The sequence below is a fragment of the Chenopodium album genome, chromosome 13 (genome assembly GCF_948465745.1).
Source record: "Chenopodium album chromosome 13, dcCheAlbu1.1, whole genome shotgun sequence".
In the NCBI taxonomy this organism is placed as follows: domain Eukaryota; kingdom Viridiplantae; phylum Streptophyta; class Magnoliopsida; order Caryophyllales; family Amaranthaceae; genus Chenopodium; species Chenopodium album.
Window position 1 is genome coordinate 22413029 of NC_137846.1, and position 144179 is coordinate 22557207.

The 144179-nt window shown below is 37.3% G+C and overlaps 4 protein-coding genes and 3 long non-coding RNA genes across 10 annotated transcripts in view; 6 read left to right on the forward strand and 1 right to left on the reverse strand.

The window, feature by feature from the left end:
* Positions 1-25645: 25645 nt before the first annotated feature.
* Positions 25646-26353, forward strand: LOC145575378 (protein FAR-RED IMPAIRED RESPONSE 1-like). The gene is made up of 2 exons (XM_081633256.1): positions 25646-25853; positions 25947-26353. The coding sequence occupies exons 1-2, from the start codon at positions 25646-25648 to the stop codon at positions 26351-26353; spliced, it is 615 nt and encodes a 204-aa protein (XP_081489382.1).
* Positions 26354-27747: 1394 nt separating this feature from the next.
* Positions 27748-34222, forward strand: LOC145576504 (uncharacterized). Its single transcript, XM_081634254.1, has 4 exons — positions 27748-27916; positions 30597-30686; positions 31479-31746; positions 33773-34222. Exons 1-4 carry the CDS (start codon positions 27874-27876, stop codon positions 34065-34067), a joined length of 696 nt encoding a protein of 231 aa, XP_081490380.1. The 5' UTR covers positions 27748-27873; the 3' UTR covers positions 34068-34222.
* A 22209-nt stretch (positions 34223-56431) lies between these two features.
* LOC145574699 (uncharacterized protein At2g38710-like) lies at positions 56432-64860 on the forward strand. Of its 2 annotated transcripts, XM_081632549.1 has the most exons (5): positions 56433-56747; positions 58459-58578; positions 61565-61679; positions 62499-62592; positions 64403-64860. In XM_081632549.1, exons 1-5 carry the CDS (start codon positions 56644-56646, stop codon positions 64606-64608), a joined length of 639 nt encoding a protein of 212 aa, XP_081488675.1. In that variant the 5' UTR covers positions 56433-56643; the 3' UTR covers positions 64609-64860. The 2 variants fall into 2 exon arrangements, with proteins under 2 accessions (XP_081488676.1, XP_081488675.1); XM_081632550.1 differs by lacking the exon at positions 58459-58578 and having other exon boundaries at positions 56432-56747.
* Positions 64861-118931: 54071 nt separating this feature from the next.
* Positions 118932-120804, forward strand: LOC145576505 (uncharacterized). Its single transcript, XR_014098410.1, has 3 exons — positions 118932-119252; positions 119336-119412; positions 120364-120804. It is a non-coding gene; the product is annotated as an uncharacterized LOC145576505 (long non-coding RNA).
* Positions 120805-124478: 3674 nt separating this feature from the next.
* Positions 124479-126478, reverse strand: LOC145576506 (uncharacterized). Its single transcript, XR_014098411.1, has 3 exons — positions 126309-126478; positions 126132-126227; positions 124479-125089 (listed from the first exon to the last, which is right to left on the reverse strand). It is a non-coding gene; the product is annotated as an uncharacterized LOC145576506 (long non-coding RNA).
* A 423-nt stretch (positions 126479-126901) lies between these two features.
* Positions 126902-133387, forward strand: LOC145576507 (vesicle-associated membrane protein 727-like). Of its 2 annotated transcripts, XM_081634256.1 has the most exons (6): positions 126902-127068; positions 127479-127693; positions 127780-127981; positions 128088-128208; positions 132728-132790; positions 132934-133387. In XM_081634256.1, the coding sequence occupies exons 2-6, from the start codon at positions 127504-127506 to the stop codon at positions 133075-133077; spliced, it is 720 nt and encodes a 239-aa protein (XP_081490382.1). In that variant the 5' UTR covers positions 126902-127068; positions 127479-127503; the 3' UTR covers positions 133078-133387. The 2 variants fall into 2 exon arrangements, with proteins under 2 accessions (XP_081490382.1, XP_081490383.1); XM_081634257.1 differs by lacking the exon at positions 126902-127068 and having other exon boundaries at positions 127466-127693.
* Positions 133388-142596: 9209 nt separating this feature from the next.
* Positions 142597-144179, forward strand: part of LOC145576508 (uncharacterized) — a 4457-nt gene continuing 2874 nt past the window's right edge. For both annotated transcript variants that reach the window (XR_014098413.1, XR_014098412.1), the window contains exons 1-2: positions 142597-142734; positions 142852-142920. This is a non-coding gene — a long non-coding RNA (uncharacterized LOC145576508). The remainder of the gene's footprint in view (positions 142735-142851; positions 142921-144179) is intronic.

Consider the following 144179-nt stretch of genomic DNA (forward strand, 5'->3'; position numbering starts at 1 on the left):
AAAGGCTTTTCATTTACAAAAATTTACAAATCTTAGAAGTAGTACTTTTTAAAGTTGTCTACATTCCAAGTTCTGGCTAGGTGCCTGCCGTCTGGTCTTTTCAGTCGGTAGGTACCACCTCTTACTTCTTCACGGATCCAGTAAGAACCTTCCCAATTGGGTGTTAGCTTGCCTTGCTCATTGGCCCTACCGGTTGCCTCCATCTTTCGTAACACAAAGTCCCCTACTTTCAAGGGTCGTTTGTGTACCCTTCTGTTGTAGGCCCTCGTCAATCTCAGATGGTAGATCTCATTTTGTAACACAAAGTCCCCTGTGGTCTGGGGGTGAGTCCAATGCTAGCTGCATGGCCTCTCAGTTCGTCTCTTCATCATATAGCATGACTCGGAGGGTCGGTTGATAGTGCTCAATAGGCAAGACGACCTCTGCACCATACACCATGAGAAATGGGGTTTCACCAGTTGCCCCTTTTTTAGTTGTTCTAATGGCCCATAGGACATGAGTTAACTTCTCTTCCCATAGGCCGCCAGCTCTTTCAATTTTCTTCTTGATGTTGTATGAGGATAGTTTGTTGAAGGCTTCAACTTGGTCGTTGCTTAGGGACGACTGACTGATGCAAAACAATGTGAGATCCCTTGATCTCCCAACCAATTTTTTAGCTGAAGCGTTTCAAACTGAGGGCCATTATCAAAAATCATGGACATAGGTACCCCAAACCGGGTGATAATGTTCTTCCAGATAAAAGAGATGTCATCCTGTGTCCTAATGTTTTTGACGGCCTCTACCTCTATCCATTTGGAGAAGTAGTTTACAGCGACTAAGATATACTATCATCCGCCTGGCTTAGGAGTATATGGTCCCAGGATATCCATGCCCCATTTGGCGAATGATACCGGGCTATGAATATATGGCCGTCAAACCTGTGGCCGTACTGTGGATTAGCTTGCCAAACCGTTGACACTTATCACGCTTTTTCACCATTTCCATGGTGTCTGCCTCGAGCGTGGGCCAAAAGTGGCCCTACCGCCTGGCCTTAGCTGCTAGAGCCTTGCTGCCTATATAGGTGGTGAAGTAGCCTGAATGTAATTCTTTTAGAACCTCATGCCCCTTCTAAGGGGTGATGCACTTCAAAGTAGGCTTCAGAAAGCCTCTTTTGAAGAGTTCTCCATTTTTTATTTCAAAGTTGACCGCACGTTTTTTCATTGCGACCATTTCTAAATATGTATCTGGCAAGGTGCCGTCTAGCAGATAGGCCTGGATGTCGTCCATCCAGGTGGAGATTTGGACAAGTACTCCAATAAGATCTTCCTCAACAATACTTCATTTTTCCATCACTTCCCAAAAGACAAACCGAGGCATATCACAGGAGGCGGATGATGCCAATTTTGACAGAGCATCCGCCTGATTGTTCTCAGACCTGGGCACTTAACTCAGACTAAATTCTTCAAGTGTCCCAGCTTCATCTTTGACCACCTGCAGGTATTTGAACATAGCCAGATGGGTGGCTTCATAGTCACATGGTACTGGCTAACGACCAATTGGGATTTCGAGTAGGCGTCAATTTTAGTTTCCCCTGCCGCCTTACACATGCGGATGCCGGCTATCAGGGCTTCGTACTCTGCCTCATTATTTGAGGCCTAGAACTTAAACCGTAGTGCATACTCATACTTGTCCCCTTCAGGGGATTGACAGATAACGCCTGCACCACAACCGTTCATGGTTGAGCTCCCATCTACGTATATATTCCAAACCTGGTCAAGATTATCCGGTGCAACCGGCCTTGTCATTTCGACACTGAAGTCAGCAAACGCCTGGCCCTTCACTCCCTTCCTTGGTTCAAAAGTGATTTCAAGACTTTGCATTTCAATAGACAATTTGAGCATTCTACCGGATGACTCTAAGGTTGTCATTGACCACTTGAGGGGTTGGTCTGTGTAGAATACAACCGGATGTGCCAAGAAGTAGAGTTTTAACTTCTTGACAGCCATAAAAAGAGCAAGGCCAAATTTTTTAACCATAGGGTACCGTAGTTCAGCATTTCTAAGTACATGGCTAATGAAATAGACCTGGAGCTGGATACCATCTCTTTCAGCAAAGAGAACATCACTGAGGGCATGGTCTGAAACTGCTAAGTACATGTAGAGAATCTCATTAGGCAGAGTGCTAACAAGCCTCAGCAAAGAGTGTAGATGTTCTTTCAATTTTTGAAGGCCGGCTCAGCATCATCCCCCCCCATTCAAACCTTGTCTCCTTTCTGGCCGCTTAAAAGAAATAAAGGCACTTGTCACCTGACCGGATGAGGAATCTCTCCAAGGCCGTCAGACAACCTATTAGATTTTCAACTTCTTTGACAGTGTGGGGTGACTTCATGTCAATGACCGCCTGTATTTTTTCAAGGTTAACCTCTATCCCCCTTTGATTAATTAGGAATTCGAGAAACTTCCCAGACTCAACACCAAAGTCACACTTCTTGGGATTGAGCTTGACCTTGTGCCGCCTGAGTGTGGTGAATGTTTCTCGGAGGTCCGTAAAATGATCCGCCTGTTGCTTGGATTTGAATATCATGTCATCAATGTACGCCTCTACATTCCTACTAATTTGATTAATGAAGAAAGTTTAATCATGAGTTGGAAAGTAGCAGGCTCATTCTTCAAGCCAAACGGTATTATAATATAGCAGAATAATCCTTGATCAGTGGCTAATGCCGTCTTTTTTTTTATCTCTTTTCCACAGCGGTATCTAATGAAAGCCTGAGTAGGCGTCCATAAAACTCATCAAAGCATGCCCGGCTGTAAAGTCGACTAGACTGTCGATCTTTGGAAGCAGGTAATTGTCCTTTGGACATGCCTTGTTTAAGTCAATGTAATCAACACACATGCGCCAGGTACCATTCGACATCTTTACGAGCACTACATTCTTAACCCAATTAGGGAATTTACATGGCCGAATGAACCCAGCGTCTAATAGCTTTTTTACCTCGGCGGTTGCCGCCTGACTTCTCTCCTTGTCGTGATTTCTTTTCTTTTGCCTAATAGGCTTCTTTTTTGGATCCACGGCGAGTTTGTGGACAGTAAGATCCGGGATGATGCCTGACATCTCTTCCACTTCAAATGCAAAGATGTCTTTGAATTCTTTTAGCAGGTGGTGCAAATCTGCACCCAGTTTTGCAAAAGCAGTCATCCCACCTTAACAGTACGCTCTGGACGGCTGTTATCCAGAGCAATGTCAATGTGATCACTAGCCGGCTGGGGACGGAGTTCATCTGATCGTTCCCCAGTCAGTGACTGCTATTGCTTCTCTTTTTTTCACGGCCACCAGTTGGCTAACCTTTTGCTTTTTGCCGACTGCTCCTGGAGGAGGCTTAGCTTCCTTGACATCGTCAAGGTTTATTGGGTCCTCCCCCTGGCCGGCTGCTGCCGCCGTGGGCTGTCAGGCTTGTACTTCAGCCTCGACAAGAACTTGTAGCTGATGATGTCAAACGAGCTACCAATGTCAATCAGGATGCGGCTAACCAGTTGATTAGCCACTTTGCATTCAATAACCACGGGGTCATCATGCGGCCGGCTGATTTTGCTTCGGTCCTTCTCAGTGATGACGACCTCCGGGAATGTGCTGGTAGACGCCTGACCCTCGTCAATAGAGTGGACGTACATCTTCTTCAGATGGTCCTTGGTTCCCCGGATGGTATGTCCCCTCTAGCAAAGCCGTTTTCTATGGTGTAGATCGGCTCTTTGTTAGTGTCCGAACTACTAGTAGACTTGACAATCTTTTTGGACGATTGCTTAGGGTTTGTCTTCAAGGTAACCTTGGACTTGAAGATGTAGGACTTCATCACCCCCTGATCAGCCAGACGGTGCAACAATCGCTTGAGGCTATAGCAGTTGTTGGTTTCATGGCTAATGTCCTTATGAAAATGGCAGTACTTGTTTTTGTTTCGATTTTTGGCAGAACCTTTCATTGCAGTCGACTTCTCAATGGTCAACTGGTCTTTGATCTCCATGAGGATGGAGTAGCAGTCCTTGTTAAACTCGTACTTGGGGACGTACGATTTATATTCTTTCTTTTTCTTCTAGGACGGCTGATCACAGTTGTCAATCGCCCAGATCTCTTTTCTCTTCTTGCTCTCTTCAGCTTTAGGAGCCGGCTGAGTAGGCTAACTCTCCTTTTATTTGTAAGCCTTCTTAGAGTCCGACTGGTTACTGGGTGAGCAGAGGTCGGTGGCCTGTATGTAGGCTTCCGCCTCCATCACCGCCTCTTGGAGAGTGAAGACTCTCTTTCGGACGAGGTCAAACTTAAAAGTTGACCCGTCCGTCAGACCCTTGAAGAAGTCTGTGTAAGCCACTTCGTCAAACAGTTCTTGAATCTAGATTCTTACCAGATTGAACTGCCTGACGTAGGAGCGGAGCCATTCTCTCTCCCCTTGTTGGATGGTGCTCAAGTCGAGACTTGTTTTCTTGGCAGGGATGTTCATTGAGAAGTTGTAAGCAAACAAAAAGGCTAGCCTCTTGAAGCTATCAATACATCCGGCCGGTAAGTTGCCGAACCATTGTTGGGCAATGCCCTTCAATGTAGCTGGGAAACACCTGCACCAACAGGCGTCATCCAACCCCTGCAAGTACATGAGTTTGGTGTAAGCCATGAGGTGGTCATCGGGATTGGTGGTACAATCATAGGTACCAACCAAGACGTTTTTAACCTTAGCCGGCTGTGCCGCCTTGGTTATCTCCTTGGTGAACGTAGAGGGTTGTTCACCAAGTTTTAGCAGACGAAGCTGCCAGTCCAGGGGTTGGACGTTGTATGTCGCATGTCCTCCGAATAGGGTTGGCTTCATGTAAGGTGGGGCATATTGCCCGTATGGCATATGAGGCACATGTGGGGCTGATCCAATCATCTGAGGCCTATATGGATGATTTTGCCGCCTGTATGGCTCTCATGTAAGGATTAGGTACACCTTGCTGAGGTGTTCCTGAAGCTGTCTGGGAAGCTCGACGTGGAGGCCGATTCCGAAAGCTGCTGGTTCTTCATCTACTCGATGATGTGTCGAGCATCAGAGGATGATTTTTTACTGCCATCCGGATGGACGTGCCAGATGACCTTCCTTGTGCCCGTTTGAGGCAGAAAGACTTTGGACCAGTCAATCACAGTCGCGACCTTCTTTTTTGGGTGTGGAGTAGGATGCCTGTCCCCGACTGACTTTCTCCTCTAAGCATGAGGAGACTTCTTGGTCGACTATCCCTTGTTAGAGCCAACCGTCCTTTTGTTGATGAGGTCTTTGATCTCCCCCTTGAAACTAGTCATGAATTTCATGAGTTTGTCTCTGGTGACGGGAGCTGCCCCTTTGGTCGCCTGGGTCTCCTAGTTAATTGTCCCGAGGCTTTGCTCGGACCTGCCTAGCTATTGCCTCGTTCCAGGTTGTCCCTGGGACGGATACGCCTAGTTTTGAGTGACCTATCAGAGGCCACATATGTTTCGACTTTAACGTCGTTATCAGTATCATGGTCTGAATAGACCTCTGCCTCAACTCGAGGCTGATTCTCATTAGGAGGCGGTACAAACTCTTGAACAATCTTAGAGGTACTCTACCCACAGAAGGCACCAAATATTTTGGGGTTTTTTGTGTCCTGCGGGAGAGTTACAACACCAAGACTGGTCCGGGGCCACCTGTACCTGCAAAAACGCGGAAGCTCTGGATGGTTGGAGTTCCGCCTCTGACGGTCAAGTTAGTAAACGTTCGGAATGAAAACGTGCGGAAAGTAAATATCTTCCCGGATTCCGAGATCAAGTGTTTTCTCTGTTATTGAGAATAATAAATGATGTAATGATTGTAAGGTTTTCCCAATAATTGGGGGAATCTCCCTATTTATAGGGTCCTAGAAATTTGTTCCCTTGTCCTAGGGTTTGATGACCTGGGAACTTGGGCTACGCCGTTTTGTATCGGGCTCGGGAAATGGGCCTTGAAGGCCATCAATTCCAGGAAGGGTATATACTTGCCAAGTGTCATGCCCTAGTTAGTCCATTTGGAGGCCTCTTTATGGTGACATGTGTCATGCTTTGATGGGACCATGTGGCAGGGTAAAAAAATACCCAAAACAAGAGGTATTTTAAGGCTGCAGTTCTCTTAGGCCCCGTTCTTTTGGACTGAAATTTGCTGAACTAAAATTCACTACGCTGAATTGAATTGAAATGAAATTTGCTTAACTGAACTGAAATTAATTAAATTGAAATTAAATATTAAATGTCATAATAATAATAATAATTGGCGATTGGAAGTGGCGTCTTGCCACCTAACCTTTTGCTTTTAGAGGGCTTGGTGTTTATTCTGTGAGTAATGTTCGGCATTATGCTTTTCTCGCTTCTCGTTTGTAGTCTGCTGGCTTATAGACTCAGCTTTTACGGTGTGCTGATATTGTAGGTCCTTGTTGTGCCTTTGATGATGTGGTGGGTTTATTAAATAGAACTATGGAGTATGGCATTTTAAGTAATCCTATCTTAGTAAGGTTGCTGCCCCAAAACTTATGAAAAAATTGGCAAATATATATTTCACAAAGGTTATCGCTTCTACAAAATCTATATTTTCTTTATCTCCTTGCCAGTCAGCTTTGTGGAAGTCTTAGCAGGGAGAACATACCTTGGCTTAGCTTCGGGCGGTCCCTATTTCTAGATTGAGTCAGGCTATGAATGCTAAGACTTATCGCTGTGTGATGTGTTATCATTTGGGTGTTCCTTTATTCTCTATTTCAACACCATGCTTTGCTTGCTCTAGGGTATTTGCTGGGGATATTTTTGGGGATCATGCGGTTTCATGTGCTGGTATGGTGGGTATTAAATATCTCCATAATGTTGTTTGGAAACCCTTCTTGATGTCTGCTATCGGTCTGGGTTTTCAGCCAGAAAAGAGGTTGTATCACCCTAGAAATTCCTTCCCTTTAAAGTACCTGTTTTGCTCTTTTTAAAATACGAAATAGGAAATTCTAAGACCCATTACTACCACCGTGAAAACGGATAAGGCAATTATCAAAGACACACAACAAAAAGACTCACTTTAAAAGACCATTCAAAATAAGTCAACTTAAAAGTCAAACCAAACAAAAGTAACGACAAACCAAAGTCAAACGAAACCAATCTACAACTTGGAACCATTATAGGCCCTTATCAAAACCAAAATGAATATTAAAACCTTTATGTTAGTCTCACAAGAAAATATATATGATAATCAAAGCAAATAAACTACATCATATTCTTATGGAAACTAAACATGATTCGCTCTTCACTCATGCCCATCATGAATATGCTTCATCACCTAAAAAGCTTCTCTTTACTTTGTCCCCACTACTCATCATTAGAAAAGGGTCGTTGTAGGGCCAAGATAAAGACAAGGCCAAACAAACATACAACACACAATCAACAATGTTGAGTACATACGCGTCAACAGTACACACTAATATGCTTTCATCCTATCAACACACAACTTATTACCTTGTTGCACTTGTTTACAAGCATACAACACAACCTACCAACAAATAGATAAATAAATTGGTTATTTAATTTGATTACGCATCGAATGAGTTTCTCCTTTAACCTGCCCAATAAAGGGGTACTAACACGGGAGCTAATCGTGCTAGTATAAAAGAACCACTCGTAAGTGGCAGAATTCCTACGCACAATAAAAAGGAAAATATAGCGTCTGGTACTCCCAGTAGAAGTTATGGTTAAATATAAAACCCCATAACTCCCCCCATATGTTCATAATCGAGCTACATACGTTCCAAGAGTTTTGGTGAGTAATCTCTTTCACTTACGTTGTTTACATATTTTAGACTTGGTGATGATTCTCAATCCACAATACAATCAAAAACATAAATCATTCAAGTAATCAAATATTCCAATTCAATTCTTGAATATTTAGTGATCACAAATAATTAAATGTTGAACCCTTTTTAAACTACCTCAGTGTTAAATAAAACCTTAAGTGCATAAAGAACCTCCAATCCAATCTCTCAGTGTTTAAAACACCTTAAGTTCACTTAGGCACCAAAATATAATTTAATTCTCGTGTCCAAATTACAAAGAGACTACACAAAATCACTACAATCAATTTCCATTAATATATGATCTCAAACTCGCCACGACTATACGAAATCACTCACTTGGAAATCTCCTACAACCTAAAATTACAAAGAGACATTAATACCTATTCAATATAAATTTTCAGCAATATATACACTCTTTAATTCACTTTTAAACCCTAAAATATGCTGAAAATTAATTTAAACTTCCTACTATTAGTCCTAATTAATGGGTAATTAAAAATCCTTTCAAGAAACACAATTCTAACCTTTATATAAAAATTTCAGCATTATAAAAACTTATAAAATTATTGTAATTATGTTTAAAAACACCTATTTCAATCAACTACAATCAATTTCCATTAATATACAATAATTTAGAAACCTAGGGCTTTCAATTTGGGGCTTTTTAATTCAAAAACTAAATCTGAAAATTAATTACATAATAATCATAATTTAACATCATAAAATCATCACACAACCCAAAAACAATAATTAAATTAAGGCTATATTAAATTAAAATAGGAAAAGAAGTTTTTTTTTATTTAAACATAACCGCATGGACGGGAGGGGGCTGTTGCTGCCCTCCACGCTGACAGCTGCTGCTGGCGGTGGTGGCCGGCTGGTGGGAAGTGGTGGCGGCGGCCGGCCACCATTATGTGTGTGCGTGTGAGGTGAAAAACAAAAGGGGAGGGGGAAAAATTAAGTGGAGTGAAAATAAGAGGAGAGTGAGATAGTTATTAGTAGAAAACACCCGATCATTCTCCCTCCACGCAAGTTTAATTCATTTCAGTTAGGATTTGGACACTTCAAAAAAAGGGCCTTAGTGTCTAACCCGCAAATATCAGACAAAAAAAAACAATGAAGTTTGAGGTCTAGTTAGGATTAGTATTCAGAATTAAAAAAAAAAAAAAAAAAAATTGTATGAAAGTCACATTTTACTTTTACTCCTTCAATCCCTTTGTTTCTCATAAACATGTCAAAAACTAGCTCAAATTGATCTATAAGTAACGGAAAAATCCAAGCTTATCTCCTAGATAAGCTTTCCATGTTTATCAAGTGGCATTGTTGTAAATAAAAGGTATTGAAATGCGTGAAATCAAAGTAAAAAAAAACTATTTTCTCTACCAACTGTCCAGCTGGCATCTAAAAGGAACTTGACAAAGCAAACAAACGATCGTTAGTACCATCAATACTTAAACTCACCTTGAGTTAAGGCATGTAAAGAAGCCTATAAACACCAATTATTTAATCTTATATTCAACCCAATTGAGCAAATACACAGTTCGATAATGTCCATATTCAAGGCTATATCCACCACGATGTCAAAGTTACAAAATTTAATTGTTCAAAACCAATCACAAAATCTAATCTTTTATTCAACACAATTACAAAATCTAATCTTATATTCAACTCAATTAAGCAAATACAATAATACAAAGTTACGCAATGCCTAATTCAAGGTTATAGCCACCACAATGTCAAAAACTCAAAATTGTAATCAGTAAATATCACAAAACACTTACCTTTGAAGAGTCCAAATTATGAACCGTTTTAACCAAAAAGTAAAAATAGAAGAGTCCAAATTCAACCCATCCACCCACAATGTCCAAATTTAAGGCTATGCTAGCACTAAACAAGCGACGAACACAAAAAAACATAACTCAGAAGATTGGAAGTTCATAGGTGATTAATTCAATTAATTTAATGGGGTTGAAAAGAAGAACCTAATTCAATTAATTCAATGGTAGAAAAGCAAAACCCGATTTCAACACCAAACAAGCGACGAACGAAACAATAAAACCAGGTGATTGATGAAGTCCGAAGAAGATTAATCAATGGTGTAACAACAATGGAAATGCATTTGGCACCTTTTACTTATTTTGCAGAGGCCGGTAACATCAATTAACTATGGTTAAGGCTTCCAACTGTAAGGAATATTTCAAGCATCCCACACTTAAGCCCCACTGTGATCATACACTTAAGCATGGTGGCGTCCAAAGGGAAGGAATCTAGAGTAAAAGAGATGCCAACAAGTTTTAGGAACTTGTAAACCGTTCACAGGGTGAAGGTTACACCCTTTCACGATCCATGAGATCGCTAACTCCATAGTGATCCGGAACCATGACTGGATATTCGGGGATGAAGGTACAAATCCAACCTAAAATAGATTGAACCTGCCCTAAATAGGCCTCTACTTTATTCTTCTCATATTCATGTACGCTTTCTGACTAACATGCAATCATTAGGTTAATCCTAGAACCTGTAAAATGTATGTTGGTTGATTATTAATGCACAACCAAAACTATTATTGGCGATCACTTGAATTAAAATCATATTAGCCTAAATCAAATTATTAATTATCTTATTAAGCGTGGTTTCAAGTACAAATTCCCTTTAAACCTGTAAGAGAGGGCGTGATCAAGAAATAACAATAATATATCAAGCAACATAATATTATAAACACAACAATCATCATCATAATATCAATCTCATCAAACCATAATAATATTATTAGCAAGATCCTAGGCATGATACTAACAAGATTAATAACAAATTCTAGCATGTCACTAAACAATAAAGATCAAAGCTTTAGCCCTAACATGATAGAAGAAAATAGGAAGCAACCTAAACATGATACTAGAAACATACATAATATTAGAAATATTAGTTAATACCCTAAACATGATACTAGGAATCATAAAGACATCCTAACATGATACTAGGAATTAAAATAATCTAAGCATGATTCTTAAAGAGATAGAGCAGTAAAACTACTTACTTTGTTGCCTCATATCTCAATCTATCAAAACAATACACACGTTAGTAACTTCAATGAAAATATTAAATCGGAAAATTAATTAAAATAATTGAAATAGGGATTTGGGACCAAACCCTTAGAAATTATCAACCTTTCACGTCTAGGGCAAAGGCAACTTCGAGCTTGGCTAGGTGTGTCTAAGTCTCGTGATGGACGAATGGTGTTTGAAAAGGGAAGGCTTAGAAAGAGGGAGAAAGACTAAGCTTCTAGCTTTGAGAGAGAAAATAGAATAGAAAGATGATTGTTGATTGTTGTTGATTAAAAACGGGGAAATACGACCCTATTTATAGAGAAAAAAACATCCGAGACAATAGAATAGAGTTAGAAATCAACTCGGAGTAAAGCTGCTCCTATCGCGATGCGACAGAGCTATCGCAATGCAATAGGCCTATCGGAGCGCAATGGCGCGGATATGATAAAAATGTTGTACAGAGTCCTTTTCCAATATAATTAGATAATTAGACTCCGTAATTATCACAATTAAAATCAGTTTCATCATTAAAACACTTGTTTTATCCCAAATTAAATTCATTATCTTTTTTAAGTATAATAAAAGTATAATTATTAATCTTAATTCCACTAGAACTTAAAAGAACCTTATAGATTATTCTAGAAGATTAAAGTAATCCCTAATGATTTAGGAATGACAATTAATGGGCCCTCCACTTGATCATTGGGCCGCATATAAAATTCATTTTGGGCCTAGTTTAGTATTTTTGCTATAACTTCCTCATTATTCATCGGATTTGGGCTTATAATACATCGTTGGAAAGCTCTTTTCGAGCTCCATCCAACTACACTATTATTAGACCCATATCATGGACCAAACTAAACTGGACTGGACATTTTCATAAATAGGGTACGAAAAAAAAGGTTTTCGAAAACAGAAAGAAGTATTTTTATTAAAAACAAAGTAATCACGAGACTCTTTCACATTTCACCTCGTTCGATAATCAATAACGTGAAAGATATTCATCACCGGGTTTGGTTTTTGGGGAGACACAATCAGGTGTCTACACAAACTAACAACGTTTATTGCTGGGTCTAATGCCAATATTCTTTGTTACCGTCAAATTACCATGATACCCTTCATTAACAACTGGAAATGACATTAATAGCCCTAAATAAACATCCCAAGTTTATCTAAGAGATGAACCTGGGCTTCCTCGTAAGTAACTCAATTCAAATCTTGATATATTGACACATTAATTTAGTATGGGTGTGTAGCACCCCCGATTTACTAGCTGATAATAAACAGGAATTAAAGGAAAAATAAACAACCTTTAAATAAAATTGCGGAAGCATACACCTAAATCGGAGATATTACCGCCACACTTAACAACCTGTCAAGTGTTAAGGCTTACAAAATCTCAATAATTACAACTCAATAAACTAGGTGAGCTATTTATACAACTTTACAAACTCGTTATAGCATACTAATCGAAACACTTAAGCTCCTTTAGATATGATCACTTGATTAACCTGTTTAAACAATCTTGACTGCTCACCATTAAGGACAAAATCCAGAATAGATCGTCATAGGGCCACCATAAGAAAAGGACATGGCCGCAAATACAAATAGCATAACAAAACAACACACACGTCAGCAAAAAGCTGAGTAATCACCACTTATCAAGATATAGAGAATAATATAATAATTAACATTTCTAGCTCAACTAAACAATGTAGTTCAAAACTACATTACATATTGTACTCTGAAAATAACCTTTGTCATCTCAACCTCGAATAATAAAGCGAATCTCTACTCAATTAGCTCATATAACCCATAAGTGTGCCATGCTCTTTGTTTTATACCTACCCTTGGGCATGAGGTAATTCGAATAACAAACCAACAAGTATAAAAAACTTGAATACTCTCAATAACCAGAAAAACACCTTAAACCAGACCACATATGGGTCAATCCCACTATAGGGGACCATAGAAAAATAATAAAGATTGTACCTCATTCTTAACTCATGATTATCATCTCCTTACCAACATGCCAAGGACTAAGGTCTATAATGTCGAGCCTCAAACCAAAAACAAAATAATAATGCTCAACCTTTTGATCTCATAAGTCGATCAAATAACCATTCACAAACTAATAGATAATATCTCAATAATGGCACAGGTTCTCAAATAACATATCCCATCATACTCAATTCACAAAGTATCTCAAATCTTACATTACAATAATACTAATACCCAAATTTAATTAATTCTCAACACAAAATAATACTCTGCATTAACAACCCTAAAACCTCGATAAAATAATACTCCCTATAGAAACAACATTAGAAACCCTAGAAATTATAACACAAACAATTAATAGGACAATTAAATCATATAATACAATACATACACAACTAATCACATATATACATAAATCTATATAAACAAATCATAAAATTACATACAATAATACGAAGTACCATCAATAAAAAACAATACTCTATAATCAAACAACTCCAAGAGTTAAGATCGTGTGATTACAAACAAAAATATATGAATATACCACTCCAATGAATTGATATAATATAGTGTGATTACCTTGTAGATCAAATTACTTGATCACACAACCAAACTTCGTGAACTAAATTAACAGTATTAGGAAAATAAGTGAAGGAATCAAAAAGCACAATTGTAACTCATATATGAATAAGGCTAAAGATTTGGGTTTTATTTATGAAACTAAGGCACAATAAAACGGAACGACAACTTTTTTTTTTTTTAAATAAAATAATAATGTAGGGTTAAAAGATATAATTAAATACTTTATCATATAAAGATTCTGACCAACATAAGAATTATAGTTTAGAATTTTATCAAATAAGATAAGAAAATAACATTTTAAATATACAATTCTAATTTTATAATTTGCAAAATCATAAAATACACGGGTATTATAATCTATCCTCTTTAAAACTAGTTTCGTCCCGAAACCTAAAATAGAAAAATTCAGGGTATTACAATCTACCCTCTTTAAAACAAGTTTCATCCCCGAAACTTAAAGTTAGAAAATAACTTGTAAATTTGAGGGAAAATAAAATCTAAATCAAACTTTTCTTTATAATATATATATCAAGGGTATTATAGGTGTGCCCGGGTTCATTTCCGCGAGAAATGAAATTGTTTTTCACATGCACTTTTACATGCCAACGAAGCAACTTTAGTAATAAAATATAAAGTCAAAAAGTGGGTGCATTTTGTCGTTAAGTCACGCCGTTAGTAGTAAATTAGACGGAGTGTTGACGCCATCGTCTCCAAAATTTCATTTCCAGTCCCCTTCTTCATTATCGAGCTTCATCTTTTACACCTCCAATTGTTGCTTCGGTGAGGATGCCCTGTAGTTATATCCGAGGATTATTGTAGTTTGTCTTGTGTGTTGTGATCGTTTTGCCCGGTGGTGTTGGTGGTCGTATGATGGAAAGATCTGGTTAAGGTATTTTGTTTTCCTCATTGTTTTTTGTTGTTGTTTGTTTCGCCCATTTTCATGAAGTTGTAATTTTCATCTAGCATGAATTTCTGTCGTGTATTCTGTAATTGTTGTTAATTTGTTTGAGCTGTTGAATTAGGGCATGGGTGATATTGTGTGTTTGTAGTTAATTACACATAAGTGTATTGTCGCGGAAGTGTGTTTGTTCTCAATAATTTCACAATCATAAGTTCTAAAAAACTCTTATAAGTGTGAAAGTGTATTTTGCCAATTAAGTTTGAAACTGTATTGTTGTTAACTTGGATTATGTTAATTAAGTTTCTAATTGTTATGTTGGGAACTCGATTATGTTAATTAAGTTTCAAAATGTGTTGCTATTTCGTTGTATTACTCAAATTCTGGTATTGGTGTATTTGTGCTTTTGCTATGAATCCACTACTTCTGTTATTCTCCTATATATGTCTATATATTGTGTTTTTATCTATTTGCTATGGATATTACATGGTAGTTTTAGGTGGGTAATGGATGTGAATTTGGAAGCGGATGCTGAAAGAATAAGTTCCTTGGGAGGTGGGTGTGATAAGGTGGGTAATTTGATGGAAATTGGTGTAGATTACAGTCAACAGGAAGGTTATGAAGTTTTGAATACAGAGAAATTAAGTTCATTGGGAGGTGGGTGTGTTAAGGTGGGTAAGTTGATGGAAATTGGTGTAGATGGCAGTGAACAGGAAGGTTGTGAAGTTTTGAATATAGAGAACTTAAGTTCCTTGGGAGGTGGGTGTGATGAGGTGGGTAAGTTGATGGAAATTGGTGTAGATGGCAGTGAACTGGAAGGGTATCAAGTTTTCAATACAATGTCCTTGGAAAATATCACACTTACACAAACTATTCAAAATAAGTCACCATTCTCTTCTAAAAATGGTAAAGCTAATAGGCTATTGCAGCACTGCTCCCCGATTTAGACAATACAAACCATTGAGACTACTGTATCAACAAATGGGGTCAGTGTTAATCACACCGTTGAACCTCCAAAAGTTGGTATGGTTTTAAAGGATGGGAGGTGTAGACACCTAAAAATGTCTCTCCAAAACCAAACCCGATGACGAACAATCTTTCACCGTCATTATTACTCGGGTTGAGTATTTAATCTTTGGAGTGCTTAAATCCATGTTCAATTCAGTACATTTTATAAACCAACTCAATTCTTAGCCTATTTCCCCACACCATAACTTACTTTCCACTTTTCGTATCCACATCACTAAACCGAGCTGAACTGATTTTGTGGACCTATAATTTTGATCCAAATGTAATTTGGTTGAATAGGCCTTTCAATAAGCTTTCAACGGTATATCATAATCCCAATTGCGATTTAAAACGAAGAAGATATGAGCAAAACACTAAACCCGACCCAAAACCGACACCCTTTCACTAAAATGGCCATATCTTAAAATCTACAAATGATTTTGACCTGATTCTAATTGGGTTGGAAAGTAGACTTGACAAGCTTACCAACGATATATTATATGCCTTATTCCAAGTTACGGATCAAAAGTTATCATAGTTTTAAAAACGCATAAAAAACTGGAATCACCGCGCAACAGCTAAAACGCCACGTCGCGGCAAAAGCTGACGTGGCACGGTGCTTGTTGACATGACACGGTATTCTTCGCCGTGTCACGGTGTTTTTTCCGCGTTTTCTCACGCGCTTATGAATTTGGACGCAATCTAGGAAAACTATGCACCGCGACACGGTATGCAATACCGCGCCATGGTGGATTGCGTCGCGTCGTGGTATCCTGTGCTGTGTCACGGCACACATACCGTGACACTGGAAATTCCTGTGTGCTTTGTGCGTACAAAACCTCACGCGTTTTCTGAACTTAACCGCATTTTGAGCAAAATTGTCTGCCGCGACACGGTACTTTTGACGATTTTGTGGAGTCCCCCTGTTCGTCTCCTCTATAAATACAAACCTCATTTCTGCAATTTGGGGGCACCAAATCATTCTCTCTTCCTTTCTTCTACACCAAAAATCATTCTCTTCTCTCTCTCTCATATTCTAAGCCTTAAACCTATATTCCTAATTACATCATTCCTTCCTTAAGCACTCCAAGGAGTCCATACAACACCCGAGGTTTCGTCCTTAAACCAAGGCGTGAAAGGTAGAATTAACTGAGGGTTTGGACTAAATCAACTCTACTTTTATTTAATTTAATTGTTTCAATTTGATTTATATTATTATTGAAGTTACTAAAAATTTATTCATGATGTAGCAATTCAAGGAAACGCGGAAAGTGAGTAATTAATCATTTAATTACTCTTATTTTTATTCTTATTGCTAGTATCATGATTAAGTTTTATTATTATTATTTGATTTGACTAACTTTATTATTGTTAAATTGCTTTCAATATTAATGTTGATTTTATTATATTTATTGATCACCATATTGCATGTTAAAGGAAATATGTAATTGAAAATCACGACCAATAAGATAATTTGGACGGCCGGTTTAGGTTCCTTTTTAATCTTGTTATATAATCAAGTGATCCCGAATGTTTTAGAATTATATGTTGCATTAATATTCAACCAATTTAGCATAATAACAGTTTGGAGCAAATTGAATCTTTGTTTGCATGCCTTTGAGATCGCAGTAAAAACTTTTCACTATAAGAATCGAGTAGAGGCCAATATGGGCGAATGTGACTCCATGACTTACTTCGTACCATTATCCCCGATCCTCCTTTCGTGGTTCCGAACCATATGGAGTTAGTAATCTCATGGATTATGAATGGGGTGTAACCTTCACAGGTCAATCGTTGTCCCTTTATTCGTGGTTGCTTTTTATGATCCGTGAACAGTTTACAAGTTCCTTAAAAACTTGTTGGCAGCTCCCTACTTTATTTATCCCTAATCTTATACATCAATTCCCACTTTCTATGAGTGCCAAGCATATTCACACATGCTTAACGTAGGCGCACTTCAAATGACGCCTACAGTTTGGCGACTCCACTGGGGAGGATTCTTGGTTATTTATCGATTTGAGTGATCGGTATTTAATTAAGATGAGTGGATGAGACTCGAAAGATTCTTGAAAAGTATTCCTGTAATTAAATTGGCATTTTTGCATATACATAGACGTTTTAACGTCGTATTTTAGGTTTACCCGTAGGAAAAGTCGAATAACCTGATTGCGAATAAGGAAAACAGAGGCACCACTCAGATTTCCTAATTGTCGCGCCACGGCATGATTGCCGCATCATGGTGTAGACTACCGTCATGCGGCGTTCTATACCGTGACATGGTGCTTCCTGCTGTGTCATGACAACCATGAAATCTTTCCAGTGACTTTATTTTCTTTATCACACTCGGCTTCCTTCAATTTTTTTGAAAAATCGTATGTGTTCTACATGCGTTTTAGCTCCGGGGAATTTTGAACTCTATCAACCCAAAAACATTCATGGCAATAAAGGTTCATCCGAATCATTAAATTCACCCAAACCATGGAGTCAAGTTCGATTTAATCACGAACTTGCAGAGCCGCCCGTTGGCATACACCCTCAAGGGAGGTTGCCTTGCTAACGCGTCCAAACACTTAACCATGGTACCCTTTTGACACCAAATAAACTTGACCATAGTGGAACTTAGAACTTGACTTTAGGTTGCGAACACTTTTTTTGCATCATTGTGCCTACGTGCCCTATGTGTATATATTTGATCGTTTGGATTCTAACGTTAACTATCTTTCTTTGTCTATGGTGGTTTATTTTATGCCTAACGAATGCCAATGGACCGTACTCACTTAGTAATTAGCGCAAACTCTAAAATTGACAAAAATGGGAAAAAAACACACAAAAATACCTGGAACTGATCACGGCCCCACGACAGAATTGCCGCGTCACGACAATCAGTGCCGTGTCACGGAAACTTGTACCACGACGCGGTATAGTTCGCCGTGTCACGGTGCCCAAGGAATAAGTCCAGTCAGCTTTTTTTTAGTCTTCTGGGCTAATTTGGTCCATGCATCAGTCATTTTGGTTACTGCTTACATGTCTAGCCATGCGATCATACTACGAGTCTTATAACATCACTTAATCACTCTCGAGTTAAGTATAGTCCACACACTTTCTTTATTTTCCGACTCGAGTCGTGTACCATGTCGTTTATGATCGTATACTAGGTTCATGCGTCCCTTTTTTCGTCATAATAAAAAATGAGTGGAGTTTTTTCTCACATGTTTTCAAATGTCTTTTTTATCCCCTTCCTTTCCTATCTTGAGCAATGAGTCAAACAATTAAGTGAATTGTTTTATTTAACAGTACTTGGTTAAGGAGCAGGGGTAGATTAATACGATTCGAGTCATTACCGCAACAATCCCTCAGATCTAAGAGGCGTTCAAAGAAAACTTTGCCATCTCCACACCACTTATCACCTTCAAACTACTTTCAGTTCGTTCCAATGGCCACTAAGGATATAACACCCCCAAATTACTCTCTAATAATAGTTATGAAAAAGCTGATTTAGAGAGTAACTTAGGGATATTACCGCCACGTGGTTACGTTTTCAAAACAGAGATTTGTAGCGGATGAAATACATGCTTAGGTTTCATATAATAATAATAATAGTAATAGTAATAATAGCTTTCAAAATTGAACCATATGAGAACTCTTCATACAAAACATCAACCATGAAGCCTAGACTACATGATTATCGCCCTTCATCCCCAATGCCACATTTAGATCACGTCGAGTCATCATCACCTATCTACTAATCATAATGGTAACTAATGGCCAAGCCAAAATAAAAGAGAAATACGTAGTAGCAAAAACGCTAAGTACATACCAATGCTAGATACGTAAAATCAAGTTATTTAATTAAACATGCTTTCGTAAGATTTAGCATTCATAAATAACAATTATTCAACCCTTCCATAAATAGAAATTTCACAATTAGAAACGTTTAGAAACATTCCAAAAATTATCAACATATCAAAACCAACGACTTTCCCAAAATAGATTCCAATAGAAATGGAAGATCAATGTTTTCGTAAACCATTTTTCCACCTAAGTGTGCACACCCCCCAAGCTAGTAACTCCTTACATAGTGCTATCAAGGGGAAAGACTAGGTCATACATAGCCCATAGTCTTCAATTTTATCTCTGCATAGTGGGAGTCATAAAAATCCAATATATATCTTTGATAAATCAACCTTCCAATTCCCATGTATGGGATTTCAATAACATTTGTTCTTTAAAATGAATTTGAATTCAAGTATGTGTATAAGCAACTTTTTTGAACATTGAAATTATTTCCAAAGATCAAACAGTAAAACATTTCACAATATTTATTTCATAAACATTCATAAATCCTTGTTCAACATTCAAACATATTTCATCATTCAAAACATAAAACACATTTATATAAAATCACATATTTAAAGATCTAGCCACGAGTACGTACCTTTATCTTTACAACTATTCCACCTAGATTTACAACCACGAACTATCTCCTAAATAAACATTATATGGAGTATTTTAAATAAGCATCAAATATAAAACCTTACAAAAATAATAAATTGAAAATAGATATTAGTTTTGAAAGACTAACCGCAAAACAATATAAAGTAGCAAAGCTCATGGGAATGTTCACGTTGAAAAGAAGAAGTCAGATCTTGCAGAAACCATATCTCATAGTATATAACTCCGAATTAGGTGATTCTTGAGCCTAACCTCAAGGATTTTTCGAGAGGAACAACTTTGTCTCACAGAAAAAAGGCTAAAAATGATCAGAAGTGGTTGAAAAATGTCATGGAACATATACAGGATGAAGTAGTACGAAAATGGGAGGAAGAAAGAAGAAAAGAAGGATGGAGCTTTAAGAGCACAAGACTTTTGGATTAAAATGGCTGAACTTTGGTTCTATTTATAGAGTTTGAGTACTTGGGGGTCAAGTATTCAAGCTTGTAGAGGAAGTTTATGAGGTCATTCTATTGACATCATGTATGATGTCAACAACTTGGAGGTCATGTATTCAAGCTTGTAAAGGAAGTTTGTGACTTTGGTCGTGCTTTAGGAGTAAGAAATGGACTTAGGTCCTTTGTCTTGGAGCAAAGAAATACTCTAAGTAGAAAAATCTTATTTTCGGCTACTAAATTCCCGGCTTGCATATCAAAATCTTTTATAAAACATAATTTTAACCAAATGATTTTCGTAAATAAAACTAAATAAAATTCTTTTAAGTCACTTTAAAACATAATAATATGTATTATTAATAAACTATGACGTACTCAAGTCAAAACATAATAATAGTTCATAAAACGAGTTTAAAAATACGGGGTATTACAAAGGAAGATATTGAGATCATCAACAAATCCATCGAGACACTGTCTACCATGATGCAAACCCTCACTACAAAGGTCACCACCATGGAGCAAAATAATGTCACTCTAGCCGCGATGGACAAAATCAAGGAACAAGTCAGTAAGATTTCTGAAGACTTCACCTATGTGGAGCAACCAGCCACTTCTTTGGCTGTCAAGGACAAACTCCTTGAGAAGTTTTCCACCGCTGACATCTCAAAGTTTAAGCCTACCGTCAACCCAATGTTCCACTTGAAGGCCTTCTCTGCAACGACCATGGCTCTCAAGGGATTGGACGTAACACTCTTTCCTACGGTGTTCCCTCTCTCCTTAGAGCATGCTTGTCAGCAATGGTTTTATTTACTCGATGCCAAGCACATTGCAACTTGGCAAGATGTCACCGAAAGTTTCATGAATCGCTACAAATGTAACATTAAAGAAAAACTTCTGAGCGTGAACTCTCCATTCTCAAACAGAAAGAGAATGAAGGCTTTACAGCTTATTTGAACAGGTGGAGGGAAACAACTGCACTCTTAGTAGATCCCCCCAAAGAAAAAGAGATGGTTCGCCTCTTCATCCAAAACCTAACTTACAAGTACAGACAACATCTCAAATTTCTGCCATTGAACACTTTCGAAGCGGTATATGGTATCGGCATCAACATCGAGGACGAGCTAATAAAGATTGCTGGTAATAACAATAACAACACTTGGAAAAACAAGAAGAACGACCTTCCTTCTTCTTCGTCTTCTAAGCACGAAAATACTACCAACAATATAAGCTAAGTTGATCTCAATGAAGTGTTAGCTATTGATACTCCATTTCCCAAGAAAAGGAGAGCTTACACTCCTTTAGGAATGACTTATGATGCGACCTTTGATCGTCTCTACGGTTAAGGCTTGATCACACCTATTGGGCCATTTCAGACCCAAAACCTGAAGAAAGGACCGCCAAATGGAATTCCAATGCCCATTGCAAGTACCATCAAGGAAGGGGTCACTCTACCGAACAATGCTGGAATTTGAAGGACGTCATTCAAGACTTAGTAGATGCTAACAAACTTCCCGTCCCTCCAGGCGATAAGAAGTGACAAGCAGTAATGAAGACAAGGCGCACGGTGAGCCCTTCGCGCGAGATTTCATGCTTTCTTCTTTTTATTAGTTTCCCTTTCCCCAATTCAAGTCTAGCATAGATTTTCCTTTCTGTAATTTGATAATTTTGTTAGCTTATTCACCATTTTCATCAATAAATTGAGTATTCTTTATATCTCGATCATTTTCACAAGTATATATATATATATATATATATATATATATATATATATTATATCAATTTCCTAACCGAACACAAGGTTCACCAATGATTTGAGGCACCTTTGCAACCTATTTTTTCCACTAACTATTCAAACATACACTCAATTTCTTCACAAACCATTTTGAGCCTCGTCTAACGTTTGGCCTTCATTTCTTCAACCCACATTCACCTAACCCTGGGATGGGAAGGTGAACAATTTTTGTAACATTCAGAAAGCAAGTTCAAATAGTAAATAAAAAACAATGTCTAGAGTCAAGTGTTCCAATGTCTTGGATACGAACACGTCTCGAATTGCGTCTCTCATCGAGTGGTTGGTACCGTGCTTGAGAAACATGAATGCTAAGTGAGTGATAGACCGCATTATCCGAGATTGCCTACATTGATTCAAAAGAATAAAAAAAAAGTGAAAAATAAACTTGCAAAATTTAAATTTTCAAATACATAATTGCATATCTTGGGGGCTTTTCTCGGGTCTTGAGCCTTTTACCCCTTTCTTCCTTAAACCATCAGCTTAACCACATTACAACCCTTGAAAGGCCTCTTTGAGGTGTACATACACTTGTGCAAAGTTCGGTTAGAGCTACGTACAGCCTGATTCCTAACGGATACGTAGGTAACCTCACAATGAGGTGCGACCACATTCATACTCACATTCATGTCCACATTCATATCCACACATGATCGAGTCATTTCCAACGCTTATCCCTACCCATATAGAGCTAGACTTGGGGGCTTGAACCCACGTCACTTAGCTTACCTAGCCTAAAGAGTCACCATCTCGACTCTTCTCACATCTCTTTCCATCGCCATAGCCTTTGCAGCCTCACCTTAGTATCACTTTCACACACTTCTTTCACAGATACATAACCATGTCATCTTTCCCTTATGAACCCTTTATCATGAAATCTTGCTTCCGTACCGCGCATGTTTCATCATCTTTCTAGACAATATTCATTACAAGAAACATTGCATACTTGCTTAGCTTCCTGACCTGAGCAATGTTCATTGTTTCACGCATCGCATAATGTGCTTAGCAACATTTATATATCAATGATTTGTAATCATACAAAGCATATTGTGCTTAGCTCCTTGACCTAAGCAATGTTCATTATGCAATACTCAACAATCACTTCATTTATATATGTGCTTAGCTTTTAATCTATGTGATGTTCAAGATTGTTTCTTTACACCATATATGATGCTTAGCTCCATGACCTAAGTTCATTCATCTATTGTGTCACATGATGTAATTGTCCTTAGCATCCTGGCCTAAGAACATTCATCATGCATACAATATCTTTAAGAAAAGCAATTCAATGCGACAAATAGAATATTCATGCGATTTACCTTGCTTTTCTCTATTTGCTCGACAAGGAAGTTTAAAACTTCTTCCCCTTTTACATGTCTTTTCTTTTGGGGAAGTTCAAAAACTTTTGCAAAAATTTTCTCAACGAGGGAAGTTCGAAAACAAAACTTTTTTTTCACGTCTTTCTTTTTCGGGAGAAAGTCAGTACCCTCCACTCATCTCATGACAAACATAACGAAATTTTTTTTGCTTTTGCATTTTCGGTTGCTTGTGTCTGCGCACACACTCACTCAATACACATATACACACAATCACAAGTCATACACATGTCATGTCATGTCATGTCAAGCTTGGTCAAGTCAGTTGGTCAAGTAATTCACAGTATATACGAGTCCCTTGGCAAATTTCATTTTGTAGGTCTCATTTACAGACCACATTCTGGGACAAGTGAACCACTTACAGCCCACGTTCGGGGACAAGCGAACCATCTACAGCCCACGTTCGGGGACAAGCGAACCATCTACAGCCCACGTTCGGGGACAATCGAAACATCATCATTTTTCAAACTTTAGTGATCATCTCCCAAAGCGAAGACGATTCACAGCGCAAGGTTCTCGATACACACAGAGACTTGCAATATCATCATCAGACAAGTTTTTCCTCAGGCATGGAAAATTGTCAGTTGTTGCCACCTCTCAAGGCGAAGAAGTCAGTGATTTTATCAACATTCCTCAAGCATGGAAAATAACACAGCAATCTTCATCCGATGGATTTCTTCAGGCATAGAAAACTACCAAATTCATTTTCCATCGATACACTAGTTTCAGATACCATCGAACATATTTGCCACCGATACACTGGTGACAGATAAGCATTCTATCTCTACTCTTTTATCTGTGGAACTAACATTTTTCTGCAGGTATCGGCATACAAAGAATGATTTAGGATAGCAGAACGTCTTAAATCATTCTCCGTCTCTATCGACTACTTTGACTATCGTTTTCGAAACTGACGTTTCTATAAACTAAGTCAAAGTGGGGGCTTCTGTAGACACCTAAAAATGTCTCCCCAAAACCAAACCCGATGACAAACAACCTTTCACCGCCATTATTACTTGGGTTGAGTATTTAATCTTTGGAGTGCTTAAATCCATGTTCAATTCAATACATTTTATAAACCAACTCAATTCTTAGCCCATTTCCCCACACCGTAACTTACTTTCCACTTTTCGTATCCATATCACTAAACCGAGCTGAACTGATTTTGTGGACCTATAATTTTGATCCAAATGTAATTTGGTTGGATAGGCCTGTTAATAAGCTTTCCAACGGTATATCATAAGCCCAATTCCGATTTAAAACGAAAAAGATATGAGCAAAATACTAAACTCGGCCCAAAACCGACATCGTTTCACTAAAACGACCATATCTTAAAATCTACGAATGATTTTGACCTGATTCTAATTGGGTTGGAAATTAGACTTGATAATATTTTCAATGATATATTATATGCCTTATTCCGAGTTACGAATCAAAAGTTATCATAGTTTTAAAACGCATAAAAAACTGGAATTACCGTGTAGCAGCTAAAACGCCTCGTTGCGGCAAAAGCTGACGTGGCACGGTGCTTGTTGCCGTGACACGGTATTCTTCACCATGTCACGGTGTTTTTCCCATGTTTTTTCCGCATTTTCTCACGCGCTTACGAATTTGGATGCAATCTAGGAAAACTGTGCATCGCGACACGGTATGCAATACCGTGCCACGGTGGACTGCGCCGCGTCTCGGTATCATGTGTCGTGTCACGGCACACATACCGTGACACGTGAAATTCCTGTGTGCTTTCTGCGTACAAAACCTCACACGTTTTCTGAACTTAGCCGCATTTTTGGCAAAATTATCTGTTGCGACACGGTACTTTTGATCGTGTCACGGTAGACAATACCATGGCACGGTGTTTAGTGCCACATCACGGTACACACACCGTGTCACGGTGCTTAATTAGGGTTTTTTTCTACGGCTTTATCTCTTCTAGGGTACCGTGGAGTCCCCCTGTTCGTCTCCTCTATGAATACAAACCTCATTTCTACAGTTTGGGGGCACCAAATCATTCTCTCTTCCTCTCTTCTACACCAAAAACAATTCTCTTCTCTCTCTCTCATATTCTAAGCCTTAAACCTATATTCTTAATTACAACATTCCTTACTTAAGCACTCCAAGTAGTGTGGATTAAGGGTTTGCAGGGTGCAAGGTGCTATACCAATACAAAACAGAGAAGGGGGATCACATGGAGGTGTAGGGTCTGCTAGATATAAGGCGAAGCGGGAGGCAAAATAATGGGCCAAGTTAATGGATGTTGGTGGCTTTGCAAGAAATGTGAATGGTGTCATTGGTGAGGCTGAGCTTGCACGTGGTAAATGGAAATCCAAAAAATGTTTCTGCAAAGCTAGGATTTATGTGAGTGTTACAAGTGATGGCCTATGGGTTTTGAAAACTATAGAATCGGAACATACTCGTACTTTTTCACCAAGCATGGCTAATTTGGTGAAAGAGTATCGTATGAAGAAGATGACCTCAATTGTTCGAAAGAGGTTACTTAATTATTAAGAGGAGGGTGTTCCCGTGTTGCAAATTTGTGGTTGTCGTCTAGGCACGGAGAATGATAATTTGCTAAATGTGAAGGATATGCAGCACGAGGTTTACAAGCAAAGGCACCTAAAGATGGTTAGGGGAGATGCACAAGCAATGATGGATTACTTTGACTATATGCAGGCCGACAATCAAAAGTTTTTCCATGTCCGTAGGTTGGATGAGGAAGGTCGTCTAAAGGATGTGTTGTGGGTTGATGCGAGAAGTCGGGTTGCGTATGAGGAATTTGGAGACATGGTGTGTTTTGATGCCACATATCTCACAAATGAGTACGAGCTATCGTTTGTTAATTTTGTGGGAGTGAATCACCATGGCCAGTCCATTTTATCAGGTTGTGCTCTCGTTTCCCATGAAGACCGTAACACTTTTTCGTTGGATATTCCAACAATGGTTATCTTGCATGGGTAACAAAGCTCCCGTTGCTATTCTCACTGACTAAGCAACCGCAATGAGGAAGCCTTTAGCTGAAATTACGCCTAATAAACACCACCGATGGTGCATATGGCATATCCTAAGGAAATTTCCTAACAGACTTGAAAAATGTGTTATGTAAGCAGTCTTCTGTACCTTTCATTTTCTATTATTTAACCATACCATAAACACTTCCCCCGCTCAATACTTTCCTTTTAGTATTAAATACTACATTCTTAGCTTGTTGAAAAAACAATATCCAAAAATTACAACTACACAATCTTACACATTTCACGTGATCAATGAAACTTGAACTACATTTTATAACAATGACACTCACCTCTTTTCCAATACACAACCTTCATCTAACGAAGAAATTATCCTTGTTACCCTATTAGCTGCAAACTAAACTGCATATGGACAATTTTCAAATACATAAGTAAGATACATATGGTCCATTTGATTTACAATACCAAGTTCGGGTAGGAATTCAATTACAATATAAACTTCAGCAACAAACAAACGTAATCTTACACATTAATAGTATATTTCAATATGGCAAAGGAACAATGAATTAATTCAATGCAGTAACAACACCATTAATTAAATTTTACAGTATAGCTAAACTTATTTCAACCAATTACAACATATATCAACAAGACTCATAAATCAAACAAGTTCGATTACATTACATATCAACCTAAATCGAGAATCAAACAATTTTACTAAGGGTATCATTCAAGTTAAATTTGAATTAGGGTATCATTCAACCTAACAATCAAACAAGTCCAAAATCGAAAAATTGCAATAGTGTTAAGAATATCCTTAAGGGAAGTGATTGAATCGCGACGATTCAAGTCATATAGCTCCACCGACAACTGCCTCGCAACCCCTCCACAAGTCAAGTAGATGGCAAACCTCTGCCGATCAAATAGCTCCCACACCCTTCACCAGCCTAGCCCACCACACGTCAGGTAGCAAAACCTCCACCGGTGTAAACCCCTCATACACCGTCACCAAACTTCGACAAACTGCACGATCACCGAGAAATCACCAAACAGCTTACTCCGTATGACTTTCACCACCATTGATTTTTGGGTGTTTTCTCTCACTTCCAGGATTTCGTTAATGGAACGTTTGCGAGATCGTTAGTCAAACATATAATGGACGTTAGCTACTCTGTGAAAATTTCGCATTCCAGAAATAAACCTTCTAACTAACTTGTTAAATGACAAATATGATCCATGATAAACTAATTTCATTTCTTACGGAGATGAACATGAACTTGCCCATTTAGTATGACTTATTCTTTAAACAAAAAAAAAAAGTAACCAAAACGACTTAATCGTGCCCAATCTATTTACCCGAATTTACCGCTCTACCTCCCTCGACCATCTACTTGTATATTGTCGTGCCTCGTGCATCTGGGTGCACCGTCCCTTAAACTTTTTAATCCTCCCTACTCTCCTGTTTTACCACGCCAAAAAGGACGGTGTAGAAGCAAAGCCGTTTAAAGGATGTATCATCCCACCAGAGGCGGCGTTCGCGGTGGCCGAGATCGTAAGTTCATCATCTCTTTATCCCTTATTCTCGTTTAATTAATGGCGATTTTTGTTCATTTCATACTTTACAATCTTTGAAATCATGAATTTTGTTATTGTTCTGATTCTTGTAATCATTTCGTGAGTAGGTTCGATTAGCTTATTTCTTGAGGAATTTCAGTCGTCTTTGATTTTATTTAGTAATCCTCTTTTATGGGTTTCAATTTACAGTAGCTTTGTGATTTTTTTTTTATTGTTGGTGTTTTTGTTGTTCAATATATGTTTTTGACCTTTTTTTCAACTTTAGAATTATTGGGTTATTTCCTAAGTGGTTCGATTAATTGAAATTATACGATTAAGTATTTAATATTTGTAGAATCTGTACTTCATTTTTGTAATTGTTTGAATTATTTTTCCGTAGGGTGGTACAAAATTTGAGTGGATTATTTTTCCTTTTAAATTAGGAATTTAAAAAAAAAATGGTATTTTGATCGAAACTGAGTTTTCGGTGAGATTATAGGATAAATTTGGGAATTACTGGTATCTTTGGGTTTCAAGACGATGTCTGATTTACGAATTTTGAATTGGAATTTAAATTTGTGTCTTTCTGAGAAATGAGGTGCTAATAAAATTTAGGTTTTTAGTGATTATTTAAGCTGGGGATTCTGAAATTGGCGATAGTTTCCATTTGTTGGAGAGGAATGTTAGGGTTTTTCAGAGTTACGTTTGTGGATGGTTCCCGTGTATGGATAGAGTAGTTTTTCTGTCACTCTCCGGTTTTATATCTTAGTGTTTGTCTCTCTTTCTAATTTTAGTTTGCGTTGCCACTTGCTTGCAATACGTCATCAGTTTTTATTTGACAGTAATTTTGATGTATATATGTATCTCAATTCCTATTCGATCTACTGAAGTCAGTATCACTTCTTAAAAGACTTTTAATCGGAGATATGGAGGTAAGACCAAGATTCATTTTACAGTGGGGACTGAATAGCTTTCATTGATTGGTGTTGATAGTAGGTTTGATGGCAATATGGAATAATATAGGTTTGGATGAGGTATGAGTCTAACATTTGCCGTTGAGAAAGATCCTTTGATGCACGGAGTGTTCGTGTAAGTGCAGTGAGACTCTTCAAAAAAATTGGTTTGTTGTCATCAATTACTTTCTTCTTCACACCCGTGATTTTAGGAAAGTTCCATAGTCACAACACAAGAGGAAGAAATTGTGTAGTGTCAAGTGTGTCAAAACCAGAGAATTCATTTTGCTTTTCGATGTGCCATCGAATGTTAAACCCTTAGGGGCTGTTTGGTATGGGGTATTATCATAGGAAAGAAAATTAGCTAGACTAATTCCCTTTGTTGTTGTTTGTAATGCCATTTTAATCATTCCATTTACCATCTGCATTACCCCGAAATGGTATTTCCATCCCCTTTTATGAACCACCCATACACCACTGCTCAACCACCACCACCTAATCACAGTCACGTCGCCCAACTAGCATGACCACCCTCACCGCGTCACCACTGCAATCCCACCAGCAATGCTGCCCTTTCATACCATATAAAAGCACCCAAATCTTACCCTAACCATCCCCAAGATCAGCTCCCACCCACCCAAATATCATCCCTTACCGAACTTGAAATACCTCAATTATCTTTATTTTGAAGAAAATACCTCAACTAATTGATAGCTTTAGTGTGCTATCAATTAATTATAGGAAATATTGATAACTTTCCTTTATTATGCCGCTCTAATTAAGTATAAAGTTTATTTGTATGATGGTTTTTGATTATTTTTCTCTCTAATTAAAACATGTAACCTCTCAATGTCGATTTAGTATTTACATATTATATTTGTATTTATACTACTTCCCCCATCTTTGAAATTTTATTGTGGTTGTAATCAAGGCAACCGTGTTACAAATTGTCATTTGCTGGGTTTGGAGTATTGTTGTCCATATTTTTATTTCCCCTAAATATTGCCAACACATAAATCTACAGTGCTTAAAATTTCTGTTTTATGTGGCCAATAATTGGCAAGTAGATAACAGTTATTCAAAAAATGCTTATGATTGGAAATGGGAATAACAAGGGTGGCTGAAATTTGTAAACTATGGGGCTAATAGTTAGAACAGTTTTTGATGTGGGACCCCAATTGTGCTGATCATTTTTTCTGTCAATATTATTATATGTAGACATTTTGATAAGATCCTTTAAAGATAACAGGAAACTTTAGAAAGCAATTTTTTTACCAGATGGTCATGTACAGTAAGATGGTTTGAATTGGCTCGCAAGATATTCTATGTTTTAATGGTATCACCATTTATGTAAATGATCACTATGAAAGTGGGACTTTCAATAGGGGGCTCAGGATTGGACTTTGGAACTGAGTTAGTTAGAATAGTCTTGACTTTAGCTTTGGTATGTTGCCTAATGTAGACTTTCTTTAGCTGTGACTTCACGATAGAACTTTGCCTCAACGATAAATGTCCTGAACTGTCTAATGGTTGCAGAGACTCTCTCTCTCTTTCTTTCGTTTGGTTTCATTTTGGGAGTGATAAACATATGATTTTATGCATTCTATTTTTTGAAATTATGAATTGGTTTCATGAGTATTGTGTTTATTTTATTGTTTGATTAGTTTTCAACACTATATGGTATTTTTTATCTAATGGAAATTTATGGCTGTTGTTCTTTTTCAGAATTCAAGTGGGATGATGTGAAGGTTGATAAACACAGAGAAAATTACCTTGGTCACAGTCTTAAGGCTCCTGTTGGGAGATGGCAAAAAGGTTTTTTTCTTTTTTTTTTTTATTTATTTTTTTTTTTTTTTTATGTAGGTTAAGGCTGTTAAGCACCTGGGTCACTCAGTGGGTGCAGAATATGTTTTTTTGTTTATTTATTTATTTTTTATTTATTATTTATTATTATTATTTATATAAAATCTTATATAGTGGATTTGGTGCTTGCATTTATTCAAGGCTCAGTTTAAACTTATTTCAACTATCTTTATTGTGTTGTCTTCATATTTAAGGATAACCCTATATTTCTTTGTTACTCTTTCAGTCTGCAAGCTCAGGACTGTTTATTTAGTGATTTTATGCCAACTGCTATAACTTTGGTTAACTATGCTGATGCCTTACAAAACTTAAGTTTGCACTGAGAAATTTTTAAGTAGGATGAAATGCTATATTTTGGCTAATGCTATCAGATACTCCCTCTTTTTTTTATTATAACGGTTATGCTTTCTTAAAATGGGTGTTTCAAATTAATGATCACACTTTATTCCAATTTATATAGGTTATATGGCCATTTTTATAATTTATTTTCATTCTACTTTTTCTCACTTTACTTGCAATGTTCCAACTAACCTTTTTTTTTCTTCTAATTCTTCTTCTCTTACAACACTCTACTCAACCTATACATAATGAAGCAGAGGGAGTAATGAAATATTGTTTCTCAGATCAAGACTTGAATTAAAAAAAAAAAAAAGATTAATAGTTTTTAAAAATCTATGTATTATGCGTTGTTGCGCTGCTCTGAGATTTTTCAATTGTAATGTTTGTAACTTATAACTTGAACAGGCAAAGATTTGTTTTGGTACACCAAGGACAAGAATTCTCAGGGTGTTGAACAGGATGCCTTAAAGGCAGAGATTCAGAGGATCAAAGAAGAAGAGGAGCAGTCAATGAGAGAAGCTCTAGGCTTAGCTCCAAAGCGTTCTGACCGACCAAAAGGAAATCGTCTTGATAAGCATGAGTTTTCCGAACTTGTCAAGCGTGGATCAACTGCTGAAGATTTGGAAGGTGGTCATGCTGAAGCTGCAAAGGTTCAAGGACTTGGTTTTGCCAGGTATGAGTTTGGCATTTCAAATTTATTTTGACTAATTTTCTAATATCTTTTGTATGATATTGTATCTGCCTTAATACAGTCATGAAGCATTTAGAGTTAACTTTTGATAAGTTCTGCTCGTATTATTGGATATCATTGGAAAGTTTTGGCATATTGGTTGTGAACTTGTAACTATATATTCTCTTAACTTGAATCTTTTGTGTGACAAGGACGGAACAAAATGGGTAAATCCATGTTTCTCTTCTTGATAAACATGGAATGTATCTTATAGGGTTAACTTTGTCTTTTTGACTAATAAAGCAGGGATAAAATTGTAATTTTCTATTTTTCTTTTCCATTTGCACAAATTACTACACTTCTGGCTGTACTATTGAAGCAGCTTCTCTCCTCCATTCAAGCACCTTTCTCTGCACCATTGAAGCAGCTTTTGAGGTTAAATAAAAAAACGAAAAACACCTACCATCTAGGGTTAACAATGCCCTTTATTTCTCCACTTCCTTAGGGTTTTCGTAGAATTCGGTGGCAAAGCCGCTGGAAAGGGCTGTCGAGATGGTTGGTTGGGGTTCGTCTCTGTCGTGTTGTTGGGTTGTTGTCTAAAATCATGGTAAAGATTCCACCATTGTCTCGTTGAGAAGCTAGAAGAAGGAAGTAGTAGAAAGAAGGGAAGGAGGGAAAGGGGTGAGTCAGCACCCCAAAAATAAATAAAATATTGATAAAGTTGCTTTTATTTACAATTCTTGCCATTTGAGAAACACTTAATGTTTCTCAAGAAGAGAAACTGGGGCTCACCCGAACAAAGTATTTTAAAAATTACATTTTCCTTTGTTTGGTTGTGTGTGTGTGATTTTGGGTGGTGGTAATTTAACTCATTACAATTATTTTCTCATCTTTTATTACAGTAAGAAATACTTAAAGTGTTAACTTGGAAAATCAACTTTTCAGCAAGTGGGTCCCACATCATTGTCTTAATTTTGTTTTTGTTTTTGTTTTTGTTTTTTTTCAGTGAATGTAACACATCCAAAGTTGGTGTCACTGAGTGTAATTTTGCTGGAAAATAAATACTCCTTCCATACCACAACAGTTCTCATTGCAGAGAGTTTTATCTGATAAGTTATTGAGTTATCAGTTGCTGTTTTAATAGTTAAGTTATTGGAGTTAGTGGGGGTATTTATAAAGTTATTTTTATGGAAAGGTAGATTTGAAAAAAGATAGTGGCCCAAAATAAAGGTAAGAAATAACTGTTAGACAGTAGAAAATTATCTAACAAGGAAGTTTTTAGACTATTGAGGTACAGCTGAAAATGGAAAGTGTTCAAAATAATCTGGTCTGGGATGGAGGAACTAGGGAGTATAAAGAAAGGAAAACAGAAATTAGTGTTTGTATAGCATGCTTCTCTGATGGCATGATTACATGAAGACATTTACTTGGGCCATTCAAATTTTGCGGTCTCTTCGTTACTTGTTCTGCTGTAAGTCGACTAGGGTATTTGACAATTACCTTGTGAAGCAGCATTTTAGTCAATTGATTTCTAGTGCATCTGCAGTTTTTTAGCCTAGAACTTTGCTTTACCAAGGTGCAGTTTGCTGACTATAAAAATCTACATTTAGTTTTGGGTTTTAGTCAATTGATTTCCTGTGCATCTGCATCTTCAAACACATTATGGGATTATGAGGAAAACAAAGAGTTGTCGCATGGTTGAAGGATGCCGAGTTATATTGACATCAGGTTGTTATATGTAGATTGTAGAATGCGTGAATTTTGTTGGAAGATATTGTAGTCTCTTCTAAGTTTTGAACTCATGATTTCCCCAGAGCTCTGCTGTAACTTTACACTTGTTTCTTGGTGCACACATATTTAACCAACACTGTTAATAGTGTTTCTGTTTGAAGTTTCACATTTGAATTTTATCGTCTTCATATTTATTTTGTTCTTGGCAATCTAGCTATGAATCATTTCATTTTGAAGTTTCACCTTTGAGTATTTGCGTTATACCATCTTAACAATTATTCTGACCTTGTTAATACAGAGCTCCTCTTATCATGGAGGCATCAACTACTGTTTTGCCTGGTGCCAAGGATGCTGTTGCTGAGACGGATAAGGGTCTTCCTGAGGCTTCTGAGAAATTGGATAAACAGGAGTCAGATGAGGAAGGTAGACGGAAGAAGAGAAAGCATGATGAGCGGAAACGTGAGAAGCACGAAGAAAGAAAGCACAGGAAGCGTGAAAAGCATGAAAAACATTATTCTCATGACTCAAATGACAAGAGGAAACGTCACAAGGAGGAGAAGAAGAAGAGAAGGAATGATTCAGATTCAGAATGATTTCATTACCTCCTTTGTAAAACAAACACCCCTCACATTGTAATTTTCACGGACCAATTTAACTTCTTTGATTTATACTACCCTTGTGTATGCTATGGTGACATGGTGTTGGCTACCTCGTAAATGGAAGTTCTTTGCTAGTTCGATCCTCAAAATCTTCTTCATAAGAGTACATTTAGCTCAAGTCATCACTAACTTAAATCCTTTGAAAAATTTATGTCAAGTGCAACAGGCTAGTTATACTCTATAGAGCAAAACAGTTGAGATTATGGTGGCGGAAATGGAGATGGAGATGGAGATGGAGATGCTTAAGTGCTTAACTATATGTAAATCTACACAAATAGAGATGCTTATAATGTGAGTCATGTTATAGGAGAGAAGATTCGTGGAAATTTTATCAATAGAAATTTCTGAAAACCATTTTGTGCATGTTGAGATGAGGGGGCAATTTGGGTTATTTGGATTAGTTATTAGGTTTACTGAAACTGATTTGGGTGGCAATGAGTGGGATATTTAAGCTTTGAATTTGTGTTATCTTGTGCCTAAATGGCCAAGAGTGTCTAATTATTGGATTAAGATTTAAGACCATGTTCACTTCATCTTATTTTTGTTGAACTGAAATTATTTTTCACTGAACTAAAATTATTTTTGCTGAAATTATTATCATTCCTGTTGTAAAAGTTATAGATATAATTTCAGTTCAATAAAAATAATATTAGTTCAACAAAATTAAGATAAAGTGAATAGAAACTTATCGATAGACTTCAACCAAATTCCCTCTAAGCTACAAATTTAAACCCGACTCGTATTTCGTACAAATTGGGTTTGGGTACCACGCCCATTATTGTCCCACATGCCCATGCTTTAACATAAGAAAGCTCCATTGAGTACTGAATTAATTTCGCCAACGTCAGTAACTCCAATGGGTGTAGGTAGGGACTTGCTTGCAATATTAAATAATTCCTAACCATTAGCTTGACCATTTAAGCTAGAAAATGCAATTAGCTTGGTTAAGCAAATTAGCTTTGTCAAGCTAATTTGCTTGAAGAATAACTTACCAAGAAAAAAAAATAGAATTTGTTTTGGGTAATTTTATCCATGCCACGTGGGTCAATCATGTCTTGACACGTGTCATACTCTGGTTGGTCCGAATTAGACCAATCTCCATTTGACACGTGTCCTTCCTAGAACTTGGGAGAAAAAGGCGGCCTTCAATGGCCCAAATCCAGATAAAACCGTAATATGGCGCAGCCCAGCAGAATTAGGTCAGAGTGATCTAATTAGGGGCACGTTTCCCAATGACCCTATAAATAGGGAGATTCCCCAATTTTTGGGGCATCTACAATTTATTACAGCATACCCTACATTCTCTTACATCAGAGAAGCACCTGATCTCGGAATCCGAGAAGATTTCATTTCATTTTTCCGCACCTTCTCCTACTCATATTCAAGTACTAACTTGACCGTCGGAGGCGGAGCTCCCATCCCCCGGAGTCTCTGTTGTTTTGCAGGTACAGGCCGCGTGCAACCAGTCTTCGAGCCGTAACTCTCCCGAGGGACAAAAACACCCACAACATTTGGCGCCGTCTGTGGGGAGAGTACCTCAAGGATGGTTCAAGAGTCTGTACCGCCTCACGACCCTAAGGACCAACCGGAGGTCTTTACAGACCATGAGGATGATGATCCTCAAGTCGAAACATACATTGCCAAAGATGGCTCTCTCATCACTAAGCGCATCCACCCTAGAGACACTCTGGAACGAGGTGAAAGCCAGGCGGGTATCAGTAGGCCCCTTGGTCAGCCGGAAGGGGAAACCCAGTCGGCAAGAGGTCAGGCTCCAGTCATCATAGACGAGCTCATGAAATTCATGACGAGTTTCAAAGGTGAGATCAAGGACCTGATCGAAAAGAGAACGTCTGGCTCTAGCAAGGGTCAGCTGGCCAAGAAGTCTCCTCGAACTGCGAGGAAGAAATCACTCAAAGACAGGCAGCCTACTCCGCACCCCAAGGACAAGGCTGCACCTGCCATTGACTGGTCGAAGATCCTCCTGCCCCAGACGGGTCCAAGAAATCCCCGCCGGGAGGATCAACCGGTGGGTAAAGAAAAATCTACCCCTGACGCTCGGCAAATCATCGAGCGCAGGAGAAGTCAGCAGCTGTCTGAGTCAGCCTCTACTTCGAGCTTTCCAGACAACTTCAAAAACACATCTACAGGGAATATCCAATCCTTGCATGAGAGCCATGCAGGCGGTAATACCATCCACTCTGGCCCTCAGATGATTGGGAATGCACCGTACGTACCTCCAATGGTCTACGGTCCATATTCTCCTCATTTCATGCAGCCGCCCCTTTTTGGGGGTCAGGCGGCATACAATGTCCAGCCTTTGGACTGGTAGCTCCGTCTGCTCAAACTTAGTGAACAAGTTTCTGCGTTCACCAAGGAGATAACCAAGACCGCACAGCCGGCCAAGGTTAAGAATGTATTGGTAGGTGCCTATGATGGTACCACCAACCCTAAGGACCACCTCATGGCCTACTCCAACCTTATGCACATGCAGGGGTTGGAGGATGTTATGTGGTGCCGGTGCCGGTGCTTCCCGGCTACATTGAAGGGCATTGCCCAATAATGGTTTGGCAACCTACCAGCCGGATGTATTGACAGCTTTAGGAAGCTTGCCTTCCTGTTTGCCTCCAACTTCTCGATGAACATCCCTGCCAAGAAAACAAGTCTCGACTTGAGCACCATCTGACAAGGAGATAGAGAAGGACTTCGCTCCTATGTCAGGTGGTTCAACCTGGTGAGAATTCAAATCCAAGGGCTGTCTAACGAGGTAGCCTATACAGACTTCTTCAAGGGTTTGAAGGACGGGTCGACCTTTAAGTTCGACCTCGTCCGGAAGAGGGTTTTCACCCTTCAAGAGGCGTTGATAGAGGCGGAGAGCTTTATTCAAGCCACCGACCTTTGCTCGTCCAGCCATCAGTCGGACTCCAAGAAACTTGACAAGCGAAAAGAGAGTCGGTCTGCTCAGCCGGCTCAGAAAGCTGAAGAGAGCAAAAAGAGAAAAGAAGTTTGGGTGGTTAAGGAACCTAATCAGCCGTCCAAAAAGAAAGGGTATGAATTCAATAAAGACTGTTACACCATCTTTACAGAGGTGAAGGACCGGCTGACCATTGAGAAGCCGAATCCTATGAAGAGTTCCGTTCAGTGGCGAAACAAGAATAAATTCTGCCACTTCCATCAGGAAGTGGGCCATGACACCAACGACTGCTATAGTCTCAAGCGGACGTTGGATCGTCTAGCTGACAAGGGCTTGCTGAAGTCCTATGTCTTGAAGTCCAAAGCGACTTTTAAGGCGAATCCGGGGTAGTCGTCAAAAACTGTCCAGCCTACTAGTTGCTCGGATACTGACAAGGATCCGGTCTACACAATAGCAGCCGGATTCGCATGTGGTGGCCCGACCATTTGGGCACCAAGGATCATGAATGATCCATTCAGTTGATGATGGACAGGCGTCTTCCAGCGGGACATTCCCAGATGTCCTCATCACTGAGAAGGATCGAGGCAAAGTTCGCCGACCGCATGACGACCAAGTCGTCATTGAATGTAAGGTCGCTAACCAGTTGGTTGGTCGGATCCTAATAGACACAGGTAGCTCCTCTGATCTCATCAGCTACAAGTGTCTGTCCCTTCTTAATTACAAGCGGGACAATCTGCGCGACGTCTCCCATCCATTAGTTGTCTTTGGCGGAGGGGTCGTGCACCTAGTCGGACAAATCGATATACCCATCCAACTGGGGGGGAAGGGAAAAGGGCGATACATGGTCGTCCGGTTCCTGGTGGTTAAAGAGCTGACCGCCTACAACATTATTCTTGGCCAACCCACTCTAAACGAGTGCGAGGCCGTCATCATCCCAGCTCTCATGCATCTCAAGTATGAAAAGGATGATGGCTCTGATGGCTCCCTCAACGAGGATCAGAAGACGGCCAGGGAATGTTATCTCTCAGATGTCAAGCCGACTGCTGCTGCAGCCGGTCAGCCGAAGGAGCCAATAGACCTTGACGACATCAAGGACCCTGATTCACCCCCTCCAGCAACCGCAAAGAAAAGAAAAACTGACCAGCTGGTGGAGGTGAAGAAAGAGAAGAAATAGCAATCACTGATCGGGGAACGGTCAGATGATCTCCGTCCCCAGCCGGCTGGGAGCATGTTGATATTCCTCTGGACGACATCTGACCAGAGAGAACTGTTAAGGTGGGGACGGCTGCCTTTGAAAGGCTTGGTGCAGACTTGCACCTTCTGCTGAAAGAATTCAAAGACATTTTTGCCTTTGAAGTGGAAGAGATGCTAGGCATTAGCCCGGATCTCGCTGTCCACAAACTCGCCGTGGATCCAAAAAAGAAGCCCATCCGGAAAAAGAAAAGAAATCATGGCGAGGAAAGAAGTCAGGCGGCAGCTGCTGAGTTCAAAAAGCTGTTAGATGCCGGGTTCATTCGGCCATGTAACTTCCCTGATTGGGTTGCGAACATGGTACTTGTAAAGAAGCTGAATGGTACTTGGCACATGTGTGTTGATTACACTGACTTGAACAAGGCATGTCCAAAGGACAGTTACCCATTTCCAAAGATCGACAGTCTGGTCGACTCTACAGCCGGGCATGCCTTGATGAGTTTTATGGATGCCTACTCCGGCTTCCATCAGATACCCCTGTGGAAAAAAGATCAAGAGAAGACGGTCTTCGTCACTGATCAGGGGTTATTCTGCTATACGGTGATGCCGTTTGGCTTGAAGAATACGCCAGCTACTTTCCAACGAATGATTAATACAATCTTCATTAATCAGATTGGGAGGAATGTAGAGGCGTACATCGATGACATGATAGTCAAATCCAAGCTAGAGGCAGATCACCTTGATAATCTCCAAGAAACCTTCACCACACTCAGGCGGCATAATGTCATGTTAAATCCCAAGAAGTGTGTTTTTGGTGTTGAGTCTGGGAAGTTTCTCGGATTCCTGATTGATCAAAGGGGGATAGAGGCTAACCCCGAGAAGATACAGGCAGTGATTAACATGAAGTCACCCCGCTTTGTCATGGAAGATCAGAGGCTTACCGGTTGTCTGGCTGCGCTTGGGAGATTCCTCAGCCGGTCAGGTGACAAGTTGTAGACACCCAAATGTGTCTCCCCAAAACCAAACCCAGTGATGAATACCTTTTGCGTCGAATGATTATCGAATAAGGTGAAAGTGTGAAAGGTCACGTGTTGCGGTTGGTTTTTATTAAATTCTTTCTTTCTGTTTTCGAAAACAACTCTATTTTATGAAAACAGCCAATCCAGTTTAGTTTAGTCCATGACAAGGGTCCAATAATAGTGTAGTTGGATGGGGCTTGCAAAGAACTTTCCAACAATATATTATAAGCCCAATTCCGATGAATAATGAGGAAGTTATGGCCAAAATACTAAACTGGGCCCGGTTTGATCTTTACATGCGGCCCAATGATCTAGGGGAGGGCCCAATGTTAATTATTATTCCTAAAGTTATTAGAATTGATTATAGTCTTCTAGAATTCTCTAGAAGGTTCTCTTTAATCCTAATAGAATTAGAATTAATAATTATATTTTGATAAAGTTTTATTTGGAATAAAATATTATTTTATGGAAAATACGATTTTAGTTTCATACGGACTTTACAGATCGATTTTGATCCATATGTGGACTCCGTGTTGAAAGCGCGTAGAAATCCAGGCTGTCGCCAGACGATAGGCCTGTCGCCACGCGACAAGCCCTGTCGCCTGCCGACAAGGTTGGTTTTGCAGCGACAGCGTGGAGTTTTATCCCTTATCAAATTCTACCTATTTCCTGACTGTTTTCTTATAAATAGGGTCCTGAACCTCCGTTTTTATACAATCTACAATCAACAATCATCTTTCTCTCTAAAGCTAGAAGCTTTCTCTCTCTTTTTCTAACCTTCCCTCTTACAAAATTCCGCATTCACGAGATCTAGACACACCTAGCCGAGTTCGTAGTTGCCTTCGCCCTAGACGTGAAAGGTTATAATTTCTGAGGGTTTGGTCCCAAATCTCTATTTTAATTATTTAATTTAATTGTTTGATGTTATATTTTCCTTGAAGTTACTAACGCGTGTATTTTGTTATTAGAAAGAGATACGAGGCATCAAAGTATGTAATCTTATTGCTCTATTCTTGTAGAAAGCATGTTTAAATTTGTTTAATTCCTAGCATCATGTTAGGATGTTATTATTGCTTTCTAGTATCATGTTTAGGGTGCCTTTTACTCTTTTCTAATATCATGTTAGGGCTAAAGATTTGATTTTTATTGTTTAGTGACATGCTAGGATTTGTTATTAATCTTGTTAGTATCATGCCTAGGATCTTGCTATTATATTTAAGCTTTATTATTAACATGATTATAATTGTTATGATTATTGTAATTATCATGTTGCTTGATGCTTATTCATTGTTATTGTTTGATCACGCCTTTTATGCATGTTTAAAGGGAATTTGTACTTGTAATCACGCTTAATAAGATAATTAATAATCTTGTTTAGGGCTAATATGGTTATAATTCAAGTGATCACCAATAATAGTTTTATTTGTGCATTAAGTTCAACCAACATAGATAAACAGGTTTAGGGTTAATCTATTGATTGCATGTTAGTCAGAAAGCGCACATGAATACGAGAAGAATAAAGTAGAGGCCTATTATTAGGGCAGGTTCAATCTCTTTTAGGTTGGATTTGTACCCTCATCCCCGAACCCTATTTGGTTCAAGACCTTTTGGAGTTGACGATCTCCTAGATCGTTAAGGGGTGTAATCTTCACCTTGTGAACGGTTTACAGGTTCCTAGAACTTGTTGGCGACTCTTTTGCTCTCTTTTCTTTCCTTTGGACGCCACCATGCTTAAGCGTATGATCACAGTGGGGTTCAAGTTTGGGGTTAATGGCTTGAAATATTTCCTACAGTTTTTGGCGACTCCGCTGGGGAGGATTTCTATTTTAATTCGTGAAATTTATTTCGGCAATGATTTAGAATGAGTGGATGAGACTCGAAAAGTTCTAAGTATTTCATGTGCGTAATTTTGATTAACATTATTTTCATATGCATAAAAAAGGTCTTCATTGGATAGACCATCCGAAATGAGTCAAAAACATAGGATTTTTACACGTAGGAAATTTGAGAAATATCTTTCACGACTAGAATTGAAATAGCGCTGCGAAATCTGGAAAATTCTAAGAACGTAGATACCTGCTGAGGCATGTAGGAACTAGCGCCTAGAAAACAGTATTGTCTCCTGTAAAGTGCTTCTGTCGCCTGGCGACAAGGGCACTTTTGCGGCGAAAGTCCCTGTAGTCTGGCGCCAAGTTCTTCCAATACCGAGCCAGAACTCTGCCTTCTTGTTTTGACCATTTCTAGCACTGTTGGCTCGATTCTACTTCCTGATTGAGTTTTTCTCTCTTTTCTGAAACCCATATGTGTTCTACATATGGACATAACCCTCTGGAGGTTCACGCTCCATCTACCCAATCGAACGCTCTTGGCAACGACGGGTACATCCGAGTTTGTGAATCCACCAAACCGTGGAAGCAAGTTTTTAACTTGCGGGGTCCCATCCATACACGCCAACCCTTCTAAAGGTAAGGCTTCCGCGCGATGCATCCGGACTCATAACCATGGACCCTCTTTGACTAACCCATATCCCGAACTTTAGAGAACTAGAGCCATGGTTAGGTTGCAAACTCATTGCATCATGTTGTGACTACTTGACTATTTGTGCATTCTTTGCTTGTGCATACTTTATATGTGCTAACCGTTTGTTTGACTTGTGTTTAAGTCTAAGTAAACCAACTAATGACTAAAAAGGACTTCGTCTAATTAATGAATTAATTAATTAATTTGACTAATTAAATAATTAATCTGACTTAGTACGACTTTAGGCATGTCCCCTTAGAGTAAAATTACTGGAAACAGTCCCAGATTAATGTTCCAGAAATGGCGCAGGAGTTTGGGCTGTGGCGCCACAGTTTACTGCTTGTCGCCTAGCGACAGATTTGTCATTTGGCGACAAGCTTCAAACTGTGGCGACAGTTCTGTTGTTTCGGCGACAGTCCAGATTCTTACTCGAGTCATCACGACGAGTCTAATTAAACAGTCTGCTAATCAGTTTAATTAATTTGTTAATGGCTTTAGCCTTGTTTAAGTCCTTAATTAAGTCTAGTTACTTAATCCCATGGTCATACACAAGAGTCAAAGCATGTCACATACTCTCACTAGTGTTAGAACACACTTTATATAGTCACCATGACCATGTCTTAGGTTCATGCATGAGTCGAATTTTTCCGTCATTTGAGTTGGGGGGTACGTTCTATTCCTAATTTTTTCATATCTCTCCATCTACATCATCTTTCCATTCTCTACATGATTTCCCCATATCACAATATTCATTCTTCCTACTTTCTTCCATCTATTGCATGTTGAATAGAGTTGAGTCAAATAATTAACAATGAATATCCCTTAATTTCCCTTTCCACAGTACTTGGTCAAGGAGAGAAGGACAATTAATCAAGGACAACATTCTCGTTCAAGTCTCACTTTTTGATAAGCCATTCGGTCGAAAAAGGAAAGCTAAGAAGATAATGGCAAGTCAGGAAGAAGTCAACGAATTCAAGGGACAAGTGGCTAACATGGCTGAAATGTTGAAGAATCTAACTCTCCAAATCAATGACCCTGTGAGACAACAACAAATGGAGCTCATGCAAGAAAGTTTGAACAGATTATCCAATGACTATAGATTCCAAGGCATTAGCTCACAAGGGGTCTCAGTGGACAAGGATCTTCTTCCGCAGAAGTTCAATGCCAACGACATCCCGAAATTCAAGGCAATGGATAACCCTTATTTTCATTTAAGAGCCTTTAAAACTATAATGAATATTAAGGGAATAAATAAGAAAGCTTTTCATTCTGTGTTTTCTCTATCTTTAGAAACCGTTTGTCAGCAATGGTACTTTTCTCTTGATAAAGAGAAAACCTCTACTTGGGATGCTATTGTAAACGCTTTCAATGATAGATATAAATGTAACATTCAAGTCGAAACCGATTATAGACAACTTGAGATGCTAAGACAAAAAGAGAATGAAGGCTTTACTTCTTTCTTTAATAAGTGGAGGGAAACTTCCGCTAGGATGATTGAGGTGCCCTCCGAAAAAGAATATGTGAGGATGTTTATCAAGAACCTCCAAGAGAAGTATTCAAAACATTTAAAGTATCAACATAATTTGAATACTTTCAAGGCCGTCTATGATATCGGTATTGAAATCGAAGATGACCTTGCAAAGCAAAAAGCTACTAATGATAGTAACCACAGTGGCTGGAAAGGAAACAAGAACGACAATCCTTCTTCTTCTGGAAACGCCCACTCTAGTAACAATGTTAGCACCTTTGATAATAATGGTGTCTTAGCTATGGATAATCAAGGATATAAAAAGAAACCCAGGAGAGAGTTCACACCCATTGGAATGACCTACGATGCTGCTTTCGATCGTCTCTACGATCGAGGATTAATCAAACCCATTGGCCCTACCGAAGATCCAACGCTAGAAAAGCGATCTTCAAGATGGGATCCCAATTCCTATTGCAAGTACCATCAAGGAAATGGTCATACCACCGATGAATGCTACAGGTTTCAAAATCTCATTCAAGATCTCATAGAAGCAAACAAGATCCCATTACCTCTAGCTAGAGAAAAGACTGGGTGATGTTGAAACAAACGACACAAGATAAAAGGCGAACATCAACGACAAGATTTCGTGACCTCTTTTTCTATTTCTTTTTTATTTTTTTCCCCAATAAGTCTAGCAATAGGCACCTTCTTCCTTAGATTTTTTTTATTATTTTGTATGTTTCTTTTCTCCCTTCAATAAAATGAGCATTTGTTTCCTTTCATGTGATCATCACATTGCATTGCATTAAAAAAAAAAAAGAAACTTCGAACTAAGCATAAGGTATACCAATGATTTGAGGCACCCCTTGTAGCCACATCATATCACCGTTCACCCTTCAAATATGCAATCCTTTTTTGATAAACCACTTTGAGCCTCGTCTAACGATAGACCTTTCATTTTTCAACCCATATCTACCTAACCTTGGGATGGGATGGTGTGCAACTTATGCAATTTTCAATTTCATAAAAAGCTTGAGTGACTTCAAAAGATTAAAATAGCAAAATAGAAACAATAAAAGTGTACAAAAGGGCAAGTGTTCCAATGTCTTTGACATGAACATGTCTTTGATATGAACACGTCTCAGATTGCGTTTCTTATCGAGTGCTCGGTACCGTGCCTAAGAAACATGAATGCCAAGTGAGTGATAGACCGCATGATCGGGATTGCCCACACTTATAAAAAAAAAAGAGTTAAAACACTCAAGCATAAAAATACAAAGATTCAAAAGCAAGGTTGCACACCTTGGGGGCTTACCTAGGGTGTTGAGCCTTTATCCCCTACTTCTTCAAACCTTTAGCCTAACCACGTTACAATCCTTAAAAGACCTTTTTGAGGTATACACACTTGTGCGAGGTTCGGCTAGAGCTACGTTTGGCCTGATTCCTAACGGATACGTAGGCAACCTCACATTGGGGTGCGGCCGTAATAAAAATGCATTCACATTTACGTTCACAATTGATCATATCTAAGAATTTCCAATGCTCATCCTTTTCCACTTAGAGCTAGACTTGGGGGCTTGATCCTTACATTATTAGCCTACTCAGCCTAAGAGTCAACACCATTTGACTCTTTTCAAAATATTTTTCCACACACTTAGCCCTTGCGGCCTAACTTTAGTGTCACTTTCACACACTACACAGATACATGACCAAATAGTCTTTCCCTTAGGAACCATTCGTCATGAAATCTTAACACAACGTTGGAGTATACTTTGTCATAACAAAATCACTCATCACTCATCATTGCATCACAAAGTATGAAGTACTTAGCCTCCGCGCCTAAGTTACCTAAATACTTTCATTATCGAGTCAACCAGGATAGTCTAAGATGTTACAATCCTTGTACTGTGAGAGACAACGTTAACGGAATAAGCTCATTCAATATGCACCTTAAACAACTTCGCTTCTTTCTTTTTTCACGTCTTTCTTTTCGGGAGAAAGTCGGTATCCTCCACAAAAATGACGGAAATGGAAATTTTTGCTTTTTTTTTTTTTTTTGCATTTTCGAGTTGCACGATCACATTACAATGCACAAACGAGTCATGTACACATTGAGTCATGTCGTGTTATCACATCGAGTTAAGTCTACCCACACGAGTCGATTTGAGTACATCAAGTTACACGTCGAGTCAAGCAATACTAAGTCTTAGGTCAACCCTAAAGAAAGATAAACAAAGTCCTATAGTCCAAAATATAAATGCAGGTACATTTCAGTGAGCAAGAACATTCTCGGATTTTTTCGAAAAACCGCGAATGAAAACCTGACTCCAACGTCAAATGACAAGGCTGTCGCCTGGTGACAAAATATGCCGCCTGACGACAGAGCGAGGACGCGGCAACAGCGGTTTCCAGCTTGCGCCGGAGCAGCAATGAGATACATGGCCCCATGTTAAATTATGCGGACCTCATACAGCAATTTCGGGTTCATTGGTACGCCAGTTAGCCTCTATAAGAAAATTGACATGATTAGTAGTCGGCTCGATTACAATCGCAGTAAGTGATTGATCTGACGACGATCGTCTCACTTAGCTTAAGTGCCTAAACATTGGCTCATTACAAGCACCAAGGCATCGGTTCAAAAGCAAGCACTTCTATGAGAATTTTTCCAAGATTGGATTGTCATCCCAAACTGACAATATTTCCAAAAGTGGATTGTCGCGCATTCTTCTTAAACGACAATTTTTCCAAGATTGGATTGTCATCTCTGGCAAAGTTTCCAAGCGTGGATTGTCGTACTCCTTCTCTATTTGGCAAGTTTTTCCAAGTTCGGATTGTCATACATTCATCAAATCATCGACAATTTTTCCAAGATTGGATTGTCATCTCAAATTGGCAATGTTTCCAAGCATGGATTGTCGTACTCTTTCTCTATTTGGCAAGTTTTCCAAGTTCGGATTGTCATACATGCATCAAATCCTTGGCAATATTTTCGAGATTGGATTGTCATACACATAGTTCCCTATGGCAAAATTTCCCAAAGAATTGTCGTAGGTCTCTACTCATCATAAATTTCGGCAAAGGTTCCTCAACGTGGATTGTCATTCATTTCATTAAGTGGCAAATTTTCCCGAAGTGGATTATCGGTCGACTCTTTTTTTTGCAAATGTTCCAAGACGCGGATTGTCAATAGTGGCAATATTTTCCTAAAAGGATTGTCGCATAGCGTTGGCAAATTTCCAAGGGGGATTGCTTTCGAGAGTTATATTCCAAGATGTGGATTGTCGATCGTAGCAAATTTCTTATGACAGATTGTTACGAAGCATTGGCAACTTTTCCCAAAATTGGATTTTGGCAAATTTTCCGAGATACGGATTGTCGCTTCATCGTAGCAACATTTCCAAGGATGGATTATTACGTGGCATTGACAACTTTCCCTAGATCGGATTGTCATACATCATACAAGAGTCGTGTTGACAATTGTTCCTAAAGAAAAGAGGATTGTCATCACCCAAAGCATCAACAGCAAAATTCAAGCAGCATTAATGATTGACAGGCGTTGATCTTCGGTAATTTTCTTCGGAATATTATCGCAACAACTGAAGGTGATTTCAAGCGGAGTTATCTTCGATCGTGTTCCCTAAGATGTGGAAAACGGTCACAAAGCGGAAGAGGATCGTTTCAAGCGAAGCAATCTTCAATAGTGTCCCCTGGCTTGCGGAAGATTATCACAGCAGAAATTGGAGGCAGTTATAAGCGTAGCAGTCTTCAAGCGGGATGGCGTTCTCTAGCTTGTGGAAGGTCGTCAAAACAAAACACAACAAACCGGTTACTTCAGAGACGTGTGCTCGACGATGCAAGATACGCGTTTCTTAACTCTTTTATCTGTTTTAACTAACGCTAGTTTGCAGGTATCGGCGTTACAAGAATGATTTGGGATCGCAGAACGTTCTGAATCATTCTCCGTCCCTATCGCTACTTTGACTTTCGTTTTCGAAACATGCGTTTCTCCAAACTCGGTCAAAGTGGGGGCTTCTGTAGACACCCAAATGTGTCTCCCCAAAACCAAACCCAGTGATGAATACCTTTTGCGTTGAATGATTATCGAATAAGGTGAAAGTGTGAAAGGTCACATGTTGCGGTTGGTTTTTATTAAATTCTTTCTTTCTGTTTTCGAAACCAACTCTATTTTATGAAGACAGCCAATCCAGTTTAGTTTGGTCCACAAAAAGGGTCCAATAATAGTGTAGTTGGATGGGGCTTGCAAAGAACTTTCCAACGATATATTATAAGCCCAATTCCAATGAATAATGAGGAAGTTATGGCCAAAATACTAAACTGGGCCCGGTTTAATCTTTACAATCATCTTTCTCTCTAAAGCTAGAAGCTTTCTCTCTCTTTTTCTAACCTTCCCTCTTACGAATTCCGCATTCACGAGATCTAGACACACCTAGCCGAGTTCGAAGTTGCCTTCGCCCTAGATGTGAAAGGTTATAATTTCTGAGGGTTTGGTCCCAAATCTCTATTTTAATTATTTAATTTAATTGTTTGATTTTATATTTTCCTTGAAGTTACTAACGCGTGTATTTTGTTATTAGAAAGAGACACAAGGCATCAAAGTATGTAATCTTATTGCTCTATTCTTGTAGAAAGCATGTTTAAATTTGTTTAATTCCTAGCATCATGTTAGGATGTTATTATTGCTTTCTAGTATCATGTTTAGGGTGCCTTTTACTCTTTTCTAATATCATGTTAGGGCTAAAGATTTGATTTTTATTGTTTAGTGACATGCTAGGATTTGTTATTAATCTTGTTAGTATCATGCCTAGGATCTTGCTATTATATTTAAGCTTTATTATTAACATGATTATAATTGTTATGATTATTGTAAATATCATGTTGCTTGATGCTTATTCATTGTTATTGCTTGATCACGCCTTTTATGCATGTTTAAAGGGAATTTGTACTTGTAATCGCGCTTAATAAGATAATTAATAATCTTGTTTAGGGCTAATATGGTTATAATTCAAGTGATCACCAATAATAGTTTTATTTGTGCATTAAGTTCAACCAACATAGATAAACAGGTTTAGGGTTAATCTGTTGATTGCATGTTAGTCAGAAAGCGCACATGAATACGAGAAGAATAAAGTAGAGGCCTATTATTAGGGCAGGTTCAATCTCTTTTAGGTTGGATTTGTACCCTCATCCCCGAACCCTATTTGGTTCAAGACCTTTTGGAGTTGACGATCTCCTGGATCGTTAAGGGGTGTAATCTTCACCTTGTGAACGGTTTACAAGTTCCTAAAACTTGTTGGCGACTCTTTTGCTCTCTTTTCTTTCCTTTGGACGCCACCATGCTTAAGCGTATGATCACAGTGGGGTTCAAGCTTGGGGTTAATGGCTTGAAATATTCCCTACACAAGTGCCCTTACATCTTCCAGGGAATCAGGAATAAGACTAGATTTGAATGGGGAGATGATACTGAGGCGGCCTTTCAGAAGCTAAAAGAACATTTAGACTCCTTGTCGAGGCTTGTTAGCCCTCTGCCAAAGGAGACGCTTTACATGTACCTAGCTGTCTCAGATCATGCCCTTAGTGCCGTTCTCCTTGCTGAGAGAGACGGTATTCAGCTCCCGATTTATTTCATTAGCCATGTACTCAGAAATGCTGAACTCTGGTACCCCATGGTTGAAAAATTTGGCCTTGCTCTTTACATGGCTATTAAGAAGTTGAAACCATACGTCTTGGCACATCCAGTGGTGATTTACATAGATCAACCCCTCAAGCGGCCAATGACAACTTTGGACTCATCCGGCAGAATGCTCAAATGGGTTATTGAAATGCAAAGTCTTGAAATCACTTACGAACCAAGGAAGGCAGTGAAGGGTCAGGCGTTTGCCGACTTCATTGTCGAAATGACAAGGCCGGTTGCTCTGGACAATCTTGATCAGGTTTGGAAGGTGCATGTAGACGGGAGCTCCACTATGAACGGCTGTGGTGCAGGTATTATCTGTCAATCTCCGGAAGAAGATAAATATGAATATGCACTGCGGTTCAAGTTCCAAGCCTCAAATAATGAGGCAGAATATGAAGCCCTGCTAGCCGGTATCCGCATGTGTAAGGCGGCAGGGGCAACAAAAATTGACGCCTGCTTAGATTCTCAGTTGGTTGTTAGCCAATACCATGGTGAGTATGAAGCCACCCATCCGGCTATGATCAAATACTTGCAGGCGGTCAAGGCTGAAGGTGGGACACTTGAACAATTTCATCTAAGTCAAGTCCCCGGTCTGAAAACAACTAGGTGGATGCTCTGTCAAAATTGGCATCCTCCGCCTCCTGCGATACGCCTCGGTCAGTATTTTGGGAAGTGATGGAAAAGCGAAGCATATCTGATGATGAACCAATTGGAGTGTTGGACCGAAGTTCTACTTAGATGGATGGCATTCGGGCGTATCTGACAGACGGCACGCTTCGTGATTCACCCTAGGAGGCGGCCGTGCTGAAGAAACGTGCTGCAAACTTCGAGATGAGAGAAAAAGAAATCTTCAAGGCGGGGTTACTAAAGCCTCTATTGAAGTGTGTTACCCCAGAAAAGGGGAGAGAAGTTCTCGAAAAATTGCATGCGGGATACTACGCCTCTCATGCAGGTGGCAGGTCCCTAGCCGTCAGAGCCAGCGGCACTATTTCTAGCCCACTCTTAAGTCAGATGCCATTGAGTTTGTTAAAAAATGTGATAAGTGTCAAAGATTTGGCAAGCTAATCCATCGCCAGGCTACTGACCTGACGGCAATCCACAACCCAGTCCCGTTTGCTAAATGGGGCATGGACATTCTAGGTCCTTATACGCCTACACCAGGAAAAAAGCGCTACATTCTCGTGGTTGTTGATTATTTCACCAAGTAGGTGGAAGCAGAGGCGATCAAAGGCATCAAGACAAAGGATGTCATCTCCTTCATATGGAAGAACATTATCACCCGGTTTGGGGTACCTATATCCATGGTATTTGATAATGGACCTCAATTTGAGACGCCTCAGCTCAAAACTTGGTTGGGAGATCAAGGGATCTCACATTGTTTTGCATTAGTCGGTCGACCCCAAGCAAACGACCAAGTTGAAGCCTTCAATAAACTCATTTTAGATGGTATCAAAAAGAAAATTGAAAGAGCCGGTGGTTTATGGGCTGAAGAGTTAATTCATGTCCTATGGGCCATCCGGACAACAGAAAAAGGGGCAACCGGTGAAACCCCATTTCTCATGGTTTACGGAGCTGAAGCCGTCTTGCTCATCGAGCATTATGAGATGACTCAACGAGTCATGCTATATGATGAAGAGGCAGACTGGGAGGCTTGCGGCTAGAGCACAGGGGCAATACCGCCTTGTGTCATGAGATTTACCGTCTGAGAATGACTCGTGCCTATAACAAGAGAGTGCACAAACGACCCTTGAAAGTTGGGGACTTTGTGTTACGAAAAATGGAGGCAACCGGTAGGGCCAATGAACAAGGAAAGTTAACTCCTAATTAGGAAGGCCCCTACCAGATCTATGAAAAAGTGAGAAACGACACCTACCGGCTGGAAATCCCAGACGGCGGGCGGCTTCCTAGAACTTGGAGTGTAGACAACTTGAAAAAGTACTACTTCTGAGACTTGTAAATTTTTGTAAATAAAAAGCCCATCAATGGAAAGTTGCTTTTCATTTCCAATTGCTTTGTATATACATGCGCAACAATCTACTACCAACTGTGGAAATCACAGATGGTCTATTGAATAAATAAGCTAGGATAAATACCTAGCGGCTAACCTGAAATTGAGGCCAATGGCCGGATGCAAATTTATTTTATAAATTCGTCTGCTCCAATATGAGTATGGCGTCTGGCGACGCCCCTCTAGGTATTATCGTCGCAGAGGGCATTCTATCGTTTGCTCTACCAGCATATACAGATGGCAAAGATTGAACGACCTAATCGGTTAACTCATAGTTGTCTGACCAAAATAGTCTAAAAGAATGATTAAGATTAAAACCAAATGTCAAGTGACATCAGCCGGTTAATTACTGAAGTTCTCTGTTAGACTATTCAACGGAGTTGTACCTGTCACCCCAATAGGGCAGACGAACCAGGTGCAATGGACTGCAGGCACCCCAGATGGCCTATAAGCCGTCTGAGGACCATCAAGCAGGAGAACAATATGTTCCCTATTCCATTAACAGTCAGGCGACAAGTTCCCGTCTGGCTCACAAAGATATGAAATGCGAATGCAACAAAAAGGGGAAATAAGGCTTTGATCCAGCCTACTCCCAAATTAGGTAAAACGGCTACTTATTGATTCTGTGGACGGCTGTGTATTTGGTTTGGGGCAATCACTACTGTGATTGATTGACTTAGGAACATTCCATACTCTTTAAAGTATCAAACATTCCAAAGACAATCAATCAAAGAAGTACTGAAACCAACTACACAGCCGCCAGGGGCAAGAATAGCTGGTACACTATTTGAATTGCTGAATTGCTGCATGCTCTAAAAAGTTAGGTAAAAATTCAAAAATCAAAATCAAATTTGCATAATTTATGTGCAAAAATTAAAACAAAATCAGCAAATTCAGCAAGCCGACTCAGTCGGCAAACTTCATTCAAGCCAGTAAAAACCGGATAGTAGTGTTAACCGGATAACATCCGAGACAAAGAAAATAAAAATTGTCACTCGACTCCTTAGTCGGTAAAAATATGCAAATACCCGGCACGTAGGCCGGAAAAGATAAAAATTTGGCATACTGCTGCAGAAAATTCAAGGCTGGGCCGCCTGGTTCTCCTCAATGACTTCTCCTTCTTCAGAGAGCTCCTTGGCAGGCTCCTCAAGCTCTCTATTTGCCTAGGCCTCGAAGGACTCGGGCTCCGGCTCTCCTTTCTCTCTTAAATACACTACATTTTCAGCATATTGAAAAGCCAGAGCCCACATACCATAGTCCTTGTTGGGGTAGAGAGCATTCCAGGCGATCTTCATTCGGGCGTCGGTGTCCGCTTCATTTTCAGCAATCAGGCGGTCTTGCTCCGCCTTGATTGTTGCCTTGATATTCATCTGGACTCGCTCCGCATCCTTCTTCAGCTTCTCAACCTCCGCCTTGAGATTTAGATTCTCCCGGGAGGCACCCTGCAAGGCCTTGAGGTCTTCCTCCGCCTTCTTGAGGTTCGTTTCAGCCGTGTTGGCCTTCTCCTTGGCCTCATCCGGGTTTTTTGAAGACTCCTGATCTGATCCGCCTGTTGCATCAATTCGGCTTTTGTTTCAAGTTCATTAATTGTACATTGATATTCAGCAATATCTTGAGAATCCCTAACTGATCTAATGGCTCTCTTTACCTCCTCCCTCTTCCAGGCATATAGCCGTTTGAGTCCATCAACCCTGAGCATGGCCTGCAGACACAAACGGTGTCAATCATGCGGGATATATTATACTTAGTTCTAGAAAAGGGGAATTAGGTATACCTCAGACAGGAGTGCAGTGATCCGTTCAACATTGAACGTCTCAATGCCCGGGATGGCATCCTTCTCCTTCTTGGGGACGGCTGCAAGCATGGACCGGGCATGCGCCTGGACGTCCAGCCATCGGGGGGATTGATCTGCACCATATATGAAAGGGGGTGAGTGAGCTATATAGGCGGCACCAGCTTGATGCCGGCTGTCGAACGAAGAAGTCTGTTGAGAGTGAGATTTCATTCGCAACGGCCATCCCAACTCAGGCGGAGATTCGAAGGGATTGTATTTACCTTCAGGAGCTTATGGGATTGCACCACCCATAGGCGCAGAGAGGCCGGATGGGACCATATCAAATCCCACTCCAAAGCCCCCGATGGTAACATTTCTCCCCCCAATGGGGAGGAGATTCCTCTCAGAAGAGCCTTCGGGGCCCGTCTTACCTGAAGCCGCTTTGGCGAACTTTACAGGCTTGGTTGGGGTGGAGGCGGTCTCATCCCGTCCCCGTTTAAATAGGTTCTTAGTAAAGGACCTAGGTGCCTCTCCACCCTGCAGTTAAAGAAGTATTAAATATATAACTGGCAATGCCTGTTGGAAAAACAGTGCAAGGAGCTACACGGTTCTTTACCTCAGCCTTCAGCTTGGAGGCCTTAGCCTCCGCCAGGTCTCTCCGGATTTGTGCAGAGGACCGCTTGGGAGTCTTCTCGTCAGCTACCATGTTCAAAGCTTCTTCTGCAAAAATAATGAACACATGATTAGTGCAAAATCATAATTGGCTAACAATAGTACAAGCGGAAATAAACCGGATGTATATCAAACATACGCTTTGGAAACACCGTGCTAAGCCCACAGGCGGATACAAACGCCTCATCTCTAAACCATGCACACATGGGAATCCAATTATTAGGGACCTTTATTACGTCCCCGGTTGAGAGTGTCTCCGGATGGAGCTCAAAAAATTTGGTTTCCATGATAGCGTCATAGTCATCCCCTGAGATCCGGGGAAGGGCACATTTGCGACCTAATAGGTCGGGATTTTATTATACCGGCGCAGCTCCCCGTTCTCTCGATGGGTTGAGGCAGACAGCACGTAGAAACGGGTCTTCCAACCGTCATTTTTGGACACCTTGTCCAATGTCATTTGATACTAAGGGAGGGTGGTCATGGTGTACCACGCCCTCCAACCGCCTGGGTTGCGGCTGAGATAGTGCATGTGTGCAAAAGCCTCCCAGTTGGGATTCAAGTTTTGCATCTCATAGGCTGCAACATATCCCAGAATGTTAGCCCATGAATTTGAGGAGAGTTGCCAGATGCCTAGGCCATAACCCCTGAGTATGGCTCTCATAGCATTGTGAAGCGAAAACCGGAGGCCTGCTAGGAATGCCGCCTCATAGCATCCAAAGTACGTATTGGCATTCTCCTGGTCATCCTTCCAAGAGATGGTGCCTAGCTCAGGCGGCACCTGGATAGTATGTCCATTCCCCAGGGGCCGCTTCTTTACAAAGCTTTCAATGCCCTTTAGCATTGCCCGCTTGTCTTTGGCGGAGATATGGATCTGAAAGGGGTCATCCTTTTCTTCCCATTTTTTCCTCTCTTCGACCTCACTATCCTCAAGCGGGGAAAGAGGGGCATCACTATCATCCTCAGGGCTAGACCCTGAGGTGGAGCTTTCACCGTCTCCCTCGTCGCCAACTGACCCCGACGCAGGCTCTTCTCCGTCTCTATCTTCGGGGCCAGCTTCATCAAGGTCCATCTAGGAGACGGCTCCCTCTCCGTCTCTACCCTCATCGTATAAGATTGTGTCATTTAGGGTTCAAGGAATCCTAGACGGGGAATATTCCCCTGAGCTTTCATTGCTCTCTGACCCCTCAACCAGGGTTACCTCATTAGACGGCACTTCCAAAGTACCGTCTCTTCGACGCCGTTTGGTGGCTGTCTGTTTAGTTCTAGCCATCGTGTCCTGCACAGACACATAGATGGTCGGTTGAGGAGTACAAAATTGCTCCATACACCCAGAGCCGGCACTCCCAGTCCTAGACTCAGCCGTACCAGGAGACCGGCTGACTACTAATCTAGGCCGTGCCATGTGTGTTGGTGATGAGTCCATTTATTGAATGAATTGAAGCAAATGTAAATGAGCTGAAGGGGGTAGAGGCGGTACCTTACGTTTGTCTCTGAAAGGGGGCAAAACGGTGATGACCGACAGATGCAGCTTGAGTTGACTTTGCTTGCTTGGGGCACAGGCGGTTGTAAACCGGCTGAGATAAGCGGAAAATGAGCAGATCTTGTGTTCACAGACGGCAGAGTCTCTCTCTAGAATCAGTGATTTTCTCTCTCTAGAATGTTTTGGAAACGTCCAAAATAAGGGGGGTAAATCGTGTATTTATAGAGGGGTAAAAAATAGGGGCATCCTATTAATTTCCTCGGAATGTGAAAGGTTAAACTTTTTTTAAAAAAAAATACTTTATTACTATTTCCTATGGCTGAGTGACTTGTGTCACAGATGCCACGTGGCACGCAACGTCACATCTGTGAGGGGCAAATGTTTTGGGTAATTTTACCCATGCCACGTGGGCTAATCATGTCCTGACACGTGTCATACTCCGGTTGGTCCGAATTGAACCAATTTCCATTTGACACGTGTCCTTCCTAGATTCTCCCGGTGAAAGCCGTAATACGGTGCAGCCCAAATCCCGAGAAAGTCGTAATACGGTGCAGCCCAGCAGAATTAGGTCAAAGTGACCTAATCAGGGGCACATTTCCCAATGACCCTATAAATAGGGAGATTCCTCCCATTTTTGGGGCATCTACAATTTATTACAGCATACCCTACATTATCTTACATCAGAGAAACACCTGATCTCGAAATCCGAGAAGATTTCATTTCATTTTTCCGCACCTTCTCCTACTCATATTCAAGTACTAACTTGACCGTCGGAGGCGGAACTCCCATCACCCGGAATCTCCGTTGTTTTGCAGGTACAGGCCGCGTGCAACCAGTCTTCGAGCCGTAGCTCTCCCGAGGGACAAAAACACCCAAAACAGAATCAATAAAATGAAATATAAAAACTTGATTAAGGTGGTGAAATTCATTTAAATTGTAAGCTAGTAGCTAGCCATTATAGTTCAAAGCAGCTACAATAACAATTAGCTTAAAAGCTTATGTGGCATGCCAAGCTAATTGTCAAATTAGCTTGCCGTTGGAGTTGCTCTTAGGCTTTAACTTATTTAATTTGACATTAACTTATTTTAAAAATAATCAAACCATATCCGACTACACCATTTCTAATCAGATCAATCTTTATCTTTTAATTTGCTCTTATTTATCATTGAATATCTTAATTTCCATAATTTTCATATTTGAAAAGTGCATACTAATACCAACCTAATTACATATCATTAGATAATTTTGTATGTTTCAAATTAGTGTATAGACTAGGGGTCTATTCACTTCAGCTTAATTTTAATTAAGTTCAGTTCAGTTCAGATCCAATCAGTTCAATTCAGTTCAATAAATATAAACATACCCTAGATTAATATTTAACTAGATTAAAAAAAAAATAAAAAAAAAAATAGAACATAGCCATAGCACAAAGGAAGGAGAAAGCTTCTAACAAAAGCTTATTCTTTTTTTTCCGTATTGCTTGCTTCTCCTTCTTCCATTATTATTCCTCAAAAAAATACAAGGAAAAAAAAAAGAAAAAGAAAAAGAAAAAAAAAAACATTATTTATTTGAAATACTAAAAAAAAAAACAAAAGGTGAGAAAGGGGAAAACGCCTCTTTCTTCCTCCAACCACCATTGTTTGAGGCAGCTCAACCTCTCTCTTCTAAACCTAACTTCATCAATTTCAAAGAGCTGCTTCAATTTATTTTAATTTTAACATCAATTTTCAAATTTTTTTTTTGAATTGAATTGAATTTAAAAAAAAAAAAAAATGGTGTCGGCAAACAAGGAGATGGCTGTGTACTGTTTTGACACACTTGTTGCTCACTACAATAGCGATCAAATTCCCCCTCCTGCTTTCGATGAGGGTGATCAGTATGCCCCTTTCTCTCTTCCTTTTCACTAATCATTATTCTATATTAATTATTAATTAATTGATCATAATTAATTAATTTATATTAATAACAATATTAATAATGATATTTGTTTTTTTTTTTTTTTTATGTATTATGCATTATGTGCATGAATTGTTGATACAGTTTTTGCATGTCTTTCTTGTTTAGTGGTTTTTTTAATTATGATTTGTATTTATTGAATTTTGATTGGAATATACTGTAGTTAGTAATTTGGTTAAGGGAAATAATACCCAAGTGGAATGGTGTGAGTTGGGATTGTTGGATTTTTGTTTTTAATAGTTTTTACAAATGAGTATTGTACAAGTAAATTGAGTGGAGCATTATTTATTGTAGGGGTGTTGGTGCAAAAATGCAAATAAGTCAATGATTCCCTTGCGAAAGGCAAGAATACATTGGGGGTATGCCCTTAAAAACTACCGAACTTTGAGTTAGAGGCCTTGCTAGTGTACGAGCAATGTATGATTACCAAAACAACAAGAACTTTGTAGATAAAAAGCAAATGACTAATCGACATTAGAGCACAAAGTACAAGTAGGAAACCTTTTAGAGGAACAAAGACTGACGATTGAATTAGACCGAAGGAGGGAAATTTACCTCCATGATTAATCCCAATCGAAAGTTACTAACTGCTTTCGCTAAACCAATGCTAGGCTACTAAGCCTAGAATTCTGAGAACTAAGAAAGCAAAAGAAAATTGTTAAAGCAATTGATATGATTCTCAATTCTGCTCCTTCATTGTGCTTTTATAGAGATATCTGGCAACGGTTATCTGATCGTGGTTTGGTAGTTCCCCTTGTGATATGTATTTCCTCCTTTGGCGCCTCTATCCTCTTTTGAATTTATCTCCTCCTTTTCAAATTCATTGAACTTGCTGTCTTGGGTCTCTTTGACTTCTATCTTTATGTAAATGGGCTATTGGGCTTCTTATGTTAGTCTATTCTCTTCATCTACTATATCTCTGAAGTTAGGTCCGGTCAATAAAAATTAAGATTGGGTCTAACAAGGGGTTAAGTATGTGTTAGTAGATTACGCTTGTATAGTAGAAACTATAATTCATGTTCCCATATGCTTGATTTCACCTTGTTCAATAGATTGGTGGTGCTCTCTGTTCTCCATTATTAGTTGGTTATTTGATGGCTATGTCATATTGTCATATTATATATGAAATATTATTACTAATTCTGTAGTTGATTTTAAATGCAATAACTAGCAAGTCTATAACGATACACTTTGCATGCCTCAATATGTTTTCTAGGCCGAAAAAAATAAAAATAATAATAGATCGAAATAACCTTGTATTACCTATAAAGAAGAATTTGTTTTATTTGACCTATCTTGTCTGCACTTGTTTTAGTTGATTCTTATTTGCTCGAAATAAAGTTATTTGTGGAATATATATATATATATATATATATTTTGTGTAGAATGCTTAAACTTATTTTGTCCAAAATAATTAAATGCCCTATAGCTGTGCTATATTGGTGTGGTAGAAATGCAACAATTTAATTTGTGACAATTTGTTATGGTAATTTAACTCAACAATTTTACACACACCCCTAATCAAATGTGGCCTATATGCCTATTATATAATGGAGGAAGTACTTATCAAGTACTAGTGGGAATAGCATGTCAATGAGTTTTGAACTAAATGATTGTGGTTCTCTATGCAGCCCTTTGTTTGTAACTTGGAAAAAGGTGGTTAATGGAGGTGAGCCTCGCCTTCGTGGCTGCATAGGAACTCTTGAAGCCCGCGCCATAATCAACGGTTTTAGAGACTATGCTCTTACTAGGTATTGTATGGAATTTATGTGCCTTTGATGGATTTCAACATGATATTGCTAAAAACCTTAGGCACCTTGATTCCTTTTGCTTTCTTATGCTTGTATTTTTTTTTTTTTCTTAAATCTTTCTTTAAATTGAGGTGCTTATAACAGAAAGTAATAAATTATTCTTGTGTGCTGCCTGCTTTTGTTTCATTCTACACTCTTTTTTCTTTTGGCTAGAATTGTTTTAGTAATAGTCTAACCAAAACATTTGAATTTCTTGGGTCAGAAGTAAGATTTATTTTTCTTTCTTTCCAAAGTCCAACATGTTGTATTTGCTATGCTTATGCACTTCTTTTATTTTTGGGATGTCTATATACTCCATAGAGTTTTATGAAATCTCTTTAAACATCTTGTTGTTTTGTGAAAAAAAAAAAAAAAAAAAAAAACCCTAGTGGTTCTAAACTAAATTTCCTTGTGATTTTTTTAAAAAAAAATTATATGTGAAATATAAATTATGTACGTATAGTTGTTTTAATTATGAATAACTACATTTGATTAAGAATATTGCTTTTTGACTTTGAAATGGTGTTACAGAATTGTACTCCCTTCATAATGCAAGAATTTTTCTGTAAATATCTCTAATTATCATATCAATAAGTAAAAATTAAAAAAAGTTGATATTTTAAAAGTACACATTATGAATCTAACAAGATCCTACATTACTATGTTTTTTTATCTATAAACCACAAAAGCTAGTCAAAGTAGAGTTTGTGAATAGCATCAAAAGTCAAAACGTGTCATCTAATTTGGAATGGAGGAAGTATTTCATTACGTACTAGTGCAAATTATGAAAAATAGATATTTACATACCACACAAAGACACAATTCTAACATGATCCCACTTGATAGTTTTTGTTTTGTGTATGAGTAGTAATAAATGGTCAAAATGTTTTTAGTTTGATCTTATGAATAGTAAATGAGTAGAATAAAAAAGAACGGAGTGAGTACTTAACGACCTAGCTAAAAATTTTCTGTAGAGCAGCATTTACTTAACGATATGCCTATGAGTTACTTTGATGCCTTCAAGACAGAAAGACGCTGGTTAGTAGATACTATATCTTTGTGACTGTTTATGCAATCGGAGTCTGATAGTGATGGCCACATATATATCTCTCCCAGTGGTGTTATTTTCATTTTGATGCCTTTCCCACCTTATCTGTATTCTTGAAAGGAGTGTTAGATAAAGTGTTTTGTAGATCATTATGTTCATTTATAATCCAAATGGATGAATATAGCTCTCTTGTGCAAAATAAGAGCAACCTGAGGGGCTGGGGTGTGCTTCAATTCCAAAATATTCATGTGTTTTAGTAAACTGAATTTGCCTCACTTGAGCCTTACAAGAAGTTCAGACTGACATGAGAGGAAGCCATGTGACTAATGTTTCTGTTTGACTGGTGAATTCTCCTGCAGTGTGAGAGCTACTGTCCACAGAAAAACATGATATGGCCTTGTTTCTCTCCTTATTTGCCATTTACTTGTAGTGCCTCTTTGTACTGTATGCTGCCTTAATACTCCATGACATAGTTTTATACTTGAGAGTTATATTACAGAAATTAAGTTTATTGTATTAATATTTCATGTATATTATGCCCATTCCTAGTAACGAAATCAGCTTATTTTGATGGTTTATGAGCTAACACCCCACTTTCTTTTTATGAGCTTTGTAAATTGCCTTAATTGCAATTTACTTGAATTGTTTATGAATTATGACACAAAATGGTCATTGTTGATTATATATTGTGTTTCTTCCTTGTTAGACTTTGACACTTACTCTCAGATTTGTGGAACTGAGGTGTTCTCCTTTTTGTTGATGCTTGCAAGTTATAGTCATATTCTCCACTTCAATTTATTTTTTTTCCTTTCCCTGCCAATTGCAATTAAAAACTGCTCATTGCAACTTTTATTACCCCCTCCGTCCCTATTTAAAGCCCCATTTTTCATTTGGGTGGGGTCTATTATGTGCTTTTTTTTTTTTTTTTTTTAATTCATTTTTAACCAACAAAACCCCTTTAACTTCACTATATTTTATCTTAATTCCCCTAAAAACAATGAACTATGCCCTTACCTTTCTTTTTTGTTTAGCTTTACTCAACAATATCCCACTACAATCCCTCTCCTAAAATTATTTGTCCAATGAAATTGAGGCTTTTATTTAAGGTCAGATACTCGGATGGAGTATTTAAGTTGAGAGATTATAACTTGGTTAGTAGACATCACTTAGTAGGCGAGTACTAAATTAGGAGATCACGTTAGTTGGTAGTTGGAGAGGAAGTGTAACTTGAAACTTGGAATTTACATGTAAAGATCATTCATTGGAATTTACATTTAGGATCCTTCATTAAAGGGTCAGAGTTAGGGTGCATTATATTTATTTGATTTGAACTTATCTGAATGTATATTACTTTATCTTATTTAACTTAACTTACCTCAAAACTTTTCTTGACATATTATACCTCATTAAAATTTATTTTAGTTGATAGAATTAATCAACCATTATTAGAACTTATCTAAACTTATTTTGTTTGAACTTATATGTACTTTTTTTTAGTAAAACAAGTGAAAATAAGTCAAATAATACATGGTCCATATTTTTTTGGAGAAGTTGATGCGAATAGATATGAGGCACTAGCTTCATAGTATCTTTAGAGAGAGATGAAATAAAATGGCAGTAGTTTGGAGATTTCAATTGCCAACACTTATTATGTTAGGAAATAATACATAATACATTTATTTATAGAAATTATTATGTTTGCAAAAAGGGAATTTAGAACTGTTGAATTGGGGTGTTTACTAATTATACACTTTGTTATCTTTGTCAATTATTTCTGCTCACTTCTCTTAGTTTTTAGTACAGTTTATTATGCAGATTTTTTTTCCCATCTTTTCTCTCTTTTCTCTCTTTTCTCTTCTGCCATTCTACAGTCTAAATTATGTGCATGTTATGTCACAGTGCACTTAGAGATCGCCGTTTCCCCCCAATTCAAGCTAAAGAACTACCCCAATTAGAATGTACAGTTTCAATACTGACAGAATATGAAACTGCTGCTGACCACCTTGACTGGGAGGTTTGTGTTCTTCCTCATATTTTGGTTGTCATACTTATGGTTTCCTTATAAATTTGATTATGGGTAGTGGTCTATCATTATAATCTGTTCATGTTCAAAACTTTTAGGTAATATATATAGATGGGCAGTTTTTTAATTTTTTTGTTGTTATTGTAAGCTGATGTCAAGAATGACCAATCTATCTATGTATACAAAGGATTTTTTCATGGTTGAACTTGCTGATTGTTTGTGATGATTAATGTGGAGAGAGTAACTATTAGGCTAACTAGCTTATAGGAATTATAACCTGATATTTATCTTTGCAATTGCCAATAAAATTCCCGTGATGAGCTTATTTTTGTTAGAAGTTAGCTTTTGGGAGTAACATAAGGCTGATGTTTCTGTTGGGATTAGGAGGGGCCTCTAATTATAAAACCTGTTTAGCTCTATCAATTGTTGGTTATTTCAAGTACTACTTTTGCTTCAAGTGGCCAACCTTATGTGGTCAAAATATAAGACATCCTGAATCAATCCTTCCACCTTTTTCTTTCTGCATCGTTCATTTCTGGAGGCATGGGTGTATCTACATAGCCTTACCCTTAGGCTTTAATTATCTTGATGTTTCTTAATTTTTTTTTTTTATTGAAGGGGCAGGGGGATGTTTTATATGAATTTTGCATTCTTTTTGTAAGTATTTATATAATGATAGTATTGTATGACAAGGAATTATCAAAAATTTCCAATTGATATTGTCACTTAACTATGTTTGGTAGTTTTTTTTCCTTAGGTATTGTATAAAATGATTTTGGGTTGGTGCTATGTGATGCTTTCTTCTGACAGGTAGGAAAGCATGGTATAATAATTGAATTTACTGATCCTGACTACAATACCCGGCGAAGTGCCACATACTTACCTGAAGTTGCTGCACATGAAGGTCGGTTGTATTGTTTTAAACAAAATAAAGTTTGTAATGTTGTTTTTGATCCATAGATATTACTTGCTATGATATTCAACTAGAAATACAACATATACTGGAAGGTGATCTTATCAATAGTTGCTTGGCCTTGTATGTTTTGAAGTCAAAGTTTATTATCTGAATTAAGTTGTGGACTTGTGGTGGCATCCCATAGACACAAAATACTTTTGCTTAGTTCACTAGATAGTGGCTATTTAAGATTAGGCGATGTCGCTTCAATGTCCGTAGAAAATGGTTATGCAGGATGCCTCTGAAGCTCAAGCTCAAGCTCAAGCTCAAGCTCAATCTCAATCTCATAGCCATGGTAATTTGTCATCATGGATGGCTGTTATCTTTTGTTATTTGTCAATCCCATATTAGGCTAATGAAAATTCTCCTCAGGCTGTGGGTTTTAATTAGTTCTAGTCAAGTAATCTGTTAATCCCCTTTCTCTCCGCAAAATTCAATTACTGTGTTACCTTACTTACTGCACTTCCTTTACCAGGTTCTTGATTTCAAAATATTTTCTGTGTAAGAATTCCAGATAATTAAAGCCTAAGGGTAAGGCTATGTACACCATGCCTCTTCAGATCCCATAGGCCAGCAAGAGTAGGATTTTTACTTGCTGTTTTTTCCTTTCTTTTAGTTTTGTTTCTTGTCCTTCGCATTTTCATGATATTGGTAGTCAATCTGTGAATATTTTTTTTTCTGCCCTGATATGGGTGTTATTAAAACAAGAGGGTTTTTTGGATCTTGGATGGTTGCGAGCTTATTTGTTTATGTCTTTCATTCATGCTTATAAAGCACATTGGTGTGAAATATTCAGCTTCAGTATTTTGATTATGTTAGTTGGCTTTAATGTGTTAGTTCCAGAAAACATGTTTCATGCTTCATATACTTCGTATATGTTTTACGAATATTAAATTAGTTGACACTTGATCTTGCTAGTCATGGTAAAGTGGCAGTCCCATTTTGACAGTATACAAAGATCCTGACATCAATTTCCTCTTGTGCCTTGCGCACTTTTTTTGGCTCTTCATATATTTAATACCTAACCTTCACAATTTCTAAGGTTTAACAGTTCTATTTCTGTTAGATGCCATGCATCAATACCTGAAAATTTTAATATTTCTGTGTGGTTTGTAGATTGTTGTAGCCTTGCAAGGTCGTGAAACAATATATTTGATTCTGAACTTATTGTTTGAATGTTAATTGACTAATAGTTGTTGGAGAATGACAGTTAACAATATAATCTGGGAGTATCTAAGAATTTTTTAATGCTCTGGATTTGTAACAGCCAGAGATTTCATGATTAAAACGACTCTAGGCCTGCAGGGAAACAGAGAGGAGGCATAATACTGATATTTTCATTTGATTGTGTGCGCTTGCATTGATAATATATTAATGTACATCTGTTTATATATGACTAAAGAGTTTATTCTTAAAAAGCACACTTTAAGGTACATGCTCCTTTATCCTGGAGATTTTGAAACATCTGAATAATAGAAACTTATGAAAGTATTTTTAGACATGTCAGACTCATGAAGATTCATATTTGATAAGGTCTCACTAGATTCTATTTTGTTTTTGCCTCAACCTTTGGAATTTGTTGGTGTGTGTTGCTTTTCTGTGATGGCATGAAGCTGACTTTGATAGCTTATATTATAGCTTTCCATGTATATGCAGTTGAAAAATGTTACTCCTCATATTTCAAGCATACATAATGAAGTGTTAAGCCTGCAAGGAAGCTATTTTTCCTCTGATATAATGATATAATGATGCCTTTCAGGTTGGACAAAGCTTGAGGCTATTGACTCCTTGATGCGAAAGGCAGGTTACAATGGTGTAATCACAGACTCAGTGCGGCAGCGCATTAGAATGACTCGCTATCAGAGTACCGCATTTACAATGCACTATGGAGAGTACATTGCATATGTGAAGAACACCCGAGGCGCTGTGCCCACTATTAATGGGTTAAAGCCTGGCACCTATTAACAGTTCCATACGGCTTACTATTTGAATTGTTTCCTCTTAAAGGATTGAATTCATAGGATTTCGGTTGGAATGTGATTTATTCAACCCACACAAAGCCATTGCTGGTGACTTATTTGGAATTTTTAAATTTTGGGCAGAGAACATTAGAAATTGACCTCCTCATTGAGATAGCTATGGTGTTCTTCTGCCCCAATATCTTCTATTATTGATTTCCTGAATGAAAAGTTGGACTGGCTGTTAGCCCTTTTTTCATTAAGTTGTCACACAAATGACTTGTTACATGTGTTGTCTGACTTGTTTCTAATATGCTCCTCACAAATTGAATAGCCTTTTTTTTTTTTTGGCATAAATAAGTAAAAGTTTACACAATACAAATCAAAACACCAAGGCATTTGGTACTTTGGTAGTATATGTGCTATATACCTGGATGTACAAAGGATTATTGCTGTATTTTGTATGGCGCTTGTTCATGAAAGGCGGATTTTTACTTTTTTTTTTTTTTTTTTTTTTTTTTTTTTTTTTTTTTTTTTTTTTTTTCTGTTATAACATGGCTCTGTGAATAGAAGATGGGATATGGCTTTGACTGTATGTCTGCTTGTAATATGGTAGATTTGGGATACTCTGGTCAGAAATTTACATGGACAAACAAGTGTAAAATTAGGCCTATTTTTGAAAGATTAGACCGTGTTTGGGCCTTTGTGGACTGGTTGAATTTGTTTCCATCAGGATTATTAAGAGTCTTACCAAGATTATCCTCAGACCACTGCCCCATTGCTTTAAATCTATCCACCCCAAATACGTTCCAAAGCCCAAACCCTTCAAATTTGAATCCATGTGGTGCTTGGAATTGGATCATCTTTTGTCAATTTAATGAATTTGGAATGGGAAAAATCTGACTTTGATTTTTTTGAAAAACTGGTAAATATGTCTCCCATTTTTTAAAATTGGAATAAAAATGTTTGAAATATTTTTTTTAAAAAAAAAGGCGAGGATCATAGATTCATAGCTCGTATTGAAGGAATTTAGAAAAAACAGGGGACTACTGATTTTTCAGATTTTCTGTTTGATTTGGAAAAAAACCTCCAGCAAGAAGTTGCTTCTATTTTACACCAAGAGGAATTTTTCTAGAAAATGAAATCGAGGGATAACTGGATTCTAGAGGGGGATAGTTGTCTCTTACTTTCATAAATCTATTCGTGTGAGAAGAAAGAAGAATTGATTTAATTCTCTAACAAATTCTGTAGGGGAGGAAATTTTTGATCCCGTTCTTTTGAAAAATCATATAAAGGACTATTTTCCTCTCTTTTTTCATCTTCTTATGATTCCACTCCTAAACCAGACCCCTTACTAATGACCCTGCTGGTAGTATCATCTCTCTGGTTAATCCTCCTAATGAGTGTGAGATTTGGGATGTTGTGTCTAAGATGGGGTCTTTTAAGGCCTTGGGGCCTGATGGGTGTCACCCTTATTTTTATAAGAAATTTTGGAGCACTATAAAATCTGATTTGGTCTTATTTGTTCAAAAAATCTTTGATGAGAGAATGATACATGCTGATATTAATAAAACTCATATTGCTATCATTCCTAAGAAAGATGATCTCTCCTGCATTTCCCAATTTCGCCCCATAAGTCTTTGCAATACCATCTATATGATATTGACCAAAATCCTAGCTAATGGATTGACGGTGTTTCTACTTAGTAGAATCTCCGAAAATCAGAATAGCTTCTTGCCGGGAAGGGGTATGGAAATAAATGTCATTATTGTCATGAAATTCTTCACTCCATGAAGAATAGAAAAGGCAAAAAGGGATGGTTTATTCTTAAACTAGACCTTGAGAAAGCCTATGACCAATTGGAATGGCATTTTATTCGGGATTCCCTTACTAGTTTTGGTCTTGACTTCCCCTCCATCAAGCTTGTTTTGAATTGCATCTCTTTTGTTTCTTCTTTTGTGCTTGAAAATGGCATACCTACTAATAGTTTCTTCCTCTCGAAGGAAATTCATCAAGGTGACCCCATGTCTCCTTACCTCTTTATTATTGTTATGGAAATTCTCTCTAAGCTGATTCATGATGCAGTTGATAAGAATTTATGGTCCCCCTTCTGTATGGGGAAGAAGACCACTCCAATATCTCACCTTCTTTACGCGGATGATATTTTTCTTTTTAGGGAGACCTCAAGTAAAAATATCATGGTGCTTAAGGAACTTTTAGATCATTTTTGTGATATTTCAGGTTAGTCCATTAGCAATGCAAAGAGTAAGGTCCTTTTCTCAAAAAATACCTCTTCTAGGGACATAAAGCTTTTCTCTAAGTCCATTAATATCAAAGAAACTGAAGATTTGAGTCCTTATTTGGGTTTTCCAATCTCTAGTTCCCGTCCTTCCAAAGCAAAAGTGGAGTTCATCTCTCAAAAAATTCTGTTTAAACTTGCTTCCTAGAAATCTAACCTCCTGTCTAGAGCTGGTAAACTTTGCCTTGATAACTCAGTCATCAATACCCTCCCAAATTACTATATGCAATGCATGCTTCTTCCTGAGTCTTCTCTCAAGTCTTTCAATGGAACAATTAGCAAGTTTTTGTGGGGGAAAAAAGAATCTGGGAGTAGTATCCACCTGGTGGGATGGGTAAAATAGCAAAACCCGAAGAGAAAGGAGGGTTAGGTATTAGATGTGCCAGGGCTTTGAATAGAGTTCATATGCTTAAACTTTGGTGGAAAATGCTTAATCAAGAGAATAATCTTGCGGTGAGAGTGTTATAAGACAAATACACTAAGAGCAATAACCTTTTTAGATCTTTTAAGTATGGCTCACACCTTTGGAAAGGCATGGGGAAAGTTTGGGATATCTTCAAAGAGAATACCCAGTGGGGAGTGGGGGAAGGGAGAAGCATTTTTCTTTGGCAAGATAATTGTATAGGTACGGTAGCTCTTCTTTGAGAGAAATGATTCAGGGGCCTTTGAATGAGGGAGAACATGACATAAGTCTTAATCATTTCATTGAAAATAATAACTGGAATTTGATAGTATCTCTTTTGATCTTCCTTTAACAGATTATTAAAGTCTGTAAGAGTATGTCTATACATTCTGGTAACCCTCCCCTTGATGATTTAATTTTTTCAAATTTTACCTTGAAAAAAAATTTTTGATTTCAAAAACGCTTTAACTATCATCAAACAATTACAGAGTGAGAAGAATGATTTAGCTTGGATTTGGAAAATTGCAACTCTTCCCAAAGTCAGATTTTTTATTTGGCTTGCTTTCCTTGATAGATTACCTTATAAGGTTACTCTATTTAGAAGAAACATCACTCTAGATGATAGTTGTGCTTACTGTCAACACACCCTGAGAATTCAATTCATATTCTCGGGGATTGTGTTGTAGCAAGGGAAATTTGAGGGAAATTCCATGTTAACCTAGATTTTTTCACCCACCCCATTGACCTTTGGCTAATCACAAACCTGAAATTACCTTTCCCAGCTGACTGCATCTCTCTCCCGTGGCAGACCCTCTTCTCTTTTATTACCTGGAAACTTCTGACTTAATAAGAATGAAGGGATTTGTGCCATGCCCAAAAACCGCAGGATAAGCTTATCCTTGAAACTCATGCTTTAGCCTAGGAATTCCACACTTTGAGCGATAGCAACCTGCCAATACAAAATAACAACAACCTCACTCACCCTATGTAACACCCTAGAAATTCCTTTCTTTTAAAATACTCGTTTTGTTCTATTTAAAACTCAAAATAGGAAAATCTAAGACATTACTGCCACCGTGAAAACGGCTAAGGCAACTATCAAAGACACACAACGGAAGACTAATTTTAAAAACATTCAAAACGACTCAACTTAAAAAGTCAACCAATGAAAGTAAAGTCAAACCAAAGTAAAATAAAGTCAACCTACAACTTGGAACCATTGTAGGCCCTTAACAAAACCGAACCAATTCAAAACCTTTGCGTTAGTCTCACAAACATAATATAATAAAATAATTAAAGCAATAAACATATCATAAACTTATGGAAATTAAACTAGCATGATTCGCTCTTCACTCATGCCCATCATGAATATGCTTCATCACCTGAAAAGCTTCTCTCTACTTGTTTCCACTACTCTCCATTAAAAATGGGTCATCATAGGGCCAAGATAAAGACAAGGCCAACAAATCCACAAACACACAATCAACAAAGCTGAGTACATAAACGTATTTAAACACACTAACATGCTTTCACCTATCAACACACAACTTACCTCGTTGCACCTGTTTACAAGAACACAACATACAACAAGAGTTCTCAGCTAAGTAAATAAATAACTTATTTAGTATTGATTACGCATCGAATGGGTTTCCCCTAACCTGCCCAATAAAGGGGTATTAACATGAGAGCTAACCGTGCCAGTATAAAGAAACCACTCGTAAGTGGCGGAATTCTTGCGCATAATAATAAAAAGAAAATATAGCGTCATGTACTCCCAGTAGAAGTTATGGTCAAATATAAAGTCGCATAACTCCCCTCATATGTTCGTACTCAAGGTATATACGTTCCAAGTGTTTTGGTGCGTAATCTCTTTCACTTTACGTTATTTATATATTATTAGACTTGGTGATGACTCTCAAACCATAATCATTCAATCATAATAATTATTCAAACAATCAAACATACCAATTTAATTCTTGAATAATTAGTGACCACATAATATTTAGTATTGAACCCTTTTTAAATCTATCTCGGCGTCAAAGACACCTTAAACGCATAATGCGCCACAAATCCTATCCCTCGGTATTGAGAACACCTTAAGTGCACTAAGGCACCAAAATATAATTTATTCCTCGTGTTCAAAGACACTTAAATAGCTCTTTCTTCATGCTTAAAGCATCAATAAAAATTATATGAACCATAATAAAATTCCTTCTCAATATTCCAAACACAATTAAACATGTAGTTTAATTAAACATTCTTTCTATCATGCCATAAATAAAAGTGTAGTTCATATACAACATGTCAAACGATTATTTTTCAATCATTAATACATCACAAATAAACCATGCTTCATAATTCAATCACCAATATCAACCAAATCACAATCTCCAATCATAATCTAGCATGATACTACTTGGGATTAATTAATCAAGCCTAGCATGTTACTACATCATCAAAAATATGCTAAGTACGTGAACGTACCTTGAATACGATCTTAAAATCGCCACGACTAATAGAAATCACTCACTTCAAAGTCTGCTACAATCCAAAATCATAATATGACATTAAAATGTACTCCACACAAATTTCCAGCAACATATACTCTTATTAAACCACTCATAATTTAATTAAAACAAGATGAAAATTAATTTAAAACCTCATACTTTAATCCCAATTAATGGGTAGTCAAAATTCCTTCAACAAACTTAATTTTTAGCTTATTAACAAAAATTCCAGCAATATTAATTCATGAAAACTTGCTTTAATTATACTTTAAAACCCTCAAATTAAAGGTTTAAACCACCCTAAATCATACTCATTCAATAATCAAATATTTATAAATCTAGGGTTTCAAAATTGGGGCTTTTTAATTAAATTTAAAATCTGAAATTAATTCACATCATACTTAAAATCAATCATCATAAAACCATCACAAAACTCATAATTTATAATTAGGTCTAGGATTAAACAAAAGAAAAATATTTTTTTTTCGAAAGGGAGGCCGGACAGCAGCAGCCACCACGGCACGGCTAGGCTACTGCAGCGCCCTGCCGGTGCAGCCGCGGTTGCTGGCCGTTGCACCGGTGGCTGTGGTGGCGGCCGGTGGTGTGTGGTGGTGGTCGGCCGTGCAAAAAGGGGAAGGGAAAAAGAAAGAAAAAGAAATAAAGGAGAAGGGAGAGAAAGTTAACCTTGGGTATTTTCCACTCTGGGCAAAGTTTTATTTGCCTAAGTGTTGAATATTTATACCCCTTTCTCTAGAAATCCTTCTTACCTAACTTTCCTTTTTTAATCTTTTTTAATCCCTTTCCTAATAAAACTTTACTAAAATAAAACTTTCCTAAATTAAATCCCAATTTAATAAAATAATTAATTAAATAAAACTTTCCTTTTATAAAATATTTTCAAACTTATTTAGAATAAATAATTAAAATGTCATAAATAATTTATTTCAAATTATTTAAATACCTCACAAAATACTTATTTAAAATAAAATATGTATAAAAATACAGGGTATTACACCTTACTTGGTCAGCCTGAGGCAAAATTGGTGGAAACTCAACTGTGATGTCTCCTTTTCTTCCCCTTTGAATGTAGCAGGTATTGCAAGGGTATTCAGAGACTTAAATGGTAGTTGGATGTTTGGCTTCCAGTAGAAAACTCAAGTCCCATATGTGCTGTGGGGAGAGTTAAAATCAATCCATATAGGAATGACTATTATTGCTTCGAGAGAATGGACTAACATTCAGATATGCTCAGATTCACAGCTAGCTATTGACAGGGTGTAGCAAGAGGAGTCAGTTAAAGATGCTAATATGCTTATTGACAAACAATGCAAAGACCTACTAGAGGTGTTTCCTAGTGTTCAAGTCAACCATGAACCCAGAGGACGCAACAAGGCAACAAATCTTTTGGCCAGGAGGTGTAGAACTAGTGCGACTAACGATTGTAATCTAATTCTTCTAAATTAATATCCAAACTTTGCTGATGTAATTATGGAGGACAGACCTTTCTAACTGCTTTTTATAGCTGAACTCTTAGCTTATTAACCTAATCCCCGGCTTGCATAAAAAATAAAACAATCCCACCTTTATTTCCATTTGGGTGGTTTTCCGGCATGGCAAGGGGGTTTTGGGGCTAGTGGTGGTGTTTTTGGGGGTAGTATGGAGATTTTCGTGGTGGGGTATGGGTTTTACAGGCAACAACTTGTTTGAATTGATGGTTGTTGTTGTTGATGCTGGTGGCAGAGTTAGATGCAATGGTACGGTAGAAGGTGGGATTGTTTTTGGAAAATCGAAACATTGGATTTTTTTAGGAAAGTGGGATTATTTATTTCTACTTTTTCTAATATTAAACTCTTATTTAATTTCTTAAAAATAAATTAAAGGCACAATTTACAAAGTAATTAAAAATATTATTAATATTTTTTTTTGGAAATTTGGTCTATTTCTAATTTCCGTACATATACTAAAGAATGCAAGGAAATATCTTCATCCATCCTCATAAAATGAATCTTCAAGTATTACATATATACTACTCCCTCCGTCCCATAATTACAGGCAAATAACTCTAAAAAGTACGGTTTTTAAGGAGGATGGAAAAAGTAGAGGAAAATTGTATGAAAAAGATAAAAAGTGAAGAATGTTGTATGGGAATAATAAAAAGTAGAGAATATTATATGGAAAAGTGAAAAAGTAGGTAATGATTTTTGGGTAAGTGTGTTTTTTGTATGAAAAAGAGAAAAAGTAAGTAATGATTGTTTAGGTATGTGTGTAATTTGTATGGAAAAGCTAAAAAGTAAGTAATGATTATGTGTTATTTTTAGTAATAGGAGGAACATTTTGGGACACCCAAAATAGTATATTTGCCTGTAATTATGGGACGGAGGGAGTACATACATACATATTGAATTGGTTTATATTTACCTAAACATGATTTTTTTTTTCTTCAAAAAAAAAAAATTTGCTTTTTAGAAACCCCAAAATTACAAGGAATCTATATTTTTTTTTATTTTTTTTTTTTGACGGGAAGGAATCTATATTGTTATTGCACATGTTTCCTAACTTTTTTGCATAAACACTTGAAAATCAATCTTTAAATTATGCGTACTTCATTTAAAAAAATAAAAAAAACCACTATTTTCCTTTAAAAAAATTAACAATTGTTTTTCAATTATATATTTAAAAATCACTCAATAATCACCTTTTAATTAATTCAATGATCATCAAAATCGAAATATCACGGCTTCTGTCTGGCTCGCCAACATCCAAAATTTTTTTCTTATATACAACATGTTTTCTGTGCGACAAGCCACCAGTGTGGTTGCTTGCAAAAAAACTAAGTAACTCACGGAGTAACCCTTATAACAATAACAGAGTTACCTCTATAATATTGAATGAGATAACCCCTATACAACTGAAAAATTGACTCCCATAATAGTTGGCCACATCTACAACCACAGCCACATATAAGAGTTATTTACCATATAAAATTTTGGAAATTTTGCGAAGAATTACCATATAAATGACGAGTTTTGATAAAAACTACCATTTAAAACTTTTTTTTTTGAAAAAACTACCACAAAAACATAAAAAGATTGAGTAGTATTACCTTATCAAGTTTTCCGGCTGTGGGGCCCTAATCTCTTCATTTCAATTAAATCAGGGTGAGAGAAGAAGCAAAATTATTTAGCGAACTCAATTGAAGATAATGTATAACTAATTTGCCTTGTAATTGACACAATTAATCAATTGAATCTTCAAATTATGGTTAATGGCAAAAAAAATTGAAAATGGGGGGTTTTTGAAATAGGGGAATTTGAGACAATTCTTCTGTACTATCCAATCAAGGGTTCATTACTTATTATTTGTTATGTTTACATCAATTAATTGACTTCAACCATGAAGAGATTAGGGTTTTAATTTTTTTGACACAAGCAAAAAGAGGGAAATGAAGATTAATAGTTATAAATAGAGGAGAGAGAAATAATTTTAGGAGGGAAATACTAATTGGTGGGCCTCACATCCAGAGATTCTTGCCGGAAAACTTAATAAGGTAGTGCTACTCAAACTTTTTATGTTTTTGTGGTAGTTTTTTTCAAAAAAAAAATTTAAATGGTAGTTGTTCTCAAAACTCGTCATTTAAGTAGTAGTTCTTTGCAAATTTTTCTAAAATTTTGAATTTAAAATTTTGAATTCCCATAAAAAAAATTTGTATTTTGAGAGCCACAAGGACGGGGGTGAGAATCGATCCCAAGAACTCCTGAAATCGGGAGGGAAACTTTAATCATTTGACCTATCCCTCATTCTATGAATTCCCATATTTGAAATATATAATAATATAAATTTTATTATTTGTTGTGAAATAGAGAGAAAATATGAGATTAGGAGAGAATGGAGATGTATTTATTATTCCATATATTAGGGGTATATATACATAGAACACAATATCTAGGGTTTGCTTAGATAACAATAAACCCTAGATCTAGAATATTCCGGAATGATATAAGGATAATGGATATCCACACAATATTTTCATAACACTCCCCCTTGGATGTCCATTATCGAAGATTATGCCTCTTTAAAACCTTAATAGGTAAAACCCTATGGGATAAAAACCTAATTAAGGAAAAAAAGTCCAACATTCTTCGTAATACGCTCGCAATGCTGCCTCATTAAAAACCTTACCAGGAAAACCCAATGTGGGACAAAACCATGGTCAAGGGAAAAAGAGTGCAGCTCGTATTTTCTCCCCCTGATGAATACATAACTTGAGATCTTCTAGTCCGCATCAATGAATCCAATATAGTTGAATATCTTCTCATATGTAGTAAAATAACATTCGTTGATCTTCAATCCTCCCAAACTGAAATTGCATCTTCAAGTCTTCAAGTCTTCACGTGAAGATTTGAAGTGTCTTCATTTCACCATACATGTGTTTTTCTCTAATATCATTATTTCAAATCTCTGTTTAATAGTTGATTTAAAAGTTAAACTTATGCGGTTACAACTTCTTTTGAAAGTCGTGAATAATAGAAATTGACGATTATTATTTGATCAAACATTCATTAATAATAATTTGATGACAAAACTTGATATTACTAATATCGTTCTTCAAGCTCATATGAATTATAATATAACACATGTAATTGTATACATTGATCATGGTTCTTCTGAACCATAAGAAAACATCCTCAAGCATAAGTATTCCATTAATATTCCTTAGACATTTCATAATTGACATGATAGTTCTCTTGCAAATACAAATAGTAATTCTCACTAACTTTTATATGCTCAATCTTTAGGTTGAGATGTCAATGATGTAGTCACATGAATAAAAGTTTGATAATAATTACAATATTCAGAATATAAAATTTGTAGGGCTATAAATACGTTGCATATAAGTTCTTCGGGAACTTTTCTTACATGATATTAAATCGATGTCATCAACATTTTCATCACAACTATAAGCCCACTGAAATATAAATATCTCTTTGAAAGTTCACATCAATGTTGTAAATACGCCATACTATATTTTGGACGAACATTCACACATACCACAATAATTATATAGAAATTAGTGCATGCAATATGAGATATAGAAATCATGATAAGATATTGAACAAAATATACAATGAGTAATGCATCTAACAACTTCCTACACATGCAATAAGTATCCATTAACCTATGATTCACAGATGCACATGAGCATAAGACTTAAAATAATGCAAGACACTGTACAGTGCGGATTTAAAAATAAAATCCATATTTCATTGGACTTCTGGTCCATGATAAACTTTTTATCATTATCATTATGTCGACATCAAAATGGACATATATTTCAGATCCCTTATTCACTAGTCTATTCTATCATGCATATGCATATTATTCATCGGTTCCATTGTGTATCGGTATCATAAAATTCCTTTAACGTACATTTCGCATGCTATTTTACTATGATATCTGAATACATTTCTTATTGGTACCATTATAACTTTCTTACATCATAGGCCATCTATTGTGATAATTCAAATACCTATACCACTTTTAGGGTATTTCATATACTATGATATTTATATACTATTATACTATTAGTGTTAATAGCACTATCTTGCCTAACATCATATCTATTAGACATGTCTTTATTTTGGAACCGATCATACAACCTACACTTCAGGTGTAGAGATTTAAGTATAATTGGCAAGATTTTTTCTCAATGTATACACATAATTAATATGACCAAAATGTATCTTCAACGCTATGCAACATGAGTCATAACTGAATACAAATCAAATCATAAATGTGTAACATATCTTGATACATATAGACAAAAGTTGGCATATAACTTCTCAAACCACCATTATAGATATCATAATTATTATTTATTTATTTTTAATTTTTCCAACTTTGTCAATTCGTTCTTCTTCCCCTAAGTTGGTAAAATATCTCATTTGTAGGGGCATCTAATTCTACACCAATATAGTAGACAAATTTGCATTAATAAAATTCACTTCACTAGGAGAATCACAATTAAAATTTATTTCTCATAAGATTTGTATTAAACAAGTTTTATCTCTTCTGGAGAACAATTTCAATGAAGAATTATTTCTTCATTAACTTTACATTGCATGTGTATTTATTATTACCCTTTTCATAATATCTTCTAGAAAAACAATTTTAATGGGGAGACGTGTTGTACAGTTGTACATTTTTCCTTCTTTTCCAATTTCTTATGTGCTGACATATAATAGCCCCAATCAAAAGAATTATTATACAAGCATAAATCACTTGCTTGTAATTCTATTAGGTGGTGATCTTTTGGAGCTTTAAGACTTAAATAATGTATTTGGTGAGCTTCTAGTCAACTGATAGTTAACAATAATATATAAGTTATTTTAGTGAACTTCTGGTCACCCATTACTCTTTTATATAAAAAAATCAAAACCTATTAACTCTTAAAAATTGCACCAATACAAATTATTATGAAACACAATGCAAATATAGATCAATCTCAATGTTATGTTTGTCATTAAATTCATTTCATACATCTAACATGAGAGAGCGTCATCACATTATTTCTTTCATATCAAATGAAACTTCATGTTTCCATAACGGGAATTTATTAACCCCGAATGGCCTAATTTAATCATCACATCCAATCACTTTTCCTTAGTATTTAAATTATGGTCAGTTTTATAATACTGGTGATCACCTTATTAAAGATACTTTATGCATGGTCATGAGTTGATGTGATATAAGTACACTAATGTACTTCTTTCTACAATTGGCAAGATAATAAACCTAATACTCATACTCCATTAGAGCATTGATTATAATCTTGATACATGTTAATCTTGTTGGACAACATTTTATACTCTTCTGGAATACTTTATATAATCATAACACATTTTAATATACTAGAAATGATCTCTTCAGGAGATCCATCAAAATGTGTCAATTTCTCAAATTTGTCATTGTCAATTATTGTTCCTTTCCTCTTCCAAGGATTCTTATCATTATAACCCTTTGGATTACCACACATCATGTGTGCTAGTTTCAATAGCAACTGATCTTGTCCTTCTAGGACATCAACTTAATATGTACATTTATAGCTAGTATATAGGTGATAACATTTATTCAAATCCATTTTCAAGATGGTATCATTATAATATTTGATTATCATGTGGCCACCTCTATTAAATAAATCATTGATATAATGTAAGTACCAAACTGACCATAACATATTTAATTATTCATGTGCAAGGAATATATAAAAACAATGAAATAAACACTATCGCCCCCTAATCCTTGCATATGGGGGTATAAAAATAGTCCAACAATCTTTAAATTCCTTTCTCCTTTTAAGGCATAAATTCTTTTAGCAATATCATGTATCAATCAAAGTTATATTTCTCTTGTAAAACTCATGTAATTTTATTGTTCCTGTAAAGTTGCTTACAATTTCATGTCATGTTGTATTTCATAAACTCTTAAAAATTATTTCTTGGTCAAATAGTTGACATAAAATCATATTTGCAATTCTAATTGAACTTTTCAATGATTTTAATTGAACTTTTCAGTGATTTTAATAACAAAAACATCATGCAAACATGCTTCTTTCCAATCATATAAATTCTCATTCACTTTTGGGAGTGAGTAAAACTAGTAATTTATAAATCATCAATTTTGACCCAAAGTTCGATATACTATTTAAAAACTTTTGTATATTCTTTCTCATGACACTATGTTTATAAAATCACATTAGTGTTGTGAAACCAACATAAATTTCTAAGTCATATATGTATCTTCATACTATTTTTTGAGGGTTTTTAAACCTTCATAAATTTGAAGAACTTCATGTTAACTCATATGTATGAGTATTTCATGTTCAACTTATTCATCACTCCCATATAATCCAACTTCATAAAGGCGTATAATAGTATATATGTAATCATATTCAAATCACACCTCAACAATTATTTCAACATTGAAAGTCGCAGTATGTTTTATAATAGGTTCCACTTATAAAATTACTGACAATATGACCATATATGGTACATACCAAGTTAATGTCAATTATAATGCATGTGAATGAGATAGTTCAAAGTACTAAAAGAACGATATTTGAAACTTCAAGTCCCAGAAATGGAGAGAGGTATGTAATTATACAGAATTAGATTGCAAGTTACTATTATGACATTATATCATTTTTTCAAAAAAAGACACCATAACATGATGAGGTGTCATCTTATGATTGGTCCATTTTTGATTTATTTTTAAATACCTAAATATGCTATACATGTATGTATAATTGTGAATACGTGTATTTTTTTATAGAATACGTAATTATAGCTTTTTAAAATCTATTTTTATCTTAATAAAATCATTTTCGAAAATTAAATTAGAATTAAAATTTAGAAAAAAAAAATCATCTCTGTTCTTCGTTGTTCTTCATTCATAATAGTTTTGATTAATGTATAATCTATTCGCAACGCAGATCAAAATTTCGACCACAATTTCGACCAAAATTCTGACCACAATTCCGACCAAAATTCCGTCCAAAACCCCGTCCAAATTCGGGTACAAATTCGTTTAGGGTTCGATTGATAATTTTGATTAATGTAAAAATCACGTTATTTGATAGTTTTGAGAATGAAAAAAGCCTTAGGAGTGTCCAAGTGTGTAATATGATGATGTAAAATGCAGATTTTTCAGTTTTTATAACGTCAATGGATAACGAGGGTTTGTTCTTCAATTTAGAGTTCGAGTTTTTTTTCGCACTATTTGATTCAGAATCGTGTTTTGCGATTTTTGTAATATATTTGTGATTAGGTAATTACCTGTATTTAGTTAGGTCATTACCTTAAAGTTGTAGTTATAATTAATTAGGTCATTACTTGTAGTTGGAATATGCTTGTGTGTAAGGCACTCATTAGTACTCGTACTAGTTTTGCAAAAAAATATTTTTAAAATCTTCATGGTATCATTATCTTATTATATTTTGGAAAAGATATTTTTGAAATTTTTATCATATCATTTCTAGGGATTTTATTCTAGGGATTTTATTTTACAAATTCAATAAGGGATTCAATTCAAAAAAATTCAAAAACCGCTTAAAAAATTCCAATTAAAATACCGCTTTTAATTTCAAATTTATAAAAGGGATTTTTAAAATGAAAAACGAAAATAAAGGGATTTGTTTTTAGAACAAATTTTATGTGGGGGTTATTAGAAAAAATAAAAAATAAAGGAAAATTTGTCATAAACAACCTTTTAAAGTGCCCACTTTACTTAAAACAACCTTTTAAATTTTTTTTTGCAACTTCAGACCATATTATAAATTTTTTTTATTAAAGACAACCAAATGCTACTTTCCGGCCTTGATTCTATTTTCCCCGATGTTGACCACTAGTGTGCAACGCACATGACCTCATGTATTGCTTAATACACCAATTTTCCCTCCAATTCACTCGTACTAAAAGAGGGATGAAAGAGAAGCAGGGGTTTTGATAGGAGTTAATTGGAGGGAAAAGGGGTGTATTAAGCAATATAGGAGGTCACGTGACTCGCACACTCGTGGTCAACATAGGGAAAAATAGAGTCGACGCCGGAAAGTAACATTTGGTTGTCTTTGATAAAAAAATTTTATAATGTGGTCTGAAATTGCAAAAAAAAATTTAAAAGGTTGTTTTAAATAAAGTAGACACTTTAAAAGGTTGTTTCTGACAAATTTTCCAAAAATAAAAATAAAAAAATCGAAAACCGCATTAAAGTATTCAATTTCATGTAATACTATATATACTTAGGTTATTACCTATAATTGCAAAGGTTATTACCTTTATTTTTGTAAAACTAAATTCTGATTTGTTGAATTAAAAATAATACATTATAGCTAATAAATTAAAATTCCATTTTACGAAAAAAAATTTAAGTCCATAAAGTAAATACCATGAGAATTAATTAGCTCATAGAAGTCCTATGCATGATAAAATGATTACTTTACAATTTGTTTGCAATTGGTGTAGCTCTACGGTTGTTTAACCGTAATTTTTTCCATTACTATTAAAGGTTAATGCTTTGCAATATCAAAATACCTTATTTTTTAAATTATGTATATATGAAACTAGTTTTAGTCGACGTCATTCAAAAAAAAAACAATGTAACAAAAATATATATACATGATCTATGTAACTAGTTAAAAAAAAAAAAAAAAAAAAAAAAAAAAAAAAAAAAAAAACCGTATGTTACATACAAATCTAATCCGAAAATTTGTTTGTCATTGGAGTTGGATTGGAGTAGGGCTTATGTTGATTAATATATGTGATCTATAATATTATTTATTGAAAAAGTACGAGTATAAATGAACAGAGCCGATCAATAACTTACTCGGGTTCAAGCTCGGTTGAAGCTTGTTCATTTTCTCATATGAAATCTCGGGATCGTGCATGGACTCGCCTAAGTTAAATGAACATGAACATAACCAAGGTATTACCCGGCTTAGTTAATATACACCTCTATGAATTGAACAAGCATTAAAGGTTAGCCATTACTCCCATCGTTTCATAATGCTCGCAAAACTTTCCGTTTTTATCCGTTTAATAATAATTGCAATATTTCCTTATTTTATGATGACCTACAATTACTTTCTATTTCTATCAACCCCTTTTACACTATTTTTTATTACTACATTTCTTTCTCCTACTAACAATTAAATATATCTCTAGTAACCATACTTTATATCAAACAATTCCCCTTCTGGTCACAACTCTATAATTTTCCAAAAACTTTTAGCCAACCCCACGTTTGCGATTATTATGAAACATATTGAGTATTTATTTTCTAACAATATATAAGTATATTATAGTATAGTGTGAGAAAGATATCATAATCTAATATTTTGTCACTTCCATATTATAATAAGGTTAATACCAGAATATAAAAAACACTGTTTTCCTATGTAGTGACCAAACCTAGTTTAAGTCATTACCTAATCCACAAACAAATTCGAGAAAACTTAATTATATTTATCGGATCAAACAGGGGTTGCAAACAAATAAAGAATGCGACAACTTCATCTTCTACAAACTTGATACTCCTTGTTCTTTGACAAAATTATTGCACGATTTGAGTCCACATAAATCATATTTCCGAACCATTGAAAGAGGAATTCTTTCTTTGCAAATACTTATGAACAATATTAATTTTCTAACAATATATAAGTATATTATATTATAGAGTGAGAAAGTATATCATAATTTAATATTTTGTCACGTCCATAATATAATAAGGTTAATACCATAATATAAAAAAGACTGTTTTTCTATGTAATGACCAAAGATAGTTTAAGTCATTACCTAACCCACAAACAATTTTGAGAAAACTTAATTACATTTATCATATCAAACAGGGGTTGCGGTAGGTAAAAAAATGCGACCACTTCATCTTCTACAAACTTGATACTCCTTGTTATTTGACAAGCACAATTTGAGTCCACATAAATCATATTTTCGAACCATTTAAAGCGGAATTTGTCCTTTGCAAATACTTATAAAAGAGATTGTTATTGAGATTTTTTTTACGAACAAAAACCTAAAAACAAAAACTGCAAAAAAAATAATGCAAAAACACAATTTGTTTTCAAATTTTTATCACGATTTTAGTTGGGTTTTGCGAATTTATCAACAACTAACATTGAATTTAGGAATGGGGGGCTAATCTATGACTTGATGCAAACAATGATGAACGATATGATTGAAAAATAATGAACGATGATGATCGAACAATGATGAACGATATGATCGAACAATGATGAACGATGATCGAACAATGATGAACGATGAACGATGATAAACAATGACGATCGAAGAATGATGAACGATGATTTCTAATTATAATTATAAATTTGAAAATTAATTTATAATATAAAAATAGATTTTCATAATTTATAATGATGTATTTCTAAAAAAAAATACATGTATTAAAAATAATACATAAAAGAATACAATTTTAATACATTGTGGGCATTAAAAATAATTCAAAATGAAAATAAAAATACAAAATATAAGCCAATTAAATCTTGCCACATCAGCAAATTGTGGTGTCATTTTTAAAGAATGACACTGTAGAAAAATTAGATCGATCATTTCGTAAATATCTAATATATCTAATGTAATAATCATTATTGTCGTCACAAACTATTGTTCATCAATGAAATCCTTTCCCATCTCAACATTATTGCAGGTGGAAAAACAAGAAAGATTGCGATTAACATAATTCAAGGTCAACTAGAAAAATAAAGAGTGTTGACATCCAGTCAAACATCATAGGATTGTGAAAGAGAATCGGAATCATATATATTTAGTTATAAGGCAGATGCATTATTAAAGTTAGCATAATATAAACATGTAATTGTTGAACCCACAAATCACGATTTAGGCATGTATGGGGTGTCTAATATATAGTACTGACCATGCATAAATTAAGCTGATATTCATATAACATGTATATATAATTCACAAAAATAATTAATATGAAGTATGTTAGTATTTGATGCAAATTAATATGAAGTATGTTATGCAAATTAATAAGAGATATTCTCAGAGTCTGTTAGTGTTTCTTGCATGCATTTGATGCAGTATATACACAATATCTATCATTAAGTAAAACATTGGGCCGCAAGACAAGTAAGGAGAACTAGTAAAATCAAACTAGAATATTTCTTTTACTCTTAAAAATTATCTCACCAAAAAATACTACTTATCTTTCACAAGTAAGATCTTAGGCAGCAAGACAAGTAAATACATATTTATCACAATATGGTGCTCCGTGTAAAGTATATTTTCAATCCTAATTTGCAATTTATACATACCAAACCGTAACAAAATTCTTAAAATTTATACTAATCAGATCAAACAAATAGGGTATTACAATAGCATAACACTTCTAAAGGAATTTAATCCGCGAGTATTTCATTCCATATTGCTGTGTATATATACAACCTACAAGCTTCACATAAGCCACTAATTAAGGCTATAAACAAGGCTATAAAATAGGCAAGAATATTTACAATTGACCAAGATAATTATTTACATACCCCCTTAGTCAAAGCGGGAGGAGGACGGACGCTTAGACTATCTCTGAAATCTTCAAAAAGTACCCGTGGTAGTCCTTTCGTGAATATGTCCGCAAGTTGGTGCCGGGAAGGAACATGTAGAACCCGAACTTCACCCCTAGCTACCTTTTCACGAACAAATAAAATGTCCATCTCAATGTGCTTGGTACGCTGATGATGTACCGGATTACCCGAAAGGTAAATAGCGCTCACATTGTCACAATAAACCAATGTAGCCTTTTTAATAGGACAAAGTAACTCAAGCAATAAATTTCGTAGCCAACAAGAGTCCGAAACAACATTTGCAACACCCCTGTACTCTGCCTCTGCACTAGACTTAGAAAGAGTAGCCTGACGTTTTGATGACCAAGAAATCAAATTATCACCCAAATATACACAATATCCAGAGGTAGATCGTCTCGTATCGGGACACCCACCCCAATAAGCATCTGTATAGGATATGAGTGTAGAAATAGAAGAAGGAAAAAGATGCAAACAATGGTCAAGAGTGCCTTGGATGTATCGGATTATCTGCTTCAGAGCAGACATGTGACTTTCCTTCGGATCATGCATGTGTAAGCATACCTGTTGGACCGCATATGAGATATCCGGCCTCGTAAAAGTGAGGTACTGTAGAGCCCCAGCAAGGCTACGGTACAATGTGGGGTCGGAAAAAGGAGTGCCGGAAGAGCTATCCTTCGACTTCACCTCAACAGGTGTAGCCGAGGGCTTACATGAAGACATCCCTGCTTGCTCAATAATCTCCTCTACATACTTGCATTGTGACAAAAATAAACCACCCTTATGTCTTGTCACTGCTATGCCAAGAAAATAATTAAGTGGACCCAAGTCCTTCATAGCAAATTCCGAGCTAAGAAGGGACATAATAGAACGCCGCAGAGTATTAGAAGAAGCAGTAAGAATAATGTCATCAACATATAAAAGCAAATAAGCCACATTTTTCCCTTGACTATAAATAAATAAGGAATTGTCACTCTTACTATTAGTGAAGCCAATAGAGGCAACAAAATCTGCAAACCTCTTATACCACGCCCGGGGTGCCTGCTTAAGTCCATATAAAGATCCCCGCAATAAACACACATAATCAGGGTGAGTTTTATCACGGTACCCAAGTGGTTGATGCATATAGACTGTCTCCTGAAGCTCACCATGTAGAAAAGCGTTCTTGACATCAAGTTGATGTATCGACCAAGCTTTAGACAAAGCAAGGCTAAGAACAGTATGGATAGTAGCCGGCTTCACAACCGGACTAAAAGTCTCCCCACAATCAATGCCAACCTGTTGTGTTTTTCCATCACCTACAAGACGGGCTTTATGCCTCTCAAAAGAACCGTCAGATTTGACCTTGTGAGTAAAAATCCACATAGAACGAATAACATTAACATCAGGTGGACGGGGCATCAACTCCCACGTCTTATTTTTAATAAGAGCATTAAATTCATCATCCATGGCCATTTTCTAATTCGGGTCATGAAGAGCAGAAATGGGGTTATGTGGCAAAGGTGATTTCGTAACCGTAGTCACTGTAGCACTAAAATTTTTATATTTTGGATTAGACTTGACTATACCATTTCTACTTCGTGTCATGATAGGAGAAGAGAAGGGAAATGGATGTTGAATTTGTGGGTTAGGAGGAGCAGTGGGCTGAATGGCGCTTGGGCCGTCTGCATGGGTTGGACTTACCTGGGCCGTGGCTGATTGAACAGGCCCACGGTCCAAGGAAGTCCTAGTCTGCCCATCAGAAGCTTGCACGCAAGGAGGAGGAGAAGGGAAGGAAATTGGGCTGAATTGTTGAGGTGAATCTGGTGGCCTAGTAGGAATAGGGGAGGCCGAATTGGGCTGGTGTGGTTGGTTAGCCGAATTGGGCTGCCCAGAATAGTGTAAGTGGTGAATGACATATGAACTAAGTCCATCATCCAAGAAGTTATATGCATGGGAAGGGGGGCTATACAACTTAGCAAAAGGAAAAACACTCTCATCAAAAATAACATGCCTACTAATTATAATTTTATTAGATGACAAGTCATAGCATTTGTAACCCCTATGATTCGGTGGATACCCCAAAAATACACAAGGTGTAGAACGAGGTTGTAATTTGTTAATGGTAGTAGAGGGAAACAAGGGGTAACACAAACATCCAAAAACACGCAAATGAGAGTAAGACGGTTCCTTTTGGTAAATAACTTGGAGAGGGGACTTATATTCTAGCAATTTACTTGGTAGAATATTATGCAAATATGTCGCCATTTGTAATGCATGATGCCAAAATGACGGAGGTAAAGAAGCATGAGCAAGAAGGGTGCGAATAATATTATTCAAGGATCGTATTTTTCTCTCGGCCTTTCCATTTTGTGAAGACGTATGAGGACATGAAAGACGAAAAGACATGCCATTAGACTCACATAATGCCCAAAAAGGTCCGTTATCATACTCCCTCCCATTATTACATTGAAATGTTTTAATAGGCCGTTCAAATTGGGTGCGGATTAATGCTTGGAAATGTGATATATTACTAAAAACATCCGACTTTTTAGCTAAGGGAAAAGTCCATAAAAATTTAGAATAATCATCTAAAACAAGCATATAATAACGATGACCCAAAGAACTTAAAATGAGAGAAGTCCAAAGATCACTATGAACAATATCAAACGGCATAGAAGTAGTAGATTGAGAGGATATAAAAGGCAATTTGACATGTTTTCCAAGTACACAAGAATGACAAACACGAGAACTAGGAGTTTGATTACATTCAATGTATTTATTACTACAAAGTGCCTTTAAAATAGAAGAACCCGGATGACCCAAACGATCATGCCATAAGGTTGATGCTAAAGCAGTAAAGGTGGATGGAGTAGAACTTGAAAAAGTGCTAGTGAGTGGATAAAGGTCCCCTTGACTCTCACATCTCATTATTGGCATCCCCGTTCGATAATCCTTCACAGAAAAACCATAAGGGTCAAACTCAACAGACACACAATTATCAGTTGTGAATTTCCTAACCGAAATTAAATTTTTAATGAGTTTGGGTGCATGAAGGACATTATTAAGAGATAAAGGAGGGTTCGGGGAAGGCAATGTAGTATGACCACAACCACGAATTGGAATAGTATGACCACTACCAACAATAATATCATTAGGATGATTGCTCAAATTAAAATAAGACAAGAGATTACCATTGGAGGATGTCATGTGCGAGGTTGCACCGGTGTCCATATACCAAGAAGGATCGGGTTGGCTCAATGTCATGGTGTGCAGTGCCGATTCTATATCGGTCGGGACAAAGGACTGCTGGGACGCTGCATATGCATGCTGAGGACAAGGGCCTAGAATGCTGGACTGCTGCTTCATTGGGCCTTGAGGTCTGGCCCACCCTTGGGTTGGGTATGGACATGGTGGACTAGTCCATTGAGGAACCCACCCCCAAGGTGGGAATTGATTGTGCCAAGGAGATGGAAACGACCCCCACCCCTGCTGTTGTCCGTACTACTGCTGACCCGGGCCACCGCGACCACCGCTGGCGGTCTGACAACCACCTGAACCGGCGCCGCGACTGCCACCCGAAGACTGACCACCAGCGGACTGCTTTTTGCCACCAGATTTTTTCTGTTTGTTGTTCTTGTTTCGAGAATGACTCGAGTCACTCCCCGAATCAGAATCACGCAAGGAACCAACCACCAAAACCGTTGCCGACGCAGCCTTCTTCGCCAAACCAGCTTCTTCCAAAGTGAGCATGAACGGGCTTGATGAAATTGAGGTAAGGGGTTACTTTGTTGAATCAAAGTAGCCACGCCATTGTATGGTTCGGTAAGTCCGGAAACCAATTGAAGAACAAGCCGATTGTTATCCACCGGAGCCCCGACATTCTTCAATTGATCGGAGAGGCTTTTAAGCCGTTGACAATACGCCGAAGCGTTAGGAAAATTCTCCATATGAGTATTAGAGAACTCATGTTCAAGAGCCACAGCACGGGAATTCTGATTGTCTTGAAAAATATCACGCAAAAGAACCCAAGCTTCCATAGCCGTGGAATTAGGTTCGATAATGGTATTATTATTATTTACATAATTATCTTAACAACTTCAATTAATTAATTTAATATATTAGTAAAAGACAGATGGTTAATATTAAAAAGTATATGTAGATCAGATTATCAAAATAATACTATCGATAAATCTATAGTAGATAGTAATTCAAAGATTACATATCAATCAAGATATAGCAAACTGTTGATCAAAATGGTAAAACTACATATATGCTACTTAAGAGTACAATTTCCAGCAAAAATATTTTTTAAATTCCGGGTATTAATTCATGAAGGATCTAATTAATTTATCGCAAACTATTGGGTGCAGGTACTAGGGGTGAGCATAACAGGGTACCCTGTAAAAATTTCAGGAACCGGAACCGGAACCTGTTGCAACAGGTTCCTCAAAATGGGAACCGGAACCGGAACCTGTTGAACAGGTTCCTAGAAATTGGGAACCGGAACCGGAACCTACAGGTTCCGGTTCCGATTCAGGATACCCTGTATTATAAGATACTCACTAACTTTTTGTAGATTTTTTAATAAAAAACCGGTTAGTCACTAATTTATAATGTTTACAGCTCGCAAATAAGACAAACTAATAGTAGTTATCTTACAAATTTAATATATATATTTTTATAATTTCAATTTTGATATATATTATTTAAAAATTGAGTACAAATTAGTGTATAATTAAAAATTAAGTGATATTTTTATCAGGTACAGGGTACCCTACAGGTTCTGGTTCCAAAAAATTGAGAACCTGATCCGGAACCTGTTACAACAGGTTCTCCAATTTGCTACCCGGAACCGGAACCTCTAGTACAGGTTCCGGTTCCGGAACCTGCGGTTCCTAACAGGTTCCGGTTCCGATTCAGGGTACCCTGATTTTTTGCTCACCCCTAGCAGGTACAATTTCCAGCAAAAATATTTTTTCAATTCTGGGTATTAATTCATGAATGATCTAATTAATTTATCGCAAACTATTGGGTGCGGGCACCCAAGTGTTTGTGCGTCCAGTGTTATTTTGCTTTTTCTTTCTCTCTCCTACTTCTCTTCCTTTCTCTTGCTATGTTTCGAAATTCGCTGGTGGTAATGGCATTCGCGAAGGCCGTGGCTGCTGGTTTGCCTGGATGCGCGGCTGGCCGTGGCTGCGTGGTGGTCGGTGGGGGCTGCGGCAGGAGAAGGAGAGATCGAGATCGAGTGTGGAGGTGGTCGTGTTGGTGGTGGGTGGGACTGGTGGTGGTGGTGGTTCGGTGCTGGTGACTTGACTGATGGTGGCTGCTTTTATTGGTGGCGAGAGGTGGGTTCGGTGGACGGTGGTTGTGGGTTCGGCGGTGGTGCTATGGTTGGTGGGTGCGGTGGAGGAGGAAATTAGGGGGAGTGAGGAATGAATTAAAGGAGGAGTTTTGGTGAAATGGTTTGTTCCATTTTCACGTGAAAGAGATATAGAGGAAGTGGGAAAAGCGGAGAGAGAATGAATTAATGCTAGTGAGCTTATTTTGGGGAAAGTTAGAATATACATTTGTGTTGTTGGAGCTAATGCTAGTGATACATATAAATCAATAAAGGATGTAAATCAATAATAACATAATACTAAAACAAATATCAGGAATGACACGTGTCACTTCCTGATTCTATCATTTCCCCTCCAAAAGCTTTTTTCTATTTTTTTTTAAATATCTCATTCCTTATATAAAATATTTCTCTATAATTTTATTTAAATTATATATATCAAGTCTACAATTTAAATATATTTGTATTAAAATATTTTACATATGTAAATATTCTATTATGAAATATTCTATAACAGTTAATATATATGATTCTCTTTTATAATAAATTGAATATTTGAATTGATAATACCACAATGATAGAAATCTTACATAATACTTACTATAATAATAGCACAGTATAACTATGTACGATTTGGTGAATCATTACACTTACTATAATAATAGCACAAAATAACTATGCATGAGTTGGTTAACCATTACACTTACTATATAACTAATGATTTGATCTTATACATTTAGATGAGCGCACAAAATGTGAAGTTTTTGATCTTATACGCAAAAAATGGTTAGATCTTATACGACATAATTTCTAGTTGATTTGATCTTCATACTACTTAACTTAATTAAACAAAACTTTTTTTTGTTAAGTTTCAATAATTTATCCTATATAAATAAATCTATGAATAAATGTGCTAAACATCTTTTTTATCATGGCAACACATCATTGTTCAATTAACAATATTAGTCCTATCAATGAACATGTAGTTATACAGGCTAGAGTAATTAGGTTATGGATTGTACCTTCAAAAGTTTTTCCTATTGAAACTGCTTCTTTGGAAATGGTGCTATTAGATGCAAAGGTGATTTCGATATATAATTTTATTTTATTTTTTTTACTTGAAAATAACCATATAAGATACTACGTTGTATATATCTAATGGTATTTTTCATACATTTGTTTTTAACAGGGTGGCAAAATACATGCATCTATAAAAAATCTTTGTTATTCAAGGTTCAACAACTACTTAATGAGGAAGAATTGTACACTATATCCGGTGATAGTGTTGGAAAAAATGATGGGCAATTCAAACCCACTAATCATGCATACAAAATAAATTTGCGACATTTTCCTGAGATTAAAATTGCTACCCAAATGAGCATTCCTAACTTTGGTTTCAATTTGGTGTCTTTTGATAAAATTGCTTTAGGCCCTATTCTTTTGAGATTTTGGGCAAAGCAGAGCAGATTTTAGCAGAGCAGATTGAAGCAGAGCCAAGCAGAGCAAATTTTATTATTATTATTATTATTATTATTATTATTATTATTATTATTATTATTATTATTATTATTATTATTATTATTATTATTATTATTACTACTACTACTACTACTACTACTACTACTACTACTGCTACTACTACTACTATTATTAATATTATCGCATTATTATTATAATCATTAAATATTATTATTTAAAATTAATTATTTTAATAATAATAATTATTATTATTAAATATTATTTAATAATAATTATTATTATTAAATATTATTTAATTATTATTTTTATTATTATTATTAAAAATTAATAATTAGTATCATACTTAAAATATTAGTTATTATCTTTAAATATTAATTTTTTTATAAAAAATAAATTATTATTATTATTATTATTATTATTACTATTATTATTAATAATAAGTATTATTATTACTATTATTATCATTATTTTTTTTGAGAAAATATTATTGTCATTAATATTATTACTATTATTATTATTAAATATTAATTATTAATATTAATATTATGATTATAATTATAATTATTAAATATTAATTATTTATTATTATTATTATTAAATATTAATTTTTAATAATATTAATATTATTAAATATTAATTATTTATTATTGTTATTATTAAATATTAATTTTTCATATTATTATTATTATTATTAAATATTAATTATTATATAATAATTCAATATTAATTATTATTATTAAATATTAATTATTTATTATTATTATTAAATATTAATTATTATTATGATAATTCAATATTAAGTATTATTTTTAAGCAAAGCTGGGCAGAGCAGAGCAGAGCAAATTTCAGCACAGCAGAGCAGTTCTAAAAAACGGGGCCTTAAACAATCTAGACATGGATAGTTTAGTGGTTATAATACGTTTTCATGCACTTAATAAAGTCTTTGCTTTAAGGTAATATCAATTTTTTTTTTTTTTTTTTTTGCAACATATATTATTAGATTTTTTTATTGATATAGTGGAAACTTCCAATTCAACAAGAGATGGCAAGCCAACCAAGTGGCTCACTTTTAAGTTGGAAGATTTGCAGTAATTACTATGAATTATTTGAATCTTAATATAACATTGCTATCGTACAAATATACATTTTTAAAAAAAAAATGTTATTGATTATTTTTAAAAATATTTCAGGAAAAATGTTTTGAGTTGCACTTTATGGAATAGGTATGCGAATCAAATGCAAGATTATTTGAACGAGCATCCAGGTTGTCAAGTTATATTGATAGTGCAATTCGCAAAAATAAAGAATTGGAATGGTATATGTAATAATACATTTTGGTCTTGAAATTAATTGATTCTAATTATATACATTCATGTACTTATTATTTATCAATTAAAAGGTATTGTTGGAACACAAAGTTCACTATTTGTAACAAGACTGCATATTAATTCAAATTGGACTAGACATTGGACTAGACATATTAGTTCACTATTTTTTGACGAGATATCTGCTGGAGTTAATGATGGAATTGGACTAGACGTTGCTGACATAATCACAAGTTGTGGACTCTATGTGTATCTTGCTTAAATACTCTATGAAATAAATTAGATAAATTGAAACATTTTTAAAGCGACTGGTGATCAGCTATCTTTAGTTCACCATTCTACTTTATTTATATTTTTACTTTATTTAATTAGTATATGTTTACGTTTTGTATTATTCATAATATAATTAAGTCCTCGATATTCATTTTGTATCTTTGATATTTTTTTTTAATTTATTTTGTTTGTTATATAGCTATATAATTAATGTATGATTTGTTTTAGACTTACCGTGCATGACACGGATCCTAAACTAGTTAGCCATTAAAATGAACATATCAGCCAATTAATGTCTTATACCAGTCAACATTAGGGACATATAAGACATTAATAAAAAAAAAGTATCAGCCAACAAAAGAAATCTATTAGCCAAAAAAAGATACATATAAGCCAACTAGAGGAGTATATCAGCCAACAAAAGATACATATAAGCCAACAAGAGTACTGTTTAGGGTAAAAATACCCCAGGTACGTGGCCCAATCTCATAGTGACACGTGGCCCAATAAGAAGGTGACACGTGGCCCTATGAGAGTGGGACACGTGTCCGCCTGACAGGGTGACACATGTCAGCTATCTCTACATACACAATACAACATCAGAAAGAGAAAAAGGCCCTGATTACATCAGGCCCAAATCCCGAGAAACTCTTGAAAGCCGTAAAACGGCGCCCCCCATGACACGTGGCGACCCCTGATTGTGCAGCCAATCACGTCACGACATTCTAGGGTACAAACCCTAGAGGGGCACATGTTCCCACCCCTATAAATACCCCAATCATTTATGATGGGAGGGGTGGATTGGGACATAACACAAACATAGAGCATTATAGAGCTCCAACTTCTCTCTACTTTCTCTCTCTAGCTTTTCCGATTTCTGATCACTAACTTGATCGTCGGAGGCGAATATTCCGATAACCGGAATATTCGTTGTTTTGCAGGTGTCCGAGTCTCATTGTCAGTAGAGCGTGACCAGTATCCGAGGAGATCACAAAAAACCCCGAAACATTTGGCGCCGTCAGTGGGGATACTCGTCCGTTATGGCAATAGATGGTCAGACACCTAATACTGGTCCTCGTCCAGGCGAGGACGGATATGTAGAAGACATACGTAATACCATACATTCAAGCAATCCTTTGACTACCTCATTTGAAGAGGCTGAACAACCTCCTGTTACCCCAGCTACCCTAATGGCCGAGCTGACTAAGCTCCGCAAAGAGTTGGCCGCTAACCGAAAAAAAGGGGGAGGAGGTGCTTCCAAGAAAACACACAACAAGACCAATGCAACTGATGCTGGTAATATCCCATTCCGTCGTCCGCATGGAAGGTCTCCCCGAGTCCCACGGACCAATCTCTCTAGTCTGCTGGCGAAAACACAGTCGGCTGGGGGGAGGGGCAGACAGCCGAAAAGAGTTGAGACTGAGCCGTCACAGCGTTTCAAAGACGCAAGGGTTTACATTCGGCACAAGCAAAGGGAGAGTGTAGACACCCATTTGTGTCTCCCCAAAACCAAACCCAGTGATGAATGCCTTGCACGTTGTGTTATTATCGAATTAGGTGAAAGTGGTTGAAAGTCAAGTGTTGCGGTTTAGTTTTAATTAAAATTATTTACTCTCTGTTTTTTTGAAAATGACTTTATTTATTTGAAAATAGCCGAACCCGTTTATTTTGGTCCATAATTGAGGTCCAATAATAGTGTAGATGGATGGGGTTTGAAAAGACCTTTCCAACGATATATTATAAGATCAATTCCGATGAATATTGAGGAAGTTATGGCCAAAATACTAAACTGGGCCTGGTTAATTATTTAAATACGGCCCAATGATCTAGAGGAGGGCCCAATATTAATTATTATTCCTAAAATTATTAGGATTAATTATAGTTTTCTGGAAGTTTCTAAAAAGTTCTTTTTAATTCTAATATTATTAGATTTAATAATTAATTATTTTTTAATAGATTTTTATTTGGAGTAAAATATCGTTTTATTATCTTAAAAATATATTTTATCTTCTTTACGGATTCCGTAGATCAAGTTGATTAAAGATCGGATTCCGCGTGAAGAAAAACGCGCTAATACAGGTTGTCGCCAAACGACAAGTCTGTCGCCGCGCGACAGACCCTGCCGCCGCGCGACAGACCCTGCCGCCTCGCGACAGACATTGTCGCGTCGCGACAGAGTTAATTCCTGGCGACAGCGTGGAGTTTTATTCCTTATCAAATTCTATGTTTTTCCGGACTATTTTCATTATAAATAGCGTCCGAATCCCTGTTTTCAAAGATCAATTACTATCATCAACTCTCATCAATCATCAATCATCTCTCGTCAACTCTCATCCTCAATTCTCTCTATTCTCTCTTGAGCAATATATGCTTTCTTTTTCTCTCTCTTTCTAAACTAGCTTTTTACACACAATATTCCGCATTCACAAGATCTTGAAACACCTAGCCAAGTTCGAAGTTGCCTTCGCCCTAGACGTGAAAGGTTGATAATTTCTGAGGGTTTGGTCCAAATCTAGTCAAAACTTTGTTTAATTTGATTTTGATTTAATTCTTTAATAATTCTTTATTATTTTCATTGAAGTTTACTAACTTGTGTATTTTGTTATTAGAAAGAGGTACGAGGCTTCAAAGTATGTAATCTTATTACTCTCTTTCAATGTAGAAAGCATGTTTATTATGTTTAATTCCTAGTGTCATGTTAGGATGCTTTTAATGCTTTCTAGTATCATGTTAGGATGTTATTTTATGCTTTCTAGTATCATGTTTAGGGTGCCTTTAATCTTTTCTAATATCATGTTAGCATGTTAGTACCATGTTAGGTTTAAAGCTTCGATCTTTATTGTTTAGTGACATGCTAGGATTTGTTATTAATCTTGTTAGTATCATGCCTAGGATCTTGCTATTATTTTCAAGCTTTATTATGCCTTATCATGCTATTATCATTGTTATTATTTAATATTGATTATTATTTATGTTGCTTGATTTATATTTTATTGTTATTGCTTGATCACGCCTTTTATGATTGTTAAAGGGAATTTGTACTTGAAATCACGCTTAATAAGATAATTATTAATTTGGTTTAGGCTAATGTGATTTTAACTCAAGTGATCGCCATTAATAGTATTATTTGTGCATTAATTTCAACCAACATAGATTAAACAGGGTAGGTTTAATATAATGTTTGTATGTTATTCGAAAAGCGCACATGAATACGAGCAGAACAAAGTAGAGGCCTATTTTATAGGGCGGGTCCTTTCTTTTGTAGATTGGATTCGTACCTTCATCCCCGGACCCTGTTTGGTTTAAGACCTTATGGAGCAGTTGATGGTCCTTTTGGATTGTCTTTTGGGTTTACAAGTTCCTAAAACTTGTTGGCGACTCTTTTTGCTCTTTTTCTTTCCCTTTGGAACGCCACCGTACTTTAGTGTATGATCACAGTGGGGTTCAAGTTTGGGGTTATCATAATGCTTGAAATATTCCCTACAGTTTTTTGGCGACTCCACTGGGGAGGATTTCTATTTATATTCCTGAAATTTATTTAATTTTGGCAATTATTTAGAATGAGTAGATGAGACTCGAAAAATTCTAAGTATTTCATGTGCGTGATTTGATTAACATTTTTGTCATATGCATTAAAAGGTCCTCATGGGAGCACCCCATGAGTCAATCCATAGGAATTTTACACGTAGGAAATTTGAGAAATATCTTTCATGACTAGAATCGAAAAGATGATGCGAAATCTGGAAAATTCGAAGAAAACAGAAACTTGCCAAGGCATGTAGGAACTAGCGTCTAGAAAACAGGGCTTGTCGCCCGTAAAAAGTTTATGTCGCCTGGCGACAGGAGATTTTTTGCGGCGACAGTCCCTGTAGTCTGGCGCCAAGTTCTTCCAATACCGAGCCAGGGGTCTGCCTTCTTGCTTTGACCATTTCTAGCATTGTTGGCTTGATTTTGCTTATTGATTGAGTCCTTTTCTCACTTTTCTGAACCCATATGTGTTCTACATATGGAAATAACCCTTTGGGGGTTCCTGCTTCACCTGCCCAATGGAATATCCCACTATCATGTGCAAAGTTCAGATTTGGGTACGTGCAAAGTTTGTAAATCCACCAAACCATGGAGTCGAGTTCGATTTCATCACGAACTCGCGGAATCCTGTCCATTCGCTCCAACCCTCCCGGTAGACTTGTGTGCAATGCATATGGATTCATAACCATGGACCTTTTTGACTTAATCCATATCCTCGAACTTTAGAGAACTAGAGCCATGGTTAGGTTGCAAACTCATCATATTGTGACTATATGAACTACTTGTGCACCCTTGCATGTATTTATTATATATGTGTTAACCGTTTGTTTGACTTGTAATTAAGACTAAATAAATTGACTAATGACTAAAAGGACTTTGTCTAATTAATTAATTAATTTTGAATTAATTAAAGGCTAATAAATTAATCAATTCGACTTAGCATGACTTTAGGCATGTCCATTTAGAGTAAAATTACTGGAAACAGTCCAGATTAATGTTCCAGCAATGGCGCAGGAATTTGGACTGTGGCGCTGCAGTCTAGTGTCTGTCGCCTGGCGACAATTTTGTCGTCTGGAGACAGGCTCTAAACAGTGGCGACAGTCCTGTTGTTTTAGCGACAGTCCAGTTCTCTTGCTCGGGTCATCACGACGAGTCTAATTCACAGTCTACTAATCAGTTTATCAATTTATTAATGGCTCAAACCATGTTAAGTCTTTAATTGAGTCTAGGCACTTAAAAGTCCAATGGTCATACACTAAGAGTCAAAGACTTTGTTTAATTAATTAATTAATTAATTTGAACTAATGAACAAGCCTAAAGTCGAGTCATAGTTCCTTTTAGTCAACCCGGATTTTTATTCCCGTATACTGCACATGCGTCAACTTGTTTTGGTCATATCCAGAGTTCTAGGAAGAACCACGAGTCGTATAACCTACGGATCTGTAGCCCCGAGTTTTATCTTTAATTTGGAGTTGGTTTCATCCCAATCAGAGTCACAGATTAAAAGTTATGACTAAAATACCACAGCCTGTCCAGTTTAATGCACATACGTGAAGTCTTAATTTAGTCTTTGCTTAAGTCTAGTCACATAGTCTAGCCACATGGTCATGACACAAGTCTTAACATGTCACCTAAACTCACCGTGACCATGTCTTAGGTCCATGTATGAGTCGTTCTTCCGTCATTTGAGTTGGGGGTCCATTCTATTCTTAATTCTTCCATATTTCTCCATCTCCATTATTCTTTCCCCATGCGTATCATACCTCTCACTCTTCCATAATCTTTTCCCATCTATTGCATGTTGAATAAAGCTTGAGTCAAAATAATTGGTATAAAACTTATCCTTAATTTCCCTTTCTACAGTACTTGGTCAAGGAAAGAAGGGTGTTTAATCAAGGACAACACCTTTGTTCAAGTTTTACTTTTTGACAAACCATTCGGTAGGAAAAGGAAAGCTAAGAAGGCAATGGCTAGTCAAGAAGAACTTAATGAGGTCAAGGGACAGGTAGCCAACTTGGCTGAGATGTTACAAAACTTATCACTGCAAATAAGTAATCCTGAAAAACAAAAACAAATGGACCTAATCCAGGAAAGCTTGGGCAAACTGTCCAACGACTTTAGATTTCAAGAGATTAGCTCCCAAGGGGTCTCGGTGGATAAGGACCTTCTCCCACAAAAGTTCAATCCCAATGACATCCCTAAGTTCAAGGCTATGGATAATCCTTATTTTCATTTAAGAGCTTTTGAAACTGTAATGAGTATTAAGGGGATAGATAGAAAAGCATTTCATTCTGTATTTTCATTATCCTTAGAAGTTGTATGTCAACAGTGGTACTTTTCACTTGATAAAGAAAAGACCTCTAGTTGGGGATCTATTGTAAGTGCTTTCATTGAAAGGTATAAATGCAATATACAAATTGAAACCGACCATAGACAGCTTGAGATGCTAAGACAAAAAGAAAATGAAAGTTTCACCTCTTTCTTTAATAAATGGAGGGAAACTACTGCAAAAATGATTGAAGTCCCTACTGAGAAAGAGGCTGTGAGGTTGTTTATCAAGAATTTACAAGAGAAGTATTCGAAGCATTTGAGATATCAACACAACTTGAACACTTTCAAGGCAGTCTATGACATAGGCATTGAGATTGAAGATGACCTTGCAAAAAAAAAAGCTACTAACAATAGTAACCAAAGTGGCTGGAAAGGAAAGAAGAACGGCAATCCTTCTTCTTCTGAAAACACCCACTCTAGTAACAATGTTAGTACCTTTGACCTCAATGAAGTCTTAGCCATGAATAACCAAGAATCTAAGAAAGAATTAAGGAAAGAATTCACTCCTATTGGGATGAGCTATGATGTTGCCTTCGATCGACTCCATACTAAGGGGCTCATTACTCCCATTGGACCTATTCAAGATCCCGCACCTGAAAAGAGATTGCCTAGTTGGAATCCAGATGCACATTGTAAATACCATCAAGGTAGGGGTTATACTACTGAGAGCTGTTGGAAGCTAAAGGAGGCTATCCAATATTTGATCGACAATAACAAGCTTCCTATACCTCCAGTCGGCAAGAAGACCGAGTGATGATAAAGCACAAGACAAGAGGCGAGCTTCAACGACAAGATTTCGTGACATCTTTTTTCTATTTCTTTTTTTATTCTTTTCCCCAATAAGTCTAGCATAGGCACCCTTTGTCTACCTTAGATTTATTACATAGTTTTTTTTTTATTTATTTACTTTTTTCCCTTTTAATAAAATGAGCATTTCATTCCTTGCATATGATCATTGCATTACATTGTCAAAAAAAAAAAAAAAAAAAAAAAAAAAAAAAAAAAAATTGCTGAATTAAGCGCAAGGTATACCAATGATTTAAGGCACCCCTTGTAGCCATATCATATCTCTCACCCTTTAAATATATAATCCTTTTTTGATAAACCACTTTGAGCCTCGTCTAACGATAGACCTTTCTTTTTTCAACCCACATCTACTTAACCTTGGGATGGGATGGTGTGTAACTCATGCAAGTTCCACATATGAAAGCTTGAGTGATCTCAAAAGAATAAAATAAAAATAAGCAAAAATAAATAAAAGTGTACAAAAGGGCAAGTGTTCCAATTTCTATGATATAAAAATGTCTTTGATAAGAACATGTCTCAGATTGCGTTTCTTATCGAGTGCTCGGTACCGTGCCTGAGAAACATGAATGCCAAGTGAGTGATAGACCGCATGATCGAGATTGCCCACACTTATAAAAAAATGCGAATATGAAAAATGCAAAAGCAAAATAGAAGAGCAAACAAAAAAAGAGAGAGCTCAAAAATGAGAAACCTCAAGCATAAAAATACAAAGATTCAAAAGCAAGGTTGCACACCTTGGGAGCTTATCTAGGGTCTTGAGCCTTTATCCCCTTCTTCTCTAACCTTTAGCCTAACCACGTTACAACCCTTAAAAAGACCTTTTTGAGGTATACATACACTTGTGCGAGGTTCGGCTAGAGCTACGTTGGCCTGATTCCTAACGGATACGTAGGCAACCTCACATTGAGGTGCGGCCATAATAAAAATGCATTCATTTTCACGTTCACACACTTACACCATGATCATATCAAGGGATTTCCAATGCTCATCCCTATTTACTTAGAGCTAGACTTGGGGGCTTGATCCTTAAATCATTAGCCTATCTAGCCTAAGAGTCATCATTATTTGACTCTTATCAAATAATACTTCTCCATACACTTAGCCTTTAAAGCTTAACTTTAGTGTCACTTTCACACACATCACAGATACATGACCAAATAGATACTTCCCTTAGGAACCTTTTGTCATGAAATCTTAGCATAACGTTGAAGCATGCTTTGTCATATCATTCATCACTCATAATTTATAATCATCATTGTATCAAAGTATGAAGTGCTTAGCCTCCATGCCTAAGTTACCCAAATACTTTCATAATCGAGTCAACTAAGATAGTTTAGGAGGAATTAATCCTTGCACCTTGAGGGATAGTATCGAATGCATATACTTGATTAAGCTCATTCAACATGCACCATCAAACACTTCGATTCTTTTTCGCGTCTTTCTTTTTCGGGAGAAAGTCGGTACCCTCCACAAAAATGACGGAAAATTTTTGTTTTTGAGTCATGTACACATCAAGTCCAGTGCACACACGAGTCACACATAGTGAGTCATCATTAAGTCAAAGTTCACATCGAGTTGAGTCTAACACATGTGTCAAACGATTTGAGTTAAGTCATGTCAAATTAATGAGTCAAGCAACACTAAGCCTTAGGTCAACCCTAAGATAATAAAAGATGAGCAAAGTCCTATAGTCTAAAATATAGATACAGGTACATTCCGGCGAGCAAGAATATTTCCGGATTTTTTCGAAAAACCGCGAATATATGAAACTTTTCCAAGGCAATGAACAGCAGCAGCAGCAGTAGAAATGGAAAAGGAATCTGTCGCCAAGCGACAAGTTTGTCGCCTGGCGACAGAACGATATTGCAGCGACAGAAGGTTCTGGCATGCGCCAGTGCAGCGACAGAATGTGTGGCCCCATATTGGATTATGCGGACCTTTTACAGAAATTTCGGGTTCCTTGGTACGCCAGTTAGCCCCTCTAGGCAATTTGACATGATTTAGTAATCGGCTCGATTACTATCAACAATAAATGATCGGCCTGACAAAAGATCGTCTCACTTAGCTTAAAGCGCCTAAGCATTGGCTCATCGCAAGCACCAAAGTAACGGTTCACAACCATTTCCTAGGATGGAAGAAGATTTGAAGATTCGAGATGACGAAGCCTTCAACAGGGGGCTTTAAGATTAAAAAGAGTCTATTGCTTGGATTTGAGAAGGGCGGTTTGAGATGAAGCGACCTTCAATAGCTTCCACTATGATTGGGGAGGTTATTATTTGAGAAGAACGATTCAAGATGAAGCGGTCTTTGATAGCTTTCGCTAAGATTGTGAAGGTTATCACTTGATTTGAGAAGATAGCACGAGATGAGCAATCTTCGACAACGCCCGCTAAGATTGAGGAAGTTATCACTTGATTTGGAGAAGATAGCACGAGATGGGCGATCTTCGACGACCTTCGCTAAGATTGTGGAAGTTGTCATCAAGATTTGAGAAGATAGCACGAGATGGGAGATCTTCGACGACCTTCGCTGAGATTGTGGAAGTTGTCACCAAGATTTGAGAAGATAGCACGAGATGGGCGATCTTCGACGACATTCACTAAGATTGTGGAAGTTGTCACCTATATTTGAGAAGATCGGTTCGTGATGAGGCGATCTTCGACGACATTCGCTATGATTGGGAAGGTTGTCACCATGATTCAAGGAAAAGCTCGAGATGTAGCAGCAATGATAGACAGCATTCCCTAGGATGTGGAGAGTTGTCATGAATTCTAAAGATGGCGAGATATGGTCACCTTCGACGGTCCCTCAAGATAAAGAAGAGATTGTCTATAGCGGCGACGCACTGCCATGGCGACGTACGGCCACAACCCTGGAGATGACGACATACAGTTATTTTCGATGATGTTCCCGAAATACTGTGGAGGATTGTCACCGAGAATATTGAAGACGAAGACATATGGTTATCTTCAACGATGGCGTTCACGAGGCACTGTGGAGGTTGTCACAAACAACAAATAATGCAGCAGCAAAACGGTTACGCTTAGAGACGTGTGCTCGACGGTGCAAGATACACATTTCTTAACTCTTTTATCTGTTTAACTAATGATTAGTTTGCAGGTATCGGCGTTATAAGAATGATTTGAAATCGCAGAACGTTTTGAATCATTCTCCGTCCCTATCCCTACTTTGACTTTCGTTTTCGAAACATAAGTTTCTCCAAACTCAGTCAAAGTGGGGGCTTCTGTAGACACCCATTTGTGTCTCCCCAAAACCAAACCCAGTGATGAATGCCTTGCACGTTGTGTTATTATCGAATTAGGTGAAAGTGGTTGAAAGTCAAGTGTTGCGGTTTAGTTTTAATTAAAATTATTTACTCTCTGTTTTTTTGAAAATGACTTTATTTATTTGAAAATAGCCGAACCAGTTTATTTTGGTCCATAATTGAGGTCCAATAATAGTGTAGATGGATGGGGCTTGAAAAGACCTTTCCAACGATATATTATAAGATCAATTCCGATGAATATTGAGGAAGTTATGGCCAAAATACTAAACTGGGCCTGGTTAATTATTTAAATACGGCCCAATGATCTAGAGGAGGGCCCAATATTAATTATTATTCCTAAAATTATTAGGATTAATTATAGTTTTCTGGAAGTTTCTAGAAAGTTCTTTTTAATTCTAATATTATTAGATTTAATAATTAATTATTTTTTAATAGATTTTTATTTGGAGTAAAATATCGTTTTATTATCTTAAAAATATATTTTATCTTCTGTACGAATTCCGTAGATCAAGTTGATTAAAGATCGGATTCCGCGTGAAGAAAAACGCGCTAATACAGGTTGTCGCCAAACGACAAGTCTGTCGCCGCGCGACAGACCCTGCCGCCGCGCGACAGACCCTGCCGCCGCGCGACAGACCCTGCCGCCTCGCGACAGACATTGTCGCGTCGCGACAGAGTTAATTCCTGGCGACAGCGTGGAGTTTTATTCCTTATCAAATTCTATGTTTTTCCGGACTATTTTCATTATAAATAGCGTCCGAATCCCTGTTTTCAAAGATCAATTACTATCATCAACTCTCATCAATCATCAATCATCTCTCGTCAACTCTCATCCTCAATTCTCTCTATTCTCTCTTGAGCAATATATGCTTTCTTTTTCTCTCTCTTTCTAAACTAGCTTTTTACACACAATATTCCGCATTCACAAGATCTTGAAACACCTAGCCAAGTTCGAAGTTGCCTTCGCCCTAGACGTGAAAGGTTGATAATTTCTGAGGGTTTGGTCCAAATCTAGTCAAAACTTTGTTTAATTTGATTTTGATTTAATTCTTTAATAATTCTTTATTATTTTCATTGAAGTTTACTAACTTGTGTATTTTGTTATTAGAAAGAGGTACGAGGCTTCAAAGTATGTAATCTTATTATTCTCTTTCAATGTAGAAAGCATGTTTATTATGTTTAATTCCTAGTGTCATGTTAGGACGCTTTTAATGCTTTCTAGTATCATGTTAGGATGTTATTTTATGCTTTCTAGTATCATGTTTAGGGTGCCTTTAATCTTTTCTAATATCATGTTAGCATGTTAGTACCATGTTAGGTTTAAAGCTTCGATATTTATTGTTTAGTGACATGCTAGGATTTGTTATTAATCTTGTTAGTATCATGCCTAGGATCTTGCTATTATTTTCAAGCTTTATTATGCCTTATCATGCTATTATCATTGTTATTATTTAATATTGATTATTATTTATGTTGCTTGATTTATATTTTATGGTTATTGCTTGATCACGCCTTTTATGATTGTTAAAGGGAATTTGTACTTGAAATCACGCTTAATAAGATAATTATTAATTTGGTTTAGGCTAATGTGATTTTAACTCAAGTGATCGCCATTAATAGTATTATTTGTGCATTAATTTCAACCAACATAGATTAAACAGGGTAGGTTTAATATAATGTTTGTATGTTATTCGAAAAGCGCACATGAATACGAGCAGAACAAAGTAGAGGCCTATTTTATAGGGCGGGTCCTTTCTTTTGTAGATTGGATTCGTACCCTCATCCCCGGACCCTGTTTGGTTCAAGACCTTATGGAGTAGTTGATGGTCCTTTTGGATTGTCTTTTGGGTTTACAAGTTCCTAAAACTTGTTGGCGACTCTTTTTGCTCTTTTTCTTTCCCTTTGGAACGCCACCGTACTTTAGTGTATGATCACATTGGAGTTCAAGTTTGGGGTCATAATGCTTGAAATATTCCCCACAGAGAGGGCCGCATATTCTGACACGGCGTCTACCCCAACCATGCCGGATGAAGCCTCCAACCAATCTTTCTCTCAATACACCAACACGGCCGTCTCCAGCAGAAGTCAAGCCGCTCATACCATTACTCCCAGATCAATTCAGCCATCACCATATCAGCTCCCTCAAGTACTCAATGGGTTGATACAGTCAACTCCCCAAGTCTTTGGGCAATATGGGTCGTATGGCCAGGTGTTCGGCCAGACTCCCTACCGGGCTGATACATCAGCATAGCCTCAGCCCATCGATTGGCAGATGCGTTTGTTGAATTTGGGAGATAAGCCGCCTCCGTTTTCGCAAGAAATACTAATGTCCCCTCAACCAGCAAAAGTGAAGAGTGTATTAGTGGGTGCCTATGATGGTACGGGCAACCCAGAGGAACATATTACCTCGTACAGGAATTTGATGTACTTGAAAAGTGTAGATGATGCTACATGGTGCAGATGCTTCCCGGCCACTCTTAAGGGGGTGGCCCAGGATTGGTTTAACAGCCTTCCGGCCGAATGCATAAATTCCTTTACTACCCTCAGTTCGTTGGTTGTTGGAAATTTCTCATACAACATCCCACCAAGAAAGACAAGTCTCAACTTGGCAACAATTGTTCAAGGGAAGAATGAAGGACTACGCTCATACGTCCAAAGATTTAACCAAGAAAAAGCCCAAATTCATAATCTTCCGGACGAAATGGCATACTCAGAATTTCTCCGGGGATTAAGGCATAATGGTTTTAAGTTTGATTTGGTAAGGAAAAAGATTCGGTCATACGCAGGTGTATTGCGGGAAGCCGAAGCCTATATTGAGGTCGCGGACTTTTGTTCGCTCACCAAATCAGAACAGCCGGCCAAGGGGGCTGAAAAGAAGCAATCTTCTCAGCAAGACTCGGCCGGCCGAAAGAAAGAAGGAAGCAAAAGAAAAGAAATTTGGGTAGCTGATGACAAGCAACCCAAGTCAAAGAAAAGCAAGACGTACGAGCCTTAGTATGAGTTCAACAAGGATGGCTACTCCATTTTGATGGAAATAAAGGACAAGTTTGAGTTTAAGAAGCCTCGGCCTTTGAGAGGCTCGGCCCAGTACAGAAACAAGAAAAAGTATTGTCATTACCACAAGGATGTAGGTCATGACACGAACGATTGTATTAATCTCAAGAGGCTGTTGGATAAGTTGGCCGACAAGGGTCTGCTGAAACCTTACATGACCAAGTCCAAATTCACCTACAAACGGATAGACAACACGTCCGAGAAAAAGCAACAAAGTGATAAGAAAAATGACAAGGAGATGATGGGAATAGCACTGATTCAGGTTTTGTGGCCGTGATATCAGGAGGCTTTGCTTCAGGCGGCCCTACCATGAAAGGAATCAAGCAGGATGCTCGAAATTTGTCAAATGTGATGCAAACGGACGCCGTTAAGGCCGAGCCATTTCCTGAAGTGATCATAAGTGAGGCTGACCGTGGAGAGGTCAGGGCTTTGCACAATGATCCCATGGTCTTTGTCATGAAGATAGCAAATTTGAAGGTGGGACGAATATTGATTGATACGGGCAGTTCGGCCGATATCATCAGCCTGTCTGCCCTAAGGAATTTAAGCTTCCCAGAAGATGCTCTCCAGGATATCACTCACCCCTTGGTAGGATTTGGGGGGAATGTCATTCATCCGGTCGGACGGATTGATCTTCCAATCCGTTTCGGGCAGAAGGGAGAGGGGATAGACATGGTCGTCCGCTTCCTTGTTGTTAAAGAGTTGACCGGCTACAACGTCATCCTTGGCCGCCCCACTCTGAATGCAGCCAAGGCGGTCATAGTGCCTCACTTAATGTTGTTGAAGTTTGAAAGGTCGGACGGAAAAATTGGAACAATTCAAGGAAGCCAGAAAATGGCTAAGGAATGTAATCAGCTGGCCATGAAGCCAACAGCGCGCGGCCTAAAACTGTCCGAGCCAAAGGAAGAAGGAACCTCACTCCCAGCATACCAGGTCGGCCAGAAGCGTAAGGCGGCTAGGGCAGAAGAAGCCTAGCAATTAATGACTGTCGGCCGGCCAGATGAGTTGAGGCCGCAACCGGCCGGCAGCCACCAGGATATAGTGCTTGACTCCAACCACCCAGAACGGACAGTTAGTGTCGGCACTATAGCTTTGGGATTGCTTGGGGATGAGTTAGTTCAGCTTTTAAGAGAATTCAAAGATGTGTTTGCATTTGAAGTTGGTGAAATGCCAGGGATAAGTCCTGACCTGGCCGTGCACAAGTTGGCCGTGAATCCCTTGATAAAACCTGTCCGCCAGAAGAAGAGGAATCACGGAGAAGAGAGGAATCAGGCGACCGCAGCAAAGGTGAAAAAGCTGCTGGACGCCGGTTTCATTCGGCAATGCTTCTACCCAGATTGGGTGGCCAATGTAGTTCTTGTGAAAAAGCCGAATAGGACTTGGAGAATGTGCGTGGACTTGTGAACAAGGCGTGTCCTAAGGATAGCTTCCCTTTGCCTAAGATTGACCGTTTGGTTGACTCTACGGCCGGACACGCCCTAATGAGTTTTATGGACGCATACTCTGGATTCCACCAAATTCCTTTGTGGGAAGAAGATCAAGAAAAGACAGCGTTTGTGACCGAGCAGGGGTTGTACTGTTACAAAGTCATGCCATTCGGCCTCAAGAATGCCCCTGCTACCTTTCAGAGGCTTGTTAACATAGTCTTTAGAGACCAGCTCGGCCGGAACATGGAGGCGTACATTGATGACATGATTGTCAAGTCAAAAGAGCCGGCCGACCATCTCAAGGATCTACGAGAAACGTTCACCGAACTCAGGCGGCATAAGATGATGTTGAATCCAAAGAAGTGTGTATTTGGCGTTGAGTCCGGCAAGTTTCTCGGATTTTTAATTGATCAACGTGGAATTGAGGCCAACCCTGAAAAAATTCAAGTCGTCCTTGATATGAAGTCTCCAAGAACAATTAAGGAGGTGCAAAGACTGACCGGCTGTTTAGCAGCCCTTGGAAGATTTTTGTCAAGGTCAGGGGATAAGTGTCGTTACTTTTTTCAAACCATTAAGAAGAAAGCCATGTTCGAGTGGACAGAGGAGGCTGAGGAAGCATTCGTACAGTTGAAAAGTCACTTGCATACATTGCCTCGCCTCGTCAGTCCGCTCAAGAATGAGAAGCTATATATCTATCTTGTCATCTCTAAACATTCTCTAAGTGCCGTCCTTCTTGCTGAGAGGGACGGCCATCAGGTCCCGGTGTATTTTATCAGCCATGTACATCACAATGCTGAGCTTAAGTACCCCCCAATTGAAAAATTTGGCCTGGCCTTGTACATGGCATCAAAGAAGCTGCGGCCGTACTTTCTGGCACATTCAATTGTGGTATACACCGACCAACCCTTGAAGAAGTCGTTCTCAACGTTAGAAGTAAGTGGCCGCATGCTCAAGTGGGCCTTGGAACTCAGGGGCTTTGACCTTGTGTTTGAACCAAGGAAGGCAATCAAGGGGCAAGCTTTTGCGGATTTCTTGGCTGAAATGACACAGCCTGACCTTCAGCCGGCCGGGGACCAAGTCTGGAAAGTGTTTGTGGATGGTAGTGCAACAGCGACCGGGTGTGGTGTTGGTGTTATATGTGAATCTCCTGAAGGAGACAAATATGAGTATGCGTTGAGATTTCAGTTCCAAGCGTCAAACAATGAAGCTGAGTACGAAGCATTGTTGGCCGGCTTGAGGATGTGTAAAGCGGCCGGGGCAACCAAAGTTGAGGTGTGCTCGGACTCCCGGCTAATAGTCCACCAAGTCAATGGTGGCTTCGAAGCTAGGGAGCCGGCCATGATAAAGTACATGCAGCTAGTGAAGGATGAGGCCGAGTGCCTAGAACATTTCTCTCTCAGACAAGTTCCTCGATCAGAAAATCATCAAGCGGACGCGCTCTCCAAATTGGCTTCCTCGGCATCATGTGATACTCCAAGATCAGTGTTTTAGGAAGTAAAGGAGAAAAGGAGTATTGATGCCGAGCCCGTTCAGATAATAGATAGAACTTCAACCTGGATGGACGGAATTATTTCCTATCTAAGGGATGGAATACTTCCGGACGACCCAAAAGAGAGTTGGCTAATGAAGAAGAGAGCGGCCTGGTTCGAGATGAAGGATGGGGAGCTATTCAAAAGAGCTTTTGTGAAGCCTTATCTTAAATGTATAACTCCTGAAAGAGGGCATGATGTGTTGGACGACCTCCATCAGGGGCATTGTGGCTCACATATTGGAGGACGAGCCTTAGCTGAAAAAGCGACACATTTGGGATATTACTGGTCGAGCTTGAATACGAACGCCATGCAAATGGTGAAAAAATGTGACAAGTGCCAGAGGTTTTCAACCCTTATTCATCGTCCATCAAATAGTCTATCAGCCATCAGTAGTCCGCTTCCTTTTGCTAAATGGGGCATGGACATTTTGGGGCCGTATACTCCTGCATCCGGCCAGAGACGATATGTACTAGTGGCAGTAGACTACTTTACTAAATGGGTTGAAGTTGAGGCCGTCCGGGGCATCAAATGGACGGATGTTTCAGCCTTCATTTGGAAGAGCATAATCACTCGGTATGGGGTACCTCAGTCAATGGTGTTCGACAATGGACCTCAGTTTGAGACGCGCCAACTCAAGGAATGGTTGGGGGACCAGGGCATAACTCATTGTTTTGCCTCAGTCGGCCGACCACAAGCCAACGGCCAAGTTAAGGCCTATAACAAGCTGATTTCAAATGGGATCAAGCGCAAGCTTGAAAAGGCGGGCGGCCTATGGGCAGTGAGTTGGTTAATGTGCTATGGTCCATACGGACAACAGCAAAGAGCTCAACAGGGGAGACTCCATTCTTTTTGGTCTATGGAGCTGAGGCTGTACTCCCAATTGAAATGTACGAGCCCACTTTACGGGTAATGCTCTATGATGAATCGGCCAATTGGGAGGCCATGAAGACCGCTCTAGACTTTCTTCCAGAAGCTAGGGGCAATGCGGCGCTTAGACATGAAATTTATCGCTTAAGGATGACAAGGGCGTATAACCGCCGAGTGTCTAAGCGGCCACTCAAAATGGGGGATCTAGTGTTGAGGAAAATGGAAGCTGTTGGCCGTGCCAATGAGGATGGCAAGTTGACCCCAAACTGGGAGGGGCCGTACCGAATCAGGGAAGAAGTCCGAGATGGCACATATCGCCTTGAAGCAATTGATGGCCGTCAGATCCCACGGACATGGAACACTGACAATCTGAAGAAATATCATGTTTAAGTTTCTCTAAGTACTAGCCAAGAAGCTATGTATACAGCTAGGTCTATTGACCGAGCCATGTAATCAAAGCCATACGGCCGCAACAATGTACTTTCGACAAAATTAATGAAAAGTCAAGCATTGTTGAACTATTTTGCTATTTTACTTATCTTTATTTGCATGATTTGTAATTAAAAGCCGAGTGAAATGACTTACTAAGTTGCTTCCAATATAGCAACACGGCTTATCAGTCTTACTGAGTGGCCGAAGCAAAAAGGAAGCAAGATTGCTTCCGATGGAGCAATTCGGCCACGAGAAAAAAAAATCTGATTCAATTCAGAGAACAATGCGTCCGCACCAATTCAAGGCGGACGGTTGAGGCAAGGTATTCTGAACTTGTTTAAAAAGCAAGTGTCCTTTACAAATAGGGCAAGGGTATACCTAGGCGTTTAGCCCGGCCGAGTCAGGAATCTCTAAGTTGAGATAATACTTGGGATTTCTAGGATACGTCCGAGCGATAGATTCAACGGACTACTCGTACAAAGATAACTGAACGGCCAATTAAATTGATTCGGTGCTTCACCTAGTCCAAGGGCAATCATTACTATGATTTGATTAACTTGCTAGTCGTCATACCCTTTAAGGCATAAGAACTACCAAGTTAATCAAACATCCTAGAGTATGGACTAGGCGAACACCGAATAAAGGGGAATACCCCTAGGAGCGTACGAAAAAGCATAATATTGAGACGTACGAAAAACATTCAAAAAGCACAACATTGCAAAAAATTGCCAAGTATGAAACAGAATTAAAGAACCGCTCAACGGGAGGACGAAATCTTCATTAAACTGACCGCGCAAAAGGCGGCCGAAATGTTTACATAACCGCTCAAATAGGCGGCCTCGAAAAAAAAAAAGAGAGTACAGAATAAGCTAAGTAAAGTAAAGCTGAAAAAAGAAGAAAAAGCTGGGTAGCTGAGCAGATGGTTGCTGGAGGACCTGAGCTCTACTTAGCCGTATCATCCTTGGCAGGCTCCTCCGCAACTTTAGCGTCTTCGGCCGGAGCCGCATCACCGTCCGCCCCCTCCTCCTCATCCTCTCCCTCCCCCTCGTCCTCTCCGGACTCGAGAGAAGTAACTACCAGCTCTGAAGGAGGATGGTCGGCCTTCTTCGCCTCTTCCTTGAGGCAGACATAGTTCAGCCGCTTCTTAAAGCGTTCTTCATATTATGCGGCCTCACCATCATCCACCATCAGCTCGAAGGCATCGAAGAAGTATGCCCTAAGCCTTTCTTCGGCATTCTGCTCAATGCGGACGATTTCCTCCGCGCTGGGCGGCCGGGGAGCTTTTAGCTGCTCAGCATAGTCCGAAACGGACTTCCTTAAGGCCTCAACCTCGGCCTTCAGGGCGTCCGCTTCGTCCAAAGCAGACTTAAGGTTGGCTTGGACCAACTTCAGCTCACTCTTCAAGGCCTCAGACGCCTCGAAGCCCAGCCTCCGTTTCTCTTTCTCCAGGACGGCCTCGTCCCTTTCAACCCGCATGGCCTCCCTGGCCAAGGACTCCTCTTCGAGTGCCTTGCCCAATTTGACCAGGTCTTCAGTTTGTCGCGCCGCCTTGTCGGCCAGCGCGGTTATTTGGGTCTTAAAATGCACCCTTTAGACGGTGGCCGTCCCCGTCACAGCATCCTCGGCCTTCCTGATTTCGAGCCAAGCCTGCTTTAGCCGCTCGTTCTCTTTATCCTTCCATTCAAGGAAGGCGTTCAGGCAGAGGAAGAGCTGCGGACAGAAGAGGTAAACTTAGTCAAATATAGAAAAATTTGCCAAGTGTTAGAAAGAAAAAGTATAGAGAAAAGGAGACGTACCTCAGCAGTACAGTTGAGCATAGGGCCGAGGAAGCCCTCATTGATTCCCCGCAGCTTATCACGCTGCGCTTGGGGAACCGCGCGAACCATGGCCTCGCGCATGGCCTTCCTGTCCGCGCCAGTCAGTGACTGGCCGGGCAGCCTCATTTGCAACTCCTCTGAGATGTCTGCGGACGACCGGACAAGAAGAGTTAGCTAAGATTTACAAGCACAAGTAAATCAAGTGGTACAAGAATAAGGAAGAAAGGCTAACCAGTGGAGAAGCTTGGAGGAGAGAGATTGATGGGAGGGGGCGGCAAAGAGGCGTCCCCCTCGTTGTCTAAACGGCCAGCAGTGTCACTGGCCGACTGACTGGCATTTAGCCAATCAGATTTTTTAACTAACTCGACAGGCGGAGTCGAGGTGGAGCCGGTCATTTTTTCCGGGGATGACTTACCCCCATCGTCCAGTGGGACGGACGAATCGTGGACTGATCAGCAATAGGTTCCACGGGCTTAGAGACCCCGCTTTGTGTCAGCCGGGGCTGTTCTCCTTGAGACTGCGTTGTAGCAATCTGCGACTTTGCCTTGGCCGCGGATTTTGAAGGCGTCCTGGTTGCAACTGTCTTCCTCCTTTTAGATGCGTTCGCATCAGGAGTGGACGAAGCCGGCTGCTTCCTCCTTGCCTTCGGAGTAGAAGAAGACTGTAAAAACACAAGCAAAGTTAGAAAATTTTCAACAAGGCAAAGAACGTTACAGCGTCCGTGTGAATTGGGGAAGGAGCTCCCTTCCAACATGCCTGAACGGACGAAATGCGTCCGTGCAAACTCAGGAAGCAGGCTCCTCCCAATATAGCAGAACGGACAATGAGGAAAGAAAAACTCAAAAAATAAACTAAGTGTTTACCTCCTTGAGTTGCTCGTACATCTTGAAACGAGCCTTGTATCGAGCAAGGTCCACCTCGGACATCGCCACCTCTCCCTTCTGAGCCGGGTCAAGCATAGCGTACGCCTCCGCTGCAAAGAGAAAAAAGCAAAGTGTTAGAATATTTTTCTAAAAACTCTACGTGCGTACAAAAAGTTTATATATCTAAGTGTCCACCTTGGGGCATGTTCTGGTACAGGTCGTACGCAGACATGAAGGTAGTGTCCCTAAGCCAATTGGCAAGAGGAACCCAATGGCGAGGGACACGTTCGGTTTTGTTACCCCGCTTGACTCGGTTGACCATGAAATATTCAAGTTGGTGCTCGTGGCTTGGATGGATGGGCGGCTTGTCAGGTTTATGGTCCCCGCGTCCGAGCTGAATGGGATCCGGACGACACTTGTTCATGCGGAGGTTGAACTCCGCATCTTGGGTTTTGATGCAGTAGAATCGGTGCTTCCAGTCCCTCCATTTGCTGACACGGTCGACCACAACCATGTAATCCCTGGTCGCGCTCAAGACGAGCCAACCATCCGTATCCTTCTCCAGCCGAGTAAGAGAGTGCATCTCACAGAAGACCGCAAAGTCTGGCGTGAAACCCTTGCAGATGCACGTCACCAAATACCCAAAAATATTTAACCAACTGTTTGGCGTCAGTTGGAAAAGGCCAATGTCATATTCGTCCAGAACTGTCCGGACGAATGGATGAAGAGGGAAGCGAAGGCCTACATCCAAAGCGGCCCTGTAAACGCAAAACGCCCGTTTGCGCGGCTTCTCATCATCCCAGGTAGCCACAGCAATGGCTTTCCTGGGGACTTGTATTTCGAATCCCTCCCCCAAATGGAGGAACTCCTTGTACTCCTCAAAATCCTTTTTCAAGAACTTCAGGGCCGTCTCTCCAACCGTACAGGCGTACGGGTCCCTGAAGTTGTCAATATTGGCGACGTTTTCTTCGGCCGCCGCCTCACCTTCGGCCGTCTCACCCACGACCTCTTTCTCAACTTCTTCTTCTTCCACTTGGTGAGAAGGGGCACTCCCAAACTCTGAAGACAGCACCCGGTCCAAGTCTGCTGCCTCGGCCGAGCTTCGGCCTTTTGAGCTATGTACGCCCATGGAAGAAGGAACGCCCTCCTCAACTAATGGACGCTTGCCTTTGTCTTTGCGTCCGCCTGATTTCCCGAAGGAGGGGCGTTGCGAATAGGCAGGTCGGACGGTTCCCTAATTGAGATTCCCGTCATTGGTCTGTCCGCCCCGCCTAGTTGAAGTAGAGGTTGAGAGGAAGAGGGGACGGACGAGCCAGCAGCGTCGCCCCAAGATCGGTAGGATGGTCTTTGCAGGCTACCAGTTCGGCCCCATCCATGACTGAACTGGCAAATTGAGGGAACCTAAGTTCCGGAGCAGGAGAGGACGAGGCGCCTTCAGCTTGTAGGCGTTCCTCGAAGGAAGAAGTGACCTCCACGACCAGGTGATGAGAGCCAGTGGAGGCGGTCGTTGTTTGGGTGGTGGAGGTAGTCTCCACCTCCATGGTACTTGGGTTATCAGGGTCATAAGGGACCCTAGGGTGAACCAGACTACCGTCTGGGTTCCTGGCCGCATGAAGATCGCGCGTACGCATTGTTCTTGCCATTGCCTGAGGGGACAGAGAAGAATAAGTGGGGGTGAGTATGTACGCACCAGACATGACTCACTCCAAGGAGGAGACAACTCTTCTCCGTCCACTCTAGACTCCTCAGTCCCAGGCGAACGGCCGGCCTCATGAGGGGAGTCGGATGAAGCCGAGTATGGATCCAGAATTGAAATAAAGGAAAAAATACAAGAAAAGAAAGAAGTGTAGAGGCCTACCTGTGTACGTTCTGAAAACTTTGAAAGTGTTCTTGGTGTTGTTGAAGATTGACCGGAAAACTCAAAAAATGCCCGGACAACTCAAACTCACGGCGGCGCTCTTGAAGATTAAAAGGAAAATCACTTTCTCACCGCCTAAACATTCAAACGGTAATTTTTTGAGAAATTACTCGAAGAGAGGGACAGAATGACGTTAGGGTTCTGTTAACTTGTGAAAAAATCAGACGGGCAATTGACGGCACGTCAAAGTGAGTTGAAGTGAGTTAAGTCACAAATTCAAGAGATTTACACCTTCAATACTTAGTCTCCAGAACTTAAAAATATCTAAGAGGAAAATGCGTCCGCCCAGTTCCCAAACGTTTAGTCCAAAGGGGAAAGTTCAGACGTACGCAGCATGATGAAAGAACCATAGAGTACGCCTGAAATCAAGGAAGCCCAATCCATTTCAAAAATATGTGGACGCTCTGGGTAGTTAGGAGATAAGCTCCTCCTAGAGTATCAGAACGTCCAGACCAAAATAGGAGGACGTCTAGTCCCACTGCTGAGGCCGCTCTGGGTGGCTAGGAGATAAGCTCCTCCCAGAGTACGAGAGCGTCCAGACTAAAAAGCAAGGATGTTCATTTTAAATGTTGTGGACGCCCTGGGTAGTTAGGAGATAAGCTCCTCTCAGAGTATGAGGACGTCCAGTCCAAAATATGCGGACGTCCCGATGAGCTAGGAGATAAGCTCCTCCCAGAGCATGAAGACGTCCAGTCCAAAGTATGTGGACGTCCAAATGAACCAGGGGTTAAGTCTCTCTCAGAGTACGAGAACGTCCAGTACAAAGTATGGACGTCCAAATGAGCAAGAAGACAAGCTCACTCCAGACTACGAGGACGTCCAGAGCAAAATATACGGACGTCCAGGTAGCAAAGAGAGCTTTGAGTCCAAAGTATATGGACGTCCAGGGCAGATGGGAGGTAAACCCAACCCAGAGTACCAGGACGTCCAGAATGCAAGATCAGAGGAGGCGGCCAGTAAGTGTACGAGCCACCCCCTCTGAGGGGAAAATGTTTAGGGTAAAAATACCCCAGGTACGTGGCCCAATCTCATAGTGACACGTGGCCCAATAAGAAGGCGACACGTGGCCCTATGAGAGTGTGACACGTGTCCGCCTGACAGGGTGACACATGTCAGCTATCTCTACATACACAATACAACATCAGAAAGAGAAAAAGGCCATGATTACATCAGGCCCAAATCCCGAGAAACTCTTGAAAGCCGTAAAACGGCGCCCCCCATGACACGTGGCGACCCCTGATTGTGCAGCCAATCACGTCACGACATTCTAGGGTACAAACCCTAGAGGGGCACATATTCCCACCCCTATAAATACCCCAATCATTTATGATGGGAGGGGTGGATTGGGACATAACACAAACATAGAGCATTACAGAGCTCCAACTTCTCTCTACTTTCTCTCTCTAGCTTTTCCGATTTCCGATCACTAACTTGATCGTCGGAGGCGAATATTCCGATAACCGGAATTTTCGTTGTTTTGCAGGTGTCCGAGTCTCATTGTCAGTAGAGCGTGACCAGTATCCGAGGAGATCACAAAAAACCCCGAAACAAGTACTATATCAGCCAACAAAAGATACATATAAGCCAATAGAAGGAACATATCAGCCAACAAATGAAGCGTATCAACCAACAAATGAAGTGTATCAACCAACAAAATAAACATATCAGCTAACAAAATGAAACATATTAGCCAACAATTAAAATATACATATCAAAAAAATATATCACCCAACTAAAGAAACATATAAGACAAATTATGTCTGATATCAGCCAATAAAATACACACACACACACACACACACACACACACACACACACACATATATATATATATATATATATATATATATATATATATATATATATATATATATATATATATATATATCAGCCAACAAAAAAAATATATATTAGCCAACCCAAAAATCATATCAGCCAACAAATGAAATATATCAGCCAACAAATGAAATATATCAACCAACACATGAAACATATAAGCCAACGAGTAAAATATATCAACCAAACCCCCCACACCAAACAGTTCGTGCGTCCGTACGCACTCAATACCTTATCTTAATTTAATTTATTGTTCTCGTTAAATCTTAAATCTTAATCTTATACATAATTGGCTACCTAGTAAAGAAAGATAAAGTAGGCCAATGTTATAAGGCATATTCAATCATATATATTATACAATGAGTCAAAGTGTCGGACATCGTTGATAACTAATATAGCATCTCCATTAAAGTATTTTGCATGTGCTCACATTTCTGCTTAAAAAAAAATTAGGTAGTGGACTAAATTAATTTAATAAAACCTAATTATGTAAACTTAGCAAGCAAAACTCAATTATATATCATCGGAAAAACTACACAATGATAACGGATAACCTGATCGAATTCAAAGATAATTAGGGGCAATTATATTTACAATATATTAAAGCTTTAATATCATATCATAATTCAAGAAAGAGAAAAGGAATATAGAAGTAACCTTTTTAACCAAAGAAAAAGCAGCGTGGAAGTAGAGTTATACGTCGTCATATGAATTCTTTTGTTTTCCAAGTGCTAATATTCCTTATTCGCTTAATTGATTAGAATTGGTGTTGATAACGTATTGTGAAATAGAGAGAAAATATGAGATTGGGAGATAAAAGTGGGCATGGGCCGTGCCGGCACGTGGGCGGCACGAGCCCGCCAACGGTATGGCCCAGCACGGCCCACACCGGCACGGTGGCCCAGGTGTGGGCCGTGCCATGAACAAACTTTGTTAAAATAGGCAAGGGCACGGCACGAGCACGGTCAGTCGGTCCGTGGCATGGTCCCGCCGGCACGCCACCACGGTATATATATTAAAAAAAAAAAAAGCTGGTGCGGCCCGCTGCCCGGCACGGTACGGTCCGCCAAGCACATGGGCTGTGCCATGCCGTGGGCTAGGGTGTGCCAAAAATTGGCACGGCACGGCTCGCCAGGAATCAGGCAAGGCACGGCCCGGCACTAGCCACCCCTAGGCACAGCCCGGCACGGCATGATGCCCACCTTTTTAGGGAGAGAATAGAGATTGTAGACACCCATTTGTGTCTCCCCAAAACCAAACCCAATGATGAATGCCTTTCGCGTCGAACCATAATCGAATGAGGTGAAAGTGTGAAAAGTCTTGTGTTGCGGTTAATTTTATTTAAAAATCCTTCTTTCTGTTTTCGAAAACCCACTCTATTTTATGAAAACGTCCAATCCAGTTTAGTTTGGTCCATGATAAGGGTCCAATAATGGTGTAGTTGGATGGGGTTTGAAAAGACCTTTCCAACAATATATTATAAGCCCAATTCCGATGAATAATGACGAAGTTATGGCCAAAATACTAAACTGGGCCCAAACCGGATTTTACCTACGACCCGATGATCATGAGGAGGGTCCAAAGGTTTAATCCTGTTCCTAAACTAATTAGGATTGATTAGAATCTTCTATAAGTTTCTAAAATATCTTAATTATCCTTTTTTGAAAAGATAAGATCATGGAATTTGATTTAAATATAAACTTTCCTTTTTTAAAACTTTCCTAATTCTATTCGGATTTAAAGATGTTCAAAGATAGTCAGATATTATTTTCGTGCCTCATATATTTTATCCAAATTTTATATGGTTGGATAGATCTTGAAATTATCTTTCCAATGATATATTATAATAATAAATCCGAGCTATAACGAAAAAGATATTAAAGATATACGAAACTCTATCCAAAACTAAAACCGTCCTACTATTTCGGCCATATCTTTTTATCTACAAAATATTTTAATCTGATTCTAATTGCATTAGAAAGTAGACTTCAAGAGCTTTCCAACGACATATTATATGACTTATTTGGACTTCTAGATCAAAAGATATGATAAAAACAAAATCCGCAAAAACTGTCTCTGTCGCCAAACGACAGGCTTGTCGCCTCGCGACAGACTCTGTCGCCTGGCGACAGGATAAATTTCTGGCGACAAGGTCGGTTTGTTAGCGATAGAGTGGAGTTTTATTCCTTATCAAATTCTATGATTTTCCGTACTATTTTTCCTTATAAATAGGGTCCTCGACCCCCGTTTTCATTCATCAATTCATCAACTCTCATCATCAACTTTTATCAACTCTAATCAACTCTCATCATCAATTCTCTCTATCAACTCTCATTAAGAATTACTTAATTCTTTCTTTTTCTCTCTCTCTTTCTAAACCAACCTTTTTACAAACACAATTCCGCATTCACAAGATCTTGAAACACCTAGGCAAGTTCGAAGTTGCCTTCGCCCTAGACGTGAAAGTTTTGATATTTTCTGAGGGTTTGGTCCAAAACTAGTCAAAACTTTATTTAACTTGATTTCAATTTAATTCTTTAATTGTTCTTTATTGATTTTCATTGAAGTTTACTAACTTGTGTATTTTGTTATTAGAAAGAGGTACGAGGCTTCAAAGTATGTAATCTTATTACTCTCTTTCAATGTAGAAAGCATGTTTAGATTTGTTTATTATTGATTAATTCCTAGTATCATGTTAGAATGTTTTTATGTTTTCTAGTATCATGTTTAGGGTGCCTTTATTATATCATGTTAGCATGTTAGTACCATGTTAGGTTTAAAGCTTCGATCTTTATTGCTTAGTGACATGCTAGGATTTGTTATTAATCTTGTTAGTATCATGCCTAGGATCTTGTTATTATTATTAAGCTTTATTATGCCTTATCATGCTATTATCATCATTATTGTTATTGATTTATTATTATGTTGCTTGATTATATTTTATTGTTATTGCTTGATCACACCTTTTATGATTGTTAAAGGGAATTTGTACTTGAAATCACGCTTAATAAGATAATTATTAATTTGGTTTAGGCTAATATGATTTTAATTCAAGTGATCGCCAATAATAGATTTATTTGTGCATTAATATTCAACCAACATGGATAAACAGGGTAGGTTTAATATAATGTTTGTATGTTATTCGAAAAGCGCACATGAATACGAGCAGAACAAAGTAGAGGCCTATTTTATAGGGCGGGTCCTTTCTTTTGTAGATTGGATTCGTACCTTCATCCCCGAACCCTGTTTGGTTCAAGACCTTATGGAGTTGATGGTCCTTTTGGATTGTCTTTTGGGTTTACAAGTTCCTAAAACTTGTTAACGACTCTTTTTGCTCTTTTTCTTTCCCTTTGGAACGCCACCGTACTTTAGTGTATGATCACAGTGGGGTTCAAGTTTGGGGTTATCATAATGCTTGAAATATTCCCTACAGAGATGTATCTATTATTTCGAGGCATGATGGATCGCTACCCGGTATGGACACGTATGTCCAATACCAGGGGCAAAACAGTCATTTCCTCATTAAGAATTCACAGTAAGGCCCTGTTTAGTTCGCCTTATATTTGCTTATCTGAACTTATTTGGTCTGGTCTGATCTTATTTGAATGTCAAATTTAACCAAATTTTGACCTTAAATATACGATAATCTATACGGAAAAAATATATCAAGTGGGGTCTTGTTAGATTCGTAATAATGTGTACTTTATTAATATGTGATTTTTAGAATTTTTTTTCATTACGAAATTAAAGATATTTAGCGATAAAAAACTGCACATAAAACGATGATCTGATCTGAACTTATTTTTTCTGATCTGATCCGATCTGAACTTATTTTTTCTGAAATAAATAAAAATAAGGTGAACTAAACAAAGCCTAACTCAGGTGTAGTTACTATCTGTAAAATACGTTCTCTCTCCTCTCACTAGAAGTTACAGCGCTGTAAAAAAGAGCTCTCTTTTTCTCTCTCTACAAATTCTCACCGGAAAACTCATCGGAAAACCTCGCGAAAACCCAGCGAAAGAGGGCCTGAAAATCGTGGAAATTGGTCGAGAGTGTGTCCTTGTCAAAGACTCTTCTTAGTTCGAGATTGTTAGGAGTCGAAGTGTATTGTTTCCGATTAGTCGAGAGTGTGTACTGGTTAAGGTGTAAGATCCGTTTTGAACAAAATTCTTAGGTGTTGAAGCCTTGAAGGTGTTCAACGAAGCAATTGTTGTTCCATATCAGGTAAACCAAGTTTTTTTTTATTTATATACAAAAATTCAATAACGAATCTAGGGTTTTGTTTAATAAGGGTTTTTTTGTAGCAGGTGGTAGAAGGGGTGGGAGGGGTGGCCGAAAAGGTGGAAGAAGAAGTGGACGTGCGTGAGGTGGTGTAGTCGAAAAGGTAAGTGCGGTGAATAAATTTTGTGAATCTGATTTTGGGCTATGGCAAATTAATTGTGTAAGTTTTCCATTGAAATCGAATTGTGTTTTTTATAAGTGGTCTACTTTGCAGTTTTATGTAGTTATTACAATAGGATTTGACGGAATTTGTCACTAGGATTTGCTTGATGGAATTTTTCACAAGCCTAGGAAGCTGATAATTTTTCATTAATTCATTAATAAGTACTTCGTAATAACTATTCATTAACAACTTAAAGTCATATTTTGTTCTCTTAAGCTGAATACATTCTAATACAAGTTATTAAAATGGCTAATAAATTGTACATTGTACTTAAGCTTAATTTGATGATAACAAAACTAAGTAAAATTGGATATTTATTTAAAGCTAAAAACCTGTTGTGTCATTGTTAAGTTGATCAATTAACTTTGAGTATCCAAAATTGCACAATCTAAATTCATGGTGACATCCTAAGTTGGTGGCCTGGTATCCTTTCTATGTTGTGGATATCCTAACTAACTACATACTAAGTTTCGGATATCCTAACTAAGTTGGTGATATCCTAAATTGATCAATCTAAATTGCTAAAATGGTCCATCTAAATTGCTGGACATCCTAATTATGTTGTGTATTGGCATAGTGGCTGGCATCCTAATTGCTGATATGTCTCTGATTTTAACTAAGCTGGTGACATCCTAAGTTTTTTAAAGTTTGCTCATGCATGTTTGATTTAGTGAACATTGTTGTGCATTTGTCCAACTTAAAATTCAAACTGTATTCTTCTGTATGTGTAAGAGTGTTGGAATTTTTGCTTAATAGTGGCAACAATACATGTTGTCATTATGTCCTCATCATATGACATACTATCGATCTTAGACAATGATTTGCAGCAATAATTTGCAATGTAGTGAAGTGGTGAATTGATTTTAATTATTTTGTGCTTTGAAATTCAAGGAACAAGGAGTGTTTTGAGACTAATGTTGGGGTTAGTGTTGCTACGGTAAAGATCAACGTGGATGCTCATGTGTTTGGGTAATGGGGTTTTCTTAGGTGTTGTGATTAGTCTTCTGAGATGGCTGAAGTTGTTGTGATGTCTATGGAGTTCACCTTGCTAGCAGGTGGGGCTTTGTGGATGTTAAATTGGAGTGTGATGTTGCAAATTTTGTAAGAGCAATTCAAGGCAAACAGGATAGGGCTGCTCCATCTTTTCTGTTCATATTTGTGATTTGTAAAACTAGTAGTATGTTTAACTCTTAAGTGTAAGCGGGGGGTAATGTATTTGCTCATTGCGTTGCTCGGTGGGAAACCAGGCCACTTATAATGTGGAACGCATTTATATGAACTATTTTCCCAAAGTCTCTTATCTTTGGCAAAAATACACTTAATATAATAATATCCCGCTTGTTTGTTTCAAAAAAAAAAAAAAAAAAAAAAAAGTAGATGGTAATGTTGAATTTTTTTTTTTTTTCTTTATTATACTTCCTCCTTTGTTTGGGTGTTAAGATCAAGAATTTCCAATCCTTTTTTTTAAAAAAAGTATCTAATCTAATGTTAGCTTATTTTTGTGATCTTAAAGTCCTGGAATGTTGGTGAACTAAACAATTAAACATGGCTTAACACTTTTAATACTATTCCTTTATTTTTATTGTTCTTAATTCTATAAACAATTAATGTTACAATTATTTTTCTTTCTTCATGTTACTCTCTAAATAATTTGGAGGGTTGCCCAATTCCTAATCGTGATACTCCCTTTATTTATCCTTTGGCTAGCACATAATTTAAGGAAATAAAGTAAGTGGGGTAGTCGAAATAATTAGAATAATAAAAGAAACATAATAGGTTTAATAATTTATTGAAAAATAATGGATGTGAGAAGAAAAAAAAAAAAAACTACTAACAAAATAGTAGTAGTGGGTTTAGGTCCTGTTTTGCTCACTTGATTTTCACTTATTTCAGGTCTAATCAGTTCACTCTTTTGAAGTTAATATAGGGTTAGGAAAAATAAGTTCAATTCAGATAATTAGTACGATTTATCAAAAATATATAATAAAGAACAAAGTGAATAGAAAAAAAAAACAAAAAAAAAAATTATGAAATTTAAGTAGAACAAAAAAATAGAGAGAGTATACTATTATTAAGCATTTTAATACTGCTATTCTGCTTTAACATACTATAATTTGAGACACGCTTTATATGTTATCTTTCAGATGATACGGAACGAACTATAGTTTAGAATTTAATTGTATAAATGTGGAATATTCTACATGTTTTTACCAAGTTATTGAAATTACGTGGAATATCCTCTGAATTAAGTTTGACAAAAAAAAGAGATTTTCATCAATATTGGTGAAATAAAAATAAATTTACATTATGCATTGGTTTTAAAACAAACTACTAGTGTGTAATTTGCGCCGAGTTGCTACTTTAAAATATAATATTAGTTAAAAAATAAGATTTATAGAGAACTACTCTTCATTGTCTTGGAATTGTTGAGCTTATTTTTCTTTACTCATTTTTTCCAAGCTATATATATATATATATATATATATATATATATATATATATATATATATATATATATATATATATATATATATATATATATACATTTTATTGCTTACACACATATAAGAACTCAATCTTATTAGTTTTGATCTAACCATCTAATATGATTCTTTAGTTTTGGCATTTCTGTAATTTTGAGGATTTCATATTTAGAATATAGGAAAAAATTTAGAACATAAGCAACAGAAAAAAAATTTAGAACATAAGAAAAATAATTTAGAACATAAGTTGAAAAAATAATTTATAGTTGAAAAAATTAATTTATAGCATAGGAAATAAATTTTTAACATAAGCTGAAAAAATAATTTAGAATATAGGAAAAAATTTAGAATATAATCTGAAAAAATAATTTGGAACATAGGAACAAATTTAGAACATAAGCTAAAAAAAATTTAGAACATAGAAAATAATTTGGAACATAAGTAGAAAAAAGTTAGAATATAGGAAATTTTTTTAAATATAAGCTGAAAAAATAATTTAGAACATAGGAACAAATTTTGAACATAAGCTAAAAAGAAAATTAGAACATATGAAATAATTTGGAATATAAGTAGAAAAAATTTAGAATATAGGAAAACCTTTAGAACATAAGCAGAAAAAAAAAATTTAAAACATAGGAAAAAGTTTAGAACATAAGGTGTTCTTACATAAGAAAGGGTGAATAATAGGAACTAGGAACTAAACATGTGAGAACCAAGGTGAATAATAGGAACTAGGAACTAATCTTAGCCTTTAATCACGCTACATTCGACGACTCACATCTCACCCGCATTCATTAATGGCATTCTCGTAATTTCGCGAATTTTTAAACTTTTTTCCATTTTTTTACTTTTAAGGCAATTTCATTTACTTTATGACTGATTTCATTTACTTTTACTAATTTTTCATTTATTTTTGGGAAATAAAACTGGAAGTCACTTTGTAAAGTTGAAATATTACGAAAATGCCATTAATGATATGGAAAGCATGTTGGCCGTCTGATTAACATGATCTAAGGGCCTAGATTAGTTCATAGTTCTTATTATAGCCTTAGTTCTCATTATAACTCATATATATATATATATATATATATATATATATATATATATATATATATATATATATATATATATATATATAAAGCGTGTCTCAAATTACAGTATGTTAAAGCAGAATAGCAGTATTAAAATGCTCTCTATATATAAGTAAGCAAAAAAATATAAAAAATATTTATTTATTTATGTGTATACAGAGAACATAGATTATAATATTGGCTATAAGATATTAAGATGGTAAGAAATATGATATTATATCCTAGGTTGCACAATTCAAGCGCGGATGACACGGATACGGTACGAAGAATACGGAAAAATGTCCATTTCAAAATAAGGGACACATTTACGGGATGTTAAAACTCATAAAATATATTTTAAAAAATGAATTTGGCCATATATTTGTTCTTCCGTCCTCTCATTAGATTATACTGTATCATATTAACAATAAGCTATATATGAATGCGCCCATATTTTTTAAAATTATCTTATTTGTTTACTTTACTTAAATTTTCTCATTAAAAAAAATAGTCAAACAACCCATATCATAGTAGGATATGGTCCGAGACGAATCGTCATATATCCCACGAGTGTCAGTGTCTGACACAGACACGATTATGTATCCTAGATTACATCCATGAGGTTCATTGTTCGAAAACTTGTGGGATATACCAACAATTGGAGACAATTACTTTTATTTTGCATTTTAATACTGTAATTTGACATAGTATACTGTTAAATTATATTTCAATACAACTATTCTGCATTAACATACTATAATTTGGGAAAATGATTATGACACACCTTAAATTGATTTTGGCACACCCTATGTGAGAGCATGGAAGTGTATCAATATCAATTAATGGTGTGTCAAAATCAATTTCCTATAATTTGAGGCATGCGTTCTATTTACCTGATTTTTACTTATCTGAACTGATTTTAGTTATAAATTAAACTTGGGTAGCCAACTTATCTAAACTTATTTTTCTTGAACGTATCTTATTTGAACTTATTAACCCTAATCTGAACTTATTAATCATAAAATAAGTGAAAATAGGGTAAACAGAACAAGGACATACTCTTTATTTATTATTATTATTTAACAATCGTGCAAAAAAGAATCTCCTATCATATAGCGCTAGTAGCATTTTAAAAATTCACTAGGTTGATTTATCATACAGTAGTATTGAGCTATATATAGTAGTTTCTTCGTTTTTTTTTTCATCTTCTCATTTGAAATCTTAACAACTACGGTAATTTTGCAGTTTTATACTGTTATTTGAAATATATCTATGTTTATTTTGCATTTTGATTCCTTTATTTGATAATGATACTTTGCATTTTTTTTGTTTGAAGGAAGCATTTTAACAACGTTATTTCTGATAATAATGTTAAGTAAACTGTTATCATACATTTAAATACTGTTATCATGCATTTAAATACTGTTACTTTGCATTAACAATTGTAATTTCAGATAAAGTATTATTTATAATACACATAATAGAGTGGATATTAACACATTCCTGCCCAAACCTTTCTTTTACAAAATCAAACAAAATTTCTTGTAATAGTACACGCCAGCAAGATTTCACAAAATCTGGTATATTTGCTACAAGTTCTGAAGGATATACAACTCTTACGGACCCTACAACAAAAAAAGACCGAAGCAAAATTCACCAAGAACGAAGCTTTCTTGTTCTACAGGTTTGGGATGGGACTTTTAGACCATCGAAATCGAAGGATTGCCTCTTATTTGCTAAGGTTGGCAGCATCCATAAAGTTGACCGAAGCCGAGTTCACCGGGTACATCAAGTTGCTGCTATAACTTCTTCTAGTCTTACTTCTTTTTCCATTCTGTAATTGTTTAGCGGTTTTAGCACATGTCGTAAAAAAGAATAAAGAAGATTTCAAGTTAACTAAATACAACAAATTCATGATCTACAATATCAATTTAACACACTGAAATCATCAAATAGTGACCAACACTACAAACTTCATCAAAGATAAGTCATCAAATTCTCAGACCTCTCTTTCCTTCCTCTACCTTATCTGATGGTTCCCTAACTCAGCTGCACACATTCAATCTGGAATTGGAAACAAAATACATAAGACAAGAAACAAAATACGAGGAAGGAAAAGCCAATTATAAATATCAGAGCCACGACGTAGTTATGGTTCCCTAACTCAGCTTCACACATTCAATCTGGAATTGGAAACAAAATACATAAGACAAGAAACAAAATAGGACAAAATATGAGGAAGAAAAAGCCAATTATAAATATCAGAGCCACGACGTAGTTATGGTTCCCTAACTCAGCTTCACACATTGATTCAACCTGGAATTAGAAACAAAATATGAGGAAGAAAAGCCAATTATAAATATCAGAGTCACAACGGAGTTATGTTAATATTGTCTATGATGCCATTGAGGTTTCATGCAGGCTAATTTTATATAAGGATTATTTAAAGAATAGTTTTGGCAAGCAAACTGCTCTAGTAGCTTGCAGACAACAGGTTGTAAAGGGACGACAAATTACTTATTTAACAAGTTTGGTCACAACAAAATCAATTCACCCTAATTACAAAACATTCATATAAACATTAATCCATTGGCCACAACAAACTAATTAACTAACAACTTTGTGGACAACGAATTCACTTGACAACTTAATGAAATTTACAAACACTAACCAAATCTAACCAAACAAGCTTCACTTATAACTCATATTAACAAAATCTAAACACAAAATTCAGTAGTCAAAGCTATTCATTTAGGAACATATATTTAGTGACATTAATTTATTCATTTACTTCCTTATATTTAACAAAAATCATAACACCAACATATACTTACTGAAACCTTATATCAATTACTTACACAAACCTTAACTCTTTAAATCTCTACTTTACTCAAACCTTTAATCAGTAAAGCTGTCAAACACTTGATTCCTACTCAAATCTTAAGCCCAATTACAAACATCCAATTATACTTACATACGCCATTGTATACTTAAATCCAACAGAAACAGAATTTATATACTTGTTTAAAGCTAAATTCCTTTTATAATAACAACAACAATCATATAAATAATCAATAACTAATAAACACACTTAATTCATACATACCTCAGCTTCTTCCTCCATTACTTCAAATTCATGGCCGAACTGGTCTACTCCACAGTTTTCAGAGGAACCTTCACCTACTTCCATTTAAAATTTTTCCTGTAAAACACAAAGAATGAACAGATTACTTCTTTAGTTTCCAATATTAACGAAATAACCACCATTCAAGAAGCTGTTTACTCGATTGTGGGGGATCTGCGGATTTCGCCGGAAAATTGAAGCCAAATCCGCCAGAAAAACCGAAAGGTAAAGCAACTTCTCTCTCCTACCATCGGCGCCGGAAGTGAAGAGGACCAAAGAAGAGGAAAATAAATTCTCTCTCCTACGTCCTTTTTTTTTTACCCAATCCTTTTTCCATTTACCTCCCTTAATTTATTTTGCCTTTATTTTATTTGCAAATATTAATTTTTAATTCAGGTATTGGACAAGGGGGGCCAACACCTGGTAACGGACTATACTTCCTCCTATTATTTCATAGATCTTGCTAACAAGCATTCTGGGGCGTCAGATAACGAGTAATTATATTGGTTGAAATGATACTAAGTTAGGAATGCATGACAAAATCACGAGTCGTTCGGTGTAATTAATGTTAATTTTACTCTAATATTTGCAGTTTAATTCTCTTATCTAACGTTTCAGGGCGCTCATTAGCTTTTCCTTATTTTATATATTAAATATATATCTCGACTCTGGTAGATGAAATGACAAAGCTACCCTTATTTAAATAAAATGACAAAACTACCCATAATTTACAAATTCATAAACTGCGTGTTCCTCGTATCTTCCTCTTTGGATCATTTCCACGTTTACGCTTAGTCGCTTCATCCCTCCTCTTTCTCCTCCATTGAAGCGTACTCTGAGATCGCCATTAAAGCGTACTCTGAGGTCTCCATTGAAGCGGCTTGTGAGCTTTATCTGCTCCATTGAAGCAGTTTTCGAGGTAAGATGTTTTTTTTTTAAAATCATCGAACATCAATTTCGCATTCTAGGGTTTATCATCAATTTAATTAAGTGCACACAATTTAGGGTTTTCCTAAGGTGGATTATTAAACTATTGATTAATGTCTAAAGTTATGAACAAATTAAACCTGGGATTTTGTTGCTAGAATGTTTCTATTCATTTTTTTTTTTGCCAGAAGAAGTTATCGTTATTGTCGAACCAACTTTGATAATTCAGTCAATTTTTGTTGCTAATTGAAATCTATCATGTTGATTATTGTTTTTGTAGTATTCTATGACATAATTTTTGCAAATTTCAGTTTGATGTGTTGAATTAAATGATCATTTTTTTATCTATATGATAGGTTGCCCCAGATATCCTGAATCTAGATACTTTTTGTGTATGTGTAGAATTAGTTGAGATTGTATTTCGAAGATGAATCAGAAAGGATTGATTTACAGCTTTGTAGCGAAGGGAACGGTGGTTCTAGCCGAACACACTTCGTATTCTGGGAACTTTAGCACCATAGCTGTCCAATGTTTGCAGAAATTGCCTTCAACCGGCAACAAGTACACTTACACGTGTGATGGCCATACATTCAACTTTCTCATTGACAATGAATTTGGTAATATTGCCTGAAGTGTGTTTGTGTTTTTTTTGTTTGATATATCCTTGGAGAAAGTTAATTGGAATGTGTTGAATGTGTTTTAGTGTTTCTTGTGGTTGCCGATGAGGGTGCTGGAAGGAGTCTTCCTTTTGTTTTCCTGGAGCGGGTGAAGGATGATTTCAAACAGAAGTATGCTGGAAGTATTAAAACTGGTGATGCTCACCCCCTTGCTGATGAAAATGATTCTGATGATGATTTGTTTGAAGATCGATTCAGTATTGCTTACAACCTTGACCGGGAATTCGGGTGTGTATAGACTTATCATTTTTGTATTATTGTTTCTTGGCTTCATTTAGTTCATTTTTAATGCATGGTAGTGGCTCTTTGTAACCATTATTTCCTTTGTATGCAGGCCTAGGCTTAAGGAGCACATGCAATATTGCATGAACCATCCTGAGGAAATGAGTAGGCTTTCCAAGGTGAAGGCTCAAATTTCAGAGGTCAAAGGAATAATGATGGATAATATTGAGAAGGTAGATACTTTACACTTTGATTACATCATGGCTTTTTTTTTTTTTTTTTTTTTTTTTTTTTTTTTTTTTTTTTTCCCTCTACCCTTTTAAAATAATTAATTGAATGCATTTGAAGTCGAAAAATATGGTACTACCCTTCTATGAATAAGTAGTTTCATGGTCTCTAACTTAGGATTGCTAGTTTTTCCGTAGATATTTAGAATAAGCGTATTACCCAGGTTGCTAATGAGCTACTTAACATAGGATAAGGGGGCTTACAAAATCTAACAATTTTGAGTGATGTTAATTACAATTGATCCATTAAAAAGTGCTCTACTTACATTGTATGATATGACTACAATATGGGAAAATTCTATTCCCAATCCATTCCCAAAAATGTTGCTCCCATTTAAAACGTCATGTTTTCTCTCTCTATCCTTCCTTGAATCCCAAAATCCAAATATCCTCTCATAAAAAAGCTTGAAAGAACTCATATACTATATCAATGGAAGAATATTATCCATTAACAGAGAAATTGAATCTTATTCTCAACCAAATATTACTTTAGTGATAAATGGGAATACTAACCCTTCATTAGTTTTCTCTGTTCTTAAAACAGATAATTGTAAACCCCAAAAATTCTCTTTTATTCTTCACCCAACTCGCCATATAGTCTTTGAACCCCTTCAATATATATATATATATATATATATATATATATATATATATATATATATATATATATATATATATATATATATATATATATATATATATATATATATATATATATATATATATTTTTTTTTTTTTTTTTGGTTTGCATCTTCAAGTGCTAAAGCTTCAACTTTGTGACACTAGATTTTTAACAATGGTGATCCCAGTTCTCCGCTTCTTTGCTCTTTTTCCAACAAGCTAGTCACCATCTTCAGGTTTTCTCCAATCACACCAGCTAAACGTCTTACCAGAAAAATTTTCTATGGCTGAATAGCCGAGATATTGAAAATGAGTTACTTGTGTTAGAGACTTAAGGACTCGGAAGAATGGGGAGGAAGTTAGGATTAGTTATTTAAACAATGTATTTGTGACTTCATTGGGCATTAACTTTTACTACTTTATGCCTGATTAATCTTTGCTGTTTTCGGCCTTGATCAAATAATCTTGGACTAGTCTATTTAACTTGGGCTGAGTGGGTTTATTGATTATGTAAGTTGCGATCTCCAAGTTAAGCTGCTTGAGCTCACTATTGTCAAGCTCTAGTTGAGCCCGTACATATTCGGTCTAGGGGCAAACAATATGAATTGACCAAAGTGGAACTAAAATGGGATAAATCAAATCTAGAAGGTGGGCAATTCTAATTGAGTTGAAAACTTAACCTATAACATTATTTAGGAATTGTTAAGATGGTAGCGATTATATAGTATATACCTGGGTTCTAGATTTATTTTTGGTTGGAGCTCAGGCTTGTGGATGTTATTCCATATCTGTCCTGTCCTGAAGTGAAATTATGGTTATGTTGTTAAATTACTTAACTGTCTTGAGAATATATATTAATAGCAAATAGTCTCAGCTCTCCATACTGCTACACATTTTGTAGAATTGTTAAGATGGTAGCGATTATATAGTATATACCTGGGTTCTAGATTTATTTTTGGTTGGAGCTCAGGCTTGTGGATGTTATTCCATATCTGTCCTGTCCTGAAGTGAAATTATGCTTACGTTGTTAAATTACTTAACTGTCTTGAGAATATATATTAATAGCAAATAGTCTCGGCTCTCTATACTGCTACACATTGTGTAGAAAAGAGATACAATAAGGCCCCAAATAGTGTATTAGCATTTAGAACAGGCAAAATACGTGTATGATTACCAAACATCTTCATCAGCCAAGAATCGGTGAAATAGATAGTTTTTATATATGACAAGAACTGAAGAAAGCATATTCTCTTGCAGATTATTTCATCTGCCTAAGCGAAAGATAGTTAAACCCCCCCCCCCCCCCCCCCTCTTCTTTTTTTTTACCAACCTTCTTATGCATGTTCTTTTTTGTTTTTGTTTTTGTTGTGTGTGTGTGTGTGTGTAATCTTCTTGAAAACTGGATGTTTGAATTACATGTTTTTAAGATTTTTCCAAACCATCTTGCTTCTTTACACTTTATTGAATTAATGGATACTCCATCAATTTTTCTTTTAAATGCATCACTTTGATTAGCATATTTGCCAAGACACAACTTCGAACATTATTTTCTTTTATTGCCTATTATTGAAAACTATTAAAAAAAAAAAAAGAAATTCAGTAAATAGACATTTATTAATTATATATAAGGTAAAAAATATAAGTCAAAGTTAGTACTTGAATAGTGCACAAGTTAAAGTGATGCATTTAAAAGAAAACAAAGGGAGTATAATTCTATCCTATGTTATTTTGGCCTTCCATTTCCATTCCCATGTTGGATACTTGACACTCCAACTAGGTTATGGAATCCTTACCCTACACTTTAATGCTCACTTAATCATTTTGAACCAAATTATTGTAGAAGAAAATGTAAAAAAGAAGGAACTCAAGGAAGTGAAAGAAGAATGTGTGCAGTATGTGCGATATGTGCTCACATATTCTTCAAATAAGCATTTCAGTATGATTTCAATCAAGTGATCTTAAAATTTGTTTATGTTGTTGTAAGTTAGGATTTATTCAAAAAGTCCTTTATAAACAGGAATATGTTTCATTTATGCTTGTTAGGGTCATGTCAAATGCTTGGACATGTAGCCACATGACATACATACCTGCTTCTCTTTAACATTGACTCTATCTGCTCATTTCATTAAACTATCACTGCCTCTTAGTGCTATTAAGATTATTCTTTTTCCAGCCCTTGATCCATAGAGTTTCATTTCATGTATGTGCTTAAATTAAAGCATTGGACAAGTATGAATTTCATTTTTTATTTGATTTCAGAAGATACTGAACACTTTTACTTATTCAGATGTTTTACTTGTTTACATTGAACTTTGTTGTAGAATTCTCTGATTCCAAAAAGTTTGTGGTAATTTGAAACCAATATAAAAACCTTTAGGAAGTTTTTTTTTTTGGTTTTTGTTGTAAAAAAATAATCAATTAAAAGATTTGATCCACCTTATTTACTACCGCAGTATATGCCTTGTGCATGATACGTTGCAGTATTACCTATATCAACAATTGAAAGTTTGCCAACTTATACAACAGAGGGACTATAGCGTAGGAAGTTTTTGACATGACATCTTACTGCTTCACCCTTTTCATCTTACGCGAGTTGGAAGAATATTTATCCTTTTATTGACATCAATTGATGTCCTTATTTTTCTGAGGCGCTATAGGTAATTCAGAAGGACAGTTATTACACTGTCAATATTTTATGACCCTATGTGTCTTTTAATGGGTCATTTTGATCTATTGAGTATTTACTTGTTTCAATAGGCATAATAAAATGTATGATGTTGCATATTATTTAACCTCAAGTTCCAATGATCTCTCTTCTAAATGTATAATAGAGCTCGCCTACCTTCAAATTCAAAGGGCAATTATAAGTAAAAATTGCCACACATCTACATGGCACAATATTATTGACCTTTCATCTACAAATTCATTGACAATATGGGTTGTGGTATCTATTTGCTCAATCCATATGGTGAACTGGGACTTCATGCACTTCAGGAATTTCCTAGTTTCTTGACTTACTGGTTCTCTGACTTTTCTCAATGTGTTGATGTGACCTCTATTCTGAAAAAATAGTGTTAGTGTTCTAGGTGATATAAATAATAGAAAGGAAAGGGAGAGTAAAGGAAGAAGAAGCATTTGAGCTCTTTCATTTTCTTTACATGTTGCAAGAATAAGAATTTGTATGTTATCCTTGGCCTTCTTGCTGCTGTTGGATGGTGAAATGGCTGAGTGAATATCTTTGCTTGATCAACATGGTAAATAAGAATTTTGCACACCATGTAGGTGATTCGCATCAACAATTGAAGCTAAGCAGTATTCTACCTACATTTGCAATTTGCCCCATGTAGTGATTCTCCCATTAGAAATTTTTTCAAGGTTCTAGAAGCTAAGCAGTAGCCTACCTAAATTTGCAAAATTGCAGTAGCCTACCTGCTTTCTGCTGTAACTGCTTTTACACGATGACAGGGGAATCATGATTAGATTTTGTTATCTTTTGCTGTCATTGGGCAACATAAAATTATGCAAAAAACTGGAAGTTGATCTCTGTAAATTTAGGAAGAAAATAACCCAAGGAAAAGCAATACAAGTAATTAAATTGTACTGATCACAAAAATGCTACGACTTGCTTATGATTAATGATTTAATAGAGATGTCTTCCATTGTATAATGTTGAGTTTATGAACTGTTTACTGAATACTTTCTGCTCTACCTCGACTACTTTTCTGATTTCCCTCGTCCCAGGACTCCCACTACACATCTTTCTTTCTCTCAGAGGGAGTTGAGTGGCATGGATTATCATTGTTTCCTTGATATTTCATCATTTTATTTCTTTTTGATCCTGTAGGTTCTGGATCGTGGGGAGAAGATTGAACTCCTTGTGGATAAGACCGAAAATCTTCAGTTTCAGGTATGTTTAAGAATTCTTATGATTGTCTTGTTCTTAATTATTTTTGATATAAAACTTCTCTGACCATCTTAATTCTTATGACTGTCTTGATCTTAAATTTTGTTGATGTAAAACTCTCTCTGACCATGTTCTTGTCTGCACAGGCTGATAGCTTCCAGAGGCAGGGCAGGCAGTTGCGGCGGAAGATGTGGTTTCAGAACGTTCAACTGAAATTAATCGTTGGAGGTTCCATTATTGCCTTCATACTCATAGTGTGGGTAGTAGCATGCCGAGGGTTCAAATGTTGATACTTGACTATTTGGGGAGCAAATCAAGACTGGATCCTAAACTCCACAGTTGCAGTCTCGTAGTTACCTTATTTGAATTTTTTTCTCTCCTTGTACAAAACTTAAAAGAAAAATTGACTATAGAAAGGGGTCATGAACTTGTGTATTCTGTAAATGAAGTAATGTGTTGACTGCTGAAATGTATTGTTCTGATGTTTACCGTAAGTTTTTCGTAGACATTACTATCTGAAGTATTTTTTATTTGTAATGTCTATGGTAGCAGAACTTGAATAAATTGACAAAGGAGAAGATGAGCCATTTACTCGTATTATCTATCGTGTGTTATAATTCTTAGCAGCTGTTTGGTTCATTTTAGGAAAAGGAATGGATATAAGAAATAGTAACGAGGGGAAAAAAATGAAGAAAGGGAACTTGTTATTTTGTTTGAAAAATAGGGAATAAAATGTTGGGAAAACAACCTCTTTCTCCTCCCTTTCCCTGCTCCCATGACTATGCAGCTACAACAACGGGGCACTTCTCAACATCCCACACATAATAGATAAACAACATTACCATTTTTCTCATCTCTTACCACCGCTCGATGAGTGAATATGAATTTGAGTACTAATTAAGAAGCCTCCAACATGTCAAACCTTATTTTGGTAAGTTGCTGGTAATGGTGGTGGCTGATCAATAGTTATGGCTGTGTGAAGTTATCGGACAAGTGGTAGTGATGAAGTGGTTGCCAGTGATTACAAAATGAAGTACAAGTGATGGAGTGTGGTTGTATAGTAGATGAGAGTTGTAAACTATGTAGAGAATGATAGGGGAACTCTCAATACTTAGGCATAGTCATTTTGAGTTTAATATAAGGATAAAGGATTAAAGGATTTAAGGGTTTGAAAAAAGAGGTAACCAAACACTGAGTAAGGTGAATAGGGATTTTAATTTTTTTTTTTTTCTTTCGTAAATACACTCAACCAAATAACTAAGAACCCTAAGGATGCAGAGGAGTCTAAGTCTTAGATCATGAAGTCTAAGGAGTCTACGTCTTAGTTAGGTCACATTAAGCAAGATTACTTTTCTAGTATAATAATCAAATTCATGATGTAATAGACGACTTTCCAAATTTAAAGACTCATTTGAATATTTCTTTTAACAGGTGCACACCTAAATTATTAGTTATCAATCCTTATAATTGTTATTTTGGATCATGCTATTGGATACAAAAAATGTTTAGTGATTTCGAACCCATAAGAAAAATTATCTAAAAATTTGTAAATAGGTCATTACTTAAAGCCTTTGACAAATACGATTTCATCCATTTCTTTTACAAAATGAATAGTGAAACTTTGAAATTTTATTAAACGTGGCTATAGTAAAAGGTGTGTATGCACTATACTAGAAAAGTAATCTTGCTTATTGCGTAATCTTACAGTTTTCACGATAAGTTTAATTTGTTTTTGGTATTTTGGATAATATATGGTAGGGGTAGGGGTAGGGGTAGGGGGAGGGGGGGAGGGGGAAGAAAAATAGATGTTGGCAAGAGAATTAAACATGTGACCATTGATATAAAAAGTAATTTTTCAACCACTAGGTAACGCTTGAACATATAATGTGCTTAGTATTTTACGCAGTATTTAAGTATATTGTAATTAATTTGAACCCATTTTTGTGTGTGTGGATGTGTGTGTGTTGTATAGGACTATAGGACGGACACAAGATAGTTCTGTCACTGACTAGTACAACTAAAAGTCAATAACTAAAAATTAATTAGACATAAATCATCTACATCTACATTATATATTAAAAGGCGTTCCTTTCAAAGAAAATGTGCCACGTGTCACTTTTCAAAGTATATGTGTCATGTCACAATGCCACGTCACTATTCAAAGTATATGCGCGCTACGTAAGCTTGCCATTTCTCATTTAACAAAATAAAACTAGTGTGTACCCCGGGCGATGCACCGGATTTTACTTTGAATATTAACAAATATTATTTGACCTATAAAATATAAACTACTTGTATATAATTAAAATAAGAGTGAACAATAATAAATATGAAACTAAATAAGTTCTTGGAAATTGATACTTAATACAAAGTATTTTTAGTATATTTTGATTGAATATGAAACATGATTGAACGATCGATAGCGAAGATGGTTATAACATTAGTTTAATTCTTATTGGTCTTGTATTCAAACCTTGTAGTATATTTTGATTCAATATGAAACATGATTAAACAATTGCAAAGATGATTAGAACATTAGTATAATGCCTGTGAAAGGTCATATGACATAAATCTAATACATGTGAAGAGTGCCACATGGCACATATTCCGTTTTAGGAACGCTTTTTAATACTTCCTCCGTTTCTTTTTAGTTGACACGTTTCTTTTGCAACGTTTGCCAATGCACAAATTAAATCATTAATATCTTTAATTAACAATAAGCAAAAATTATAAAAAGTTCATATTATAAAAATATACTTTGTGACGAATCTAACAAGATCTCGCTTGACTATATTTTTCCTTACATATAAATCACAAAACATGATCAAAGGGAGGTGGGTGAATAGTGCTAAAGTCAAAACGTGTCAATTAATAAAAAACGGAGGTAGTAGATAACTAGCCTCCCGGCCCGTGCAATGCACAGGTTATTCATAGAGAATTGCACTGAAAGATTAATAAGGAAATATGTATAAGTCATTATGGTTATTGTTCCGGGTACGGATCCAAGGGTTCCGACCAGTACGGGTTGGGTCTGGTTGGTGACCTGCACACGGCAAGACACGTCAGTGCCCTCGGGGGTGGCTCGAAGAACCCCCCTCCGATGCCTAAGTTAGAATGTATTTAGAGAGAGAAAGTGTACTTATAGATTTAGATAGTGTAATGGATTATGTATCTAACCTCTTTTCTGTTGTACTTTATCTCATATTTATAGGTGTATGGTCTCCTTTACATGGAGTCCCACTAGGTTAGCCTGTGGGCTAATTCTATCGAGCTGGTGAGCCCCTTTGAGTGCTCCTCCGGCGGTGAGTGCGCACCTCGAGAGTGAAGCCGGGAGCCTGGTGATAGCTTAGTGGGAGCTATCCCATACAATTAGCTCCTCAAGAGGTGGTATGAGGTCACTCATGCCGACTCTTGTCCGAATGATGGTGTCTCCGTAGGAAGGGCTCAACCGAGAGGGAATAGCTCAGCAGGAGCTATCCTATACAACTAGCCCCTCAAGAGGTGGTATGAGGTTACTTATGCCAGCTATTTTGAACGTGCAATTTTATTAGTGCTGCTCAACCAGTCGTCTGGCTGAGTCACCCTGCATACCTCTAGCCCCTCAAGTCTCAGTATTGATCAAACTGTTCTGAGGCTTGGGAGGTAATGCTGAGAAGTGTTGAGTAGGAGTGTGCTGCTGTGTGATGACAATGGTTGATTCTTCATGGTAAGGAAATTGCTCTCAAGGTGTCAGGGGGTGCTAATTGTTGCAGCTGCCCCTGGAGGACATGTGAGCATGCCTGAGGGAATTTCTATTACTCCCGCTGAAGCTCGGGAAATGATGACTTTTGTAGTGAGGAATTTCGATTACTCCCGCTGAAGTCTAAAAAATGACAAGTGTGTAGGGAGGAATTTCGATTACTCCGGTTGAAGTCTGAGAAATGACCTTTTTTTATTTTTTTATTTTTTTTAAGGCGGGAACAGTTCTTGCATGAGTGGGACGCGTGTCAGCCATCTGAGGGTCAATTTATTTTTACTGAAGCGACATGGCGGTTTGGCTTTATTGCTTAGCTAAACCGTCCATTAACTCCTTCATTTAATTCATTGTCCCCCTTTTTACTTCTTTTTTCATTTCTCACTTTTCATCTTCCTCTTTCAATTTTCAAACTTTTTGCTCCTATCACTTCTTCCGGACGTTCGTTGCTCCCTGTTGTTGTTGTAAGTTCTTCGCTTTCTCCTTTTCCTTTTCGCTTTTGTTTTTGCTCTTAATTTTGTGTTTTGCTTGCTTATTTCCTACCCGTCTTTTTCCTTCATTGGGATTTTTCTTATTTTTCTGGTTGTAGTTCGAAGCCCTTGTTCCTTCATTTGGATTTCTGGTGTTTCCATTGTTGTTGTGCTTCTTTGCTTCTACGACTTTTGTCAAAAAGGTACTTTCTTGTACTTGTTTGCCCAATTGCTTTTCTTTTGAATTTCTTCTTCGCAAGATTGAGTCTTTATTCTGATTTGATTGTTTTTGTCCAATTCTTCCTTTTTTATTGTTATATCTGCTTTTTTGCCTCTGTTTTTTCAATTCTTTCCCCTTTTTTCGCTTTGTTCCTCTACATTTGCTCATGGGGCTTAACTGATTTTGTTTTTGTTCACCCAATTTTCTTCGTCTTCTTTGGAGGCTTTTTGTTTTTGTAGATCTTAGGATGTCTGATGCTATTGACAGCCAAAATATGAGTGCCCCTTCTGTGCGTACCGAGTCCGATTCTTCCCTTGAGCCGTCTCACTCAGGTGAGCACTTTGTGCGCACTTCCTTTACTTCCCCTGCTTCTCCCCCCATTCCTTTGCAAGTAGTTAAGCCAGGCGAACCCTTTTCTGCTAGGAGCAGGGCGAGTACTGCTACGACTCCACCAGTTGCATCTAGGTTAGGTAGTAGTCGTCCTGCCGCAGGCAGTGCTTTTCGCCCTTTTCGATCTAAAACTCACCCCGATTTCTTTAATCCTTATTGCGAACGGGTACTTACTCATGATGGGGTTCCCATGCCTCATTTATTCGTTTGAGAATGCGCGCATTGCACCATAAGCGATTAGCTGATGAGGTTAAGGCCAATCCTCCTGATATATCCCTTGTTAGCCTCGTTCCCTATGTACAACCTTTAAACAGTTTTGCTTGGCTTGGTGATATGGATGATGTGAATTGATTTGATCACTATGTAGTGCGGGTGTGGTCGTTCTACAACTTCTTCACTGTCTTCGGCCTCCTCCAGCTGCGAACATGAGCGGGGTGGCTGAGTTTCCCAACGAGCAGGCTTTTCAAGACTGTCAGCCCACTTACGTTGTTGAGCTCGTGGAAGAGGGAAAATCTGATTTCTACCTTGATGAGAGATGCCATGGTCCCAAGAACTGCGTGCTGGATTCCAACTAGCGTAAGGATGCTGAGAGGTTGGACTTGGCCGCAGTGGGTAAGAAGTTTTATGGGTTTTGGCCAGGCTACAGGTTGGTCGTACCAGCTGAGGGCTCTAAATTGTCTACTCCCCCTGTTGGTCATATTGCTGTCTTCGCTTGTCAGCTGAACTTGGGCTTGCGCTTTCCTTTGAACCCTACTTTGGACAAAGTTTTTCACACTTTTAATCTTTATATCGCTCTGCTACATCCTGCTTCCTTGCACACCTTGATATGCTTGCTGTGGTTCTTGCGTTTTCGACGTTATCCAGAGTCGCTGCGCTTGTTCAAGTCTTCGATAATTTGAAGAGATTGTCCTCTAGTTCTTCTGAATCCGCTGGTACTATGTAGCCCCTAATGTAACACCCTAGAAATTCCTTTCCTTTAAAATACCTGTTTTGCTCTTTTTAAAACTCAAAATAGGAAAATCTAAGACATTACTGCAACCGTGAAAACGGCTAAGGCAACTATAAAAAATACACAGCGGAAGACTATCTTTAAAAACATTCAAAACAATTCAACTTTAAAGGTCAACCAAACGAAAGTAAAGTCAAATTAAAGTCAAACGAAGTCAACCTACAACTTGGAACCATTGTAGGCCCTTATCAAAACCTTTGCGTTAGTCTCACAAACATAATATAATAAAATAATCAAAGCAATAAACCACATCATAAACTTATGGAAACTAAGCATGATTTACTCTTCACTCATGCCCATCATGAATATGCTTCATCACCTGAAAGCTTCTCTCTACTTGTCCCCACTACTCTCCATTAGAAATGGGTCACCGTAGGGCCAAAGTAAAGACAAGGCCAAACAAACATACAAACACACAATCACCAATGTTGAGTACATAAGCGTAAATAAAACACACTAACATGATTTCACCTATCATCACACAACTTACCTTGTTGCACCTGTTTACAAGCATACAACAAACAACACGACCCTCAATTAAATAACTAATTTATTCATTTAGCATTGATTACGCATCGAACGAGTTTCCCCCCTAACCTGCCCCAATAAAGGGGTACTAACACGGGAGCTAACCGTGCCAGTATAAAAGACCACTCGTAAGTGGCGGAATTCCTACGCATAATAATAAAAAGGAATATACAGTGTCCTGTATTCTCAGTAGAAGTTATGGTTAAATATAAAACCCCATAACTCCCCCCATATGTTCATACTCAAGGTATATACGTTCCAAGAGTTTTGGTGCGTAATCTCTTTTACTTTACGTTATTTACATATTATTAGACTCGGTGATGACTCTCAAACCATAACACAATCAAACATTATAATTATTCAAACAATTAAACATACCAATTTAATTCTTGAATAATTAGTGACCACATAATAATATTTAATGTTGAACCCTTTTTAATCTACCTCGGTGTCAAAGACACCTTAAATGCATAATGCGCCAAAATTCTTATCCCTCGGTGTTAGAAACACCTTAAGTGCACTAAGGCACCAATATATAATTTATTCCTCGTGTACATAGACACTTAAATAGCTCTTTCCTCATGCTTGTAGCATCAATAAAAATTATATGAACTTTAATAAAATTCCTTTTCAATATTCCAAACCAAATTAAACATTTAGTTTAATTAAACATGCTCTCTATCATGCCAATAATAAAAATGTGGTTCATATACAACATGCCAAATTAATTGTTTTCATTCACTAATCCATCACAAATAATCCATGCTTCATAATTCAATCACCAACATCAACCAAATAATAAATTCCAATCAAAATCCATCATGATACTATTTGGAATTAATTATTCAAAGTCTAGCATGTTCCTACATCATCAAATAAATACCAAGTACGCAAACGTACCTTGAATACGATCTTAAAATCGCCACGACTATATGAAATCACTCACTTGGAAGTCTCCTATAATCCAAAATTATAAAGAGGCATTAAAATCTACTCCACACAAATTTCCAGCAATATATACCCTCCTTAAATCACTCATAATTTATTTAAAACAAGCCGAAAATTAATTTAAAACCCTTACTTTAATCCCAATTAATGGGCAATTAAAAATTCCTTCAAGAAACTCAATTATGACTTACTAACAAAATTTCCAGCTTTATTAAGTCATCAAAACTAGCAGTAAATATGTTTTAAAACCCCCAAATCAAAGATTTAAACCACCCAAAATCAAATTCCTTTAATATGCAATAATTTAGAAACCTAGGGTTTTCAATTTGGGACTTTTTAATTAAAAATCAAATCTGAAAATTTATTTACATACTACCTATAATTAAACATCATGAAAATCATCATAAAACCCATAATTAATAATTATATTAAGGATTAAAGCAAAAGAATTAAAAAAAAATGTTTTCGATGTGTGTGCGCCGGGCAGCAGCCCCGACACCACAGCCGACTGCTGGTGGTGCCGGTGTTGCCTTTGGCGCCTGCTAGTGGTGCGGCGGCTTGCTGGTGGTGTGGTGGTGGCTGGCGGTGGTGCTTAAAAAAATAAGGGGAAGGGGAAATAAGAAAGAAAGAAAAAGAAAAATAAGAGAGAAGGGAGAGAAAATTACCTTAGGTATTACCCACTCTAGGAAAGTTGAATATTTGCACATATGTTGAATACTTATACCCCTTTTTCTCTAGAAACCCTTCTATACTTAAATTACCTTTTCTATCCTTACTAATCTCTTTTCTATTCAAACTTGTTTTTGACTTTGACTTTTTAAAAATTTTCCTTTTATAAAATATTTCTTTTTATAAAATATTTTCAAAGTTATTAAAATAAATAATTAAAATGCCACAAATAATTCATTTTGAATTATTTAAATAGTTTACAAGATACTTATTTAAATTAAAATACGTACAAAAATACGGGGTATTACACCTAAGGAGGGCAAAGTGCTGTCTTATCCCAAGCTTGGTCGCTTTAGGGAATAGACTGGCAAGTTTTCTGGGTTGCAGTACCTTCTTCCTTTGTTGTGCCGTATAATTTTCGGCTGATTCGTACTAATATGGTTGGGGTCACCGTCTCTCCCTCTGAATTTTCCTGGGAGATGCATGCTTTTGATACACTACAGGGAGCGGGTACAGGTGATTCATAGTTCCCTAAGATCTAGCTGCCCAATTCTCTGTGCATTGTAGGCAACTCACAGCTTTCTGCTACGCGCTTGTGCTCTACCCATGAGTCTGGTATGTTTTCCCTTGTCTTCTCTAAGCGTTTCCTCTTTTTCATGCCTGTCAGCTTTTTGTCCTTATATTTTTCTTTTTTCCTCTTTTCTTGCTTGTTATTTCAGGTTATGACAAGCTGGATAGGCGTATTCTCGGGCTGAAGGACAATTAGAGGGATCCTATTAGTGCTACCTCTGACAACCCTCCTGAACTATTTGAAACCTTAGAGGTTCATGCTGGTTCTTTGAAAGGTGAAATTCGATTGGCCCATGCAGAATTGAGGGCTGTATTTAGTATTGTGGCCACTGCTGACCAGGTAGGGTCTGGCCGAGCTAAGGCTGAGCCTTCATCTTCTACTGTTGGAAATCAGCGGGAAGTCCGCAACAGGCCTAAGGAAGTTACTTCGAGATGTGAGGCGTTACTAGCGCAGGGCATTTCTTCTTTTGAGAAGCACCCTGTTGCGGCTTTCGACAGGGTGGCACCTCAGCCTTCCCGAGTAAATGAACCAATGACACAAGCTTCTGGTGATCCTAAAAATGATAATGATGATAATTTGGCTGACAGTATTCTCGAATTTCCCCCTGAGGGGGAGATTGAGGTTGATGCTGCGGTGGGTGAAAAACCCACAACTTATACTGAGCATGTTCTGCTCTATTCTACTAACATTGGTGCTTCCATTACAGGCTTCTGACTTTAAGCTACCTGACGAGACTATCATGGAGCTTCCTAAGATTACGCCTCGCTCAATTAGGCTTCGAGGCCGTCTGCGGAGTTCCTATAGAGGGGGGCACTTTCAGCCTGTGGGGTCACATAAGCAGGATCATGCAGTTATTGATTTGGAAGATGACCTAGTGATTTCTCCCTCAGCTGATGCCAACTAGCCTATTGCAAAAGGGGCTCACACCTCTTCTATGTTAGATCCTTTTGCCTCTCACTCTGCCAATCACTAGTAGAAAAAAATGCTATTTGTAACGCCCTATTAGTAACTGGCTTAACTCACGTTAGTTATAACTAGAGTATTAGTAACTGGCATAAATAGTGCTGGTTACAAGTAAAATAGTATTAGTAACTGGCATAAATAAGGTCAGCTACAAGTAGTAGGTCAATGATAGGCTGACCAACTACTAGTAACGGGCTCAATGAAGGTCAGCTACAAATAATAAGTCAAACTTTGTTAACCTTATTACTTATAATGGACTTATTTAGGTCGGTTACTAATTTCACTCTTTTTATTTTGGAAATTATTAGAATAGTTCACGGCTCCGTGCTTCCTCCTTCACCTTCAATATTTTTCCCCATTTTTTTTCACATAAACTCACAATTTTTTTCTCTTCTGGAACTGCTCTAAAACTCCTCTAAAGCTTATTCATCAAGAATAACATCAAGGTATGCTCTCAATCTCCACCTAATTTATAAATTTTCGATTAATTTTACTCGATTATTTGATAACCTTCATAGCTGATACTTCCTTCATCATCACCACCATCGACTCAACACCTCCAGTTGTCGTCGCCTTGCTCCGACCACCTTCTCATTCTGCCGGAATTATTCTTCGCGTTTGTCTCTCTCAAGGTTACTTTTCTCATTTTTACATTTTCCTTTTTTGAGTAATTTAGTTTTAGGGTTCTTCAATTTCATAATGTCTTGAATTCATTTGTTGATGTTCGATGTTGATTTATGTTGAAATGAGGACCGATTTTCGCCCAAATTGAGGTATTTTATACAAGTTAGGGGTTTTTTTTTTCAAGTAGTAATCTATTACTATACGAATATACGGACTATTAGTTTCTTTGCATTACATTTCTGGAAATTTGAATTAATTTTTTCTTGTTTTCTATTAGAATCATGAAAGCGAAATGAATAACTAAATATTGGAATTTTGAATAGTAATCTGGAAATCGATGTATATTTTCCTAACAATTGTATATATGAAGACAAATATTTTGATGTAGAATATAGGTAAATTGTCAGAAGATTATGAGAATTTGTATGTTATACAAAATTTTTAGAAATATTCCTACTTTTAATACAGGCTGGAAAATAGAGGATGATAAAACCATTAGGATTTTGTCAGATATCTAGCTAGCTATGTGATAAATATTGATTGAAAATATAATCGTAATATCAATAATGAATTCCGAAGTTAATGAATTTATCAATCTAGACTTAATGAGCAATGTAAATGACGTAGCTTCAAGCATGTTGGTGATCAACATTGAAATTGTTGTCTAAGATCGATGTAACTTTATCGGTTTTAACATAGATGCTATGTTTTGACTTTAACTCGAGCTAATTCATAGTCTCATCAATATATTCTCGGTTTTAACATAGATGCTATGTATTTAGTGTTTTTGGTGTTTGGGAACCTTTTTTTCTCTTAAATTTCCTGAGGGAATGAACACTAAAACAATAATTCTTTGCTCGATTTTTTTCTTTTCTGTTTTGGTAAGTGTCTTGTTAGGACCAGTGGCTTAGCTTCATGGTACAAGTGAATTCCTCTGATTACATTGCTCTTGTACACTAGATTGCAGTTTGACTTAGTGCTGATGTGGTAGTAGCTCTTCCGATGTGGCTTAGATTCATTTAGTTCCGATGTGGTAGTAGGTGTTTGACATTGACATTGCTTGTTTACACTAGACTACCTTTGTACACTAGCAAAATTTTGCATTGAACTTTTTTTTTATTATTATTTTTTTTTTATTTTTATCATGTATACTAGACTACCAAGGTTATCAAATAGATGGAACTTGTATATGTAGATTTAACATTGATTTCTTATTGCTTGTTCGTTCGTTGTTTGATTGTCTTTGGCCTTTGTTCTTAGTAGTTGT

What these genes read in the sequence shown, in the direction of transcription:
- LOC145575378 (XM_081633256.1), top strand. Translation starts at nt 25,646, where the DNA reads ATGGATGTTGGTGGCTTTGCAAGAAATGTGAATGGTGTCATTGGTGAG. An exon ending in TAATTTGGTGAAAGAGTATC is followed by an intron (nt 25,854 to 25,946) that starts GTATGAAGAAGA and finishes GTTGTCGTCTAG; the next exon opens with GCACGGAGAATGATAATTTG.
- LOC145576504 (XM_081634254.1), top strand. Translation starts at nt 27,874, where the DNA reads ATGTATCATCCCACCAGAGGCGGCGTTCGCGGTGGCCGAGATC. An exon ending in TGTTGGGAGATGGCAAAAAG is followed by an intron (nt 30,687 to 31,478) that starts GTTTTTTTCTTT and finishes TAACTTGAACAG; the next exon opens with GCAAAGATTTGTTTTGGTAC. An exon ending in CAAGGACTTGGTTTTGCCAG is followed by an intron (nt 31,747 to 33,772) that starts GTATGAGTTTGG and finishes TTGTTAATACAG; the next exon opens with AGCTCCTCTTATCATGGAGG.
- LOC145574699 (XM_081632549.1), top strand. Translation starts at nt 56,644, where the DNA reads ATGGTGTCGGCAAACAAGGAGATGGCTGTGTACTGTTTTGACACACTT. An exon ending in CTGACCACCTTGACTGGGAG is followed by an intron (nt 61,680 to 62,498) that starts GTTTGTGTTCTT and finishes TTCTTCTGACAG; the next exon opens with GTAGGAAAGCATGGTATAAT. An exon ending in TGAAGTTGCTGCACATGAAG is followed by an intron (nt 62,593 to 64,402) that starts GTCGGTTGTATT and finishes GATGCCTTTCAG; the next exon opens with GTTGGACAAAGCTTGAGGCT.
- LOC145576507 (XM_081634256.1), top strand. Translation starts at nt 127,504, where the DNA reads ATGAATCAGAAAGGATTGATTTACAGCTTTGTAGCGAAGGGAACGGTG. An exon ending in TCTCATTGACAATGAATTTG is followed by an intron (nt 127,694 to 127,779) that starts GTAATATTGCCT and finishes AATGTGTTTTAG; the next exon opens with TGTTTCTTGTGGTTGCCGAT. An exon ending in AACCTTGACCGGGAATTCGG is followed by an intron (nt 127,982 to 128,087) that starts GTGTGTATAGAC and finishes CTTTGTATGCAG; the next exon opens with GCCTAGGCTTAAGGAGCACA.